Source organism: Pseudophryne corroboree, chromosome 9 (assembly GCF_028390025.1).
Source record: "Pseudophryne corroboree isolate aPseCor3 chromosome 9, aPseCor3.hap2, whole genome shotgun sequence".
Taxonomy (NCBI): domain Eukaryota; kingdom Metazoa; phylum Chordata; class Amphibia; order Anura; family Myobatrachidae; genus Pseudophryne; species Pseudophryne corroboree.
The window spans coordinates 119798590-119929719 of NC_086452.1; the positions used below are offsets into that span (position 1 = coordinate 119798590).

The 131130-nt window shown below is 45.5% G+C and overlaps 1 protein-coding gene across 1 annotated transcript; it reads right to left on the bottom strand.

Moving 5' to 3' along the window:
- Nucleotides 1-13303: 13303 nt before the first annotated feature.
- QSOX1 (quiescin sulfhydryl oxidase 1) lies at nucleotides 13304-118584 on the bottom strand. The gene is made up of 12 exons (XM_063939799.1): nucleotides 118204-118584; nucleotides 82050-82150; nucleotides 81594-81642; nucleotides 79997-80093; nucleotides 78697-78787; nucleotides 58961-59106; nucleotides 58756-58887; nucleotides 54989-55118; nucleotides 44050-44172; nucleotides 42875-43025; nucleotides 33148-33324; nucleotides 13304-14317 (listed from the first exon to the last, which is right to left on the bottom strand). Exons 1-12 carry the CDS (start codon nucleotides 118448-118450, stop codon nucleotides 13503-13505), a joined length of 2259 nt encoding a protein of 752 aa, XP_063795869.1. The 5' UTR covers nucleotides 118451-118584; the 3' UTR covers nucleotides 13304-13502.
- Nucleotides 118585-131130: the final 12546 nt, after the last annotated feature.

Consider the following 131130-nt stretch of genomic DNA (forward strand, 5'->3'; position numbering starts at 1 on the left):
AGATCCCACAGTGCCACTGGAGGCACAAAAAAGGGGTTTGTATATGCAATACTCCCTTGACAAACTTCTGGACTTCAGGAACTGAAGCCAATTCTTTCTGGAAGAAAATTTACAGGGCCGAATTTGAACCTTAATGGACCCCAATTTGAGGCCCATAGACACTCCTGTTTGCAGGAAATGCAGGAAACGACCGAGTTGAAATTTCTTTGTGGGGCCTTCCTGGCCTCACACCACGCAACATATTTTCGCCACACGTGGTGATAATGTTGTGCGGTCACCTCCTTTCTGGCTTTGACCAGGGTAGGAATGACCTCTTCCGGAATGCCTTTTTTCCCTTAGGATCCGGCTTTCCATCGCCATGCCGACAAACGCAGCTGCGGTAAGTCTTGGAACAGACATGGTACTTGCTGAAGCAAGTCCCTTCTTAGCGGCAGAGGCCATAAGACCTCTGTAAGCATCTCTTGAAGTTCCGGGTACCAAGTCCTTCTTGGCCAATCCGGAGCCATGAGTATAGTTCTTACTCCTCTACGTCTTATAATTCTCAGCACCTTAGGTATGAGAAGCAGAGGAGGGAACACATACACCGACTGGTACACCCACGGTGTTACCAGAACGTCCACATCTATTGCCTGAGGGTCTCTTGACCTGGCGCAATACCTGTCCCGTTTTTTGTTCAGACGGGACGCCATCATGTCCACCTTTGGTATTTCCCAACGGTTTTCAATCATGTGGAAAAAACTTCTCAATGAAGTTTCCACTCTCCCGGGTGGAGGTCGTGCTGAGGAAGTCTGCTTCCCAGTTTCCATTCCCGGGATGAAAAACTGCTGACAGTGTTATCACATGATTTTCCGCCCAGCGAAAAGTCCTTGCAGTTTCTGCCATTGCCCTCCTGCTTCTTGTGTCGCCCTGTCTGTTTACGTGGGCGACTGCCGTGATGTTTTTCCCACTGGATCAATACCGGCTGACCTTGAAGCAGAGGTCTTGCTAAGCTTAGAGCATTATAAATTTACCCTTAGCTCCAGTATATTTATGTGGAGAAAAGTCTCCATACTTGATCACACTCCCTGGAAATTTTTTCCTTGTGTGACTGCTCCCCAGCCTCTCAGGCTGGGCTCCGTGGTTACCAGCATCCAATCCTGAATGCCGAATCTGCTGCCCTCTAGAAGATGAGCACTCTATAACCACCACAGGAGAGACACCCTTGTCCTTGGATATTGGGTTATCCGCTGATGCATCTGAAGATGCGATCCGGACCATTTGTCCAGCAGATCCCACTGAAAAGTTCTTACGTGAAATCTGCCGAATGGAATTGCTTCGTAGGAAGCCACCATTTTTACCAGGACCCTTGTGCAATGATGCACTGTTTTTAGGAGGTTCCTGACTTGCTCGGATAACTCCCTGGCTTTCTCTTCCGGGAGAAACACCTTTTTCTGGACTGTGTCCAGAATCATCCCTAGGCACAGCAGACGTGTCGTCGGGATCAGCTGCGATTTTGGAATATTTAGAATCCACCCGTGCTGATTGTAGCAGTATCCGAGATAGTGCTACTCCGACCTCCAACTGTTCCCTGGACTATGCCCCTATCAGGAGATCGTCCAAGTAAGGGATAATTAAGACGCCTTTTCTTCGAAGAAGAATCATCAATTCGGCCATTACCTTGGTAAACACCCCAGGGTGCCGTGGACAATCCAAACGGCAGCGTCTGAAACTGATAGTGACAGTTCTGCACCACGAACCTGAGGTACCCTTAGTGAGAAGGGCAAATTTGGGACATAGAGGTAAGCATCCCTGATGTCCCGGGACACTATATAGTCCCCTTATTCCTGGTTCGTTATCACTGCTCTGAGTGACTTCATCTTAATTTGAACCTTTGTAAGTGTTCAAAAAAAATTTTTTAGAATAAGTCTCACCTAGCCTTCTGGCTTCAGTACCACAATATAGTGTGGAATAATACCCCTTTTCTGTAGTAGGAGGGGTAATTTAATTATCACCTGCTGGGAATACAGCTTGTGAATTTTTTCCCATACTACCTCCTTGTCGGAGGGAGACTTGGTAAAGCAGACTTCAGGAGCCTGCGAAGGGGAAACGTCTCGACATTCCCATCTGTACCCCCGGGATACTACTTGTAGGATCCAGGGGTCCTGTACGGTCTCAGCGCCATGCTGAGAACTTGTCAGACGCGGTGGAACGCTTCTGTTCCTGGGAATGGGCTGCCTGCTGCAGTCTTCTTCCCTTTCCTCTATCCCTGGGCAGATATGATCTTATAGGGACGAGAGGACTGAGGCTGAAAAGACGGTGTCTTTTTCTGCAGAGATGTGACTTAGGGTAAAAAACGGTGGATTTTCCAGCAGTTGCCGTGACCACCAGGTCCGATGGACCGACCCCAAACAAGTCCTCTTCCTGTATACGGCCATACTGTGCCGTTTGGAATCTGCATCACCTGACCACTGTCGTGTCCATAACATCTTCTGGCAGTTATGGACATCGCGTTTATTCATGATGCCAGAGTGCAAATATCCCTCTGTGCATCTCGCATATATAGAAATGCTCTATAGTCAATAAAATACTGTCCCTGTCAAGGGTATCAATATTTTTAGTCAGGGAATCCGACCAAGCCACCCTAGCTCTGCACATCCAGGCTGAGGCGATCGCTGGCCGCAGTATAACACCAGTATGTGTGTATATACTTTTTATTATATTTTCCAGCCTTGTCAGCTGGTCCTTGAGGACGGCCCTATCTATAGACGGTACCGCCACTTGTTTTGATAAGCGTGTGAGCGCCTTATCCACCTTAAAGGGTGTTTCCCAACGCGCCCTAACTTCTGGCGGGAAAGGGTATACCGCCCATAATTTTCTATCGGGGGGAACCCACGCATCATCACACACTTTATTTAATTTATCTGATTCAGGAAAAACTATGGTAGTTTTTTCACATCCCACATAATACCCTCTTTTGTGGTACTTGTAGTATCAGAAATACGTAACACCTCCTTCATTGCCTTTAACGTGTGGCCCTAATAAGGAATACGTTTGTTTATTCACCGTCGACACTGGATTCAGTGTCCCTGTCTGTGTCTGTGTCGACCGACTAAAGTAAACGGGCGTTTTAAAACCCTTGACGGTGTTTTTGAGACGTCTGGACCGTACTAATTGTTTGTCGGCCGTCTCATGTCATCAACCGACCTTGCAGCGTGTTGACATTATCACGTAATTTCCTAAATAAGCCATCCATTCCGGTGTCGACTCCCTAGAGAGTGACATCACCATTACAGGCAATTGCTCCGCCTCCTCACCAACATCGTCCTCCTACCTGTCGACACACACGTACCGACACACAGCACACACACAGGGAATGCTCTGATAGAGGACAGGAACCACTAGCCCTTTGGAGAGACAGAGGGAGAGTTTGCCAGCACACACCAAAAACGCTATAATTATATAGGGACAACCTTATATAAGTGTTTTCCCTTATAGCATCTTAATATATATATAAGCATATCGCCAAATTAGTGCCCCCCCTCTCTGTTTTAACCCTGTTTCTGTAGTGCAGTGCAGGGGAGAGCCTGGGAGCCTTCCCTCCAGCCTTTCTGTGAGGGAAAATGGCGCTGTGTGCTGAGGAGATAGGCCCCGCCCCTTTTTCGGCGGCCTCGTCTCCCGCTCTTAACGGATTCTGGCAGGGGTTAAATATCTCCATATAGCCTCCGGAGGCTATATGTGAGGTATTTTTAGCCAAAATAGGTATTCATTTGCCTCCCAGGGCGCCCCCCTCCCAGCGCCCTGCACCCTCGGTGACTGCCGTGTGAAGTGTGCTGAGAGGAAAATGGCGCACAGCTGCAGTGCTGTGCGCTACCTTTAGAAGACTGAGGAGTCTTCTGCCGCCGATTCTGGACCTTCTTACTTCAGCATCTGCAAGGGGGCCGGCGGCAAGGCTCCGGTGACCATCCAGGCTGTACCTGTGATCGTCCCTCTGGAGCTGATGTCCAGTAGCCAAGAAGCCAATCCATCCTGCACGCAGGTGAGTTCACTTCTTCTCCCCTAAGTCCCTCGTTGCAGTGATCCTGTTGCCAGCAGGACTCACTGTAAAATAAAAAACCTAAGCTAAACTTTCCTAAGCAGCTCTTTAGGAGAGCCACCTAGATTGCACCCTTCTCGGCCGGGCACAAAAATCTAACTGGCTTGGAGGAGGGTCATAGGGGGAGGAGCCAGTGCACACCACCTGATCCTAAAGCTTTACTTTTTGTGCCCCGTCTCCTGCGGAGCCGCTATTCCCCATGGTCCTTTCAGGAACCCCAGCATCCACTAGGACGATAGAGAAAAGCACAACGCAACTTACTGACCAAGTTACAGTGCTGGGTGGCAGGGGAATTTTACGGCATGGACTCACTAGGAAATAAAGTGTGGGGAGAACATTGCCCATGTTATGTCCCTGCAGACACCTGGGAATTGCACAGGGATAAGGGACACAGGATAACAGGGTCCCCCTCCCCTGTGTGCACAAGCAGTATAGGTGATGTCAGGTTTCTGTGAAGCAGTCTTCCAAAATACACATGTGTTATTATAGAAGCCATCCAGTAATAACCTTATATAGTCAGTGAAAATGTCACAGGTCCAGGAATTGCATTTACTTGGCTTCTGCTGTCTGTCCGAGGTCTCACAAGTCAGGAGCATTCAAGCATGTCAGAGGAAGTTTAAGGCACAGTGTGCATTTTTTTTTACAAATGTAAACAGCAGTGTATACAAGTACTGATTGAATACATTTGGAAAGTAACAGTTAGTTTGCGGACTGTCCCTCCCAGCATGAGATACTGCAAGGACATGCTTGGATGCCCCTAGACATGCTTGGATGCCCTAGGCAAATGCCTAGCCTGCCTATAGCTAAGGCCGGCTCTGCTTCCGCCTCCCAGGACGCTTCCTTTGGACGCCGGGTTCTCATACCCACTAAGGTGCGTCCCCTCCCTTGAGACTGCTTTAGGACATGCCCGATGTATTCGCTGTGGAACACAGTGTACCCCGCTGCAGAAAATGAGATTTATGGTAGACTTACCATTGTTAAATCTATTTCTGCGAGGTACACTGAGTTCCACAGGGCGCCCACCCTGATGCACTTAGCTTCTATGGGTTTGTATGGCATTAGCCTCTAGTCCCTTCTCCTGCCGTGAGAACGTGGTTCTATGTGACTAACATCTGCCTTCTCTTTTGCCTTCTTCTGCATTGGACTGGTTAACATAGAGGATAATATAGAGGAGGCCCCGCAAAGCATCCTGGGACAGTCTAAAGCTTTAGCCTGTTGGTGCCTCTGGATCAAGATCCATCTCTACACCCCGATGTATTCCCTGTGGAACCCAGTGTACCTCGCAGAAAATTGGATTTTGGTACTTACCAGGTAAATCCTTTTCTTTGAATCCATAGGGGGCACTGGAGTACTCTTGGGATATGGACGGCTTCCACAGGAAGTAGGCACTGAATAAATTAATTTTGGAACTATACCTCCCCTCCATATCCCTGAGTACCTCAGTGTTTTTTACTGAGCCGAACAGGAGCGATAGAGAGGTTGACAATGGAGCATTACATATAACATAACTGACAACAATAAAGTTGACCCAACATTACTGACAACTAAACAGTTGACACCATAACTTGTTAATCTGAACCAGTCGGTGAAAGTGTGTTACCATAAGATCTACTGAACCTACCACAAACCAGGTAAACTGCTCTGGGTGGGCGTCCAGTGCCCCCTATGGATTCAAAGAAAAGGATTTACCTGGTAAGTACCAAAATCCTATTTTCTTTTTCATCCACTAGGGGTCACTGGAGTACTCTTGGGACGTACCAAAGTTTCCCCCGCGGGCGGGAGAGCTGTTTGGCACTTGTAACACTAGGCGGCCAAAGCTAGATGCTGATGCCGCAAACGTATCAAACTTGTAGAGGCGCACAAACGTGTGCACCGAAGACCATGTAGCCGCCCGGCAAAGCTGTGTCGTAGAAGCTCCATGACTCGCTGAACATGATGTTCCCACAGCACGTGTGGAATGAGCTGTTATCGATGTAGGCGGCTGTAACCTAGCATGAAGGTAAGCCTGACGTATGGTCACTTTAAACCAACTGGATAAGGTCTGCCTAGAAGCTGGCCAACCCATCTTGGCAGCATCATAGAGAGCAAACAACGTATCCGTCTTACGAACGGTCGACGTTCGGGATACATAAATGCGTAAAGCGTGCACCACATCCAACCTACCAGAGTCTCCTGTTAACATAGGAACTACTATTGGTTGATTGATGTGAAAAGATGACACTACCTTTGGTAGAAAAGCAGAATTCGCTCGGAATTCCGCTCTGTCATCATGAAACACTAAATACGGTGGTTTGCACGACAAAGCACCCAATCTGAAACACGCCTTGCTGACGCTAAGGCTAAAAGAAACATTATTTTCCCAAGTGAGAAATTTAATATCCACTTGTTGTAAGAGTTCATAATAAAAAGACTAAGAAATCTAAAAACCAGATTCAAGTCTTATGGCGCAGTAGGTAGAGTGAATGGAGGCTGAACTCTGAGGACACCCTGCATAAAAGGTGTGAACCGACGGCAATAGGGCCAATCTACTATGAAAATAAATGGACAACTCAGATATCCGCACTTTTAGTGTGGATAAATTCAGACCTCTATCTAACCTAGGCACGCCAAATTCTGTAATAATGAGCTGCCGTAACCGGCTTCCTAGCTCGTAACATGGTTGGAATAACCGATTCTGGAATGTCCTCTCTTCTTAAGAGGGCTGTCTCAACAGCCACCCCGTCAAACGCGGCCGCGCTAAAATCGGGTAAAAGGAATGGACCCTGCTGTAACAGGTCAGAACGTAGTGGGAGCGGCCAAAGACCGACTGCGAGTAGACCGCGGAGATCCGAGAACCAAGCTCTCCGAGGCCAAAGAGGCGTCACTAGTATAACTGTGACGGACTCCCTTTGATCCGTTTTAGCCACAGAGGGAGCAGCGGAAACGGTGGAAATAGATACACGAGACTGTATGGCCACGTGATTGTGAGAGCATCCACCGCCACTGCCTTTGGATCTCTCATTCTGGACACGACCTGGGGCGTTTGATGATTGTGGCGAGATGCCATCAGGTCCACCTGCGGGTAACTCCACTTCTGGACCAGCCTGTGAAATACTTCTTGATTTAATGCCCATTCTCCTGGATGAAAATTCAGACGGCTGAGATAATCCGCCTCCCAGTTGTCCACTACCGGAATGACTACTGCCGACAATATCATTTGGTGATACTCGGCCCAATAGAGGATTCAAGCTACAGATGTGACAACTTACATCTTCGCATTTTTTTTTATTTTTTTTTTACAAATTTGGCACAACATGCAAAACACAGCTAAACTGTTTTTCATGAAAAGCGAGTGGATGAATTTTAAAATTTTTGTTTGCCATAAAAGAATATGTATAAAGTAACATATTAAGGAAGCAAATTTAAGAAAAAAACACAAGACATGACTAAATCTCCGAGTATATAGCATGTATAACTGTGCCATACATGACGGGATATAGCAAAGATGTATGTGGACACATCTGTACTTCCCGCATTGCCATACGGCTTTTTGTTCCTCCTTGTTTGTTGATGTATGCGACTGCTGTCGCATTGTCTGACTGCACCTGAACAGCCTGAGCCTGCAGCCTGTGCACTACTTGTCATAGCGCATTGTAAATTGCCCGGAGTTCCAGGACATTTATAGACCGCAATCTTTCGTGATCCGCCCAGAGACCCTGGAGCTGATAATTTTGAACTACAGCTCCCCAACCTCTGACACTTGCGTTCGCCGTGAGAATTATCCAATTCCAGGCACCGAACCGTTTCCCTGCGGTTAGATTCTGTACTTTGAGCCACCAGAGTAGAGACTCTCTGGCCCTTGGAAACAACCTCACTTCTGCAGTAAATCTGCAGATGCGAGCCCACCACTGTGCGAACACATCCAATTGAAAAGGACGTGAGTGAAGTCCTCCGAACTGAAGCGCTTCGAAAGCCGCCACCATTGTGTCTAATAGGCGAATGCACAAGTGAACCGAGACTGTGCGTGGCTTGAGCACTAATTGTACCAGATGACGAATTACCTGTACTTTCTGTTCGGGTATGTAAATTCTTTGATTTACCATATTGAGAATCATACCTAGGAATTGAAGTCGTTGAGACGGAATCATTCAGGAATTTGCGTAGACAATGGTAGGAAATCAGATTTTCCTCCCCACTTGGTCTGCGATCTATCTCGTTTGGAATCGGACTCCGCCTGTTAGGAACGTAGCCAAAGTGGACGTTATGCGCTACTAGCGAAGCTGAAAACGCAAGAACCAACTGGCAACGTCCAAAGAAGCTGTAGGCAGCAAGCAGTGTAAGGTGGTCTTTATTTAGGGCAAACCTGAACTGGAATGCCCTGCCACTACAGCCTTGTTACCTCATCCCTTACCAAAGCAGGGCGAAGCAACAGCCCTACTGCTGTGTAGGGTATACTCCGATATGTAGTAAAACACCCAATATTGCAATTGTCTCTGATTGGAAATTGTTCAGCCTTCGCTGAGAACCTGACGTACTGGCCTGGTGCTATGAGGGCTGGCGGCAAATAGACCGCAACAATGTAACTGAAACTGTCTGCTTTACGCAGAGTACTAACCACTATACGATCACGGCAACTTAAACGAGCCAGGTAGGAGACGACCTACAATCCTATTATCCATAGTCAGATGCGTTATACATTGCGCCACTGGCCCAGATTCGTATTTGTCCGACACACTGTGTGACCGACTTTGCAGCGAAGCTGCTTGTTTGATTATGCCTTAGACTTAGTGATCATGTACTCCAACCAGTAAGTACACCACGGAAGTAACGTGTGTATAAACCTGCATTACCGTGCATGTGGTTACCAGCAATAGTGAATCTTCCTGTAGAGTCATGCTGTACAAAACAATTAATAAATTAAACTCCTAACAACACCCCGCTCCTCCAGAGTCTAAGTGTTGTAGGGCAGCAACTTCCGAGAAAGAACCAGGAAGTAACATTAAAAGCAAAAAAGGTCCTACCATGGTTTTTTTTTTTTTTTTTAAACACCTGTTAAACCAGGATCTGAACCAGTGTCCATGCAAACACAATGTTCACTGTGGCCGGAAACCTAACCACTTGGCTACAGAGCCACCTGTAAAACAATAAGCAAAGCTGCTGCAGGTGTGGCCATGTTTGCAGTGCTCAACAGATACTGTTAATAAGCACTGAGTGCTGACCAATTATTCTTGCTTACTGCAAAATAGATTTTTAATGTCAGCATATTATATATATATATATATATATATATATATATACACACACACACACACATACATACAACAATGTATATTCACACATATTCAGACTTTAATAAATATATATATATATATATATATATGCATACATATACACATTATATATATACACATATACACATATCCTGATACACAGGTATAACACATTTTTACAAGTCTGAAACTAAATGTGACCTCACACAGGCTTAAAACCTGAGATGACTGCTGCTTGACCACAGCTTAGTTAATGGGCCCTTCTAGTGGCCGGCGCCGGGAGCGCGCTCTGGAGAGCTATCCTGACTGTAAAACCTATGGTAGGTTTATATTGATAGTGTAAGCCCAAACTGAGCTATTTTTAACAGTTTAAACTAGCATGTATCACTGGTAGTACACTGGTGATACCTGTGATACATGTATGTAGGTGATCACTGGTGATACATGTGATACATGTATGTAGGTGATCACTGGTGATACATGTGATACATGTATGTAGGTGATCACTGGTGATACATGATACTAGCATGTATCACTGGTAGTTGGATCACCAGATTCCCCCAGATGGCAAAACAGTATGCAACCCTGCTTAGCTTCCAAGCTCAGATGAGTTTGTCCAGTGTGGTGTGGCTGTAGATTAAAAATACCTACAGCACCTTGTACTCCCAGGTGGCTAATCAGGCCCAACCCTGCTTAGCTTCCAAGCTCAGATGAGTTTGGGCGTATCCAGTGTGGTGTGGCTGTAGATTAAAAATACCTACAGCACCTTGTACTCCCAGGTGGCTAATCAGGCCCAACACTGCTTAGCTTCCAAAATCAGATGAGATTGGGCGTATCCAGTGTGGTGTGGCCAAGTGAATTAAGCCAAAGCTGCTGCAGGCGAGACCTGAACTCATACTGCTCCACAGATACTGTTTTATAAGCACCATGTGCTGACCAAATGTTATAACATATCTTACTTTACAACAATGAACAAAGCCAGTATTTGGCTGCCACAACCATGATTCAGATTTGCAGTCTTTAGGATAATATCATTATAAACAGTTATGATATAAATAATTATGTATATCCATGTTTTAGACATGGCAGGGAAACTGCTTATTAGTAATTGCTGGTGTCTTACTCATGCAGACAGACAATACAAAAAACAAAACAAAAACAAAGACAGACAACTTGCACGACTCAGTAATTATAGCACTAAGTTGTCTCTATAAATATATATCTGGCCAAGTGCAGTGCACGCCAGCCATATGCCTGCTCCCAAATTCCCCTTAACACCCCTGCGCCTTCAATGGAGGAGAGATGTAACACAGGAAATTCTGGAAATACAACAGGAAACATGGTTAATCTTGTTTTAACAAAGACTTCATAGCCTATTGTAATACATATGCAGCGCTGCTGTATTCCCTTATCAATAAGAGTTGAATCATGAGATTTTATCCAGTGACCCTGACATTTCTGTGTGCAGGGAACATCACTGTGGCAGCAAAGTTACTCACTATAAGAAACCTGCCTTTTGACTCTCATTTGTGTGCCCCCCCATGCTCCGTATACCGTTCTCTATACACGGAGCCGGGCTATGGTGGAGAGGGAGCCCAAAGCGGCATCGAGGGCCTGGGCCACACACACACACATACACACAGTATCCCACACAGTGGGGCGGCAGCGTGAGCTGACCGCCCCGTTCAACATACCTGGACCCTGTGGTGAGGGCTATGACGGGCCTTCTCTGTAAGTTCCGTCCAGCCTTTACTGCAGGTTTTAGTCCTGCACATGGTAGTGAGGGAGCTCTTTTTAGAGAGGTCAGACAACCACAGCTGCTAAAGCAGCCTTCACTATCCCTGACCCACGCCTATTGGAAAGGGGGATGGGATGTGGTAAATCGTTGAAAAAAGAAAAACTTAGAAAAAAAATCCAATGAAATGTGGACCTCTGTGGCAGCAAAGCCACAAGCCTACTAACTGCGTCGAGCACAGAAAAAACACTGAGGTACTCAGGGATATGGAGGGGAGGTATAGTTCCAAAATTAATTTATTCAGTGCCTACTTCCTGTGGAAGCCGTCCATATCCCAAGAGTACTCCAGTGACCCCTAGTGGATGAAAAAGAAAGAGATTTTACCATGGTAAGTCTACCATAAATCTCCTTATATATTTCGGATAAGGGACCTTACAGATATGTATCACAAACAGGGTGTTATTGTATTCACACCTGAATGTATTCTATTGGTGCTACCCACTGATTCATGTATATATACAATTGGATCAAAGATAACCATTCATCCCTCAAAAATATGTAATTGTCAAAGGGTATGGTTGATTAGGTAGCCCGTAAAAAGATTGAGGGGCAGATTTATTAAGCCTGGTGAAGTGATAAAGTGGAAGGTGATAACGCACCAGCCAATCAGCTCCTACCTGCCATGTTACAGGCTGGGTTTAAAAATGACAGTTAAGAGCTGACCGGCTGGTGCGTTATCACCTTCCACTTTATCACTTCTCCAGGCTTAATAAATCTGCCCGAGGGTCTAGGTCGACCTGAAAAGGTTGACTTGCACAAGGTCTACATGAGAAAAAGGTTGACACGAACATAAGGTCGACATGAAAATGGTCGAAACATGAGCGGTCGACATGGTGTTTTTTTGTGGTTCAATTTTGAACTGTTAGCATATGAATCCTCAGTTAGTGTACCGCTTTCCAAACCATGCTTCGGGCAAGGTGCCTCAGTCCACTGCCGCTGTGCTTGGCACAGGTTACCATTCCCAATTGTAGTCCATGTGGATAGTAAAGTATGAAAAAAATTGTAAAAATGAAAAAAATTGTGAAAAACTCATGCCAACTATATGCTGTGTCGACCATTGTCATGTTGACCTAATGCATATCGACCAATAGTGGTCGACTTATTGACTGTCTTCCTTTTTACTGTGGCCCTAAAGGCCAGATACAGATATGGTGTGACCTACACTTTGTTATTAAGGCCCAAATTTTATATATATACCATGTGACGGGGGATTTTTATACCTCTCCGTTACTTGTGCTCCTTGTATGGGGCAATTATCATCTACCGTAAGAACTCAGATTGTATCACATTCAGTTTCTAAAGGGATCCTAAATCCAATATTTCCCCAATACGAATATTATACACATATATATATATATATATATATGTATAGCCGCTGAATGGGATATTTGTAAGTAACCAGGTATCCCTTTAATAATTGCATTGTTCATCTGCTGTAGTCTGACTGCTCAAAATAGAACTGGTCTCAACATGCAGAGCTAGTCAGAGGAGCCTCAATTCATGTATTGGCTGCCCTCCGATACTACATGCAGCTACAGCACCAATGCAGTTACCCAATATATGAATATTATCAATGGGGTTATCACTCCTAATACACACTGTGTGTGTCCAATCAGTACTGCCACACACCATGAAATGCATGCATCCTGAAAGTGTTTGCTGATTTTTGCACACGCACCCTAGCAAAGAAACACCAATTTATGTGAATCATCGGCACTGTGAGCTACTCAGAATCAGCCCATAACTTTCATAGGTGCTAACTTGTTTTTTTTCATTACAATACAGGTCACAATGATACTTTATGATATTTTATGACTGACTGTCTAAACAGGTCATTTGTTTGACAGTCACTTCACTGGTTTATTATATATGCCATGGAGATTTCTTGTTTTGGTTTGTTATTGTGTTTATTATATGTGGGTCTGTTTTTGATACTCTCAAGTCTGTACTTTCTTCGTCATCCTCTTACTGTATGTACTTATTCTGTTTTAATGTGCAATTTGTATTAGTTATTATACTAATTATGATAGTTCGATACGGTCCAGTGCTGTAGAGTTTTGGGGCACTTTACAGATAAATGATGATGATGATGATGATGATACATCTAAGGTTGCCCCATATATGTTTGCCCTCTTCTGTGGTCAGTGCATCCTATGTAGCAAGTTGTACTGAATGAAATTAAAAACATTTTTTTAATAGGCTCATTTTATTTTTTAACACATCATTCGATTAGACACATTTGTGATGAGTTAAGCTTTGGTTTTGAGTGGTTGTTAGTACAAACTTTCCATGAGTTAAAAAAAAATGACATTGGTCACTTATGAAATGCACAGTTCACTCAGCAAGGCATGGAACTTCAGGTCTGTCGCACTAGGAAATGCTTGTGTCACACTCGTGGACACCCGCGCCGCTGTCGAAAGAACCGTGTCCGGAAACTTAGGTACAGATACATTGCAAGCAGGCACATGCTGGTGAGGAAATAAAGAATGACGCAGAGACTGATGTCTAGGCGAGAGAATCCGACTTCCAACAACTTCACCCAACGCCCCTTCCAGTTTATCTCCCCGTTTTCAACCATTACCCCCATCAGATATTTTGTGTCGATCCCCCTCTGAAGTAAACGGTCCCTTACTGCAACATGGTCAAACTCTGCATCTTGGGGATCCATCAGTCTTTCTGCCTGAAGAGCCTGGTTATTCTGGTCGAACTTGGAATCCTGTAACGTTCTACGTTGGAAAATATGGACCTCCTGGGAATCCAAATCCACAATATTTTTCTCTTCCTGCCCCTCTCCTTGAATACCTCTGCTAGTTTTCATTTTTATGATGGTGGGTCTGTGGCGTGGAATCTGTTGTCCTTTAGAAACTGCAGGTAAGTCTATATTCTCTTCTTCAGCTTTGATTGGTGTGTTAGAAGCGTAATTTTTGCTCTGGGCTTCCTGTTGTTCCCCCTCCTTCTCACTTTCAACCTCCCTTTTACCCCTTACCATGCCAGCAGCTTTTTTCTGGTTTTCCAGCAGCACGGACTCATCCTCCAAATACTCATAGGATAAATTTCCTTCTGCGTAATGAGACATCAAAAAAGCTAAAACAGCAGCCCTATTCCAGATGGTACCACCCATTAGCTGCTTCCGGCAACTGGGGCAAAGCTCTATAGAAGGCCATTGTATCTTTGGAAATTCCGGATCATCACTTCCCTGTCCTAAAAAAACAGGTAAGGGTAACTTGTCAATCACATAGAGAAATGCAGCAAACAGATAGTGAGGCACGAGTTATAATCATAAGGGCTTGTACAGATAAAGGTCCAAGGTTACAAACAAGTCATTACATCAACATGGATGCAGCGTGACCTATTGTCTTACATCACTATGAATTCTCTTCTGTACTGTTGGTACTTTCTACACTAAGTTCTCTGAACCAAGCTTGAGCTGCTCCTTAAGCTGCATTTACTAAGTGTTGATCACAGCTCAAACCAAAAGTAACTCAGCTCACACTTCATTTGTTCAGCAAATATTTGTATCTGAGCACTGTATATCTTGGAAATATTTTAAATAACTACACGTTGATGTATAAATTTAGTTTCATATAGAAGATGTGTTTGACACCACGGATTTCCTACACCAATTTTACAAGGGCCTCCTATAAGCTATCTGTACTGCTCTTTTCACCATGTACCTCTAAGGGCCGAAACACACGAGGCGGCTGGCGCCGCCCGGCAAACACCCAACCGGCTTTAAACCGCTGCCGTGATGTAAAGACACATGCAGCGCAATGTGTCCTTACACACGGCACGGTCCCGGCCCGGCTGCCGGGTTGCAGCCGGGTCTCACCACTGGAAGGTCCGGCTGCCGGGCGGGCGCCTGGCCGTCTTTGCAGCCAGTAAACCGTGTGTGTGAAGGGGAGCTTTCACACACAACGTTGTTTCCTCAAGCCGTGTCTAATGCTACGCATGCGCACAGCATCACACACACGGCTCAAAGCCGTCCTGTGTGACAGACTCTGCCGGTTTCTCCAGGATGGCAAAAATGTCCCTCCTGTCACATAGAGCCCTGTCCTAGCTAGCACAATCATGCAAGTGGATAGGTCACTGCCTCCCATAATATCAGAACACTCATCTGCTGCTCTGAGCTTGCTAAACAGCTAATGGGCTACAGGTTCTCTCTTATAGTTGGATAGAATAAGGTGTACAAACCCTTCTTAAATGCACCAGATACTGTAGATCAAATATCAGAGTAGTGCCTAACTACTTTTTGAAAAACAAAACTTTTTTAAAAATAATTAGACAATTGCAATCACTGTAAGCAAGTTTAATACAATAAGACTTTCTGCAGAGAATACACATTGTTACTGTTGCCCATTAATCCTTCAGTTCTTTCCTGACCGACAACATGGCAATCAGATTAATTTACTGAATCAATCACCACAATTATGCCATTTACTAATTATAATTACAAATACCATTTATTGTAAGAAAAACAACCAATCCATTTTAAATTCAATTAGTGAATTTGCCATCAACATCTAGCTTGGAAGAAAACGACAGCATTATATTCTATATAATATTAGATTATACCATACATTCAATTATATCCTGTGGTATTTTCCCTAATACATGGCTTAATGCATTCCATGTACCTCCCAACCTTTTATCTGTGTTCCTGGGGATAGTGCTTGCATGAGGCCACCATCTTGGGGGCGTGGTTACACCCTGTTAGAGTGGGTCATGTCCAAGGGGAGGTTCCTAGTGTTGCTAAAGTTTTTGGCTGCTTCCACCCCCTTAAAACACCCCTGCATTTCTGCACGCACAGCAGTATATACTCCCAACAGACCATAGGCAATTGTCAGATATGCATTATTAGATTATATAGGAGGAGAAGAAATAGTAAAAAGCAGGAGTGGATTTTACCTATTTACACAGGACTGCAGCCTCCCCCAGTAAAGTCCGCCACTTCACTGAGCTCAACTGAGCCAGCTGCAGTCTGTGACTGCATTGGCTTCACTATGACTAGCAGGGACTTCCTATTGGAAGTGCTACCTGCCAGTCACCCGCAGGACAGCCAGTCCCATTGGGAGGTAAACAGTAACTTAATTCTGTTTTTTGCTTATTATTAATACAGGTGTTAACATGATATAGGGGAATATTTATTAATCAATCATGCCCTTAATATATGAGAAAAGGACCATGAACTAAGCATTGAACACCCTCTGAGTACCAAAAGTAACTACCTTCATCGGATTCATCCTGCAACTACATTCATCTCAGTTACTCATGTATAAAGCCTTGGGGGTCTATGTAATCAGAGGTGCGGGATGCTGACCAATCTCAGACTTTTTTTTTAAAGCGGCAATTATTTACAAGGCATGGTTTCTCTAAAAAAAAAAAAACGCCCGAGATCGGCCAGCATACCACACCTCCAGCAAACTCGTACTCTACTACATATGGTCCTTGAAGAGAGATAAAGTGGAGAAGTTGCCCAGAGTAAACAATCAGCGTCTGTCATTTGAAAGATTTTTTGTTGATGGGCTTTTGTATATTGCCACTCATTTTCAAACCTTTGTGGCCTGCAACCTTTCCACTGACACACCATAACCTCTTTGCACACTAGGAAAGCCTCTTAATACCTGCAGCATTCTCCATTCTATTATTGCTCAAAAACATTTTCTGCTTTATCCTGTTGTGACCTGTATCTTAAATTACACTCTAGTGAGAGCATGCGACCAATTGGGTTCCAACTAGTCGTTCTACTCAGTGCTGACCACAACTTCAGACATGACCCACTAAAGAAAATGTACTACCATCAGAAACTGTCCCGCTAAGTGCAATGAGGGTAATTCAGGGTTGATCGCAGCAGCAAAGTTGTTATCATTTGGGCAAAACCATGCACACTGCAGGGGGGGGGGGGGGGGGGGGCAGATATAACATTTGCAGAGAGTTAGATTCTGGTGGGTTGTTTTGTTTCTGTGCAGGGTAAATACTGTCTGCTTTATTTTTACAGTTTGAACACGCCACACCCAAATCTAACTCTCTCTGAGCTTGATATATCTGACCCCCCCAGCAGTGCACTTGGTTTTGCCCAACTGCTAACAAATTTGCTGCTACGATCAACTCTTAATTAGGCCCAATGTCATTGATAAAACTCTCGATGTCCTGAAATATATCGCTCTCTATCAGTTCTGGCAGAAATGCATTGGACAGTCCCAAACGGTATGTGGTCCATTTACCTACAATCAAAATCCCGACAACCATCGACCGACAGTCAAAATCCAGACATTTAAAATGTCAACAGGTCAAAAAGTCGACATGAGTTTTTCATGATTTTTTCATTGAAACCGACTTGTTCATACTTTACCATCCCAGTGGACCTGGAGGGGGAATACAATAGTGTGCAGAGCGCAGCAAAGCACCATTCCCAAGCACACTGAGCCACACCGTTCCCGAGCACACTGAGCCATGCGAGGGGACGCAGCAGACTTATACAGTGTCCATGTCGACATACACAAAAAATGTATGAAAAACTTGTGCCGACTTTATGACCTGTCGACATTTTACATGTCTGTATTTTGACCTTGTCAGGATTTTGATTGTAGGTATTTTATACTAAACCCGTCCCAAACACATGTAATTCCAGTCTCAACACAATTTATTTTTGTAATCCCAAAACATTTAAAAAATTAATTAAATCTCTTCTACTCAGACATACATAGATTTAGCAAAGAGTGATATTCTAGTTATCAATCATTACAAATGATAAATGGTGCTCCAGCCAATCAGCTCCTATCATTTGAAATGATTGATAACAAGAATATCACTCGTTGTTAAATCTGCCTGCTAATACCTTCACCCTGTCTTGGTCCAATTTAAGTGAAGTGAGAAATTGCTCTGCCCCTTCTTTTGGAAAACTCATAAGACTCCTATGGGTTTCAGTATGAACCTCTGATCAGTATTTATGTAATCTCTCTGGTTCTTCCCAATCAGTCCTGGGCCGTGTCAAGTGACTTTCTGCCAGTTCATCTTGGATTACCTCTTCCCAACTCAAATCGGGGAATTCGAGGGAAACAGGGCCAAATTCGACAGGATTTGGCCCCGTTTCTGACCATCTCAGTCCGACATGAAAAAATATGTCAGACTGAGATGAGGGACCTTAGAGGAGGAGAGGGGGACAGCCGTGGGGAGATGGAGAGACGTGGGCAGACAGGAGGGGAGCATCGCTACAGCACAGCGCTGCAGGAGGATGTGTCACAGCCGCGCCGCTCACGGCAGCGTCCACCCGGCTCCAGCAAGTGAGGTCACGCTTGCTGGAGCCGGGTGGACACTGTCGTGAGGTCTGGCGGTTGTGAAACATCCTTCTGCAGCACTGCTGTAGCGCTGCTCTCCTCCGTCTGCCCGCGGCTCTCCCCGCTGGTATCCCCCCTCTCCTCCGCTCATAGGTCTCATCTCAATTCGACTTTTTTTGAAAGTCGAATTGAGATGGGATTGAATAGGGGTTGTCGGATCCATTCCGACAAATGCATGTCGAAATGGATCCGACCCTAATTGAATATACCCCTAAATGTTGTAGCTTTTGATACTTCAGTTCAAAGCCGACAGCAAACGAACGTTAAAAAACGACGGTAAATCTTCCCAAACAAGCACTGCACAGATCTGATCTGTGCAGGCTTCTTAGGTGTTAAAGCAAACCCTCCCCAAACCATAACCAGCCCTGGACCTCTCAGCCTGGGCTAGTACTAAAAATTTGGGGGAACAAACTGCGTGGGGATCCCCTATTTTCCAATAAACAGAACCCGGACTGTACCAGCTGATACTATAACAGGGGGAAGCACACCATGGGAACCCCTGCCATAATGGCCATCAGCCTCTAACTGGTCAGTCCAGGGTTGAAAGCCCAGGACTAATTCCTGCACCCCTGATGGCTTTGGGTGCAAGATTAATGATTAAAGGATAGAAAGTGATTGTTCGTTATGGACTACAGGTCTCAGCATTGAAATGACTGAGCAAGCTAACTGGCATAGAGCAGGCACTGCCACATCAACCGTTCCCATGCTCTTAGCCAATCAGCGCTTCCCCTTACATTTGATTGTCTGTGACCAGGAATTATTATGCGTAGCACTGTACTGAGTGTACAGTGCTGTCCGTGGGGTTTGGGTTTCCATTTTTTATTTTTTATTTCTGAAGACCATTGTACTACTACATAGAAGAGCAAAATCTAGTCACTGTGCTACCCTGCTGCCTATATGTTGGCACTACATAAATGTTAATATTAAAAATAACAATAGGGAGCAATTACTAATGGCGTGGTATTTCAAGAAGGTTGGGGCTGATACGCCGGCGGTCGGGATCCCAGAGGTCAGCATGCCAACCCCGGGATCCTGGCCGCCAGAATGTTGCGGGGGGGGGGGGGGGGGGGGAAGGTTAATTAGCGCAATGGAGCCCCTTGTGGGAATAGCCCCTGTTAGCCGGCATTCCGGCTGGCGGCATTGTCAGCGGTCGGGATTCTGGCGTCAGTATACTGACCGCTGGGATCCCGGCCACCGGCATATCAACTGCATCCCTGTCAAGCTGCGCACACATAGAGCTGTGTCATTATGGAACTGTATTTGTAGATAATGCTACGACTTCTATGCAGCTAACTTTGCATATGTACAATATGGAGTGAGAAAACGCTCGTATGGTTCCTCATTACTGCAAACAGGTGCAGTCATGAGAAGGACTGTACACATCCTCAGGATGTCTGCATGGTCAGGACGGGGCCCTAACTGATCTTATTCAGAGACTTCTACTGCTTTGTAATAAGTGACCCACAATGACCTCTAAGCTTATTGAACAACTTGTTAACAAATACATTTAGATTAAAAGAAACTGTGGGTATATACAGTAATCTGCAATTAAAAGAACAAGAACTCTTACAAATGTAGGATACCCCTTACAAGTAAGTCAGCAAAGTTTCTGGTGGTCACAGACACAACTAGGCTGATCGGTGCAGTGTGACGTAATGGAGATTGCTGTGTAATACAATCTGTAGCAAAGTGCAACCCTATCCTGTGTGGGAGCTACCTTGCACCTACATTTCTTAGTCATGATAGCTAGCTGCAATTAAAGCCTGTATTCTTGCTTGCCGTAAGATGGGGGTATGGTCACCCAGGGTGGGGGAGATGGGGGGAGGTTGTTTATGCTCATGCTTTAGAGATATTGGGCGATGTGTATTTTGTATGTTTTATTTCTACTGCTCTGGTACATGTTTGTTTTATGAATGTTTGATGGAGCCAGGTTAATGTCCGAATGGCCCAATCTTGTGTTCGATACTGGGGTGCAGAGATTACACTCCTCCTTTCTACTGATTGGAGTGTTTCTCCGTTCTGCTGACACTTACTGCTATGTTTCTCTTTCCTTTATAGTGTTGCATGGGCCCGAATGCTGACATTGGGTACTTGCTTAACTACTATCCTGTCATATGGGGTTGTGTGTTTGTAGGCTCTCTATATTGTATAGCTACTATCCTGTCATATGGGGTTGTGTGTTTCTAGGCTCTCTATACTGTATAGCTACTATCCTGTCATATGGGGTTGTGTGGTTGTAGCTCTCTATACTGTATAGCTACTATCCTGTCATATGGGGTTGTGTGTTTCTAGGCTCTCTATACTGTATAGCTACTATCCTGTCATATGGGGTTGTGTGGTTGTAGCTCTCTATACTATATAGCTACTATCCTGTAATATGGGGTTGTGTGGTTGTAGGCTCTCTATACTGTATAGCTACTATCCTGTCATATGGGGTTCTGTGTTTGTAGGCTCTCTATACTGTATAGCTACTATCCTGTCATATGGGGTTGTGTGGTTGTAGGCTCTCTATATTGTATAGCTACTATCCTGTCATATGGGGTTGTGTGGTTGTAGCTCTCTATACTGTATAGCTACTATCCTGTCATATGGGGTTGTGTGTTTGTAGGCTCTCTATACTGTATAGCTACTATCCTGTCATATGGGGTTGTGTGGTTGTAGGCTCTCTATATTGTATAGCTACTATCCTGTCATATGGGGTTGTGTGGTTGTAGGCTCTCTATACTGTATAGCTACTATCCTGTCATATGGGGTTGTGTGTTTCTAGGCTCTCTATATTGTATAGCTTCTATCCTGTCATATGGGGTTGTGTGTTTGTAGGCTCTCTCTACTGTATAGCTACTATCCTGTCATATAGGGTTGTGTGGTTGTAGGCTCTCTATACTGTATAGCTACTATCCTGTCATATGGGGTTGTGTGGTTGTAGCTCTCTATACTGTATAGCTACTATCCTGTCATATGGGGTTCTGTGTTTGTAGGCTCTCTATACTGTATAGCTACTATCCTGTCATATGGGGTTGTGTGGTTGTAGCTCTTGTAACACTGTAGGGGTGCAAGGTGCCTTTTCCTGGGGAATATGGCAGCCCGCAGCAGCTGAGGAACAACACAAGTCCAGTTTCTGGTACAACTGACCCCGGCCAGTTTTATTGAAACAGAAAATAAAACAAACCCCAAAATAAAAATACCTTGCCTGTCCGGCACTAACTAAACATAAGATGTTCCTAACTGTCACTAAACAAAACACAGAGTTCTTCAGTACATACTGTATAGCTTACTTGCATCAGAAAGCGTGTTTCTCACACACAGATCCTGCAGCCTTCCCAGGCAGTCTGCCCATACTAATCAGGTTAGAAGCATTATATCACTCTTACACAGCTGAAACCCTGATTAGCCCTCTGTGAGGCCAAAGACCCGAACTGGGCCCAATGTCTAGAACTCGCCTTATCTCTCTCTCTCAGAGCCTTTACCCAGCTTTTACAGCAAACTGAAAAGGTTCAGACAAAACAAAAAGCACTTTTCCTAGAAGTTAACATTTTCTAAAACATGCAAGACAAGAACCTGGGACAAATATACCTGCCCTCAAACACTATCCCAGTGTTCTTGTCACATATCCCCCTCCCCTGTTTCGACCTAGGGGCCGGAACACTTGTAGCCCCCAAACAGAAGATGCGAGACAATGCATCTGCGTTGGCCAATTGTGTTCCCGGTCTATGTTCGACAGTAAACTTAAAGTCCTGCAACGCTAGAAACCATCTAGTTACACGAGCATTCTTGCCTCTATTTACATACATCCATTTTAAAGGGGCATGGTCTGTCACTAGTCTGAATTGTCTACCCAAGAGGTAATATCTCAAGGTATCTAGTGCCCACTTAATGGCCAAAGCCTCCTTTTCCACAATGGCATACCTTTTTTCATGCTCATTGAGTTTCCTACTCAAATAAATGATAGGGTGTTCGTCCCCATCTCTGGTTTGGGACAGCACAGCACCTATCCCTACCTCTGAGGCATCTGTCTGTACCACAAATTCTTTTGAAAAATCTGGTGTTATCAACACCGGTTGTGAACACAAAGCCACTTTTAACGCTTGGAACGCCTTTTCTGCATCAGGGTTCCATTTCACCACATTTGACTGCTTCCCTTTGGTAAGGTCTGACAACGGCACCGCTGTTGTCGCAAAATTAGGAATAAACCGTCTATAGTACCCAGTAATTCCCAAAAAAGCCCTTACCTGTTTTTTATTCACTGGACGAGGCCAGTTTTGAATAGCATCAACTTTATTCAATTGGGGCCTAATCAGACCTCTGCCTATGGTGAAGCCCAAGTATTTGACCTCCTCCATTGCGAGGCAGCACTTCTTTGGGTTAGCAGTTAACCCTGCCTCTCTGATTGAGTCCAGTACTGCTTGTACTTTAACCAAATGTGACCCCCAGTCTGTACTGTGAATTACCACATCATCCAAATAGGCAGCTGCATATTTTCTATGGGGCCTCAAAATTTTATCCATCGCCCGTTGAAAGGTTGCTGGAGCCCCATGCAACCCAAAGGGTAACATCTTATACTGGTACAGCCCCTCCGGAACCGAAAAGGCTGTTTTTTCTTTGGCGCTATCAGATAAAGGTATTTGCCAGTAACCTTTGGTCAGGTCCAATGTGGTGAGAAACCTGGCTGTTCCCAGCCTTTCTACAAGCTCATCCACACGGGGCATGGGGTATGCGTCAAACTTGGACACCTCATTTAACTTACGAAAGTCATTACAGAAGCGTATGCTACCGTCGGGCTTCGGGATGAGCACTATGGGACTGGACCACTCACTGTTAGACTCCTCTATGACTCCAAGTTCTAACATGGTTTTAACTTCCTTAGAAATAGCTTCTCGCTGAGCTTCAGGAATCCTATATGGCTTTAAATGAACCCTGACCCCTGGTTCTGTGACAATGTCATGTTTTATTATGGTCGTTCGGCCAGGCAGTTCTGAAAATACCTCCCTATTTTGGATGAGAAATTCTTTAACCTGATTGTTCTGATCAGCTGATAATGTCTCTGACACCTTCACTGCGGGAAGCAACCGGGGTGAAGACACCGAAGGGCAAGGCTCCGCTGACAGAGACAACCTATCTTTCCAGGGTTTGATTAAGTTAACATGGTAGATCTGTTCGGGTTTTCTCTTTCCCGGCTGGTATACTTTGTAATTAACCTCATTCACTTTTTCCCTAATCTCAAATGGACCCTGCCATTTAGCTAGGAATTTGCTTTCCACAGTGGGTACCAAAACAAGAACTCTATCTCCAGGAGCAAATTCCCGTATCTTGGCACTCCGGTTATAGACCCTCTGTTGAGCACTTTGGGCCTGTTCCATGTGCTCTCTGACAACAGGTACCACGGCTGCAATCCTATCCTGCATTTGTGTTACATGCTCAATAACGCTTCTATAAGGAGTGGGCTGTCCTTCCCACGTCTCTTTGGCAACATCCAACAGCCCTCTGGGGTGTCTACCATACAACAAATCAAATGGAGAAAACCCCGTAGAGGACTGAGGAACTTCTCTGATGGCCATTAACAAGTAGGGCAACAAACAATCCCAGTTTTTCCCATCTCTCTCAACAACCTTTTTTAACATACTTTTTAATGTTTTATTAAACCTTTCCACCAACCCGTCAGTTTGGGGATGGTAGATGGACGTCCTGAGGTGAGTGACCTTAAATAACTTGCACAATTCTTTCATGATCCTTGACATAAATGGAGTACCTTGGTCAGTCAAAATTTCTTTTGGTATTCCCACTCTACTAAATACCTGCACCAGCTCCCTAGCTATCGCCTTGGTTGTGATAGTGCGTAAAGGGACAGCCTCAGGATATCGAGTGGCATAGTCCATAATTACCAGGATATACTGATGGCCCCGAGCAGACTTTAACAAGGGCCCCACGAGATCCATGGCTATTCTGTCAAACGGGACCTCTATAATAGGCATGGGAACTAGTGGGCTCCTGAAATGGGGTCTAGGGGCATGATACTGGCATTCAGGACAGGAAGAACAATATTCAGACACTTCTTTATAAACCCCTGGCCAAAAGAACCTTTGTAAAACTCTTTCAGTGGTTTTTTCTGCCCCTAAATGTCCTGCGGTAACGTGACTATGAGCTAAATCTAGTACCGTTCTCCGATAAGGCTGGGGAACTACTAGCTGTTCCACCACATCCTCACCCCTTTTGACAATGTGGTACAAGAGCTCATTACAGATGGCCATGTGGGGATACGTAACCCTGTCACCTGGTACCACAGGTTCCCCATTAACAATCTTAACATTCTCTCTAGCCTTTATTAAGGTAGGATCCTTTAACTGTTCAGACGCAAACAGATCCTTCTTTACCTCCAGGTCAGGCACGCTTTCAGTTCTAACTACTATGTCTCTGTTCCCGGCAAGAGGGTCATCACTGGACTCCCCATCTGTCACTTCCCCAGCCAAACTAGCAAAAGGCAAAGGGCCAGAAAGTTCCGAAGACCCACGTACATCCATAAAATCACCGGTATTATCAACTGGCTTTTTACTTCTCACATCTGTTGATAACCGTGATTCCCACAGTTTCCAAAAATGAGGAAAATCCCTCCCTATTATGGCCTCATGCACCAAGGTAGGGACCAGTCCCACTTTAACCATTGCTGACCCACAACAAGTTTCTATATTCACCTCAGCAGTGGCATAATATTGGGTATCCCCATGTATGCAAGTTACCCCAATAGGTATTTGCTGGACCTTTAAGGGGTTCACTAACCCAGCTTTCACGAGGGTAACTAAACTTCCTGAATCTAGCAAGGCCTCTACCCGGTTACCTTCTAAGAACACATCACACATTTGTTTTTCCAGCTCAGGTGAAGGTACCACAGTACAGGCTAACCTAGCAAAGAAAGACATTCTGCGACATTCAAAGGCAGCATCACATTGCATGGGTTCTTGCGTGACTGGGCAATTGGCAATAACATGACCTGGCATACCACACCTAAAACATTTAACCACACGATTATCAACCCATTTGGGCAGCATAGACCGTTCTAGCCCCATTGGCCTGTTTCCAGGGCCAGTGTTTACAGTCTCTCCAGCCTTGCGTTCTCTTAACCGCCCAGCAACGTTTTCCCACGGAACAGTCTTACCAGTCTTTACTGAAGGGCGCTGTCGAGGATCTATGGGTTGCTGGGTGGTCATCAGTAGTTCCTCTGCTGCCAAATACCTCTCTACCATGTCCACTAATTGGTCAGCAGTACCCGGGTTTCCATGGCTCACCCACTTGCGCAGGACCATGGGCAAAGATCTCAAGTAGCGGTCCATGACGACTCTTTCCACCATCTGGGGACCAGTTAATGTCTCTGGCTGCAGCCATTTTTTTGTTAGCTGAATAAGGTCGTGCATCTGGGAGCGCGGAGGCTTCTCCATGGCATACAGCCAACGGTGCACCCGTTGTGCTCGTACTGACAGCGTGACTCCCAGGCGGGTCAGGATCTCAGTCTTTAGTTTATCATAGTCCCGAGCCTCAGCAGGGCTTAAATCAAAGTAAGCTTTTTGGGGCTCACCTGACAGGAAAGGTGCCAGCAGACTGGCCCACTGTGCTTTCGGCCAGTTCTCACGCTCGGCAGTCCTTTCAAACGTGGTCAGATAGGCCTCCACATCATCAGCCTCTGTCATTTTCTGCAGGAAGTGACTGGCTCGTATAGAACTAGAGCTGGTTGGAGCACTGACGGCCACATCTCCAACCCGAGCTGCAAGTCTCTGCACCACTTCTGCTAAGGCCTCTCTATCCTGACGCTGTTGCCTGTAAAGTTCATCAACAACTGCCTGCTGTTGTCTCTTATTTTCCTCCATTGCCACCTGCTGCTGTCTGTTGGCCTCCTGCTGTAGTCTCCAATTTTCCTCCATTGCCACCTGCTGTTGTCTCCTATTTTCCTCCATTGCCACCTGCTGCTGTCGGTTGGCCTCCTGCTGAGCCGCTGTAGCTTGCAGCAAGGCTTTAAGCAGATCCTCCATGTCAACAGATTTTTCAGGCGGCTTTGCAGCTGCTTTCACCCAGGACATATATCAAACCCTCAGGGGTGAGTCTCAGTAACTTCACACTGGGCTGTATCTGCATAAACCACCGTTTTCTGCAGGCCTCACAAAGCTGCTGCTTTCACTTATGCGCAGAACGGCCTGCTCGCATTCTCCACCAAGTTGTAACACTGTAGGGGTGCAAGGTGCCTTTTCCTGGGGAATATGGCAGCCCGCAGCAGCTGAGGAACAACACAAGTCCAGTTTCTGGTACAACTGACCCCGGCCAGTTTTATTGAAACAGAAAATAAAACAAACCCCAAAATAAAAATACCTTGCCTGTCCGGCACTAACTAAACATAAGATGTTCCTAACTGTCACTAAACAAAACACAGAGTTCTTCAGTACATACTGTATAGCTTACTTGCATCAGAAAGCGTGTTTCTCACACACAGATCCTGCAGCCTTCCCAGGCAGTCTGCCCATACTAATCAGGTTAGAAGCACTATATCACTCTTACACAGCTGAAACCCTGATTAGCCCTCTGTGAGGCCAAAGACCCGAACTGGGCCCAATGTCTAGAACTCGCCTTATCTCTCTCTCTCAGAGCCTTTACCCAGCTTTTACAGCAAACTGAAAAGGTTCAGACAAAACAAAAAGCACTTTTCCTAGAAGTTAACATTTTCTAAAACATGTAAGACAAGAACCTGGGACAAATATACCTGCCCTCAAACACTATCCCAGTGTTCTTGTCACACTCTCTATACTGTATAGCTACTATCCTGTCATATGGGGTTGTGTGGTTGTAGGCTCTCTATACTGTATAGCTACTATCCTGTCATATGGGGTTGTGTGTTTCTAGGCTCTCTATATTGTATAGCTACTATCCTGTCATATGGGGTTGTGTGTTTCTAGGCTCTCTATATTGTATAGCTACTATCCTGTCATATGGGGTTGTGTGGTTGTAGGGTCTCTATATTGTATAGCTACTATCCTGTCATATGGGGTTGTGTGGTTGTAGGCTCTCTATATAGCTACTATCCTGTCATATGGGGTTGTGTGTTTCTAGGCTCTCTATATTGTATAGCTACTATCCTGTCATATGGGGTTGTGTGTTTCTAGGCTCTCTATATTGTATAGCTACTATCCTGTCATATGGGGTTGTGTGGTTGTAGGCTCTCTATACTGTATAGCTACTATCCTGTCATATGGGGTTGTGTGGTTGTAGGCTCTCTATACTGTATAGCTACTATCCTGTCATATGGGGTTGTGTGTTTCTAGGCTCTCTATATTGTATAGCTACTATACTGTCATATGGGGTTGTGTGGTTGTAGGCTCTCTATACTGTATAGCTACTATCCTGTCATATGGGGTTGTGTGGTTGTAGGCTCTCTATACTGTATAGCTACTATCCTGTCATATGGGGTTGTGTGTTTCTAGGCTCTCTATACTGTATAGCTACTATCCTGTCATATGGGGTTGTGTGGTTGTAGGCTCTCTATATTGTATAGCTACTATCCTGTCATATGGGGTTGTGTGGTTGTAGGCTCTCTATATTGTATAGCTACTATCCTGTCATATGGGGTTGTGTGGTTGTAGGCTCTCTATACTGTATAGCTACTATCCTGTCATATGGGGTTGTGTGTTTGTAGGCTCTCTATATTGTATAGCTACTATCCTGTCATATGGGGTTGTGTGTTTCTAGGCTCTCTATACTGTATACCTACTATCCTGTCATATGGGGTTGTGTGGTTGTAGGCTCTCTATATAGCTACTATCCTGTCATATGGGGTTGTGTGTTTCTAGGCTCTCTATATTGTATAGCTACTATCCTGTCATATGGGGTTGTGTGTTTCTAGGCTCTCTATATTGTATAGCTACTATCCTGTCATATGGGGTTGTGTGTTTCTAGGCTCTCTATATTGTATAGCTACTATCCTGTCATATGGGGTTGTGTGTTTCTAGGCTCTCTATATTGTATAGCTACTATCCTGTCATATGGGGTTGTGTGGTTGTAGGCTCTCTATACTGTATAGCTACTATCCTGTCATATGGGGTTGTGTGGTTGTAGGCTCTCTATACTGTATAGCTACTATCCTGTCATATGGGGTTGTGTGTTTCTAGGCTCTCTATATTGTATAGCTACTATACTGTCATATGGGGTTGTGTGGTTGTAGGCTCTCTATACTGTATAGCTACTATCCTGTCATATGGGGTTGTGTGGTTGTAGGCTCTCTATACTGTATAGCTACTATCCTGTCATATGGGGTTGTGTGTTTCTAGGCTCTCTATACTGTATAGCTACTATCCTGTCATATGGGGTTGTGTGGTTGTAGGCTCTCTATATTGTATAGCTACTATCCTGTCATATGGGGTTGTGTGGTTGTAGGCTCTCTATACTGTATAGCTACTATCCTGTCATATGGGGTTGTGTGTTTGTAGGCTCTCTATATTGTATAGCTACTATCCTGTCATATGGGGTTGTGTGTTTCTAGGCTCTCTATACTGTATACCTACTATCCTGTCATATGGGGTTGTGTGGTTGTAGGCTCTCTATATAGCTACTATCCTGTCATATGGGGTTGTGTGTTTCTAGGCTCTCTATATTGTATAGCTACTATCCTGTCATATGGGGTTGTGTGTTTCTAGGCTCTCTATATTGTATAGCTACTATCCTGTCATATGGGGTTGTGTGGTTGTAGCTCTTTATACTGTATAGCTACTATCCTGTCATATGGGGTTGTGTGGTTGTAGCTCTCTATACTGTATAGCTACTATCCTGTCATATGGGGTTGTGTGTTTGTAGGCTCTCTATATTGTATAGCTACTATCCTGTCATATGGGGTTGTGTGGTTGTAGGCTCTCTATACTGTATAGCTACTATTCTGTCATATGGGGTTGTGTGGTTGTAGGCTCTCTATACTGTATAGCTACTATCCTGTCATATGGGGTTGTGTGGTTGTAGCTCTCTATACTGTATAGCTACTATCCTGTCATATGGGGTTGTGTGTTTCTAGGCTCTCTATACTGTATAGCTACTATCCTGTCATATGGGGTTGTGTGGTTGTAGGCTCTCTATATTGTATAGCTACTATCCTGTCATATGGGGTTGTGTGGTTGTAGGCTCTCTATATTGTATAGCTACTATCCTGTCATATGGGGTTGTGTGGTTGTAGGCTCTCTATACTGTATAGCTACTATCCTGTCATATGGGGTTGTGTGTTTGTAGGCTCTCTATATTGTATAGCTACTATCCTGTCATATGGGGTTGTGTGTTTCTAGGCTCTCTATACTGTATACCTACTATCCTGTCATATGGGGTTGTGTGGTTGTAGGCTCTCTATATAGCTACTATCCTGTCATATGGGGTTGTGTGTTTCTAGGCTCTCTATATTGTATAGCTACTATCCTGTCATATGGGGTTGTGTGTTTCTAGGCTCTCTATATTGTATAGCTACTATCCTGTCATATGGGGTTGTGTGGTTGTAGCTCTCTATACTGTATAGCTACTATCCTGTCATATGGGGTTGTAGCTCTCTATACTGTATAGCTACTATCCTGTCATATGGGGTTGTGTGTTTGTAGGCTCTCTATACTGTATAGCTACTATCCTGTCATATGGGGTTGTGTGTTTCTAGGCTCTCTATATTGTATAGCTACTATCCTGTCATATGGGGTTGTGTGTTTCTAGGCTCTCTATATTGTATAGCTACTATCCTGTCATATGGGGTTGTGTGTTTCTAGGCTCTCTATATTGTATAGCTACTATCCTGTCATATGGGGTTGTGTGTTTCTAGGCTCTCTATATTGTATAGCTACTATCCTGTCATATGGGGTTGTGTGGTTGTAGGCTCTCTATACTGTATAGCTACTATCCTGTCATATGGGGTTGTGTGGTTGTAGGCTCTCTATACTGTATAGCTACTATCCTGTCATATGGGGTTGTGTGTTTCTAGGCTCTCTATATTGTATAGCTACTATACTGTCATATGGGGTTGTGTGGTTGTAGGCTCTCTATACTGTATAGCTACTATCCTGTCATATGGGGTTGTGTGGTTGTAGGCTCTCTATACTGTATAGCTACTATCCTGTCATATGGGGTTGTGTGTTTCTAGGCTCTCTATACTGTATAGCTACTATCCTGTCATATGGGGTTGTGTGGTTGTAGGCTCTCTATATTGTATAGCTACTATCCTGTCATATGGGGTTGTGTGGTTGTAGGCTCTCTATATTGTATAGCTACTATCCTGTCATATGGGGTTGTGTGGTTGTAGGCTCTCTATACTGTATAGCTACTATCCTGTCATATGGGGTTGTGTGTTTGTAGGCTCTCTATATTGTATAGCTACTATCCTGTCATATGGGGTTGTGTGTTTCTAGGCTCTCTATACTGTATACCTACTATCCTGTCATATGGGGTTGTGTGGTTGTAGGCTCTCTATATAGCTACTATCCTGTCATATGGGGTTGTGTGTTTCTAGGCTCTCTATATTGTATAGCTACTATCCTGTCATATGGGGTTGTGTGTTTCTAGGCTCTCTATATTGTATAGCTACTATCCTGTCATATGGGGTTGTGTGGTTGTAGCTCTTTATACTGTATAGCTACTATCCTGTCATATGGGGTTGTGTGGTTGTAGCTCTCTATACTGTATAGCTACTATCCTGTCATATGGGGTTGTGTGTTTGTAGGCTCTCTATATTGTATAGCTACTATCCTGTCATATGGGGTTGTGTGGTTGTAGGCTCTCTATACTGTATAGCTACTATTCTGTCATATGGGGTTGTGTGGTTGTAGGCTCTCTATACTGTATAGCTACTATCCTGTCATATGGGGTTGTGTGGTTGTAGCTCTCTATACTGTATAGCTACTATCCTGTCATATGGGGTTGTGTGTTTCTAGGCTCTCTATACTGTATAGCTACTATCCTGTCATATGGGGTTGTGTGGTTGTAGGCTCTCTATATTGTATAGCTACTATCCTGTCATATGGGGTTGTGTGGTTGTAGGCTCTCTATATTGTATAGCTACTATCCTGTCATATGGGGTTGTGTGGTTGTAGGCTCTCTATACTGTATAGCTACTATCCTGTCATATGGGGTTGTGTGTTTGTAGGCTCTCTATATTGTATAGCTACTATCCTGTCATATGGGGTTGTGTGTTTCTAGGCTCTCTATACTGTATACCTACTATCCTGTCATATGGGGTTGTGTGGTTGTAGGCTCTCTATATAGCTACTATCCTGTCATATGGGGTTGTGTGTTTCTAGGCTCTCTATATTGTATAGCTACTATCCTGTCATATGGGGTTGTGTGTTTCTAGGCTCTCTATATTGTATAGCTACTATCCTGTCATATGGGGTTGTGTGGTTGTAGCTCTCTATACTGTATAGCTACTATCCTGTCATATGGGGTTGTAGCTCTCTATACTGTATAGCTACTATCCTGTCATATGGGGTTGTGTGTTTGTAGGCTCTCTATATTGTATAGCTACTATTTTGTCATATGGGGTTGTGTGGTTGTAGGCTCTCTATACTGTATAGCTACTATTCTGTCATATGGGGTTGTGTGGTTGTAGGCTCTCTATACTGTATAGCTACTATCCTGTCATATGGGGTTGTGTGGTTGTAGCTCTCTATACTGTATAGCTACTATCCTGTCATATGGGGTTGTGTGTTTGTAGGCTCTCTATACTGTATAGCTACTATCCTGTCATATGGGGTTGTGTGTTTCTAGGCTCTCTATACTGTATAGCTACTATCCTGTCATATGGGGTTGTGTGGTTGTAGGCTCTCTATATTGTATAGCTACTATCCTGTCATATGGGGTTGTGTGGTTGTAGGCTCTCTATATTGTATAGCTACTATCCTGTCATATGGGGTTGTGTGGTTATAGGCTCTCTATACTGTATAGCTACTATCCTGTCATATGGGGTTGTGTGTTTCTAGGCTCTCTATATTGTATAGCTACTATCCTGTCATATGGGGTTGTGTGGTTGTAGCTCTCTATACTGTATAGCTACTATCCTGTCATATGGGGTTGTGTGTTTGTAGGCTCTCTATATTGTATAGCTACTATCCTGTCATATGGGGTTGTGTGGTTGTAGGCTCTCTATACTGTATAGCTACTATTCTGTCATATGGGTTTGTGCGTTTGTAGGCTCTCTATATTGTATAGCTACTATCCTGTCATATGGGGTTGTAGCTCTCTATACTGTATAGCTACTATCCTGTCATATGGGGTTGTGTGTTTCTAGGCTCTCTATACTGTATAGCTACTATCCTGTCATACTGGGTTGTATGTTTGTAGCTCTCTATACTGTATAACTAGTATCCGTACGTTTTTTTTTGGTGTTTTTTTTTGTCAGACTGAGGTGTAGTTATTACCCTAGCTTCTTTCTTACAATATGTTGCCTACTTGTTTCACTGCATTAGGTGTTCTATGAGGCTTACTTTTTTATTTATTTATATGTGTATTTGATGTCCTTTATCTTCCTGTTCTCATGTGCACTGGCCACCTAAGTGTGGGACAGTCAGTGATATAAAACCTGTGGCACATGCAGCAGAAGAGGTGAAAGAGGGACAGCATGAGATCTGTGTGGAACTGAATGTCAAAGAGGTGATTGGTCTTTCATATATCACCCAAGAACAGTTGGTATGGCAGCCCCCACTCACATTATATTACCTGCAAGTCTTTTATTGACCATGTTATGACGTATCCACAACCATGAGACAGCTGATTTCCGATCACGAACACTGTTCATTGACTCATCCGCCATTGTCTTAAAGTGTTGAGCACACTCTCTGCAGCCAAAGAAGTAACGGACGTAATCATACATTGCCTGCAAGACCTCTAGACAATCTAAAGCACAAGACAAGGAAAGATGTCAGACCAAATAAAATTCTATTTTCTGTAAAGTTCTGAAAACACTCCTATAAAATAAACATATTATCCACGGGTGTAGTATGTTATGCTGGCGGTCAGGTTCCCGGCGGCCAGCATACCGGCGCCGGAAATCCCGACCACCGGTATACAGACAGCTGGGCGAGCACAAATGAGTCCCTTGCGGGCTCGCCACGCCGCGGGCACGGTGGCGCAACGCTATCTATTCTCCCTCCAGGGGGGTTGTGGACCCCCAAGAAGGAGAAAAGCTGTCGGTATGCTGGCGGTCGGGATTCCGGCCGCCGGCAAACTGAAGACCATCCATTATCCACGTGCATAAAGGCAGGGTTTCCAAATATTCCTCTCTCCTTCTTCTGCAAATTCAGTTGGATGCAGGTTAAAATGAGTCTACAAAGGTTGGGCATGGCCATGCCGTTCACTTTTATTGGTCAATGTAATCTGATGGTGATGATTATGTGTATGCCTTACTTCCTTTCTTTCCTCACACTCACTACTTGACCCATTCCAGTCTGGCTTCCGTCCTCTCCACTCAACTGAAACTGCCCTTACAAAAGTATGCAATGACGTCCATGCTGCTAAATCTAAGGGACACTACTCTCTACTTATTCTACTTGATCTCTCTGCTGCTTTTGACACTGTGGACCATCCTCTCCTACTGCAAATCCTTCACTCCATTGGTCTGCGCGACACTGCCCTCTCTTGGCTGTCTTCCTACCTCTCTGACCGTTCATTCTCTGTCTCTTCTCATGACTCCACCTCCCCCTCACTTCCACTAACTGTAGGTGTACCCCAAGGTTCTGTCCTTGGTCCTCTCCTCTTCTCTATACATCCTCACTAGGTAAGCTCATTAGTTCTTTTGGTTTCAAATATCATCTCTATGCTGATGACACCCAAATCTATCTTTCCTCTCCAGACCTCTCCCCTGCTCTCCTCACTCGTATCTCCAACTGTCTCTCTGCTACCTCTCCCTGGATGTCCCAGCGCTTTCTTAAACTTAACATGTCTAAGACTGAGCTGATCATCTTTCCTCCCTCCCGCATAACCTCACCTCCTACAATCTCATTATCTATTGATGGCACTACTATCTCCTCTAGCCCCCAAGTGCGCTGTCTTGGAGTAATCCTTGACTCCTCCCTCTCCTTCAAACCACACATTTAGCACCTCTCACAAACCTGCCGTTTTCATCTAAAAAATATTTCCAGGATCAGACCCTTTCTGACCCAGGATGCTACTAAGACTCTTATCCACTCACTGGTCATCTCCAGACTGGATTACTGTAATCTCCTCCTGACTGGCATTCCTGACAAACACCTCTCTCCACTCGAATCTATCCTCAATGCTGCTGCCCGGCTCATTTTCCTCACCAAACGCACTACGTCTACCTCTCCTTTCTTACTAGACCTTCACTGGCTCCCCTTCTCTTTCAGAATCCATTTCAAGCTTCTCACACTCGCTTACAAAGCCCTCACCCACTCCTCTCCCATCTACATCTCTGATCTTATCTCCCTTTACACTCCCACCCGTCCTCTTCGCTCTGCTAATGCACGACGACTTTCCTGCCTACGGATTACCTCCTCCCACTCCTACCTCCAAGATTTTTCGCGTGCTGCACCACTTCTCTGGAATTCCCTACCTCGCCCCCTCAGACTCTCCACCTCTCTACAAAACTTCAAACGGGCTCTCAAGACCCACTTCTTCACCAAACCTAGCCAAATCTCATCCTAACCCTCTGTTCTACACTCTCTATGTACCCCATCTGTGTCACCCCTGTCTGTCTACCCCTCCCCTTTTAGAATGTAAGCTCTCATGAGTAGGGCCCTCTTCCCTTATGTGCTTATCCTTTCGTACTTTAATAATCTTCAACTGCATCAACTCCAGCAGTCTTCTGCCACCTAATACTTATTTCAGTGTCATCTGCTGATGTTACTATGTTTATTTACCCTGTACTTGTCCTATACTGTCATCAACTGTAAGTTGCTGTTTTCCTGTTTGATTATTTATGTACTCTGTAATTGGGCATTGCGGAACCCTTGTGGCGCCATATAAATAAAGGATAAAGGATAATAATAATAATAATAATAATAATAATAATAATAATAATAATAATAATATGCTACAGGACCTGTTTACACTGAGGAGTCCTGGGGATATATGTATGAAAGTGTGGTAGTGTGTGTTTTATGTCCACCACAAATTTACTATATTGTGGATTGGAGAGTGAAGCTTCAAACCATGGGCCTAATTCATGTTTGTAGGCAATGGTCGATTATCACACAAGTGAGCCATTATCGGCAGGCTGTGCATGCGTCAAGGTGCCGCTGTGATCCTGCTCGCAATGAGGATTTCATGGGAAAGTGATTCACAGAAAGTGACCATTTGGAGGTGTTGATGGGGAGTGGTTGTAGAAATACAGGCATATCACAGCCGTTTTCAGGGCGTGTATCTGCCGTCAGCTGCAGGCTCGGATGTACAAACACATGGCACCTGCGTTGCTACTGCCGTGTCCAGGCTGCGTAGCCATAGGGCTATCCTAGCAGTCGAAGTTCCTCATTTTTGCATATAGGCGGCTAATGTGTACACAATTGCGAATGGGTTCCAGTGGGCGTCTCTTTTCATTCCTGAGCGGCAGCTTCACTTGCTGATCAGCAGTTGCGAAGCTGAGAAAATAGTACTTGCTAAAGCGTGTGCGTACAAATATGAATTAGGCCCCATGTGCAATGTGTTGTGGTTCTAAAATCCCTAAACCGCATGCAGATTGGACAAACCAGCATGATAAAACCGCATGGAAAGCATCTAGTTTTACCATTAAAAAAAAAAACACATAAGGTATGTTTATTGAGATTTAGGGGGACATTTACTAAGCAGTGATAAGAGCAGAGAAGTGAGCCAGTGGAGAAGTGCCCATGGCAACCAATCAGCACTGAAGTAACATCTATAATTTGCATACTACACAATTATACAGAGCTGCTGATTGGTTGATGGGGCAACTTCTCCACTGGCTCACTTCTCCGCTTTTATCACTGCTTAGTAAATGTCCCCCTACGTTACATAAGACAAATAAGGAAATGCATAAGAAAAAGAAAAAAAAAGGGACAATAACAAACCAAACATGAGAAATTAACTGTCGCAAGGTATAAAGTGGAAATGTAGATTACAAGTCAAAAAATTGTGACAACATGATAGTGTTTCTATATTAGTAACGTAAGAAACTGGAATATCCAGTGGGCCTACTGCGTTGGGTATGCGTGACCGTCGGATTCTGGCCGCCAGAATGCTGGCAGGGGGCCGAGCGCAACGAAACCCCTTGTGGGCTCGCTGCGCTCCCCACACTGTGGGCTCAGTGGCTCGCTGTGCTCTCCACAGGTTCTGTTCCCGCTCTATGGGTGTCGTGGACACCCATGAGTGGGAATAGTTCTGGGTCCCCTTCCGGCATTCTGGCGGCCGGGATCCTGGTGTTGGTAGGCTGGCCGCAGAGATCCTGACCGCCGGGATGGTGACTACATCCCTGTCTGCTTACAGATCAACAATAGCATCAGTGTTGTAGGGCCATATTAGGTGAACGGCGGTGGACAGGGATTTGTGAATGGAAGAGAGTCTGCAGTCACAAAGTTATATGGGGAATCAAACCAAGGAGAACCAGGTGCGCTCAAAATGTAACAGAGTATTGCGACTTTTATATATAAAGTTCTTGTGAGCGGCAGTGTTATTTACCAGAATAACACAGAGGCAACCGTCAAACCCTTGTGATGCACACCTTTGCCAATGCTAGGGTATTAAGCACATATCATTCCATATAATTGGTCATCTAGGGTTAGTTTTACCATTTTAATATAGTAACAGCCCAGTGCTTTCCAGCAGTGAACCTAGTGGTTTATTCAGAGATGAAAGTAGATTGCTGCATACGCACCCAGATCTGCATTCATCTCTGCACATGCTGGGGGCCGCCCGCCCAGAACAGGCAAGGCCGCCCCCCGATGCATCCACAATTAGACTGTGGAGGCATCGGATCCCAAGTTGACCCCTGGCAGTGTGGTCTGGCTTCGCTGTCAGCAGACATTTTTTTATCCGGAGAGGCCGCGTGTGACGTCTTGCAGCCCCCCCGAAAACAGTCCCGGCCCACCCCCGTATTACCAGCGCCGCCCTCACAATGCTGTAACTCCGCAACACCCGTGCCTGTCAATCACATTGCGGCCGCATCCTTCAGAGATGCGGCCACAATGTGTAAGGTCACGGCCGATGCACGTGCGCAGACCACCTGGATGCAGCCGCTGCGATCCTGGTCTGAATGAGGGCCTTGTCCTCTAGTTGGTGTGCCTAAAATATATATTAGGCCCTTGTAACTAGAAAGGCCTAGCCCAATGTTATATGGTATTGGGCCCCTTCTGGAGCCCCCGTTACCCCTGTGTACCATGGTATTATTGTTAAATATAGCATTTGTTGTGGTGGCACTGCAAGTGCCAGAATGCACTGGTGCAATAGTAGACACAACAAGAGTTGGCCTCCTTAATTTAATGTAGAAATATGTCTGTCCCCTTTAATTCTCACAAATTTGAATGAACAATCAGAATTTAAAGACTTGCACCCTCATCCAACACGCAGAATGGCAGGGATACCACAAATAACACAGAGCCTTACGCTGATTCATGATTCACTTTAAGGTATCAATTCAACTAGGGGTGATGGGCATCTTCTATATACAGCTACGCACAAACTTGTCCATTGTGGTACCGTCTACATCGCTGATTCCTATGGGGAGCTTTTCTGGAAATGCACCTCGCCCCTAATGCAATGGACCCCTAAATTTACAGTGATAAAAACCATGACCTTAATAGGTAAATAAGTATACAAAGTAGCCAAACACACAACAAGTCAGCAATCTTAACATAAACTGCAAGATGAAAATGTAAGACGAAAAGAGGATTTGGGTACTTACCGATAAATCCATTTCTCTGAATCCACTCGGGGACACCGGGACACTTCAGACAGCTGGGGTGTGAAGTATGCAGACCGGAGGTGGCACAATCTAACCTAAAAAAATTATGCACAGCCGGTTCCTCCCCCTTCACGCCCCTTATCCCTCAGTTTGAAAAATTTGACAGAGAGAAGAGGGAACATGAAAACAAAGCCCTATGGAGAGGAACCAACCGTAGCAACAAACCAAACAGTAACCAAGAACTATTAACAGAATAATTCAAACTGTTTAACCAGAACACTGCAGTTTGACAGCACCGAGCGGGCATCCAGTGTCCCCGAGTGGATTCAGAGAAATGGATTTATTGGTAAGTACCAAAATCCTCTTTTCTTTTTCATCCACTAGGGGACACTAGAACACTTTAGACAGCTGGGGACATCCCAAAGATACTCCCATGGGCGGGAGTGCTGTCTGAAGCATGGAGAACCAAACATCCAAACATGGTATCCCTGGATGCAAATGAATCAAACTTGTAGAATCGAGTGAACATGTGTGCTGGTGACCACGTTGCCGCTCTACACAGTTGGGTAGTGGAGGCACCTTTAGCCGCCGCCCATGAGGAACCCACTGATCTAGTGGTATGAGCACCTACCCGGAAAGGAACCCTGTTACCACAATTTACCAGATTTAAGCCTGTCTGATGGTAAACCGTATCCATCTTGCTAGAGTCTGCTTAGAAGCCGACCAACCTTCCAACCTTTTTTGGGCCCATCATACAAAACAAAGAGTCAGACTTTCTAATATAGGTCGTAGCCTGTACGTAAATCCTTAAGGCTCTGACCACATCCAAGGACAAGTCCCCCTCCGCAAATCCCTGGAAGGAGGGAACCACAATGGGCTGGTTAATGTGGAAACTGGAAACCACCTTAGGTAGAAACTCCGCTTTTGTACGAAGCTCCGCTCTGTCCTCATGAAAAATGAGGGAGGGACTCTTACACGACAGAGCTCCCAACTCTGAGACCATTGCTGCTAATGCCAAAGCTGGGTAACTTTCCAGGATATATATTTAAGATCCGCTGTCTCCAAAGGCTTGAAAACTGCAGATTTTAAAAATTTGAGCACTAAATTTGGATCTCACGTGGCAGTGGGAGGACGAAAAGGTGGTTGAATTCTCAGCACACCCTTTAAAAATATCTGAACCTCCTGTAAAGACGCCAGACATTGTTGAAACTAATAGAGTGGACGAAGACCACAAGTCTATGTACTTCTTCCATATTCTAATAATGTGCTGCCGTGATTGGTTTCTGTGCAGCTAACATGGTGGGGATAGCCGATGTCGGAATACCCTTGTCTCTTAGAATCCTGGTTTCAAGAGCCACGCCGTCAAACATAGATGGTTCAGGTCTGGGTGAAGGAATGGGCCTTGTGACAATAGGTCGTCCCTCTGAGGCAGCCTCCAAGGATCTTCCGCCAGGAGTCCCCTCAGGTCCGAGTACTAACTCCTGCGAGGCCAGTCTGGTGCTATTAAAATCACCCACGCTCTTTCCTTTTTCACCTTCTTTAACACTCTCGGTATAAGGGGAAACGGCGGAAAAATGTACACCAGATGGTATGACCATGGAATCGCCAGCGCGTCCACCTCTTCTGCTGCTGGATCCTTCGTCTTGGTCACATACCTTGGTAACTGATGGATGTTTCGAGAGGCCATTAGGTATATCTGTGGTAGATCCCATCGTCCTACTACTGTCTCCAAAACCTGTGGGTGTAGGGGCCACTCCCCTGGATGTATATCTTGGCGACTGAGTTTGCTTCCCAATTTTCCACTCCTGGAATGAAGACTGCTGACATGATTATGTTGCGCTTTTCTGTCCACAATAGGATACTTGTGGCCTTCCTTAAAGCCATGCAGCTTTTTGTTCCTCACTGACGGTTTATGTATGCCGTCGCCATCACATTGTCTGACTGTGCTCTCACGTATTGAGGCCACACTAAATCTTCGACCAGAAGAAGTGCATTGTAAATGGCTCTTAATTCCAAAATATTTATTAGAAGGCTGCTCTTCTTGCGGTGACCACCTTCCCTGAAAATTATGTTTCCCCAGTACTGCTCCCCAATCTCTGAGACTGGCATCTGTCGTCAGAATCTTTCAATCCCAGATTCCAAGGCTCTTTCCCGCTGCTAGATTCTTGTGGACTGACCACCAAATTAATGAGGTCCCGGCCTGGGGCGACAAGCGAATCCTTTGGTGGAGAAGCAAATGCATGCCTGCCCCTTGAGCAGTCAGATTCATCTGGAAAGGTCTGGAGTGAAGCCTGCCGTATTGGATCGCTTCATAAGATGCCACCAACTTTCCAAGAAGCTTTACACAGAGATGCAATGACACTGTCTGGTCCTGCAGAACCTGACGCACCATTTTTCTCATGTATCGAATCTTGTCTTCTGGGAGAAACACCTTCAGATCTGACGCATCCTTTAAAGTAGTCATGTTTGGTATCGGTGAGACTATCTTTTTTGACAGTCTAGCCAGGGAGGCGCCACATTCGGCGGAACCTCCCACTTAGACATGACACTCTTGGGCAATGGGTAACTGGCCTCGAACTTCTTTGGAATCTGGAAGCGTTTATCAGGCTACTTTCATGCTTCTCCCATCTGAAACTGGAGAGTCTGAGGGATTGGAAAAAACACTGTTGGTGGTTTCTGGGACTCGAATAAATCAAACACTTCAGGTTCCTTAACTTCTTCCTTAGAGTTAAGGACCTGCTTTACCGCTTCAATGAGGGAATCTAATCCCTTAACCTCAGTGTCCTACTTCTGATGACTGACGTTCATTATCACCTCTAATGACTCTCCTTCCTCCTCATCAATTACAAGACCCTCCTCCTCCGACTCTTCCTGTAGTATAGGGAGGGGTCTCTTAACCGCTTTACACACATTCTTTTCTGCTTGCGCGGGCGGAGTTAGTCTAATTCGGAATTCCTCCATATCTTGGAAAAATACACAGCCCATTCTAAATGCTGCTTGCGGGATTCCGCCATTTCCTTAGAAATATCCGCCAGGGCATGTTCCCATGACCCAGACGGACCACTGCTCCCAGGTTAAGCGTCCATTCCCAAACGTGTCTCACACCACAGAACTGCCAACATTCGTGCTCTTTTTACCACATTTTGAGTATACGTAGCATGTTTTTGCGGTCTTGGTTGGTGCTTTTGACCTGTTGAAACACATGCACACAGACCACTCAGCAGTGCTTTCACCTTATAGGGAGCAAGAGAACTTGGAGTCACATAGCTGGAAATGTTATATTGTTAAAAAATATATATATATTTTTTTTAAACCAGCCTGATGTCTGCAACCCTCACACCACCAACTGAAATACAGCTTGAGTTGACCGGGTTGTAACTTCTGCTGCTCCACCTCCGCAGGACCTGTCAGCAGTGTCCCTTGGAAGATACATAGTTTTATTGACTTGTAGTCAGAGAGATCATCAGCAGCAAAGCTTCTACTCTAACGCGCCAGACAAATAGTAAACAGCTTCAGCTTCTACTAATGAAAGGAAACATACTATTGTTGCTATATGCCCCTTTGTGATTGGTCTCCGTTTGTATCCTCCCCTCAGAGAGGAAAGCCCGCTCCTGTTGCGTGCCCAAATAAAAAATAACTTGGGCGCAACTAAATTTTAATGAACACATCATTAGCCCTCCTGCCCCCCGCTGTTCCTTACGGAGCCTCTTCCAGCTCTACTAACACTCTATCTCTCCTGTCCACAGCTCTCCCCCAACGCACTGCACGGAGCCTCTTCAGCTAGTAAGCGCCATAACCTACATGCCAAGCTGCTGGATCTGTGTACAGACCGTGGCAACTCTAGCGGCTCCCATGCGCCTGCTCCTGAGATTCCGTCACCCCGGACCTCCTTGCCTCCGCAGCCAGTCTGTGCTGTACACTCAAACACTCTAAAAAGCAGCTCTGTTAAGGAAAACACTCTAGCGAGCGGCTCTGTTGAGGACTAACACTGCAGGGGGAGGCTATAATCAGCTATGAGGCAGCCATTACTCACTTTTCTTTGCTGCTGATCTCGATCTTCTGATAGAGACGCCGACTCCTTCAACCAGGGTCTTGGTCTCTCTAGCACCTTGGAGACCTTCTCAACCCTTTCAGATGGGTTGGTTTAGCTCCAGTTAGTACTTTCTTAAAGAATAATTCAGTAATGGAGCAGGAGCTCCTTTTCCTGTGCTGCACCTCCAGCACAATTTTTCAAACTGGGGGACAAGGGGCGTGAAGGGGGAGGAGCCGGCAGTATTTTTTTTTCTAGGATAGATTGTGCCACCTCCGGTCTGCATACTTCACACCCCAGCTCTCTGAAGTGTTCCAGTGTCCCCTAGTGGATGAAAGAGAAAGGTAAAATATTTGCAGAATCCCAGGAATCAGCACTCAGAACATCACGCATTTTATCACAGGAAAGACTACTCTGAAAAGGTGATTCCACCTTTAGTCAATTTTAATGTACTAGTTGTCCTGGTGCTTTATGTTTGTTTTGTTTTGTTTTTGTTTGTTTTAGACAAGGCAGGTTATTCATTCAGGAATTATACTAGTACTCACAAGATTTTTCATTGTCAGATTCCATTTCTGCAGCTCTGACAGTCAAAAGGTGGAACAGCGTCCAGACGGTACAAGGAAAGCCTCGATATTCAGGCTTGGATCCCTGACATCCAACGTAGTTGACATGCGGTGCCAGCACAGCATTCTGAACCTTGGGAAGGACAGACAAGGAGTCACCAAGTGTAGAGGCAGAGGCACACGTGTTACATATACTGTAACTGAAGTAGAGCTGGGTTTATGTCTGCTTTATTAGCGTATGCATGTGCAATATCTTACTGCGCATGTGTAGAGTTTGATGCGTCTTACACAGGGCCCTCATCAGCAGTGTAGGCCCCTGGGCACAGCAATGCACTGGGGCCCCTACCCATCCTCCAGCGGTAAGGGTGGGTGGTGCTATCAGAGGCTGCTTTTATGTCCTGCGGGCGGTAGGGGGTGTTTTATCTTCACTCAGCATGTAGGACCTGAGCAGTAATTTCTGCTAATTCCTCCTTTACTGCACAGATGGTGGGAAATAGGGCGGGAGGGAGAACACAAAATTGTAGAAGGGGGCATTGGGCTGAATGAAAGAGCCCCGGTACATTTCTTCCAGTGTGGTAGGGGGTGATTAATACACTGGGGAGGGGTGCATAGTAGAGTGGGCTTAAAACTCATCATTTTACAGTGGGAGGGCAGTTTGCTTGACTGTAAAAATCTCCAGTTCCTGGAAATAGATTTCTTAGCTTTCAATGGAATAAAATTAGATTCCCTAGGGTCGATTTTCAAAAATCTGGTACCCCTGGAAAAAGGGGTCCCTCAGCTATCAGCCTAGAGCTCTTATACTCCTGGGGTCCTTGGGCAACTGCCCATTGAGCCTATATGAAAAGACAGCCCTGGTTTTACACCTACTGATTTCTATGTAAACCTTGTACAGTGCTGCATACGCTTTGTAGCACCTTATAAATAAAAGCTAATAATAATATAACTGGAGAGATGCATTGGAGTGAAAGGATGGACTTGTAATAGCTGCTTGGATGCAGTTACATCTGTAGGGAGATGGAAGGTGTCTCTCTTGTGGGTACTGCAGGACATGTACACCAGGGCACAATAATGATGATTACCAGTAGCACTAACTAGCTAGGCATGCTCAACAGACAGGCCTCATTTTATAGCATGGGATGACCATCAGATTAACTCACTTGATTCTTGTTGTTTACAACGTCTGCAAAGTCCTTGTACGACACTATGTCCTCTGACTGTTCTGTTAGCCAGTTATGGATATTCCCCAGAAGTGTGCTGAGGAAGGGGCGGGCGGGAAAGTACTGCAACAGAAATGCATTATAAGCAAACTTGGAGTGACTCCGAATAAAATGCAATTTGGTCACAACTAAATTATTGTAATAGAAGTAAGCTGAAACAATTCAGTATATTTTACAAACAGTAACTTGCAATAAAAAAAATAATAATTCAGTTTTAAAATCACAGGACATATTGAGAGCAGGAGGAAATCTAATAGTGAGACTTTAATGCAAAAATATTAACTTGGCTCCCTCTTGTGGCTAGTCTATTTAAAACGAATAAATTAGCAATCTATTGGCCTGATTCAGAAATGCAATGCCAATGTTGACGCAGTTGAGCGAAGATCGCCCAACTATGCATGCATCACGGCTGCACTGCACATGCACCAAGTTACCTCTTGCAAAGTCACTTGCAGTGGCGAGTTATTCGCAAAGTGATTGACAGTTAGTGTGTTGTGATTTTGAGGAAGTATCTCAGCCTACATTTGTGGTCTCGTATGCAGAAAACATGACACCAGCGTCTCAGTTCCTGCGGCCATTCTGGGTAACCACAGATTTACTCAGATGATCGATTATTGGAGGATCTGCGAGCACTGCTGCGTGTTTGTATGCAGATGTTAATATTTGCGAGGTCACCGGTGGGGGACTCAATCCATTTCCAGGCGGCGCATAAGCAGATTTTAGCTCATCTGCTGCATGCAGTATAGCAGCTGGCAAAGTATTAGCATACACATTTGAACCAGGCCCTACCGGTAAATCCTTTTCTCATAGTCCATAAGGGATATTGGGGGAAACTAGTACGATGGGTAGAGACGGGGTCCAAAGGAGCCAGTGCACTTTAAATTTCTACAACTATGTGTGCTGGCTCCTCCCCTCTATGCCCCCTCCCACAGGCAGTTATATGTAAAAACGTGCCCGAAGGAGAAAGGACATATATGAGAGAATGAACATGATAACAGAAATGGTGGTGAGATTTACACACCAGCACACCACTAACATATAACAACCAGCAACAGCTGGTAACAACAACAGCTGAACAGGTAACTGTAGAACAAAAACCTGCAGAAACGTCCACGCACTGAGGCGGGCGCCCAATATCCCTTATGGACTACGAGAAAAGGATTTACCGGTAGGTATTAAAATCCTATTTTCTCTAGCATCCATAAGGGATATTGGGGGAAACTAGTACGATGGGGACTTCCCAAAGCTTCCAGAACGAGCGGGAACGTGTGGAGACTGCTGCAACACCACCTGCCCAAACAGGGTATCCTCTGGCCAGGGTATCAAATTTGTAGAACTTCACAAAAGTGTTCTTTCCCGACCAGGCAGCAGCTCGGCATAGTTGCAAGGCCGAGACTCCATGGGCAGCCGCCCAGGAAGAGCCCACTGACCTTGTAGAGTGGGCCTTTAGAGACTAAGGAACAGGTAAGGCTGCCGACACATAGGCCTGTTGGAAAGTAAGCCTAATCCAACGAGCAATGGACTGCTTCGAAGCAGGGCAACCCTTCTTCTGCGCATCATAGAGCATGAACAAGGAGTCCATCTTTCTGGCCCGAGCTGTACGCTTGACATATATCTTCGAGGCATGCACAGCATCCAATGCCTCCGGAGGAGCAGAAGCGTCAGAACTGGACGGAACCACAATAGGCTGATTCAGATGAAACGTGGAGACAGCTTTTGGCAGGAACTGCTGTCTAGTCCGGAGCTCTGCTCTGTCCTCGTAAAAGAGCAAGTAGGGACTTTTACACGATAAGGTCCCCAATTCTGAAACACGTCGAGCAGAAGCCAGGGCCAGTAACATCACCATCTTCCACGTGAGGTACTTGTCTTCTACCATCATCAGAGGTTCAAACCAGGAGGACTGCAGAAATTTAAACACTACAAACAAATCGCAGGGCGCCGTAGGCGGCACAAAGGGAGGTTGTATGTGGAGTACCCCTTGCAAGAAGGTCTGAACTTCTGGCAACACTGCCAATTTCTTCTGAAAATGGAGAGAGCTGAAATCTGGACCTTAATAAAACCCAGACGCAAGTCCTAATCCACACCAGCCTGCAGGAAACGTCCCAAGTGAAACTCTGCACCAAGAGACATATCTGCTCCAGATATGATGATAGTGTTTTAAAGTCACAGATTTCCTGGCCTGAATCATGGTTGCAATAACCTTCTTGGAAAGGCCCTTGTGAGCTAGAATGTTCCGCTCCACCTCCATGCCGTCAAACAAAGTCGCTGTAATTCCGGGTAGACTAACGGTTCTTGTTGAAGAAGATCTCTTCCAAGTGGTAGAGGCCAAGGGTCTTCGACGGACATGGCCAGAAGATCCGCGTACCACGCCCTCCGAGGACAATCCGGGGCAATCAGAATTGCCTGGACATCTTGATTCCAGAGTCGCTTTAGCACTCTTGGGAGCAATGAGATCGGAGGAAACAGGTAGACCAGCCGGTACAGCCAAGGCGACGTCAGTGCGTCCACTGCCCTCGCCTGAGGGTCCCTGGTCCGCGAGCAATACCAGGGAAGCTTCTTGTTGAGACGAGAAGCCATCATGTCTATTTGTGGGCAACCCCACCGGTCGATGATCTGCTGGAACACCAGATGGTGGAGCCCCCACTCTCCCGGGTGGGGATCGTGATGACTCAGGATGTCCGCCTCCTAGTTGTCCACACCCGGAATGAAGATTGTTCACATGGCTCTTGTATTTCTTTCCGCCCAGAGGAGTATCTTTGACACCTCTCGAATGCAAACTCTGCTTTTTGTCCCTCTTTGTCTATTGATAAATGCCACTGCCGTGGCATTGTCCGGCTGTACCTGGATCGCGTGATCCCGGAGTAGAGGAGAGGCTTGAAGTAGAGCATTGTAGATCACCCGAAGTTCCAGAATGTTGATTAGAAGGAGGCTTCGTGGGCTGACCACCTGCCCTGGAACTGCGCCCCTTGGGTGACAGCTCCCCATCCTCTCAGACTCGCATCCGTCATGAGGAGGGTCCAATCCTGACTCCCGATACACCTACCCTCCAGGAGATTGGAGAACTGTAGCCACCACAGGAGGGAAATCCTGGCCTGAGGTGACAGCTGAATCATCCGGTGCATCTGGAGATGCGATCCGGACCACTTGCTCAGGAGATCCAACTGAAATGTTCTGGCATAGAACCTCCCATACTGGATTGCCTTGTATGAGGCAACCATCATTCCCAACAATCTTATGCCGAGATGTACGGACACTCGAGTAGGTTGGAACACCATGCGGACCATCTCCTCAAGTGTCGATATGGAGCAATAAAAGCTCCCTGGATCTTGCCTTTATCAGAAGATCGTCCAGATAAGGGACCACATTGATCCCCTGGACCCGGAGTTGAAGCATCATCTCCGCCATCACCTTCGTGAATACCCTCGGGGCTGTTGACAGGCCGAAGGGCAGTGCCTGGAATTGGAAGTGATCGTCCAGCAGGGCAAACCACAGGTACACCTGATGACGAGGCCAAATCGGAATATGGAGATAGGCGTCCTTGATATCCAAGGAGACCATAAATTCCTGTTCTTCCAAGCCCACAAGCACTGCTTGCAGGGATCCCATTTTGAACCTGAACACCCTCAAATAAGGATCATGGATTTCAGATTAAGAATGGGTTTGACCGAACCGTCCGGCTTCAGCACCACAAACAGGTTTGAGTAAAACCCCTTGCCGCATTGCAGTAGTGGTACTGGAACAATGACGGTGGACTGGACCAACTTTCGGATAGCCTGTTGTAACGTAACTTGCATATCATCCAAAGCTGGTAAGCTTGATTTGAAAAATAGTTGGTGGGGGAGTGCTGTCGAACTTCAGCCTGTATCCCTTAGAAACGAGCTCTCTGACCCAGGCATCCCGGCAGGAAGTCTCCCAGATGATGCTGAAGTGACGCAGTCGAGCTCCCACCTCGAGATCTCCTCGGGGTGGGTGTGCACCAACATGCTGAGGCCTTAGTGGAAGCAGAACCGGTGGACTGTTCCTGAGAACTGCTGCTTGTAGGTTTTCTGGACTTACTTCTGGTGCCTCTAGCCGCACTAGAGGCACCTCTGGCCTTCGATCGAAATCTGTGAGACAGAAAAGGACTGGACAGATGGCCCCCGGATAGGAGCGTCTCGCTGGCGGGGCCTCAGAGGAGAGAAACGTGGAATTCCCAGCCGTAACTTTGGAAAGCCAGGTATCCAATTCAACCCCAAAAAGCCATTCCCCAGAAAAGGAGAGGGATTTCCCACTATGTTTGGATTCTGCGTCCGCAATCCACTGACACAACCACAAGGCCCTGCGCGCCGACACTGCCATGGCAGACGTCCGAGCATTAATGTTCCCCATCTCCTTGAGGGAATCACAGAGCACACGTGTAGTGTCCTGAATGTGCTTCAGGAGGGTTACCATAGTAACTAAGGGCATATCCCCCGAGACCCCCCCTGAATTTAATCAAACAAAAGAGAGAAATACATCTGCACTCTTGTGGAAATATGACAAATTCTTATATATAGAAAAAACTATAATATCCCCAATATTCTTGTGTCTAAATTAGACCTTATACCTCTCTGGGGGTGCGACCCTAATATAACCAAGCTATGTAACAATACATTAGGAGAACTAGAAGACGGTTCTTAAGTTGGGTGCACAAAGTAAATTTGTTAAATTGATTGGTTTGATAAAACGTAGCTTTTATTGCTTATTTTAATATGAAGATGGTCCTTTTAACTAGGGCACATACAGCAAAATATAGAGGTTAAAATGTAAGACATACAGACAAATAGGTGAAAAGGATTGAAGTAATGTGAAAAAGATTCTTAAAAAGAGGCAACACCACAATAACTCCTGCAGTTGTAAATTTTTAATGTGTAATATCCGAGCCGGATATTTCCTAGGGAGATTATTCTAAATTCATACCTAAATAGACCTATAGAATATCGGCATAAGTAATGTAATCCTTGTATGGCTACTTCAGTTTTCGGATTCTATCTTAATCCTCATAGAGACAGTAGCCGGTCAATATAATCTTTAACCTCTATCGTATCTCAGTCCTTATAGGGATATGAATATCTATATGTCACTCGTGTTCAGCAATTGATATGCTGTGCACAAACTGCAGTAAGTATAATTGGTCCCAATAGTGCTTTAAATTGTCTTTTATTCACATAGAAGGTGTGTCGTGTTTATATTGGAGTTATCATCAGCACTTGTAGGAATAATTAATAAACCAGAGAGATGCACAAATTAATTGATGTGCTTCATGAGGTCACTTGTTACTCCTATATTGTGTCAATCCCCTAGATGTCTGTTTATGACAGTTAGTTGACACAGTTCATTGTAACGGTATTGGTACTTATATGGATACCATAGGTTGTGCTCACTTCAAGCAAGGGTAATCCCAAAGGGATGTGAGAATTATTCCTATATATAGATACTGTATATCACTTCTATATTGATTCTAAAATGAGTATATTGGAGCTGTACTTCATATATTATTGATATTCCGATACAGTCTGCACTGTCTGTTGAATTATGACAGGAGAATGTTTCTCTTAGACCTTATGCTTGTGAAGAGAGAAAGGGCAACAATTGTTGCAAGTGACTTCTAGATAGGAATAAAGGATCTACAATGTATCCTTTGAATCATAACTCATGCAGGTATCTCTTGTTCACACCAAAACTATGTGAAAAGAGATTGAAGAAATGAGCCTTTGCATCTCATGTTTATATACCTATAATAAGGAATAGCAGAGATACCTGCATGAGTTATGATTCAAAGGATACATTGTAGATCCTTTATTCCTATCTAGAAGTCACTTGCAACAATTGTTGCCCTTTCTCTCTTCACAAGCATAAGGTCTAAGAGAAACATTCTCCTGTCATAATTCAACAGACAGTGCAGACTGTATCGGAATATCAATAATATATGAAGTACAGCTCCAATATACTCATTTTAGAATCAATATAGAAGTGATATACAGTATCTATATATAGGAATAATTCTCACATCCCTTTGGGATTACCCTTGCTTGAAGTGAGCACAACCTATGGTATCCATATAAGTACCAATACCGTTACAATGAACTGTGTCAACTAACTGTCATAAACAGACATCTAGGGGATTGACACAATATAGGAGTAACAAGTGACCTCATGAAGCACATTAATTAATTTGTGCATCTCTCTGGTTTATTAATTATTCCTACAAGTGCTGATGATAACTCCAATATAAACACGACACACCTTCTATGTGAATAAAAGACAATTTAAAGCACTATTGGGACCAATTATACTTACTGCAGTTTGTGCACAGCATATCAATTGCTGAACATGAGTGACATATAGATATTCATATCCCTATAAGGACTGAGATACGATAGAGGTTAAAGATTATATTGGCCGGCTACTGTCTCTATGAGGATTAAGATAGAATCCGAAAACTGAAGTAACCATACAAGGATTACATTACTTATGCTGATATTCTATAGGTCTATTTAGGTATGAATTTCGAATAACCTCCCTAGGAAATATCCGGCTCGGATATTACACATTAAAAATTTACAACTGCAGGAGTTATTGTGGTGTTGCCTCTTTTTAAGAATCGTTTTCACATTACTTCAATCCTTTTCACCTATTTGTCTGTATGTCTTACATTTTAACCTCTATATTTTGCTGTATGTGCCCTAGTTAAAAGGACCATCTTCATATTAAAATAAGCAATAAAAGCTACGTTTTATCATACCAATCAATTTAACAAATTTACTTTGTGCACCCAACTTAACAACCGTCTTCTAGTTCTCCTATTGTAGTATTATCCCCCTGAATTTGAATGGCCCAAGAATGAATAGCATGCGTCATCCAGCAACCCGCAATGACCGGTCTTTGTGAGAGGCCGGCTGCAGTGTATATAGACTTTAGGGTAGCCTCTATCTTCCGATCCCCAGGATCCTTCATAGTAAAAGAGCCCGGGGCAGGTAGCACTGCCTTCTTAGACAGGCTAGAGACTGAGACATCCATGCCAGGGGGTTCCTCCAAAAATTTTCTACCATCATGAGCAAATGGGAGTGCGCAAAAACTTTATGGACACTTGGAATTTTTTGTCTGGATTTTTCCAGGCCTGTTTGAATAAGTCATCTAACTGGAGAATCAGGGAAAGTGACATTGGGCTTGTTTTGTACAAAGAAAAACGACTGGTGTGATGCAGTGTCCTCCAGAGGGAGCTTTAACACGTCCCTTATAGCCAAAATGAGGGGTTCAATACCCTGAGTAGAATCGGGATCCCCACTAACGGGATCCAGGTCATCCCCATCATCTTGTCTGTATCATATAGTAGTGCAGGTAAACCATGCTTCTGTGGACCTGCATGAGATAGGGGGGGCTGAGCATCAGCCCTAGCAGCTAAATCTGTAACAGCTTGTTGTTGTAGCCGAGTCTTCTGCACTTAGCAGTGAGCTGGGGTGACATATATGACATCATAGTCTTAAGAGACCCTAACTAATGGGGCTCTGGACCCTCTCCCCCAGCCACTTCACTAATTTGTGAAGATTGACTACATTGTTCACAGGAAACAGTCATTAGATAATGGAGAGAATCTGGTGTGACATACACTGTACAGCTTGTGCTTACCCATATCTCACAGTAAGCACAATAACATACACATACACACAGACAGTTATATACTGTATGTGAGAGGAGACACAGAGAGAGGGATGATAACAGCACACCCTGAGCTGCACAGCCCCAGTGAGACTGTCTGGTCTGTAAATCACAGTAAACACTAACAATTTGCAATCCTAAATATGCTCAGGATAGTGTACACAAGCGGCTCTCCCCATTTGCTACACCCTGTACCAGTTTTCCAGCGTGTCTGTGAGGCAGGAAGCGCTGTGTGTGTGTGCTGTAGATGGCTGCAGTAAGCAGAGGAAGGCGCCAAAACGCCCCAAGTCCCGCTCGGAGGAAGCTCCGCCCCCTCCAATGGCGCCAGAGCTGTACATATTTTTTATACTGGCAAAGTCTCCTAAACAGCTTAAAACATTACACAAGTGCTAGTCAAGCAGTTTTGTATCAGTTTACACACGGGGGATCTTAGCGGGGCCCCCGGTTTGTACTCACCCCAATGTCACCTTCAGGCAGCGTTAGGGGTGTGCGGCGTGCTGCGGTTGTGACAGCCAAGGCGCAGTGCCCTGCTGAACAACAACCCCTCAGGATGGTGGTCCTGCAGCGGGGAAGCGGCTCTGCACCTCGTAAGGCCGGTGACCGCACCCCCCCTCCCCCCCACGGCGCAGGTATGCTGTTGCCCAGATAGCATACTTAAAATAAAAAAAGTTTTAAAAGAAATTGAAAAAAACTCTCTGGAGCTTGCAGAGTGTGCATCCTCTTCTGAGGGCACTTTTTTCTAAACTGCCTGTGGGAGGGGGAATAGAGGGGAGGAGCCAGCACACCCAGTTGAAGAAATTTAAAGTGCACTGGCTTCTTTGGACCCCGTCTATACCCATTGTACTAGTTTCCCCCAATATCCCTTATGGATGCTAGAGAAAAACAACATATAAATGTATAAAAACATTATAAATATGTTCTTAAATATCTACAATGATTGAATTAATTACTCTATTTACACCGGAACCGCTAGTAAACATTCCCCAATTACTGCATTAGTGGTGGGGTTAGGGGACAATCTTACAGTGCACACCCTGATGGGGAAATGTGGTCAGTGTAGGAACAAAGGGCAAATAGAATATGGGCTTAGTTTATTCTGTGTGGGACACAGGCTGGCAAGTGTAGGTTGGGAAAAATTGTTACAATAATCTGTGAGCAGATGGCCAGAATATTATGTGTGAGGCACAAGCTAGTTTAATAATATGTGGGCAAATGACTGCTATATTATATGTGAGGCACTGGCTGGTTGAATAATTAGTGAGGTGTGTGTGTGTGACACGTTTGGCACAAGGTGTTGCATAGGATGATACAATTATCTGTGGGCACAAGGCTGACGTACCATGGGGGTTATTCAGTATGGATTGCAAATTCTGCTAAAAAGCAGAATTTGCAATCCGTTCTTTCACATGCTGGGGGCTACCTATCACAGGGCAAGGCCGCCCAGTATGCTAAATGGCGGCCACCAGCTGCGGACGCAATTTACACTGTGGTCACAGCTATTGTGGACAACCCCCCTGCAGCCGCAGCTAGGCTGCATATGCAGGAAATCAGCTGGCATTTTTCCCATTGGAGGAGCTGCGTGTGACGTCACGCAGCTGACTTGGAAACGCCACCGACCAGCCCCCGTTTTCTCCATGCTGCCCCCGTAAGCAAAGACAGCTTGCAATATGCACTCTTTCTCCAGTACCCCGCAAAATAACCTAGCTCCCCAAAAGAAAATTACATGATACCCATGCTTTATACTTAGGTGGAATTGAAAGAAGAAAGGATGTTTCTTGCAATTGGTTGGTAAACTGCTGCTGTTCTGCACTTACTACCTCCCAACATTGGTGGAACTGGATCCAGGATATGGGGGTATAGCTGTAGCATGACCATGCCACGGTAAGCATGGCTATGCCACTGGCCAGTGTTTCTTCTAGTAAATTATTATTTCCCTTGCCCCAGTGCAAGAGGCAGGGGAAATACCTCTTACAAATCGGGACAAAAGTATAGATCAGGGTGTCCAGTGAAATCAAGACTATCCCATTATAACTGGGAGATATACGCTTATGCTAGACACTCCTGTACATGACAACAATGGACTTTGAGTGTGCCTTGGACTGTATATGCATGAGCAAGCCTATTAAAAACTTCAAATTAAAACAATACAAAGAATCATATACATATAAAAAAGGTAAATTCTAAAATTTACCTTCAATTATCCCTGCTCATGGGACATGTTTTTGAAGTAGAAAGAGAAGAAAACAGGATAATATAGTATGTTAGAAATCCACTCTTAAATACTGGATTATTAGACGTGCAGAATTAGTTTACTTTAACCTGCAACAAATGCATCTAATAACTAGAAGACTGTGCCCACTATATCCCTTACAGTGCTCCTGTGGCCTACATACATTGGCGGCAGTAGTACTTTTTTATATACCCAGTTGTTAGCTGATTACATTGCTAAGAACCATTACCCTGTCATAGGCAAACGCAGGGGGGTTTCCGGAAACCCCGGAAACACCCCTCCTCTTGGCAAGTGGCCCAAACAATAGCAACAACAATAGCAATGGTATGTAATGCGATTGCTGGAGCTGCCACCACATTATGCAGTTTAAGGAACAGAGCAGTTTGCTGTGTGTGTGGATCTGAGTCTTCAACAAGTGCACTGGACCAGAGAGTAGCTACCAGGAAGAAGAGACAGGAGCCTTACCATGAGGTAGGAGAATGTATGCTTAGAAAATGCAGTACTGGTTTTATTATGTTAATGTATTTATTATGGCATGTTTAACCTTTTCCTGACCACTTATTTACAGTATATGTTTGAAACAGCCTAAACTAAAGACCATCTATAGTGTTAAATATTAATACTGTCTTCCATACAGTATCCACTTTATAAAAAGACCAATGTTTACATTAATGTCCAGGGTCGTTACTAGGATCTTCTACCGCTCCCCCGGACTCCTACACTTGCTCCAATGTTACGCAGAGTGGGAGACTGTGGACTGTATTTGGAAACCCCCTCTACAAATCCTGCGTTTGCCACTGCCTGTGGAAATGTAATCGCAGTGCCTCACTAGGTGAACTGACAGACAGCAAAGTGACTGCCTGCACTGTATGTAGGTGACATGTACAGTATCTAAGATGAAGTAACAGTATATCTTCCAGGTACAGCTGCCATGCTCGAGATTTATATTACAGTACATCAAATCCTGCTCACCTTCTTCAGCACACCGACATAGTTGGTAAGAGCTTTTTTACGGTCCCCTTCCAAGGTTGAGAACCGAGCCACCTCAACTCGCAATGAATAGTGGATGGATGCCTCCAGATCTGCCATGTACACTACAGAACTGCAACATGAGAGCAAAGAGAAGTATAACTGAAGCTGCCCTCAAAACATGGTAAAAAAGAGGCCGACAGGCTGACCCAGTCATTGCCCGGTATGACATCCACCCCACCGCCCCTTGCCCCCAACCCAAACATATCTGTGGCATCTGACATAATTCACATTAAGGCAAACGTATAAGGGTCCGCTTTTACCAATTCATCTCATAAAAGTTATGATGGGCTATTTACTATATGCAGCAGCTGACTGGATTGGTCACAGATCAGATGCCATGCCTATAGAGCAGAGGTTTCGAGGCTCCCTGGGGTGCCTCGAAACACTTGCAGGGGTGCCCTGGGTTGGTGGTCCAGGACCAATTCAAATTATTCATGGTCAATATAATAGGCAAAACCAGTGCTGGCGGCTGCCAGTCATAAAATATGTGGCCAAACAGAAGCAAATCTTGTCCCTCACAACACAACTGACCCTAAGGATTATTATCCTTTATTTATATGGCGCCACAAGGGTTCCGCAGCGCCCAATTACAGAGTACATATGCACATAATCAAAACAGGAAAACAGTGACTTACAGTTGAAGACAATATAGGACAAGTACAGGGTAACTAAGCATAACTACACCAGTAAACAACATAGAGATAAGTTCCAGGTGGCCAAAAAACTGCGGGATCTGGGCAGTTGAGGATTATTAAAGTAAGAAAAAGATAAGCACATGAGGGAAGAGGGCCCTACTCGTGAGAGCTTACATTCTAAGGGGAGGGGTAGACAGACAGGGGTGACACAGATGGGGTACATAGAGGGCGTGGAACAGTGGGTTAGGATGAGATTTGGCTGGGTTTGGTAAAGAAATGGGTCTTGAGAGCCCGTTTGAAGTTTTGTAGAGAGGTGGAGAGTCTGAGGGGGAGAGGTAAAGAATTCCAGAGAAAGGGAGCAGCACGTGAAAAATCTTGGAGATAGGAGTGGGAGGAAGTAATCAGAAGACAGGAGAGTCGGCGTGCATTAGCAGAGCGAAGGGGACGGGTGGGAGAGTAAAGGGAGATTAGGTCAGAGATGTAGATGGGAGAGGAGTGGGTGAGTGCTTTGTAAGTGTGAGAAGTTTGAATTGGATTCTGAAAGGGAAGGGAAGCCAGTGAAGGGCTTGTAGGAGAGGGGAGGTAGACGTAGTGCGTTTGGTGAGGAAGATGAGCCGGGCAGCAGCATTGAGGACAGATTGGAGTGGAGAGAGGTGATTGTCAGGGAGGCCAGTTAGGAGGAGATTACAGTAGTCCAGTCTGGAAATAATCAGTGAGTGAATAATGGACTTGGTGGCATCCTGGGCGAGAAAGGGTCTGATCCTGGAAATGTTTTTGAGATGAAAATGACAAGTTTGTGAGAGGTGCTGAATGTGTGGTTTGAAGGAGAGGGAGGAGTCAAGGATTACGCCAAGACAGCGTACTTGGGGGCTAGGGGAGATAGTCGTGCCATCAATGAATAATGAGATTGTGGGAGGTGAGGCTGTGCGGGAGGGAGGGAAGATGATCAGCTCCCCTCCCGTGTCTTAGACATGTTGAGTTTAAGAAAGCGCTGGGACATCCAGGAAGGGATAGCAGAGAGACAGTTTGAGGTACGAGTGAGGAGAGCCATGGAGAGATCAGGGGATGACATATAAACGCAATCTACTTAATGTAATATTTCTTTCTAAATTTCTCAATAAGAAATTTTTGGCCTATGGGTGCCGTGAAATAAATTCTGATATTCTAGGGCGCCGTTATTCAAAAAAGTTTGGAAACCACTGCTATAGAGCTTTGAATCTTCCAATCATACTGACAGTGATCTCCTCTGCAGGGTGCCAGCACAGATGAACAGGGAGACAAACCAAGATGATACAAGTGAGAAGTGATGGGAAAATGGACAGCTAGAGCACTGTAAGGGGCTGAGGGGGGAATGCTGGCTAAATAGCAAGAGTTTTCCAAAAGTTCTTTGCCTGGTATACGCCAGAGAAAACTATGTGCTTGGTTTATGCCATAGATATCGCTTGACAGTACAAGCTGTTGGTGTCACATGATATAATCAGTACCGGATCTTGCCACGGGCAAGCAGTACTTTTGCCCGGGGCGCCGCCTTCCGGAGGACGCCGGCGCCCTCCGGAGGGCGCCGCACCATGGCAAGATCCGCCACTGTGCCCTCTGCAGTGCCCCCCGCTGTGCCCGCCGCTGGTCCCCCGCTTTGAAGGGAACCAGACGCTAAGCGTCTAGTTTCCCTTCATGGAGAGGACTGTGCTGTGCGGTGCGTGATGACGTCATCGCGCACCGCACAGCAAAGGTCCTCTCCATGAAGGGAAACTAGACGAAGCGTCTAGTTTCCCTTTATGGAGAGGACCTTTGCTGTGCGGTGCGCGATGACGTCATCGCGCACCGCACAGCATAGTGGCAGAGACACTAGGGGTCATAATTGACCTCTAGTGTCTATGCTGTGCTATGGGAGAGACGTAATGACGTCTCTCCCATAGATCCGAGGACAGACACAACCATCCGAGTCCAGGAGAAGAGCGGCGCCGGCGGAGGAGGAGGTCTGGAATCAGGAGCGGGGATTGTAAGTATACTTTTATTTTTTTTATTTTTTTTTCCAGCTGCGCTACAGGGGGCACAAATGGGGGCGTAACTGATCACGCCCCCATATGAAGCCACGCCCCCATTTTTGCCCGGGGCGCCACAAGGGCAAGATCCGGCCCTGGATATAATACTATAAGGATGTGTCAGGACAGTGTTTTTAAGAATGTAAAAGTCCCACTTACCATGTAAAATTAAATATAAACAGAAATACAAAATGCAAGCTTAATTTAAATTCAGTTAAATACAAGCATCCGTTGCCTTCCCTTTTAAAAACAAACTGGAATATTATTAACTGCCATGGTCTGAACACAAATATCAATTAAGTAATGTGAATAGATGGCCTTGACGTTATATAGCCACACTAATAATTTAAATACAATGGGAGGGACCAGTACACGATCAGCCAATTGGAAGGACTGCTGATCATCATCATCAGTACACATTCTGCACCAGAAATGAGCACCTCCTTACAGAAACACACAGTAAGCTTCAGTGTCCAGGTCGGACTCCGTCACCACTGTGAGCACACAACTAGGGACGGATCTAGACTTTTCTTTAGGGGGGGGCGGTTTACTGTTTAATCTTGACTCCTCCCTCTACAGTCCCAACTCCTCCCATCTGCAATCCTAGCTCCTCCTCTCTCAATTCTGACTGAACTTTTTGAGTGAGACTGAGATAGAGCTTTGTGATCGTTCTATGTACATGTGACTGTGCTATGGAGTAATTGTATTTATTAGCCCTAGTACCCACACACCAGCAAGTGAGGGGCAAATGCTCTGTAACCCTTGCTCTCCTGGCTCCTCTGTGCTGCTGTGGTATAAGCTGCAGCACATCGTTCTGCCTCAGGCTCTCCCAGTAGAGCTCTCTTCTGCTCAAAAGTGGGCGTGGCTATGACTGTGTTAGGGGGGGGCGGTCGCCACCTTCGCGCCCCCCCCCCAGATCCGGCCCTGCACACAACCTCACTGTACTCTGCGTTTTTGCAAATTGGATAACCGTTCTGAGGACAGAAAGGCTGCAGCAGATTCATATGAGAAAAGTCCAGACTCTTCTAACCTGTTAACTGTCTTCTTTACAACTGTGTCCCCAGTAACAGATGCAGACCAGCCAATGAGATTCATATTAACCTTCTTCACCCCAGGAAGAGCACGGAGTAGCTTTGTGTATTCAGCACGAGACTCCGTCTGCCTGCGAGAGACAGTAAGATTGACAAACAGATAACAACATGGGGTTGCACACGGTCAGTTGGAGAGATACTCACAGCTCAATTTTACTTATGGATCCATTTCTGGTCAACAAGAACCCAGATGGAAAGGATGACACCTGGAATTTATCGACCAGATCGGACTGAACCTCGAGGACCCTGCGTACAGAGACACCCTTGTATTGAACCATATCCAGAGCAACCTGAGGACAATAAATAAAGTGCAATTAAATGAAACATCATTTTTCAATAAACACAGAGTTAACCATTCTTTCAGAAAACAGTAACATTCGATGTATCCTTGGTAAAATAAAGGACATAAAAATAAGCAATAGATCTTTCTACAGCGAGGGGTTCATAAACATGAGTTAAGTGCTGCTCAACATTCATCCCTTGAGCCTAGCTTACTGCTTAATGGGAAGGTGTAAATAACACTAAGAAGCAAAGTAGCCATCAAAGCTTTACTACACTATAACCAGCAAGCTGTACATACTGGGTGCTAAGATCTGTATCCTTCTCTTTTACATAATGAATGAAGAGGAAACAAACACATAACTACTGGAGATCTCCCACAGTCCTGACAGTAAGCATGGAAGCAATGAAGCTCTTCAATGGAAGTGCTTCAATTGCTGGAAGATGGGTTCTTGCGGAGTAGATAATACCCTGGAGCCCTGGTGCAAATTTGGACGAGGTGCCATATGCCTCCTTTACCACCACCACCACCACTGCACACACTCAATTCCGACACGGAAAGGAAGAGAAGCTCCCTTCGCCTCTACCCTTCCTCTCTGAGCAGAAGTAGCCCCTTGCGGTGTTGCACAGGTGCAGCTACACAGGAGCTGGTAGCTAACGTCCATCAGAGCATCCCCAGTTGCAGGGATGGTAGCAGGTGCTACTCTGGTTACTAGGGTTGTTAGACCCCTACTGGGTTCCTCCTTATGAAAGTAAAAACAAACAAAAAAACAAAAGAGTGTATATTCTGAGACTTTCTTAAAATACAAGAAGGGGCTCTATGGAACAAGCTGTGTTGCTAGTTAAAAAGGGATAAGTAAGGACCATAGCGTGAAGTCTTATCTACTCCTCATAGAGATGGGATTAACACAGAGCAGGGAAGAAAATGTCACAACATGAAAACTGGAGACATCTGAACCAGATTTTAACAAATACAAGAAAACAAATCAAGAGAACATTATGTAGAGATAAAACCTAAATTGGAGTTCACAGTCCAATGGGACTAACATGATGTCTATATTAAACTGTTCTAGATTCCAGACTCTCAAAGCCTCGTAGTATTCCATTAGATTTATACTAAGAATTAATTATTAGCCAAACACATCTGGATGAAAGTTCACTCAGCCTAATCTAGATATGGAAGTTAAAATGTCTGCTTCCCATAATCTAACATGCATTTTCTATAGGTAAAGTACCTGAAGTGTCCAATATGGCTTTATCTTCACAATATTTATAAGCTGGACTTTCCAGAGAAGCAAAATGGTCTAAACAGTGGTCAAGGAGCACTAGTGGTCCAGGTTTTAAGTATATCCATGGCTCAGCACAGATGGATTGACTGAGGTACTAATTAAGTCACTTGCGGCTAATCATGGATATACTTAAAACCTGGACCATTAGTGCTCCTTGAGGGCAGAGTTTGGGAACCAATGTTATAAACTGAGTTTTTAAAAGACCTCCTCCACCCAAAATGGAGACTGGAAATGATCACCTTCTTTTGAAAATCAAGAAAAGCCTTAAATGTTGGACAATTATTAACTTTAGAAGAGAGTTACTGGTCTTGGAGGAAAGGGGCGGGAAATTAAGGAATTGTCCAAGGTTTTGAGAAGATGCAGGGTCTACAAGTGACATAATGTAAAGGAGATCATTATCTAAAGTGCCCATATTAAATAACAGGTGCATGTCTTTTAGCTGGAAAAAACCAATAGACTCATGAAAGGCATCCAAATAAGAGAGATGACGTTTAAAGGCTGATAACATGACCTTGAGCCTTCTTGGCTAAGCATGGTATAAATGGAGGTAACCAGCCCAAAGTGAAGCACCTGAAATTGGAAATTACTGTAGAATAAAACACAGTATATAAATAGACACAACTGAATTGCAGAAGGAAGGAATAATGTGTCCCTGAGCTACCAATTCAATATTTTTCCTGTCTGTGCTGTTATGCTCATTTAAGCAGATGTTTCTTTATTTTAATCATGACAAACACTGACCGCCCAAGATGATAATATGCATGTCCTATATGATGTCCATGGATGCCTGGACATTCCTTAAAGACACTGGGCCTAATTCAGACCTGATCGCAAAAGCAAAATCTTTCCCTAATGGGCAAAACTGTGGGCCTAATTCAGATCTGATCGCTGGGAAGCGTTTTTTGCTGTCCTGCGATCAGATAGTCACTGCCTACATGGGGAGTGTATTTTTGCTGTGCAAGTGTGGGATCCTATGTGTAGCAGAGCTGCTAAAAGACAGTTAGTGCTGTCTCTGCGCAGCCCAGGACTTACTCTTCCAGTGCGATTGAATCCTGATCGGGGCCGGAGCTGACGTCAGGAACCCTCCCTCAAAACGCTTGTGCCCGCCTGTGTTTCTCCCTGAAAACAGTCAGTTGCCACCCACAAACGGCCTCTTCCTGTCAATCACCTTGCGAACGCCCGTGTGAATGGATCCTTCGCACCATCCCATTGCTGACCGCCGATGCCCATTGTAGCCGTCCGAGGCGCCTGCGCATTGCGGCTAAGACACATGCGCAGTTCGGATCTGACTGCCCGCTGTGCGAAAACGCACAGCATCGATCAGATCTGAATGACCCCCATATGCACTGCAGGTGTGGCAGATATAACATGTGCAGAGAGAGTTAGTTTTGGGTGGGTCATATTGTTTCTGTGCAGGGTAAATACTGGCTGCTTTATTTCTATACTGAAATTTAGATTTCAGTTTGAACACACCCCACCCAAATCTAACTCTCTCTGTACATGTTATATCTAGGCTGACCATAATATCCCTTTAAACTGGGACACTAATGAATTACACAGGTTCTGTGGCTGGCTGACTTCAAGTCTGTATGTCACCTGGTTTTATTCAGCCCCAGAACCTGTGTAATTTATGAGTGACCCAGTTTAATGGGATATTATGGTCAGCCTATTATATTTGTCCCCCCTGCACTGCACATGGTTTGGCCCATTAGAGAAAAATGTTGCTAAATTGTTGGTAGATCAACTATTCATGAACCCTATTATCTAATACATTATGAATACTGATATCAAGGACTAGAATGAGCTATCAAATATTGCAACATTACAGAGTGTTATACAGTAAGAAGAGGTGCAAGAAAACCAGGGCCTACAGACCATTACCAACCTGAGATCGGACAGTTTACCTGTGTACAATCTATGCAATCAGTGCTGTGTCGCAGGCTAGGCAAGCATATGTAGAAATGAGAAACAATGCAAAATAAAATATCAATGTATTTATGCGATCCTCAGTAACACAGCCAGATCTTGACATTAGCCGATTGCCAGATAAAATGAGGAACTTCATCGTAAACACAAAAGACAACCAGTAATGAAGGCGTAAGAAAATAAGATTTTACTCACCGGTAAATCTATTTCTCGTAGTCCGTAGTGGATGATGGGAACTCCGAAAGGACCATGGGGAATAGCGGCTCCGCAGGAGACTGGGCACAACTAAAGAAAGCTTTTAGGTCACCTGGTGTGCACTGGCTCCTCCCACTATGACCCTCCTCCAAGCCTCAGTTAGGACACTGTGCCCGGACGAGCTGACATAATAAGGAAGGATTTTGAATCCCGGGTAAGACTCCTACCAGCCACACCAATCACACCGTATAACTCGTGATACTATACCCAGTTTAACAGTATGAAAACAACTGAGCCTCTCAACAGATGGCTCAACAGTAACCCTTTAGTTAACAATAACTATGTACAAGTATTGCAGACAATCCGCACTTGGGATGGGCGCCCAGCATCCACTACGGACTACGAGAAATAGATTTATTGGTGAGTAAAATCTTATTTTCTCTGACGTCCTAGTGGATGCTGGGAACTCCGAAAGGACCATGGGGATTATACCAAAGCTCCCAAATGGGCGGGAGAGTGCGGATGACTCTGCAGCACCGAATGAGAGAACTCAAGGTCCTCCTCAGCCAGGGTATCAAATTTGTAGAATTTTGCAAACGTGTTTGCCCCTGACCAAGTAGCAGCTCGGCAAAGTTGTAAAGCCGAGACCCCTCGGGCAGCCGCCCAAGATGAGCCCACCTTCCTTGTGGAATGGGCTTTTACTGATTTAGGATGCGGCAGTCCAGCCGCAGAATGCGCCAGCTGAATTGTGCTACAAATCCAGCGAGCAATAGTCTGCTTAGAAGCAGGAGCACCCAGTATATTGGGTGCATACAGGATAAATAGCGAGTCAGTTTTCCTGACATAAATTTTCAAGGCCCTGACTACGTCCAGTAACTTGGAATCCTCCAAGTCCCTAGTAGCCGCAGGCACCACAATAGGTTGGTTCAAATGAAAAGCTGATACCACCTTAGGGAGAAACTGAGGACGAGTCCTCAATTCCGCCCTATCCATATGGAAAATCAGATAAGGGCTTTTACATGACAAAGCTGCCAATTCTGACACACGCCTGGCTGAAGCCAAGGCCAATAACATGACCACTTTCCACGTGAGATATTTTAGATCCACGGTTTTAAGTGGCTCAAACCAATGTGATTTTAAGAAACTCAACACCACGTTGAGATCCCAAGGTGCCGCTGGAGGCACGAAACGGGGGCTGAATATGCAGCACTCCTTTCACAAACGTCTGAACTTCAGGTAGTGAAGCTAGTTCTTTCTGGAAGAAAATCGACAGAGCCGAGATCTGTACCTTAATGGAGCCTAATTTCAGGCCCATAGTCACTCCTGCTTGTAGGAAATGCAGAAATCGACCTAGTTGAAATTCCTCTGTTGGGGCCTTTTTGGCCTCACACCAAGCAACATATTTCCGCCATATGCGGTGATAATGCTTTGCAGTTACATCTTTCCTGGCTTTAATCAGCGTAGGAATGACTTCCTCCGGAATGCCCTTTTCCTTCAGGATCCGGCGTTCAACCGCCATGCCGTCAAACGCAGCCGCGGTAAGTCTTGGAACAGACAGGGCCCCTGCTGCAGCAGGTCCTGTCTGAGCGGCAGAGGCCATGGGTCCTCTGAGATCATCTCTTGAAGTTCCGGGTACCACGCTCGTCTTGGCCAATCCGGAACCACGAGTATTGTTCTTACTCCTCGTTTTCTTATTATTCTCAGTACCCTTGGTATGAGAGGCAGAGGAGGGAACACATAAACTGACTGGTACACCCACGGTGTCACTAGAGCGTCCACAGCTATCGCCTGAGGGTCCCTTGACCTGGCGCAATATCTCTCTAGTTTTTTGTTTAGGCGGGACGCCATCATGTCCACCTGTGGCCGTTCCCATCGATTTACAATCAGCGTGAAGACTTCTGGATGGAGGTCGTGCCTGCTGAGAAAGTCTGCTTCCCAGTTGTCCACTCCCGAAATGAACACTGCTGACAGTGCTAGTACGTGATTTTCCGCCCATCGGAGAATCCTTGTGGCTTCTGCCATTGCCATCCTGCTTCTTGTGCCGCCCTGTCAATTTACATGGGTGACTGCCGTGATGTTGTCTGACTGGATCAGTACCGGCTGGTGTAGAAGCAGGGATTTTGCCTGACTTAGGGCATTGTAAATGGCCCTTAGTTCCAGAATATTTATGTGTAGGGAAGTCTCCTGACTCGACCATAGTCCTTGGAAGTTTCTTCCCTGTGTGACTGCCCCCCAGCCTCGAAGGCTGGCATCCGTGGTCACCAGGACCCAGTCCTGTATGCCGAATCTGCGGCCCTCTAGAAGATGAGCACTCTGCAGCCACCACAGCAGAGACACCCTGGTTCTTGGAGACAGGGTTATTAGGCGATGCATCTGAAGATGCGATCCAGACCATTGGTCCAACAGGTCCCACTGAAAGATTCTGGCATGGAACCTGCCGAAAGGAATTGCTTCGTAAGAAGCCACCATCTTTCCCAGGACCCGCGTGCAGTGATGCACCGATACCTGTTTTGGTTTCAGGAGGTCTCTGACTAGAGATGACAGCTCCTTGGCTTTCTCCTCCGGGAGAAACACTTTTTTCTGGACTGTATCCAGAATCATACCCAGGAACAGTAGACGTGTCGTCGGAACCAGCTGTGATTTTGGAATAATCAGAATCCAACCGTGCTGGTGTAGCACCTCCTGAGATAGTGCTACTCCCACCAACAACTGCTCCTTGGACCTCGCCTTTATTAGGAGATCGTCCAAGTACGGGATAATTAAAACTCCCTTTCTTCGAAGGAGTATCATCATTTCCGCCATTACCTTGGTAAACACCCTCTGTGCCGTGGAGAGTCCAAATGGCAGCGTCTGGAATTGGTAATGGCAATCCTGTACCACAAATCTGAGGTACTCCTGGTGAGGATAGTAAATGGGGACATGCAGGTAAGCATCCTTGATGTCCAGGGATACCATGTAATCCCCCTCGTCCAGGCTTGCAATAACCGCCCTGAGCGATTCCATCTTGAACTTGAATTTTTTTATGTATGTGTTCAAGGATTTTAAATTTAAAATGGGTCTCACCGAACCGTCCGGTTTCGGTACCACAAACAGTGTGGAATAGTAACCCCGTCCTTGTTGAAGTAGGGGCACCTTGATTATCACCTGCTGGGAATACAGCTTGTGAATTGCCGCTAGCACAGCCTCCCTGTCTGAAGGAGTAATCGGCAAGGCAGATTTTAGGAACCGGTGGGGTGGAGACTCCTCGAATTCCAGTTTGTACCCTTGAGATACTATTTGCAGGATCCAGGGATCCACCTGTGAGCGAGCCCACTGATCGCTGAAATTTTTGAGGCGGCCCCCCACCGTACCTGGCTCCGCCTGTGGAGCCCCACCGTCATGCGGCGGACTTGGAAGAAGCGGGGGAGGACTTTCGCTCCTGGGAACCTACTGTTTGTTGCAGCCTTTTTCCCCTACCTCTGCCTCTGGACAGAAAGGACCCGCCTTTTCCACGCCTGTTTTTCTGAGTCCGAAAGGACTGTACCTGATAAAACGGCGCCTTTTTAGGCTGTGAGGGAACATGGGGTAAAAATGCTGACTTCCCAGCAGTTGCTGTGGAAACTAGGTCCGAGAGACCATCCCCAAATAACTCCTCACCCTTATAAGGCAAAACTTCCATGTGCCTTTTTGAATCTGCATCCCCTGTCCACTGGCGAGTCCATAAGCCTCTCCTAGCAGAAATGGACAATGCACTTATTTTAGATGCCAGCCGGCAGATCTCCCTTTGTGCATCTCTCATGTATAAGACTGAGTCTTTTATATGCTCTATGGTTAGCAGAATAGTGTCCCTGTCTAGGGTGTCAATATTTTCAGACAGGGAATCTGACCACGCAGCGGCAGCACTGCACATCCATGCTGACGCAATAGCTGGTCTAAGTATAATGCCTGAGTGTGTATATACAGACTTCAGGATCGCCTCCTGCTTTCTATCAGCAGGTTCCTTGAGGGCGGCCGGAGACGGTAGTGCCACCTTTTTAGACAAACGTGTGAGCGCTTTATCCACCCTAGGGGGTGTCTCCCAACGTGACCTATCCTCTGGCAGGAAAGGGAACGCCATTAGTAACTTCTTAGAGATTACCAATCTTTTATCAGGGAAAGCCCACGCTTCTTCACACACTTCATTTAATTCTTCTGATGGGGGAAAAACTACGGGTAGTTTTTTCTCCCCAAACATAATACCCTTTTTAGTGGTACCTGGGTTTATATCAGAAATTTGTAACACCTCTTTCATTGCTTCAATCATGCAACGAATGGCCTTAGTGGACATTAGACTAGACTCATCGTCGTCGACACTGGTGTCAGTATCTGTGTCGACATCCGCGTCTGCCATCTGAGGTAGCGGCCGTTTTAGAGTCCCCGAAGGCCTTTGAGACGCCTGGACAGGCACGAGCTGAGAAGCCGGCTGTCCCGCATTTGGCATGTCAAATTTTTTGTGTAAGGAGTCGACACGTGCACGCAATTCCTTCCATAAGTCCATCCACTCAGGTGTCTGCCCCGCAGGGGGTGACATCCCTTCTATAGGCATCTGCTCCGCCTCCACATCATTATCCTCATCAAACATGTCGACACAGCCGTACCGACACACCGCACACACACAGGGAATGCTCTAATAGAGGACAGGACCCACAAAAGCCCTTTGGGGAGACAGAGTGAGAGTATGCCAGCACACACCAGAGCGCTATGTAATGCAGGGACTAACTGAATTATGTCCCCTATAGCTGCTGTTATATATACTGCGCCTAAATTTAGTGCCCCCCCTCTCTTTTTTACCCTTTTCTGTAGTGTAGACTGCAGGGGAGAGCCAGGGAGCTTCCTTCCAGCGGAGCTGTGAGGGAGAAATGGCGCCAGTGTGCTGAAGAAGATAGCTCCGCCCCTTTTTCGCGGACTATTCTCCCGCTTTTTTATGGATTCTGGCAGGGGTAATTATCACATATATAGCCTCTGGGGCTATATATTGTGGTATTTTTGCCAGCCAAGGTGTTTTTATTGCTGCTCAGGACGCCCCCCCCTAGCGCCCTGCACCCTCAGTGACCGGAGTGTGAAGTGTGTATGAGGAGCAATGGCGCACAGCTGCAGTGCTGTGCGCTACCTTGGTGAAGACTGATGTCTTCTGCCGCCGATTTTCCGGACCTCTTCTTGCTTCTGGCTCTGTAAGGGGGACGGCGGCGCGGCTCCGGGACCGAACACCAAGGCCAGTTCCATGCGGTCGATCCCTCTGGAGCTAATGGTGTCCAGTAGCCTAAGAAGCCCAAGCTAGCTGCAAGCAGGTAGGTTCGCTTCTTCTCCCCTTAGTCCCTCGCTGCAGTGAGCCTGTTGCCAGCAGGTCTCACTGTAAAATAAAAAACCTAATTATATACTTTCTTTTTAGAAGCTCAGGAGAGCCCCTAGTGTGCATCCAACCTCGGCCGGGCACAAAATCTAACTGAGGCTTGGAGGAGGATCATAGTGGGAGGAGCCAGTGCACACCAGGTGACCTAAAAGCTTTCTTTAGTTGTGCCCAGTCTCCTGCGGAGCGGCTATTCCCCATGGTCCTTTCGGAGTTCCCAGCATCCACTAGGACGTCAGAGAAAATGGTTATAACCAGGTAGCTCTTTTGGGTCTGAGAAGTAAGAGTAAATTCCAATAAAAAGGAAAGAGTTTCCATTTTTCATTTTTTTTTTTCAACATTAAGTTTTTATTAATGGTAAAAAAAAAAAAAACAAGAATACAGTAAATACAAAAGAGAATAGGATAACAGTGGGGCAAAACCAATATCATAGGGGGAGAGACAGGACATCCAAAAGCGTTATATAAAACACAAAAATATTCACATATCATGGATTTTCTTCAGATAGAGGGCTGCTCAAGTCACAGGGAGGGCTCTGTATGAGGGGGGACGATGGAGAGATCTCCTTATTCTTGGAGATATATGTATGCCATGGGAGCCACTTCATGATTGGGGAAGAGGGAGTTGTGGAGTATGGAGCTTCCCTGGTTTCCATCTCGAAATGGAAGTGGGTCTTAGATATAACTTTTGCAAAGGGAGGTTGGGAGGGAGATTTCCAGTTTTGAGCAATTGTAGCTCTGGCTGCAATTAGAACGTGACCAAGGACATAACGAGTTGATTTGGGGACAGTGTCTGGGTACCAATGCAGCAACGCTAATGAAGGGTCCTGAGTCAGGTTAAGGTCAGTGATCGAATGAATGAGGTCATATACTTTATCCCAAAAGGAGCGCAGGGCAGGGAATTCCCAGAAAACATGTAAGAGTGTACCTTCGTGGTGGCAAAGGCGCCAACAGAATTTAGAAGTGGTCGGCCAGATCCTGTGTAGTTTAGATGGGGTGAGGTATAGTCTATGTAACAGTTTAATGTGCATTTCAGTGTGGTTAGTACATTTAGAAAGGGAGAAGGAAGAAAGATGAATAGATTCCCACTGCTTAAGGGTGAAAGTACGATGGAGATCAGCCTCCCATTTAAATTGTGCGTCAGATTTAGTCGTGACGATCGGAGGTAACAGTAAATCATACCAGTCAGAAATGGCTCCACGAGATGAAAGTTTAGTCAGTCTATCCATGACACTGTTAGTGGGGAGTTGGAAGACGTTAGGGTTAATGGTAATACCGTCTATCCAATGCTTAAGTTGGTAATAATATAGCCAGGCTGAAGTGTCGAGGTTGTATTTAGCTCTTAGGTCTGAAATCGACAATAGGGAGGCTTGGGAGAAGATATCAGTGAGGGATTCCATACCTAAACGTCTCCAGTAGGAGAAATGGAGATAAGGCAACACTTTATCTAATGCAGACAGAGAAATGTTTCTAGTAGGTACTGTAATATTAAAGGAAGGTGAGAGTCTACAGTCCCAAATTGCCAAGGCGTCGTATATGGAAGAAGGTGACAATGGGTAGTGGGGGCAGAGTTGTCGGGGCATCCACAAGAGATCAATGAGGGGGAAGTCTCGAAATAGAGCACGTTCTAGATCTACCCATGGTTTAGAGTGGGGGGCGGGAGGGGAGACAGGTCGGACAGTTGGGAGAGCATAGACGCCTCATGGTACCTGAGTAAATTAGGGAGTGTGAGGACTCCCTGTGACCTAGAGTGAATCATACATGTGTAGGCCAATCGAGAAGGTTTACATTTCCAGACATACGATAACATTAACTTTCGCATCTGGGTTAATAGTTTACGAGGGACTGCGTAGGGGATGGCTCGAAATAAATACATACGTTTTGGTAACATCATCTTAAATGCCGCTAGGCGGCCCAACCAGGAGACCTCGTAGCCCATCCAAGCAGAAGTCAGTGAGGCTAGGTGAGCCAGTAGTCGCACATAATTGAGAGAGTATACATCTTGGAAACGAGAGGGAATGGAGATTCCCAGATACGTTAGGGAGGAGTCTTTCCACGTATATGGTAAGCTGGCCTTCAAAGATTGTAAAACAGAAGTTGGGATATTAATAGGAAGGGCATCCGATTTCGTTGTGTTCAACTTATGATATGAAGCAGCGCTAAAGTGCCCCAAAATATCATGTAGGACGGGCAACGAGGTCCCCGTGTCAGAAACAAACAATAAAACATTGTCTGCGAAATGGCAGAGCTTATGGGAGGTGTCACATACTGTAAGACCGGGGAATTTCGGAGAGAGTCGAATCATTTGGGCAAGGGGTTCAATAGCTAACACAAATATCAGCGGGGAAAGGGGGCACCCCTGTCTGGTACCATTGGAGATATGAAACGGGGAGGAAAGGAAACCATTACTAAATATTCTAGCAGAAGGGCCATCATAAAGAGCTAATATAGAACGGAGGATGTCTCCGTGGATACCAAATATGGACAACACCTGGCGCATATAACCCCAATGGAGGCGATCGAACGCCTTTTCGGCGTCGAGAGAGAGTAAGAGAAATGATTATTTAGTACGGGAAGACCACTCAACTAGATCGATGACTCTCCGGGTGTTGTCAGGGGCCTGACGGCCAAGGACAAAACCTACTTGGTCTGGGTGTATGAGACGTGGGAGTAAAGGATTCGGTGTTAAGGAGGGCAATAGGTTGGTAATACTTGCAGTCAGAAGGGTTTTTACCTGGTTTCGGGATGGTTACAATTTGGGCTTCAACCATTTCCGCTGGGAAGGACCCTATATTGGAAACCCGGGATTAGAGTTGCAGGAGGAGAGGGGAGAGTACCTCACTGAACGTGGAGTAAAAGGAGTTAATAAAGCCATCAGGCCCGGGAGCTTTGTCTTTTGGCAGTTGCCGAATTACGAGTTGTATCTCTTCCAGAGACCATGGGGCATTTAGGGATGTCAGGGCATCGTCATCCAGGGAGGGGAGGGGAGGGCCATCTAAAAAGGTGGAGATAGAAGCTGCAGAGGGCTGAGGTATAGTAGAATCCTCACGCAGGTTATATAACTTGGCATAAAATGTTGAGAATAAATTAGCAATATCAAGGGGGTTAATGCATGGTTTGCCTGAAGGGGCAATGAGGCATTTAATCCGATTACGGGCCTGGCGGCTACGAAGTTTGCGCGCTAACAAATGGGTAGCCTTGTTCCCTGCCGTGTAAAATTTACTGCAGAAGCGAGCTAGGGCCGATTGCATACGAAGCATGAAAAGCTTCTGAAGTTGGGTTCGCACCTCCTGGAGTTGTTTACGTAAAGCCCGAGAGTAGGGCGAGTTTGATTCTGAGACTCCAAAGACCGTAAAGACAACTCTAAATCAGTCTGCGTTTTCTTAGAGCGAGCCTTGAATTGAGCCCCTTTTTGAATGGACGTGCCACGGAGCACGGCTTTCAGAGCACACCAATACGTGAAGATAGAAGTATCCTCAGGGGCATTGGTCTGCATATACATTGATAGAGAATCAGTAAGAGCCTTCAGAATCTCAGGATTCGTCAATTGATATTCTGGGAGTCGCCAGGGGCGGGGGGGGGGGGGGGGGGGGGAGATGAGAGCCTGTATCCCAGATCCACAACACAGGGGCATGGTCCGACCAAGTAATGGGGAGGAGTTTAATTTTCTGAGTATGTTGAAGAGTCCTCTTGTCTAGAAGAAGAAGATCGATCCTAGAGAAACTGTTATGAACAGCAGAGAAAAAAGTGTAATCTCTCTCTGTAGGGGAAAAGACGCGCCAGGCATCATACAAGTCGAACTCCGTAAGCAGCTTCTTAAAAGCAAGGGATGGGCCCACATCTCGAGGAGAGGAGCTAGGGCCTTGCGAGGAAGACCTATCCACTTTAGGATCGAGGACTAGGTTAAAATCTCCTAACAGTATAAGCGCCCCCTGCCTAATCTTGTATAATTCCTCAAGGAGTTCCCGCAGAAATGGGATTTGACGGGAATTAGGGGCATATAGGGATACAAGGGTCACTAAGGTGTTGTCAACAGTACCAATAAGGATGAGATAACGGCCGTTTTTATCCTGGATTTGTCGCTGTAAAGTAAAAGGGGTATGTCTATGGAACAGTATAGCCACGCCGTTGCGTTTAGCGGGGCCATTAGCAGTATAACAGGTGGGGTACCTATGATCTTGAAAAACAGGGGGAGATGAAGAAGAAAAATGTGTCTCTTGAAGAGCCACAATGTCAGCTCTGTAGGTATGAAATGTAGAAAGAGCCAGTCTATGCTTATGAGGGGAGTGGAGGCCTTTAACATTGAGAGAAATAACCTTAACCATCAATGAACAGAAAAGCAGAAGCACATATGGGTGCCATGGATGTACATGTCTGGAACTTAGGGAAAAAAAGGGGTACAAAGGAAAAAAAAAAAGGAGGGGTGGGGAGAACCAGAAAAACTTAAAAAGAACCCAAAAGGCCCAGTATATCGGGCCACAGTAGGTGCCGCAAAAATAACAAGGCGGCAACATAGTTAACTTGTGGGGGGAGGCCATTGTGAACCCCACCCATGAAACCTTATACATAATAACACATATGAGAACCACAAAAGATATGCATATAAACTAAGCATGAGAGCACATAACATGCATCAAATATCATACACAGATATGAGAAACAAACAATACTTGCAAGCGTAACATCAGGACCCAGTGCTAATCCAGGGAGCACAGTAACGAAAGTCTCTTCAAAAACGAAGACCCATGTCAGGGACAATCCATAGTAACGTAAAGAGGTATCAAGTCAGTAGATTGTCAGCCCACTTTTGACCAGTCCGATTGCACTGGAGGACCTTGAGCAGACAGAGGGACCAAGACAGGGATGTTCCAGTCAGTTAAGATTTTGATGCCAGCTTCCAATGATGAGATGACAAAGGTGGAGCCATCCTTTCCGAACCAGCAGTTTAACCGGGAATCCCCATCTATACTGGATTTCCTGGTCACGGAGGGCTTTCGTGATAGGTTGGAAGGATCTGCGTTTATTTATAGTGTGGAGCGACAGATCCGGAAATATTTGTAAGTTATCCAAGACATCCATGTCTTCCGCCATACGGGTGGCCTTGAGAATGTCCTCTTTGATGTGAAAAAAATGGAGATGCAGGAGAACGTCTCGAGGAGAGCTACTGGGAGCGGAACGAGGCTTCGGTAAGCGATGTATCCTGTCAATCAACAGATCTCGGGTTTCGGCCGAGGGCAGTAATTTTTTAAAGAGGGAGAGAGCGAAGTCCTGGAGGTCGTTGGTCAATACCGTTTCCGGAACGCCCCTGATTTTAACGTTGTTTCTACGGGATCTGTCCTCGAGATCGTCCAACTTGTCTTTAACAGCCGACAGTTCCGCCAAGGCCGAGTTGTGAGAGGTAAGAAGCTCGTTGTGGGAAGAGACCAACTCCTGTACTTTATCCTCTAAGTTATTAGTGCGGATGCCGACATCAGCCACTTCACCCGCAAGTTAAGTGATAGAAGACTGGAGATCGGTAGTGATGTCCGTCCGTAGGGCCTAAAGCATGGGTCTTCAACCTGCGACCCTCCAGCTGCTGTGGAACTACACATCCCAGCATGCCCTGCCTCAGTTTTAGCATACCTTAATAGCAAAACTGTGGCAGGGCATGCTGGGATGTGTAGTTTCACAGCAGCTGGAGGGCCACAGGATGAAGACCCATGGCCTAAAGCATCCGGTGGAGCGTACGGACTGTTAGAGGCGCATCTGAGGCAAGGTCCAGCACAGAAGCAGGGAGTGGGGAGGGTGCAACGGTGGATGCGGAGGTCGCACTGAACTTCCCCTTTGGCACGGGTTCAGGAGTGCGGTTAGAGACAAATTTAATAAGGGGTGCAAGGGCGGATATTTTGGACCTTTTAGGAGGCATAGTGCTCGTCCGAAGATTGTAATAGTAAACATCAATAAAAACGTCAAAAGGGTAAAGATTTGTGGTTCTATTTTAGGCAAGAAGGAGCGTTAGCGGTTTCATGGGTGCATGCAAGAGATGTCACATGAGCAGCATAGAGGCAGAGATTAGGCTAGACAGCGAGGTTGCACGTGAGTGAAATATGTGTAGAACCAACCTGCAGCACCGAGAGTACAGAAGAGCAGGTACCCACCCAACAGTCGAGGAATATATCGCGCAGTTCCGTTGGTTCCAGCCGTCCTATAAAGCAGACGCCCTCAACAGCCGGGTGCGCCCTCAGGTGCTATCCTGAAGAGAAGGCTTGTGTACAATAGAGAGCCCAGGCGGGAAAAAGGGGCGTAAGGGAAGTAGCTGCCACTGCGGTGACTCCACTCAGCAGTATAACAGCGCGGCAGCAGGGATCCAGCCCAATCCTGGGGGTGCCGCTGCCACTCAAACAGTCGATGGGGCAGGAGCAGGGCCACCAGGGAAGCTGCAAGGAGCAGTGTTATGAGCTTTTAGGAGATAGCTCCTTCTCTGCACTACCACTCGAAATGGCTGCCAGGCCACACACCCCCCTGCCTGGGATTCTTGTCTGCGGCTCTCCCTGATTTCTATGCAGAGCGGAGGACTGTAGGCGCCAATCTATCCCCTATGAACTCTCCAGTGGGGGAAGAAGAGCGCGCCAGGCTGCAGCACAGAGCACCGCCGCGTGGAGGCAAGAGACCGCTCGGCTGCAGAGACCCGCGGGCCGGAAGTCGCGCTGTTCGGCTCCCAGCGTGCCTGCTGGCCGGGAGCTATCAGAAGTCTTTTGCAGCCGCCAGATCGAGACGCCCGCCTCCCTCTACGAAGGCACAGGTACCGCAGACTGGGGATAGCAGCAGCCATCCAGGGAGGGTTTTCCGTCCGGAGGTACAGACGGCTTTGTAGTTCCGGATCGTCGGGCAGGCCAAGGATCGGACTCCACTCCCCGGCTCCAGATGTATGTCAGGCCGCTATAAGAGTACTCCTCCGTTCACTGCGGGAGTTACAGGGGGCGATCCTTAATGCAGGGCAAGGTCCTCTATAGCTATCAGGAGGGGGAAGACCATAAAACAATCGGGAAAAGGTGATATATAACCCTAATAAGATAAGGGTTTGCAGGAGCTCACACAGAGCACGTCTGGAGGCTTAGGCTATCAGACCACGCCCCCCGAGTTTACATTTTTCAATAACTCCTGGAGCCGTACTAAAGCCTACTCCATTTATCAGTAAGGTTTTGGACATAATGGCTAATTGCTCACCTGTGATATTGCATTGTGTGACCAGCATAGGAGGAGCGGAAGTAAGGAAACCATAATCTCTATTTAACCACTAGCGTTTTATCTGGTCACCTGGTCGAACAGGATGCGACCAGTCAGATAAACAGTGTTAGCAGCGTCAGGAAAGGGAAGCGTCCCTCTGCTGCTGCTGTCAGAGGGACCAGAATATCCCTCTGCCTCCCCGCACCCTCCCCCAGTGTTTGCTGTGCTGCTGATCACTGCTGATTGGTCAGCACGGCAGGACCCCCCCACCCAGCAGCTACAGACAATAGCAGCCACTGGGGAAGTGTAAATGAATTCCCACGCCCAAACCCCCCTCTGTGTACGTGTATACTGTCCTGGCTTCTCCTCTCTGTTCATGGCTACATGAACAAACCCCAGAAGCACTGGGAGAGGCCATCAGTGGAATACAGAAGATAAGGTGGTATGGGCAATTGGCATTAAACTGTAACTAAAGAAAAAAGGGACAGGTTTTAAAGGAAAGGCCCATATACCCCGACCTCAGAAGGCATACTATAGGACACATTCTCCCCTCACAGCACCCTTATCCCCTCACAACACCCCTCTCAGCACAGTACTACTCTCCCCTCACAACACACAACCCTCTGTCCTTACAGCACAGCACCCCTTTTCACTCGCAGCACAGCACCCCTCTCCCATCACTCACAGTACATGCCGACTTAGTCAAGAGTTACAGGCAGCCGCGGCCACCGCTGCTTTCTACGGCTCTTTCTGTGTTGCGCAGCTGGACTTGGTGGCTGCAACTTGCTGGAGGCGGAGCCATGAGGTTTGACTCACGAGTTCCTCAAAGACCCATAGGAGGAGCTGCTGCGACTGGACATGTGCAGCAGTCATCCCACAGCCATATAACTTCTAGTACATAATGAGCTTCAGCGCATGCATATAAGCTAATTCTGACCACTGCTCAGTCAGTGTTGAGCTCCGATGTGGTAGCCATCGTCCAGTCCAGGAAGCAGTGTGAGTTGGCTCGGTGGGAACTTTCTGCCAAATCCGCTGCTGGCTCTAGGTGTGAGATACCCCTACACATTCCAGATGCCCCCAGGCATTAGTTATAATGCTTATGCCTAGGGCTGGCTGTGCCAGACCATCTTGAGAAAATATGCATTGCATACAAACCAAATGTATAAAGCCATTATAAATGTATTTAAGAATGTGTTACAGTTGCTAGTTATCTTAATATTTATAATTAATTCCTCTAAATTATAACTCGAATAAGTATTAAAATGATTCAAGTAATGAAAAATGATAATTTTCAGAACTATGGAAACAATAAAAGTGTTTATTAAAAAAATTACTAAGTTGCAACTTTACCTAATATAAAGCCACGTTTCTGGCCATTAGAGGCACACAAGAAAAAGTTTAGTGTTATGTTTGGCTCAAGAGAGGATGTGGTCTGAAACACTATTACCCTACATAATGTTAAATACTTCTAAAAGTGCTGTGGCCCAGCAGAACACTGAAAGTGCTGTAGCTCAGCAGAACACTGAAAGTGCTGTAGCTCAGCAGAACACTGAAAGTGCTCTAGCCCAGCAAAACACTGAAAGTGCTCTAGCCCAGCAAAACACTGAAAGTGCTCTAGCCCAGCAAAACACTGAAAGTGCTCTAGCCCAGCAAAACACTGAAAGTGCTCTAGCCCAGCAAAACACTGAAAGTGCTCTAGCCCAGCAAAACACTGAAAGTGCTCTAGCCCAGCAAAACACTGAAAGTGCTCTAGCCCAGCAAAACGCTGAAAGTGCTCTAGCCCAGCAAAACGCTGAAAGTGCTCTAGCCCAGCAAAACGCTGAAAGTGCTCTAGCCCAGCAAAACGCTGAAAGTGCTCTAGCCCAGCAAAACGCTGAAAGTGCTCTAGCCCAGCAAAACGCTGAAAGTGCTCTAGCCCAGCAAAACGCTGAAAGTGCTCTAGCCCAGCAAAACGCTGAAAGTGCTCTAGCCCAGCAAAACGCTGAAAGTGCTCTAGCCCAGCAAAACGCTGAAAGTGCTCTAGCCCAGCAAAACGCTGAAAGTGCTCTAGCCCAGCAAAACGCTGAAAGTGCTCTAGCCCAGCAAAACGCTGAAAGTGCTGTAGTCTAGCAAAACGCTGAAAGTGCTGTAGTCTAGCAAAACGCTGAAAGTGCTGTAGTCTAGCAAAACGCTGAAAGTGCTGTAGTCTAGCAAAACGCTGAAAGTGCTGTAGTCTAGCAAAACGCTGAAAGTGCTGTAGTCTAGCAAAACGCTGAAAGTGCTGTAGTCTAGCAAAACGCTGAAAGTGCTGTAGTCTAGCAAAACGCTGAAAGTGCTGTAGTCTAGCAAAACGCTGAAAGTGCTGTAGTCTAGCAAAACGCTGAAAGTGCTGTAGTCTAGCAAAACGCTGAAAGTGCTGTAGTCTAGCAAAACGCTGAAAGTGCTGTAGTCTAGCAAAACGCTGAAAGTGCTGTAGTCTAGCAAAACGCTGAAAGTGCTGTAGTCTAGCAAAACGCTGAAAGTGCTGTAGTTTAGCAAAACGCTGAAAGTGCTGTAGTCTAGCAAAACGCTGAAAGTGCTGTAGTCTAGCAAAACGCTGAAAGTGCTGTAGTCTAGCAAAACGCTGAAAGTGCTGTAGTCTAGCAAAACGCTGAAAGTGCTGTAGTCTAGCAAAACGCTGAAAGTGCTGTAGTCTAGCAAAACGCTGAAAGTGCTGTAGTCTAGCAAAACACTGAAAGTGCTGTAGTCTAGCAAAACACTGAAAGTGCTGTAGTCTAGCAAAACACTGAAAGTGCTGTAGTCTAGCAAAACACTGAAAGTGCTGTAGTCTAGCAAAACACTGAAAGTGCTGTAGTCTAGCAAAACACTGAAAGTGCTGTAGTCTAGCAAAACACTGAAAGTGCTGTAGTCTAGCAAAACACTGAAAGTGCTGTAGTCTAGCAAAACACTGAAAGTGCTGTAGTCTAGCAGATCACTGAAAGTGCTGTAGTCTAGCACAGTGGTTCTCAAACTCGGTCCCCAGGACCCCACACAGTGCATGTTTTGCAGGTAACCCAGCAAGTGAACAGGTGTATTAATTACTCACTGACACATTTTAAAAGGTCCACAAGTGGAGCTAATTATGTCACTTGTGATTCTGTGAGGAGACCTGCAAAACATGCACCGTGTGGGGTCCTGAGGACCGAGTTTGAGAACCTGTAGTCTAGCAGATCACTGAAAGTGCTGTAGTCTAGCAGATCACTGAAAGTGCTGTAGTCTAGCAGATCACTGAAAGTGCTGTAGTCTAGCAGATCACTGAAAGTGCTGTAGTCTAGCAGATCACTGAAAGTGCTGTAGCCTAGCAGAACACTGAAAGTGCTGTAGCCTAGTAGAACACTGAAAGTGCTGTAGCCTAGTAGAACACTGAAAGTGCTGTAGCCTAGCAGAACACTGAAAGTGCTGTAGCCTAGTAGAACACTGAAAGTGCTGTAGCCTAGTAGAACACTGAAAGTGCTGTAGCCTAGTAGAACACTGAAAGTGCTGTAGCCTAGTAGAACACTGAAAGTGCTGTAGCCCAGCAGATTTTAAGGGCAAGGACAAGACATTTAAAAAAAAAAAAAAAAAAAAAAAACCCAGTAAGGAACAGAAGTACAAAGTTCTTACCTCTCTTGCCGTGTACATTTTAGGTTTTTCAAAAAACAGCGCTAGATAAAATTCTTCGTTATTCTCAAAAAAATGTTCAACCTCCGGCCCACTAAAAGACAGTAATGCATTATTCATTGTCAGCAATATTGCACTAAACCTGCAGTATAACAAGACAGCACAATCATGTTTTTAATGCAAATGACCAAACTGATTACACATTGTTACAGTGCGTTTGGTACAGACGTGTCCTCCTATATCTAGCCTTAATACGCCATGCAGCACAGGATGCCTGGCGCGAGAAAGCTGCCAGCTCCCGTGCAACTCTGCTAGCATCGCCTTCTTGTTTGCTGAAAATGCGCCTTAGTCACAGTGCGATGCGACTAGAACGCACAAGGAGACTGTTCTGATTAATTTGATGTGCAACACTTGTACAGCATATGTGTGTGCGACTGAGTCTGTATACAGAGCAGAACGGAACATGGCAAGCAAAAAAAGTCACGCCTGCTGCATCTTAGCACTTTGTATGCAGATTCAGAGTCTCAGTCGCATACAAGTGTCGCTTATCAAATTTGTGTGGGTTTCCTCCGTGTACACCGGATTCCTCCCACAATCCAAAATATATGCTGGTAGGTTAATTGGCTCCTGGAAATAATTAAACCTAGTATGTATGTGTGTGCATGTACATGATTTAGGGAATATAGATTGTAAGCTCCACTGGGGCATGGACTGATATGAATGGCCAAGTACTCTCTGTAAAGCGCTGCTGAATGTGTGTATGATATATGATGACTGGTAATAAGTTAATAAAGGGGATTTAGTCAATCTTCATGAGACGGACTGCATATTGAACTGTGGCATTCTTTAGTCATTTCTACACTCTAGATTAGCTGTGGGTGGGCAGACTCTGCAAGCTTCCTGATCAACACTGGGCCACAGGTTAGGTAAGTCTAAGTACAAAGTAATTTGCCACTGTGAGAGTCCTAACTTGGTGGGTGCGATGGGCAATAAACTTTATTAATGGAAAACCCCTTTAAGAACCAGTGAAATTCAAGAAGTGTAAATCTACTAAATGCTCTACATGACATGTCTGCAAGTATCAGTCAAGGTGAAGTGGAAACAAAGCAATGACATGCAGATATCTTGTCTAAATCATAAATGCAACATTTAAGGCAGATATTTGCAAAATAAGATCTAAAAAGGGTCTGAATTTAGCTTTTTTTCAATGCCGAGACTGGCAATATCTACGAGCCAGTCCCTTGTTTAAGATCATCTTTGAGCTCGAGGACAGATCTGACCACTGTCTGTGGCATAGTCATACCTGATTGGCTCTAATGGAGGACATGCAAGAGGCGGAGAATCTTTTTGTGCCTCCAGTTCAGAAATAATGCTCTGTCTCAAGTCCGCTGGATCACGACCTGCAGAAACAGAGTGTGTGAGCACTGGGGATAGGGTTGCATAGTATAATAGTGGTAGTGAGCAATAACATACACTATGAAGGAAAGATACAAGAGATAAACTTTGAAAAAGAAACCTGCACACACAGCCATCTTTACAACATGCAGCTCAAAGCAGAACAGCATTCTACAAAAATGGGGGCCAGGCATGCTTCAGGGGTACCAGGTTAGGGCTGATACAAAATATTACTGGTGCAACATCTCACTGACCATTTCTGGTTCAGCGTGGTGCTATTCCATTACTCCAAGACCTGTGCTCTGCACTTAGGGACAATACACCAGTGCCCGAGCACGCACAGAACAGAAAGGGGCCCCTTCTAACTAGAGCAGGGGCCACAGGACTGGTATCAAGTTACTTGTTTAATGAATAGGGGTTTACAGTATTTTAGTGTTTTAGTGTAGGTCAACACACATAACAAATATTATGTAGGAGCTTGTGGATATGGACATGATATTGACAGGTGGGCTTAGAACTATGGTGGAGATGTATGAAGCATGTAAGAATGGAGAAGTGGGCCAGTGGACAAGTTGCCCATGGCAACCAATCAGCTTTGAAGTACTGCCACCTTGCACAAAAAGTCACACCATCAATTGCACATCCGTTGCACCACTACACATCTGAGCAACCCTGTGATTGCTTAAAATGTCCCTTAGAACCTGGTCGCCAGTGCCACAGCAACTGTGTCTTAGAACACTGTCGCTGGCGGCAAAAGGCCCACATCTGAGAAGCCACCCCCGTTATCTCCCAGGAACAACCACCTACATTGCCGCTTTCTGTGCCCTCATACACACTGTGTTCACCGATGGTAACCACCAGCACATATGCGTGGTGCAGTATTGCAAACGTCGTCCGCTTGCGACCAAAATCGACATTGCCCCCACATCTGAATCAGGCCCATAATGAGCAGTATTTGTAGATTATTTGTAATATTTTACTGAATACAGTTTTAAGTTAAGTAGTGCAGGAACTTGCAGAGAACTAGGGACCCTTAAAAATATGGATATAATCCCCATGCTTTTATTTGCTGGACACACACAGATGTGCAGTATAGTATTGTTAGTATCAATAGTAAAAGACTTTGTTTTGTATACATGCAATTTGTATGCAGTGCTGCACACATTGACTTTGCCTGTGTCCTGTCCAGCCTACAAATCCAGGTTTTGGTGCTGGTACACAATCAAAATTACTTGTCTCAGGACACAAACTGATGACACTAGTATTTCACCAGGGTTCTTGCATACAGTACAACATACGTCATTTAATGTTTTATAACAGTAGCTTTAAAACAGCTGTAGCCTGATTTAAAGTAAATACAAATGTTAAAGGTCAAGATGAGAGAAAAGATTGGGAAAAGAGTAGGTAAGAATGGAAGCAAATATTCTTTCCTCGCCCATAAAATAAACACAAACTAATCAACGACAGTCACAAGATGACTGGGAGAGGTGATACAGCTCACGTACTCTGAAGCACGATGCCATCCGATGGACTTTGTGAAAAGGTATCGAAGAACTGGAGAACAAAAAGACAACAGGGGTCACTCATGCTTTGCACTGAGCAAAAGAATAGTGATAAATGATAAATACTGTACACAGGAGCATAGGGGGACATTTACTAAGCAGTTATAAGAGCGGAGAAGTGAGCCAGTGGAGAAGTTGCCCATGGCAACCAATCAGCACTGAAGTAACATCTATAATTTGCATACTATAAAATTATACAGAGCTGCTGATTGGTTGATGGGCAACTTCTCCACTGGCTCACTTCTCTGCTCTTATCACTGCTTAGTAAATGACCCCCATAGTCTGCCCACCAATGGAAGTGTGCAAGAGACATATACATTACTAATGAATAGTGATGCTATTAAGCAAGAGAAGGGAGAGTGATAAGACAATTCTAAAGAACACAAGACAAAGTGTTACCTTTATAGTAGGGTATCCTTGTATTCCAAAGTTGGAGCAAGCCGCAGTGTTGGATTCATCGCCACAGTCTAAGACAGCCAGATACACCGCAGGCCTCCAATCTGTATAACGGCATCAGTATATCATCAATATGTACCTTTAAACCTCTAAATAACCCTTTTGCAGAGCCAGCCCTAACCAATATGATGCCCTAGGCAAGATTTTGGCTGGTGCTCCTTAGCGCCACCGTTAGTTCCGCCTCTGACCATGCACCCTTTTCCCAGAACCATCACCCCTCACCCACAGCAGTCCTTATTTTGGTGTTCCTACCCCCTATATTTTAAATATGAACAGTGTGCACTTTTGGCGCGCAGACCAAAAAGGGGCATGTTTTTGCAGACAAGGGGCATGGCCATAAAATAGTACCCCCAATTCAAATTACGCCACACAGTAGTACAACTTTATTCATATTTTAGCATGCGATAGTGTCCCTTATTCACGTTACATCACACAGTAGTACCACTTTACCTTATAAATGTTACACCTCACAGTAGAGCCCCTTATTCACATTACACCGCACCATATTACTCTTTATTCACATTACACCACACAATAGTGCCCTTTCTATATGTAACACCACACAGTAGAGCACCATATACACATAATGCCACACATTAGTAATGTCTTTATACACACACAATACCACACAGTAGTGCCTCTAACACATTTGACACACATTATTAATGTCCTTACAAACATAGGGGGTAATTCCGAGTTGATCGCAGCAGGAACTTTGTTAGCAGTTGGGCAAAACCATGTGCACTGCAGGGGAGGCAGATATAACATGTGCAGAGAGAGTAAGATTTGGGTGTGGTGTGTTCAATCTGCAATCTAAATTGCAGTGTAAAAATAAAGCAGCCAGTATTTACCCTGCACAGAAACAAAATAATCCACCCAAATCTAACTCTCTCTGCACATGTTATATCTGCCTCCCCTGCAGTGCACATGGTTTTGCCCAACTGCTAACAAAGTTCCTGCTGCGATCAACTCAGAATTACCCCCATAATGCGCCTTACACATTATGCCAACCTTTATTATGTCCCTTACACATATGCTGCACATTATTAATGCCATTATACACATTATAACACACATAGGGGTATATTTACTAAGCTCCCGATTTTGACCGAGATGCCGTTTTTTCTTCAAAGTGTCATCTCGGTTAATCTCGGTCATTTACTAAACACTAATCACGGCAGTGATGAGGGCATTCGTAATTTTTTGCTAGTTCAGGTAAAAAATTACGAATGAATACACCATCGGTCAAATTACGCCTGTTTAGATATGAATCTCGGTCATTTACTAAGAAGTGCAAAGCAAAAAAACACAAAACACTGCCGTGAAAAATTACAACTCGTAAAAAAGTCCTAAAAAAAAACAGACCTGCTTTTTTTTTCCGTGATTTGAGATGCATGCAGGGATCCATGAGATCCGTGCATGTATATCAGTGGGAAGGGGTGGGAAAGTGCTTATTTTTGCCAAAAAATTGCGTGGGGTCCCCCCTCCTAAGCATAACCAGCCTCGGGCTCTTTGAGCCGATCCTGGTTGCAGAAATATGGGGGAAAAAATGACAGGGGTTCCCCCATATTTAAGCAACCAGCATCGGGCTCTGCGCCTGGTCCTGGTCCCAAAAATACGGGGGACAAAAAGAGTAGGGGTCCCCCGTATTTTTAAAACCAGCACCGGGCTCCACTAGCTGGACAGATAATGCCACAGCCGGGGGTCACTTTTATACAGCGCCCTGCGGCCGTGGCATCAAAAATCCAACTAGTCACCCCTGGCCGGGGTACCCTGGGGGAGTGGGAACCCCTTCAATCAAGGGGTCCCCCCCCCCCAGCCACCCAGGGGCCAGGGGTGAAGCCCGAGGCTGTCCCCCCCCATCCAATGGGCTGCGGATGGGGAGGCTGATAGCCATTTGTGATAATGAAAAGATATTGTTTTTAGTAGCAGTACTACAAGTCCCAGCAAGCCTCCCCCGCATGCTGGTACTTGGAGAACCACAAGTACCAGCATGCGGCGGAAAAACGGGCCCGCTGGTACCTGTAGTACTACCACTAAAAAAATACCCAAAAAAACACAAGACACACACACCGTGAAAGTATAATTTTATTACATACATACACACATACATACATACTTACCTTATGTTCTCACGCAGGTCGGTCCTCTTCTCCAGTAGAATCCAAGGGTACCTGTTGAAGAAATTCTACTCACCAGATCCAGGGGTCCAGGCTCCTCGGCAAATCCAGGGTTAATCCACGTACTTGAATAAATAAAAAAAAACGGTGTCCCGACCACGAACTGAAAGGGGACCCATGTTTGCACATGGGTCACCTTCCCACGAATGCCAGAAACCCACTTTGACTTCTGTCTAAGTGGGTTTCTTCAGCCAATCAGGGAGTGCCACGTTGTAGCACTCTCCTGATCGGCTGTGTGCTCCTGTACTGTCTCACAGGCGGCACACGGCAGTGTTACAATGTAGCGCCTATGCGCTACATTGTAACCAATGCTGGGAACTTTCTGCTCAGCGGTGACGTCACTTTAGGTCAACCGCAGGGCAGAAAGTTCCCAGCATTGGTTACAATGGAGCGCATAGGCGCTACATTGTAACACTGCCGTGTGCTGCCTGTCAGTGAGGACAGGAGCACACAGCTGATCAGGAGAGTGCTACAACGTGGCACTCCCTGATTGGCTGAAGAAACCCACTTAGACAGAAGTCAAAGTGGGTTTCTGGCATTCGTGGGAAGGTGACCCATGTGCAAACATGGGGCCCCTTTCAGTTCGTGGTCGGGACACCGTTTTTTTATTTTTAACAAGTACGTGGATTAACCCTGGATTTGCCGAGGAGCCTGGACCCCTGGATCTCGTGAGTATAATTTATTCAACAGGTACCCCTTGGATTCTACTGGACAAGAGGACCGACCTGCGTGGGGCCATAGGTAAGTATGTATGTATGTGTGTATGTATGTAATAAAATTATACTTTCACGGTGTGTGTGTCTTGTCTTTTTTTGGGTATTTTTTTAGTGGTAGTACTACAGGTACCAGCGGGCCCGTTTTTCTGCCGCATGCTGGTACTTGTGGTTCTCCAAGTACCAGCATGCGGGGGAGGCTTGCTGGGACTTGTAGTACTGCTACTAAAAACAATATCTTTTATTTTACAACAAAGGCTATCAGCCCTCCCATCCGCAGCCCATTGGATGGGGGGGGGGACAGCCTCGGGCTTCACCCCTGGCCCTTGGGTGGCTGGGGGGGGGGGGGGACCCCTTGATTGAAGGGGTCCCCACTCCCCCAGGGTACCCCGGCCAGGGGTGACTAGTTGGATTTTTGATGCCACGGCCGCAGGGCGCTGTATAAAAGTGACCCCCGGCTGTGGCATTATCTGTCCAGCTAGTGGAGCCCGGTGCTGGTTTTAAAAATACGGGGGACCCCTACTCTTTTTGTCCCCCGTATTTTTGGGACCAGGACCAGGCGCAGAGCCCGATGCTGGTTGCTTAAATATGGGGGAACCCCTGTCAATTTTTTCCCCATATTTCTGCAACCAGGATCGGCTCAAAGAGCCCGAGGCTGGTTATGCTTAGGAGGGGGGACCCCACGCATTTTTTTTTGGGATTTTACATTGTTTAATTAAAAAAAAAAAAAATAAGAACCCCAGCACGGATCACACAGATCCGGCCGAGATTGATTGTAAAAAAAAACGGCAGTGTTTTGCTAATCACTGCCGTAAAAATAGGTAAAAAAAAACGAATTACATCGACATCGGAAGCAAAGAAAAATACGAATACGACAGCTTAGTAAATCCATCGTAATCAATTCAAAAAGTTGCAGTTTTACACTGTCGATGTCATTCGTGATTGAACTTTGACCTATTTTCGGAAATTACGAATCTTAGTAAATATACCCCATAGTGCCTCTTACACATATGCCGCACATTAGTGCACTTATATACATAATGACACACATAGTGCCTCTTACACATATGCCGCACATTATTAGTGCACTTATATACATAATGACACACAGTGCCCCTTACACATATGCCGCACATTATTAATGCATTTATACACGACACGCATAATGCCCCTTACACATATGCCGAAGACTACTGCACAACCAACCTACCCACACACAGCACTCACACGGCCGCTAACACTGTGACCTCTGCCTCTGCTTGGATACAGATGTGTCCTCATACATCTTGCCTCAATGCGCCATGCAGCAGGAGATGCCTGGCGTGAGTAAACTGGCAGCTCTGCTAACGTTGGGAGCCTTTTTTGATGAAAATGTATCTTATTTGCATTGCTAGGATACATACGCAGCTTCTGTTGATTAAAATGATATGCAGCATGCCCATATACTGTGTTGCAACTGTGGCTGTATCTGCATTCGAAATTCTACACACACAATGTCACATATCATTTTAATCAGCAGAAGCTGCTGGTGCCCCTAGGCACCTAGTGTGCCTATGCCTATGGCCGGCTCTGCCCTTTTGCATGTATATTCTTTGTAAAAACAGCTGTATTGGAATGCGGGACATGGGTGTGCGTTTCACCTGTGCCTTATTACAGTTCACTAAAATGCTCATCATATTTTATATAAAAGATTACATTAATAAATGTGGAAATGTTGCACAAAGTTACATCATGGCTCTTTAATCTGTGGTGAACAAGTCATGCCACCTCAGTAATACCTAGCTTCCAAGCAAATACAAATTCTATTTTTAATGAAACTATTATAGTAAACCCCAGTAATTTAATTTCATTATACTTTTATGGGTGTTCTATGGAGCACAAAGAAGGAGGATTCTTCCTTTACATTTAATGGGACCTGTTGTGCACCAGCATGCTTCACTCAGACAATCATCACTACACTGTTTCATATAAAGATGTATACATAATTACAAATGATCACCATGTCACCCCCCTCCCCAAATACTCAAATTAATACAGCACTAGGCAGCTTTTAGTTCCACTGGGTCAACAGTGACAACCAGAACTATGCGGGGCAGTGCAGAGTTGGTGCACTTTTGAGCGAGGGGAACAAAACAGGAAGTGCTGGGGCTCTTTCCAAATGACTTGGGCTGTAAGGACAGGGGTATTAAATGAGGTTGGCGCCTCCTCCCACCCAAACACCCTCCACCAAAGAGGCACCAGCCCTATGTTGACTAACCTGGGGATGGTTTTCTCTGGTATCCGGACTCTGGGTCGACACCACTTAGGTCGACACCAGAAATAGGTCGATACGGCCATTAGGTTGACATGCAAAAAGGTTGACATGAGTTTTTCACATTTCTTTTCTTCTTTTGAACTTTTTCATACTTTACGATCCACGTGGACTACGATTGGGAATGGTAACCTTGCCCGAAGTATGGCAAGCGAAGCGAGCCATGCGAGGGGACACGGTGCACGAATTCGGATTCCCGGTCACTCTACGAAGAAAACACCAAAAAAATTGAAAAACTCATGTCAACCTTTTTTTCAAGTCGACCGAATGGCCATGTCGACGGATTTCTAGTGTCGACCTAGACGCTGTCGACCCTAAGTCCCATACCCGTTTTCTCTAAGGCTGGGCCCCCATATGCTCTTGGTCTCCCTGTTGTAGAGGACACCAACTCAAACTGTTTAAGGCTGGTTACCGGGCATGCTTCTAGATTTAAAAAATGACAGACATTTTCTGTGACATCAGGACCACTGCTGGGGTCAGAAGGTGTTTTACTGTGATCCTTGTGCATTCTGCATAAATTGCATACATTGTTAATCTATAACTACTACTCTTTTTTGCAGATCTGGTAGTTTGTGGTTTTAGATTTAGAGAAACAGGTTTCCCCACCAATGTAAGCAATTTGATAACCAAACTGTTTCATCTTGCAATTATATATTTAGATGTAGGCCAACCTCTCAAGGGCCAAAAGCAAAATAATCGATTTTCCAAAACTTGATAGACCTAGTTCTCAGAACTCTGACAACATAACAAGTTAAGAGATTCCTTTTCCTCTGAAGTAAGGTTTTGCCTTGTAAGTGATTGCCCCTTTAAAAAACGTCCGAGTTCGTCTGGCATCCCGCACGGCTGCCAAACTTGATCTGTATCTTTAATACACTTACGAGTATACACCTTTTCTACGAAAATGCTTGTGTCACAGCCGGGTCAGACCCCTTTCAAACCACAGGCTGGTCCCGGCATACTGGCAGGAAGACCCCTTTCAGACTGCACCTATGTGTAGACTGCCTGTTCTGCCAGCACATGGAGATGACATCATCTCCAAGCACTACTGCGTGAGGTCTGCACCGAGGAGCCTAAGCCAGCAGGGAGAGATGGTAAGTATCTGTCCGTGTGTCTATCTATCTATCTATCTATCTATCTATCTATCCATCCATCTATCCATCTATCCTGTTTGCCACAATGTGTGAAAAGGGGGACTGGCTGCTGCAATGTGTAAAAAGGGGATGCTGTCTGCCATAATGTGTAAAAAGGGGGATGCTGTCTGCCGTAATGTGTAAAAAGGGGGATGCGGTCTGCCGTAATGTGTAAAAAGGGGGATGCGGTCTGCCGTAATGTGTAAAAAGGAGGAAGCTGTCTGCCGTAATGTGTAAAATGGGGGACTGGCTGCTGTAATGTGTAAAAAGGAGGAGTGGCTGCCGTAATGTGTAAAAAGGGGGACGCTGTCTGCCGTAATGTGTAAAAAGGGGGGCGCTGTCTGCCGTAATGTGTAAAAAGGGGGACTGGATGCCGTAATGTGTAAAAAGGGGGACTGTCTGCCGTAATGTGTAAAAGGGGGCTCTACCTAGTGTAGTGGCGCTACTGTGCGGCGTAATTTGAATAATGGTGACTACTGTGCACCGTAGTATGAATTGGTATTTTGTGGCCACACCCCTTCCCCATGAAGCCATGCCCCTATATATTTTTTGCGTGCCTGCATGGGGGGGGAAACGCCAACATTTTAGCGCTGTGTGCCAGAAACGACAACGACGTTTCTGGCACACAGCGCTAAAATGTCTAATTACGGCACTGATGTTTGGGGTCCCTAGTCCACCACTGGAGATAAACAAATCTGTCCTGCCCCTGGGCACATGCTTCATGTGCCTAGTGGGAAACCTCCGCTGCTCACCTGTACTATGTGGGTAGTACAGGTTTACAACAAACTGTTGCAGTCAACAAAAGATAGATACGCATGGATCAAGTGAGCATTAAAACAACTCACATGCATGAGAATGCAATATACTATAAGGAGTGTGCACAAAGTTACACAAAATAACATCACAACAGATAGTCAGAAACGGAGCAGCATAAAGACTCAGGGCCTAATTCAGAGAAATCGCAAAACTACAACTCCTTTCTATAGCATGCGGTGGGCCGCCCAGCACAGATCAAGGCCGCCCCGCATGCCGGTTCCTTCCCCCCGCTAACATGCAAGTACATCGCTATACAGTAACGCACTCGCATCTTTAGGGTAACTCCCTGCCTTTGCAGCCTAGATGCGAAGGCAGTCGCTGGTCCGCCATGTTTTGGGTCGCAGCTGCTGTGTTTGACGTGATGTAGACACCACGCCCCGTCCCACAAATGCTCCGTACACGCCACTGTTGTCCAGACTGCGACCCCCAATGCCACACCACGCCACCACCCATAAAATGCAGTGATGCCGCCCCCACACAGGAGTAATAGCCCCTAAACATTTGGCGATTTGCCGCCGAGGTGCCCGATGGCCAACGTACGACCAGGCGGTGGGGGGAGGGTGATTGGGGAGTGAAGTTTCTTCACTCCCTGACGTCACCCGGCCCCATAGCCCTGCATGTTAATATGGACGATATTGTCCATACTGGCTTGCAGGCATAAACGACCCGGCATCAACGATGAACGACCGCGGGGCTGCACATCGTTCATCGTTGGTGCCTACACACTGAGTGATATGAACAATTTCTTGTTCATTACTGAACAAGATTTTTCATATCGGCCGCATCCATCGGTAAGTGTGTAGGGCCCATTACATTGCGATCAAAATCTAAGTCCTTACGCATGTGCAGAAGTGCAGAAATCGTTATTTGGCGATTTCTGCACTTCTGCAGTTGAAACTAAATTAGGCCCTCAGACAGCAAGGGGAAAGAAGAAAAAGGCCAGGACAGGTGGCTGAGGAGCAACATGGCAGACTATCCCTAACCCTAGCAATCTTCAAGGCTGGTGGCAAGAGAGAGCAGTCAATGAACAATCAGGGTTGGGACAAAAGGATACAGAATAATCATAAACAATGTCAGGAAAATAACAAATAGAAAAGTAAAAAAACAAGCTGGGTCAAATAAGGAGACAGAACAATACAGCAACTGTGACCAATCATAGCTCCTCAATTACCACTGTGAGAGGCAGACAGCTGCATCAGGGAAGGTGTACGTGATGATTAAGTCAGAGAAGTAGTAATAGTACACAGACTATTATTGTTCATGTCTCTCAAACTGGGTACACACCTAGGTGTGTATGCAGGTAGCAGATAAATGGCTTCAAAGTGCTCCTGCAACTGTCGAATCAGGAGATCGCATCTTATAAGCTACTTAATATTTAAGATACCCGAGCTCTGGATCCCACAGAAGCACATACACACCGTGGTGCACACTGGTTAGATAATCACTCTGAGGATCAGAGCGTTTATATGATCTGTAGAGAGATTGGCAGAGTGTGTACCAGGCTTAATATAATCAGGCGTGTACACATGGTGAGATTTATCTGTCCAATCTGTCTGGTGAGAACAAAAATCTGGCAATGGATGAGAGCAAATTACAATCAACCGTTTTCTCCCAAACACTGGAAAATGGATTAAAACTATTGATTTAACACATTTTTCCAAACAAACTGATTTAACCTATCTGTTTGAACAACCATTGTCTATTTTCCAGTGGTTGGGAGCAAATGGTCTATTGTCATATGCTCTCATCCATTACCAGATTTTTGTTCTCACCAGACAGATTGGACAGATAAATCTCACCATGTGTACACAGTCTGATTGACACTACTACTCCAGACAGAGAACCAGAGAAAGGAGCATATGACAAAACATGATGAAGAGGAGAGAAAAAAACAGATGGGGAGAGATGTACCAAACCTTGGAGAGATAAAGTCCTGACTAATCAGCTTCTAACTGTCATATTACAAGATCTGTTTAAAAAAATGATAATTCGAAGCCGATTACTTGGTACTTTAACGCTCTCCACTTTATCTCTCACCAGTGTTTGATCCATATCCCCCCAGGGGGAGAAAGAGACAGAACAAGATAGGGTGGGAAGGTGTACAGAAATCCCAGAGAATGGGGGTGTGGAAAGGCAACCAGAGGGGTGAAGGAGACCAGAGAACTATAGAGGTGGCAAAGGAGGAAAAGGAACCAGAGATGTTTGGGATGAGAAAGAAGGAAAGAGAGAGTGAGAGTAAGAGGAGTCGGAAAGCGAAGGAGCCACAGAGCAAGAGAAGGAGAGCTAGAGAGAAGTGGGGGGGAGGGGGGGGGGAGGGGGAACAGAAATAAACATTGAAGGGTGTGTGAGTAAGAATCAGAGAAGAGTGTGGGGAAAGAACCAAAAAGAGGGAAGGAGTGAGGGGGCAGGAGAAGAGAAAATCAGAGAGGGGGAAGAGAGAACCAGGGTAGGACGCATCAATCATTGCAGCATCCCACCACTCACCGTATGCATATTGCCATTTACTGAAGTGTACGCCATGTGCATGAACATTTAACCAAAGTACAGCTGTCCTTTGCAGAGTGTGGGCTTCTGGGCTTATGTCCCAAGAGTCCGTCTGTGCATGCGTTTAATGATGCACATTGTGGGGGGTGCTGATCCCTCTCAGCGGGGAAATGTGAAAGAAGCCCATACGTTTCTATTGGGTAATGCCGTCTGAAGATGGCATTATCCATCAGGTCCAAGCTCCAGAATCTATTGCACTCTGGAGCTTGGCACATATGAGGTAATAAGCGATCAAACCCCTGAAAATTGCGTTTTTGGAGGTTTGGCCACATTTTTCACGTTGATGCAGAGAGAGCAAGAAAGGAGAAAGAACATTGGGTGTGGGAGGGGAAGCACTAAATGGAAGTAGAGACCCAGAGAAGACGATGGGAGGAGAGAGAAGAGACAGGTGTGAAAGAGAGAAACCAGAGAGAGTTTAAGAATGAAAGAGAACCAAGACGGGGATAATGAGAGAGAGAGAGTGAGAGAGAGAGAGAGAGAGAGAGAGAGAGAGAGAGAGAGAGAGAGAGAGAGAGAGAGAGAGAGAGAGAGAGATGTGGGGTGAGACCAGAGAGTAAGGAGGAAGCGCAGAGATGCAGAGAGAGATGTGGGGCAGAGAACCAGAAACAAGGAAATGAGTCATAAAAGAGAATTAAATATAAGTGAAAGGGGGAAGAACAAAAATAATGGAAGTGGAGGAGTGAGAACTAGAGAAGATTTGAGGAGGGAAAACTAAAAGATGAGAGAAAGAATGAGACAGAAGGGAGGAAAAAGGAAGCAGAGAAGGGAAGGTTTGTATCCAAGAGGAGAAAACCAGGGAGGGTGGGTATATAACAGACAGGTGGGGAAGTAGAAGAGAGAACCAGATATGGGGAACAGAAATAAGGGGGAGTGGAACAACCTTATCGGGGAATAGGAGAAAGAGAAAAGGTGAGGCGTGAACTAGTGAGATGGCAGAAGAAGAGAAAAAAGCAGGAAGGAGGTAAGGACAAAAAAGAACCAGATAAGGTGATAAAGTAAGAGGTGGTAGTGATGAGTGATAACCAGACAGGAGAAAAAGAGTGCCAGAACTAGAGAAAAGGCTGGTAAGAAAACCAGAGGGTTGTGATGAGAGTCAGAAAGAGGGAGTAAGAAAGATTTAGGGGTACATTTACTAAGCAGTTATAAGAGAGGAGAAGTGAGCCAGTGGAGAAGTTACCCATGGCAACCAATCAGCACTGAAGTAACATCTGTCATTTGCATACTATGAAATGATACAGAGCTGCTGATTGGTTGATGGGGAAATTTCTCCACTGGCTCACTTCTCGGTTCTTATCACTGCTTAGTAAATGTACCCCTAAGAGAGATCTGGAAGGGAGGACAAGAAAATGCAGATAACAGAGCAAACTTGATGGAGAATGAAGGATAACCAAAGAACTGAGGAGAGAATATTAGACAAAGGGAGAGGAGAATAGGGAACCAAAGGGGGTGGGAAAGGATGGTCGAAACCCCGTATTAGATACCATGGATAAGCTCATTATCACATTGTACTCTCCTATACCTACAGAACTTGCAGCAAAACCAGTGTTGATAAGTGGAGTCATTTATTACATTACTTACCATTGATATTTATTTAGCAATTTACATTCTATGCTAGCAGGGGCAAATTGGGATGGAAAACCAGCCCGGGAAATTTATTGAAGCAGCCCTAATGGCGGCGGAGTATGTTGTGTGGGGGGTCTGTTGAGGGGGCAGGATTCGTCCTCATAGGGTCTGATTCTGAGTTGAACAGTTGCGGCTTACTTGTGTCCTTTGCTGCAGTTGCGTCTGTGACTTTATACTAATGACGTTTCAATGTAGTTCGCTAGTGTACATCCGTGCATCCAAATATGCAAGGACTAAGATGCCCACTTTCAGTGTCTACAGATACTGCAATTGTGTATCTTTAGACTCCACCATCGGCAGCACCACTGGAATCTTCACCAGCCCTATGCTAGAGCAATTCTTCATCTCTATATGCAACCACTATCAGCAACATGCCCGCACTATGTTACATCTGCGTCTGATTAGCTAACCCCCTGTACCAACACAGAAATGCCCAACACATTTCTAATACACTTCTCCTGACATGCATGCTTCAACTATGTACAAAATAAAACACATTGGCCCCCACAGGAGAAAAAAAATACACATTGGCCGGCACAGAAAACAATAAAACAAATTGGTTCCCACAGGAGGGAAAAATAATGTATAATATAGCTTTTGGTATTACAATTTATTTAAAATTTCCACTGTTGTTTGAGAGGCCCAGTGACACCAAGAGGATTTATCATTCTTGTCTGTAACATCTATATATTCATTTATTATTTATGTAGCGCTAGCATATTCCATTGCACTTTATATCAAAGGGAACTAAAAGTGGCCCTGGAAAAATTTGTAGAAGTGTCCTGACATGGGCAGCTCCAGAGGTATACGTGTTACCATGGCGGCAGCACCACCCCTCATATGTCAACATACAAAACAGGACACACATGCCTATCAGGAATCTTCCCAGTGACCCATATGTCCAATCCTCCCCTATATACTAGCATCAATCTTTATACCTGCTTTAACACTAACTTGATTAACTTAACTACTTATACCGCTTTCAGATCGCAAATGCCGGATCCCACCCGGGAAGAGAAATGCGTCCTTACCGGGTGGGATCCGGCATTTGCTCTGCTTTGCTGGCTTTCCGACCCGGCAATATACCGGGTCAGTTGCCATAGCAGCAGGGGGCGCAGCAGCAGCAGGGGTGGAGGCGGCGCTGAGAGATAAGCTCATCTCCTGCGCCGCCTCTCCCTATGCTGTGAATGGGAGCCGTGTCGCGTCGACACTGCTCCCATTCACACTACACCTGACCCGGTATTCAACCCGGTAATAACCCTTCTTGAATTACCGAGTCAGGCAACCCGATAATTCGGGCAAAGTGCTTTCACATCGCACACTGACCCGTGTCGATACCGGGTTATTTGTGCGATGTGAAAGGGGTATTATTAACATCTATAGTCTAATTATGTAGTTCTTATGGGGCAAGGAATTATTTCGGTTTGATTTGTACACAGAATAGGGTAAGGATACCTGACCTCCTTGTGGCACAAACTAAGCTTTACCACAGGAAAACTGTACATAGTATTCCACATTGTACTCATAAGTTTAACTAGTTTCAAACAGATTTTTGCCCCAGGGATTGGGCTGGTGCCAGTGACGATAACAGAGATCAAACCAAACCTACGCACAGGAGCAATCCGGGAGATGCATACAAATAAGCAAGTGGGTGAATATAAACATTAATTGCACAAACAACTGCGCTGAACTCTGGATCAGACACACCGTGTTATATTATCCTGCACATGTATGTATCCTTTAAAAGGTTATAAAACAAAAATAGCCAAACACAGACACCCAATATGAAACTATACACACTATTCTGCATAACCACACCCAATTAATATCTGAGCAGTGACAAAGTACGTTTTCTATTTAGCATAAACAATATATATCTAAATGCTGAACCAAAACCAAGTTATCTATGTCACTGCTGCCTGCTGTTCATTCTTTGAAAGGGGTAGAGATGTACTAAACCAGGCATGTCCAAACTGCGGCCCTCCAGCTGTTGTGAAACTACGTATCCCAGCATGCCCTGACACAGTTTTGCTGTCAGAGAATGCTAAAGCTGTGTCAGGGCATGCTGGGATGTGTAGTGTCTCAACAGCTGGAGGGCTGCAGATTGGACATGCCTGTACTAAAGGGAAAATGCAGGCAAAAATCCCAAACCTTCAGTTTTCGGAATTTGGCCGCATTTTGCATATGCTACAAGTTCCGGAACACAATACATTCCTGGGCCTGGACATGGTGGGTAACGTCATCTTTAGATGGCATTACCCAATAGAAGCCCACAGACTTCTCTCCACAATTCCCTCTGAGAGGGATCCAAACGGATCCCTACGAGCATGACCGGCAGCCGCCGCGTCACAGTACGCATGCACAGAAGAACTCCTGGGTCCTAAACCCAGAAGGCCTACTGTTGCAAAGGACAGCTCTTATTGGGTGATTAACGCCGCCTTGGTCCCGATAAGAGGCGGGATGTACTACATTGGGGATACATTGCTTGGTACAAGGTCCCTATAGTTCTTTGTAAAAAAGGGCCCTTTTTGTTCCCACTGTTATGCTAAATATCTTACTGTATGTACAAATGAGCCCCTGACACTCTGATATATATATATTTGTAAATAGTACCTATATATTTTTATACAAAGTAACTTGGGTTTTAGGTTACACATTCATTTGAAAGTAATTGTAAATACTAACAAAATACTTACAAGTGTGAAGTCATTCAGTTTCTAATCATGGTAAAGTTTGCATCTCTAATTATAATCAGTGGAAACTCCTCTGTAATATTTCCTAGTACACGGGTCCACCCTCTTTGCACACATGTGCAAACATTTGTTTTGGCACAAAGAAATACACTCAACCTGATCTCATTTTAACATATGGGGCAAACATTTTCTTTAGTATTTAGTCACAATGAAAACGTGCTAGTATAAAGATTATTTCCAAGTTTTGCCTATTTTACATGTTCACTAAAACCTATTGAAGTTGCACTACTGAGGTTTAACATATAAATCTATTATATTTATCACACTTTTATATTTAATTATATTTATCACACTTTTTTTAAAGAGAAATTGGGGCATATTCAATTAGCTGTGTTAACATGCAATTCAACTTAATGGGGCCGGCTGCGCAAATGTAATAGGATTTAATGCAACTTTTTTCTCGCAGCCCTTGAGCAAGTGAAAAGTTTCTGAAAATCCCTATTTTAAAGGTAAGAATTTCAGAATTTGGCTCAGAAACGCTGGGACACTCACCTAATGATTAATTAGACACTTACAAGTTTATAATTAGCTTAACTTGGACAATAATTTCCAGCAATTTGTAGGGGTGATATTCTGCAAAGTGCAGAATAATGAATTAAAAATTGTGGGACAGGTACAGTGGGGCAAAAAAGTATTTGGACAGCCACCGATCGTGCAAGTTGACCCACTTATGAAGATGAGAGAGGTCTGTAATTTCCACCATAGGTACACTTCAACTGTGAGAGACAGAATTTGAAAGAAAAAACTAGGAAATCACATTGTATGATTTTTAAACAATTTGTACATTCTTGCAGAAAATAAATATTTGGACAATCAAAAAGTTTAACTCAATACTTTGTAATAAAACCTTGGTTGGCAATTACAGAGGTCAAACGTTTCCTGTAGTTCTTGACCAGGTTTGCACATACTGTAGCAGGTATTTTGGCCCACTCTTCCATGCAAATCTTCTCTAGATCGGTCATGTTTTAGGGATGTTGCCGGGCAACATGGACTTTCAACTCCCTCCACAGATTTTCTATTGGGTTGAAGTCTAGAGACTTGCTAAGGCACTCCAGGACCTTGAAATGCTTCTTACGGAGCCACTCTTAGTTGCCCGGGCAGTGTGTTTGGGGTCATTGTCATGCTGGAAGACCCAGCCACGTTCCATCTTCAATGCTCTTACTGAGGGAAGGAGGTTTTTGCCCAGAATCTCGTGATAGATGGCCCCATTCATACTCTCCTTAATACGCTGCAGGTTTCAATCCATGACGACGTAGTGTGTTACTAATGGTAACCTTTGTGACTGTGGTCCCAGCTCTCTTGAGGTCATTGACCATGTCCCCCCGTGTAGTTCTGTGCCGATTCCGCACTGTTCTCAAGATCATTGATACCCCACGAGGTGAGATCTTGCATGGAGCCCCAGGTCGAGGGAGATTGTCAGTGATCTTGTATTTCTTCCATTTTTTTATAATTGCGCCAACAGTTGATCTCTTCTCACCAAGCTGCTTGCCTATTGTCGAGTAGCTCATCCCAGCCTTGTGCAGCTCTACAATTTTGTCCATGGTGTCCTTAGACAGCTCTCTGGTCTTGGCCATGGTGGAGAGGTTGCAGTCTGACTGTTTGAGGGTGTGGACATGTGTCTTTTATACAGATAACCAGTTCAAACAGGTGCTATTAATACAGGTAACGAGTGGAGGATAGAAGAGCTTCTTAAAGAAGAAGTAACAGGTCTGTGAGAGATAGAAATCTTGCTGCTTGGTAGGTGTCCAAATATTTATTTTCCACAAGAATATACAAGTATATTGTTTAAAAATCATACAATGTGATTTCCTGGGTTTTTTTTCAGATACTGTCTCTCACAGTTGAAGTGTACCTATGATGGAAATTACAGACCTCTCTCATCTTTCTAAGTGGGTCAACTTGCACAATCGGCGGCTGTCCAAATACTTTTTTGCCCCAATATAAATGAGGGTGCTGTATGGATGGGACAGGTGTTTTTAACCTTGCAGGTTACAGTTACAGGTGGCTTCAGTTGACACATTTAAAAATAGTCATTTTTATGAACCCCAAATTAATCTACATAATTTTTTGGAAAATTTTTGTTTTCTGTAATTATTTCACTTTAGAAAAAGAAAAAAATATCAGCCATTTGAAACACTTTAAGAGCCACAAATCTGTTTCTTTGGTCCAGATATCTATACTATTATCAAGGAAGAGGGGGAAGGGGGGCTTTTTCGGGTTACAGAATGATTTATCCATTGTTCCCCACACTTAACGCAGAGATTGTAAGCTTGCGAGCAGAGCCTTCCTATGTCTATGTCTGTCTGTCTTTGCCCAGTTTTGCTCTATGACTGTTAGTCTAATTGAAAAGCGCAACGGAATATGCTGTACTATATAAGAAACTGCTAATAAATAAATATTAACAGCCAAAATTACCGCTCAAGTGCTTTTTCCAATTGAATTGGTCAAGAATCAAGAGGTGTATAGCAGCGGTAATTAGAATTACCAACTGATTGAGTTTACCCCTACTAATCGATTATGCCCCATTACATTAAAAACATCTTTTAAAGGGTACCTATATAATAAACACAGTGGACGCAGTAATTAAGTTGCTTTAGCCAATATTCATAGGATCAGTCCCAGCACTGATTCCTTATTTTTATCATTTCTTTATATAGTGCCAGTACTTTACACAGCACTGAACAGAGAATATGTGCAGTACCGAAGCAGGGTTGTACTGCATCCTGTGCTGGCTCCTCCCCTTGAATATGTAATGTCATGCCGAGGAGGCGGGGCCACTGGCTCCGGGAAGTACAACACAGGGGTAGTTTTGCAAGCAAGATACAAGCCTGCACCCTGGCCAATGGAACTTACACACCCCTAGTTATGGCTTATAAATATCTCACTTAGATCAGTCCCTGCCACATTTGAACTTACAGTCTAAAGGCCCCCATACATTACTGCAAAATTTCCTACGGGAGAAATCGCAGCTAGTGCCCCTTGAGCCACCTGGGAGCTTCCCGCGCGGCAGTATCACATGCAATATATCGCATGCGGCCCTTTTGCATGTGACATATCGCATGCGATCCCGTTGCTCCCTGCTAGAACCCGCTCCGAGTCGATGGTTGGACATGCAGCACGTCCAATCTCCGACTCCGTATCGGATGTCAAACACATCTTATTTGGCCACTTTCCACCCGATTTCTAAGCCCAATCCGTCGGAATCGGGTGAAAAGTGGCCATATTGGACAAGTGTATGGCCAGCTTTAGGGGTCTATTTACTAAGCCTTGGAGAGTGATAAAGTGGAGAGAGATAAAGTACCAGCCTATCCGCTCCTAACTGCCATGATACAGGCTGTGGGGAAAATTCAGGGATGGACACTAATGCAATTGCAACTGCGATTTTCTCGGGCTTCGTAAATGTGAAAAGTTAAGCTGCCTCCCAGAAATTAAAAGAGACGCCCACCGGAGCCATCGCAACTCATTCGCAATTGCATACACATTTGCAGGCTATATGCTAGAACAACGAACATTGGGTTTATGGGTAGTCCTATGGATGCGCAGACAGGACATAGCAGTAGCGACGCAGGTGCCATGTTTTTGCACGTAAGAGCTTGCAGCTGATGGCAGATACACGCCCTGAAAACGCCCATGACATGCCTGCGTTTTTCCAACCACTCCATATCAACTCCCCCAAACGATCAGTTCCTGTCGCTCGCTGTGCAGTTAAATCCTCACCGCATGTGTGACTGCGAAGGTATCATGACACATGCGCAGTCTGACATTAATCACTCTATTGCATGGAGCTCTATTTGCATCCATTTCTGAATCAGGCCCAGTGTTTGAAAAATGGCAGTTTGTTGGTACTTTCTCTCTCCGCTTTATCTCTCTCCATGGGTTAGTAAATAGACCACTAAATTCCTTAACATACACAAACACAGACACACACCTCCCAACTTTAGAAAGTTGGGAAGAGGGACACAGACACGTGCCCGAAATAAGAAGGCATAGCCTCATGGAGGGTGCTGCGATCGTAGGCCACGCCCACATTTTCACCACTGTGGGGGCATGCCCAGCACTCTGCGAGCAGCTGACATGCCCCTTGTCCCTCCCTCCCAGTGAATATTCACTGCTGCTCTACTAAGTGAGAGAGGTCTCCCAACTGTCACCCCTACCGCAAGACACTGCAGCCCACGGTCGGAACAGCCCCAGAAAGAACAGGACTGTCCCGCCAACATTGGGACAGTTGGGAGGTATGCTCACACATTTAAGGGCCCTACACACTGGCAGATAACACTGCACGATATGAACGTTCTCGTTCATTAATGAACGAGAACTGGTTCATATCGTGCAGTGTGCAGACACCAGCGATGAATGATGCGCGGCCCCGCGCTCGTTCATCGTTGGTGCCCAGTCACTTATGCATGCAGGCCAATATGGACAAGATTGTCCATATTAGCATGCATTGCTATGGCGCCGGGTGACGAGGGGAGTGAAGAAACTTCACTCCACCCGTCACCCCCCCCCCCCCCTTCCCCCCGTGTCAGCGGTCGGGAAGCTCGGTGGCGGGTCGCCCGGTCAGTAGGGACCATTGGTTAATTAGATTCTGGTTTATAACACAACAGTATGTCATGGGGAAGGCACACACTCCACACAGATGGGCCATGGCTGGGAATTGAACTCATGCAAATGTCACATGTGCAGAGAGAGTTAGATTTGGGTGGGTTATATTGTTTCTGTGCAGGGTAAATACTGGCTCCTTTATTTTTATTCTGCAATTAAGATTTCAGTTGGAACAAACCCCGCCCAAATCTAACTCTCTCTGCACATATCTGCCCCCCCCCCCCCCCGCCCCTCTGCAGTGCACATGGTTTTGCTCATTAGCTAACAAATTTGCTGCTGCGATCAGATCTGAGTTAGGGGCCTAATTCAGACCGGATCGTAGCAGCAAATTTGTTAGCAAATGGGCAAAACCATGGGGGTCATTCCAAGTTGATCGCTCGCTGACGATTTTCACAGCGCAGCGATCAGGTAAAAAACCTGCATTTCTGCGCATGCGTATGGGCTGCCATGTGCACGCACGTCGTACGGGTACAAAGCCCGTTGTGGTTGTGCACAGGTTCTAGCAAAGTTTTTCTTTGCACTGACGGCCACAAGAAGATTGACAGGAAGGGGGCGTTTCTGGGTGTCAACTGACCGTTTTCTGGGAGTGTTTGCAAAAACGCAGGCGTGTCTGAAAAAACACAGGCGTGGCTGGCCGTTCGCTGGGCGGGTGTATGACGTCAAATCCGGACACGAATAGGCTGAAGTGATCGCAAGCGCTGAGTAGGTTCAGAGCTACTCTGAAACTGCACAAACTGTTTTTGCAGAGCTCGGCTGCACAAGCGTTCGCACTTCTGCTAAGCTAAAATACACTCCCCAGTGGGCGGCGCCATAGCGTTTGCACGGCTGCTAAAACTAGCTAGCGAGCGATCAACGAGAAATGACCTCCCATATGCACTGCAGGTGTGGCAGATATAACGTGCAGAGAGAGTTAGATTTGGGTGGGGCGTGTTCAAACTGAAATCTAAAGTGCAGTGTAAAAATAAAGCGGCCAGTATTTACCCTGCACAGAAACAATATAAATCACCCAAATCTTAAACTCTCGCTGCACAACTTTTTGCAGCGCTGCGATCAGGTTAAATCTCGGCAAAACTGCACAGGCGCGTCGTACAGGTACAAAGAGAATCGGTGCTGGGCGATTGATTTAACAAAGAATCCATTCGCACAGCCGATCGCAAGGTGACTGACAGAAAGAGGGCGTCAACTGACCATTTTCTGGGAGTGTTTGGAAAAACGCAGGTGTGTCCATGCGTTTCCAGGGCGGGTGTCTGAAGTCAATTCCAGGACCAAAAAGACTGAAGTGATCGCAGCGGCTGAGTAAGTCCAGAGCTACTCAGAAACTGCAAACAACTTTTTTGTGCCGTCGGCTGCAAAAGCGTTCACACACTTGCAAAGCTAAAATACACTCCCCCATAGGCGGCGACTTTCTGATCGCAGCGCTGCAAAAAGTTGCTAGCGAGCGATCAACTCGGAATGACCCCCACGGTTTTGCCTAACTGCTAACAAATTTGCTGCTGCGATCAACTCTGAATTACTCCCCAGGTCCTATATATAAAACACAATGGTAGCTGAGGATTTGGGAACACAAAATAGACACTGCTTTTATGAAAATGTACATTTTACAACTTTCATAACCAAATAATAATAATAATAATAATAATAATAATCATTTATGCTTTTTTTTTTTCTAGAATGAGACAATGGGGGGGGGGGGGGGGATCCAATTGCAGGTAATCTGTTTTCGGCGGGTGAAAACGGACGGATATCGTGATTAATGACCGATGGTCATTATTGTGGTATCCTATTACAGGTTATTTTCATCAGCTGAATACGGACCCGCGATCGCGTGATAACACATGGGATCGGGGATAAGTCTCCAATCCCACGTGTTATCGCAGCTCCGGCAGCTGCTTATCGTGGATTATGCTTTGGGTGCCTGAGGTACCCGAAGAATAATCCGCGATAAGTGCCGGTATCACATGGAGGAGCCTGCTGCATCGGGGCTATTAGGATAGTGACTGCGGGTAATTGGATACCCCCCAATGAGTAAATAAATGCATATGATAGACACAGGTAAACAATAATACCGCCCATCACTTGTACTTAATAGGGCTCTACTGATGTTATTAGAAAACGCTGGATCTTGCGTGTAAGAAATAACTTGTATTCAAATATGAAAGTTTAAAAAATCAAATCTTGCACATCTGATTTCTGCACTCTGAGACTCAGGTACCCCCAGTAAGTCATTTCATGTGATGTGACAGGACTTACATTCATGTGACTGAACACTATTACAGGTTGAGTCTCCTATTCAAAACCCTATACACAAAATATTCCAAAATCAAAAATTGGACCGAGATAGTGACACCTTTGCTTTCTGAGGGATCAGTGTACACAAACTTTGTTTCATGCACAAAAGTATAAAAAATATTGTATGAAATTACCTTCAGGCTGTGTGTATAAGGTATATATGAAACATCAATACATTTTGTGGGGAGGCTGTCAAGATCCCGCTGGACGGAATCCTGGTGGTCGAAATACCGACGCCGGAATCCCGACAAGCACAATCCCAACATATTCTCCCTCCGTGGGTGTCCACGACACCCATAGAGGGAGAATATAATAGTGTGCCGAGCGTAGCGAGGTACCGTGCCCGCAGCGTGGCGAGCGACGCTAGCCCGCAAGGGGGCGCGTGACGCGAGCCCGCAAGGGGGCGCGTACCGCTCGCCACCCCTGTCAGGATTGTGTGGTCGGGATTCCGGCGTCGGTATTTCGACCGCCGGGATCCCGTCCAGCAGGATTTAGTACTGATCCCATTTTGTGTTTAGACTTGTATCCCATCACCAAGATATGTCATTATGGTATGCAAATATGCCAAAATACTGAAAATCCAAAATGTTTTTGGCCGCAAGAATTTAGTATATGGGAAACTCAACCTGTAATCACTAAATGTGAACAAATAAATTTGCAACATACTGCAATATTGTTGCACAACAACTTAAGTTAACAGTCTGCCATCTATCATTCATATTAATAAATATGTAATCTTACACAGAAATAGACAGTGCAGAAATGACGCATTCCTAGATGACTAATAAATAGGGCCCACTATCCTATAACAAGGGGCTCTAGGGGGCAATTCAGTTCTTGGTAAAGTGCAGGTCGTTCAACGGAACACATACCTTTTACCGGCAGCGGGATCCCGGTCACCAGTATACTGGCAGCGAGGCGAGTGTAAGAAAGCCCCTTGCTGGCCCGCTGCGTTCACCACAGGATCTATTCTCCCTCTGTGGGTGTCGTGGATGGGAGGCAGTTACATCACCTTGCAGGCTTGCTGCGCTCGCCACAGATTATATTTCCACTCAATGGGTGTCGTGGACACCCATGATTGGGAACAGTCCCTGTCAGTCAGCATGACTATAAGGGTGTGGGTTTCAGGCGTTGGTATTGTGACCAATGGACTCCTGACCACCGGTTACGCATTCCCAAGCCATCGTGGACACCCACAGATTGAGAAAAGCCTGCGGTGCTGGTATTCCCGGGGGCGTCATTTTACTGCCTGTTGGGATTTTGGCGTCGGCATTGTGACTGCCGGGATCCCGACAGGTGGTCCCGTGATTGCCTCCCGCTGAGAACATCTTTACAGTCTCACAAGATCCTACATTTTCCAGTGTACCTTTATGGAGTGGAATTTTGGTGGCTGTAAAGTGCCGGTGCAGCATACACAGTACTCTATGAGGGTAACTGCAAAAAAAGTTTTGAATTTGATATTCCATTTTTTTATATTCCAATCTTTCCCATTGCAAACAAATTAGGGAAAAATGGAATATCAAACTCCAATATTTTTTACAGTTACCCCTCATAGAGTACTATGTATGCTGTGAATTTTTATCAGGTCCCCCACCAGAGATACTGTATGAGAGGTCAATTTTGGTGAAAAACTGAAAAACAAGCAATTTCAAGGTGCTATAATAAAAAAGTAGACAAGATAGATAACTCAAAATGTGTTTGGCAGCCCTTTGAGTATATAACTATTCCCAAACAAAGTTACAGCTCTGAAATGTTATTCCTTCCCACTGAAATACAATCTAAAAAATAAACTTTAAAAAAAAAAAATCTGACAATTAACTTTGGCCTTAAATTTCAGTCATAAGGAAGTGAGGTAGGGAAATAGTTATGCGACAAAAATGTAGCTTGAAATGTGCTGAAAATAATGTTTTTTATCCCAGCATTCTATAACTTTTCTGAGCTGGGTTATTGCATTTAGCCCAAATGTCCGCAACAGTGAAAAATGTCATACTCCATTACACAAAATGGCCGCCAGCTTCATATGAAGGTAAATAAAAATAAAGTAATGGTGGTTTCTGACTACTATATTACAAGGGTCATCACACACAAAAAATAAACATGTTTAAAAATGGTCAAGCAACCAATTAATTTAATTCTGGACCATTTGATATGGATTGACCCCATAACCTTGAAAAAGGAAGATTAATGCCTCAGTTAACTTCAGTCAGCCAATATTATATAACGTCCACATAAGTACAGTATATCTATATTAGGGATATTTTATACAGAAAGATCTCCTGCCAAGTACAGTAAAACATAGATTACAGTATGTGACCAACTTTTTCCATTCCACGTGTGTAGTCTGATCCATTATGGTCAACACAGGAAACACTTTCTCTTAAGACAGTGATTTGCCTAAAAGACATTACAAAACCACCACAGTCTTTCCACAGTAACCTCTAACATGACAGTTTCCTTCTGTGAAACTCCTTACATTTTCCACGTCTAACAATATGATACACTAGATGTTTTCCTCTCCAGCTCTCTTTTCTCTTCTCGCTCTCTTCAGCGCTCCCCTTCTCTTTTTCTCACCTTCACCCCCTCTTGTTCTATATTTCTTTATCCCCTCATCTGTATACTTCTCTAATGAGCACTTTATTTGATTATATAGATTGTTTTAGCATTACTTTTTTTCTTTTCATCATTACTATTCTCATTTTTTGCGATATGCTCTCTGTGTTTTTTTTCTTTTCTGTGCGCCTTTTTTCTTTCATCTATTATGTTATAAATTTTTGGCTGTGGATAATGTTGTGATGTTGGTGGGAGGGGTCAAAGGTCATACCAACATTTTGGAATAGTCAATCTGTCTGTTAACTAGAGATGAGCGGGTTCGGTTTCTCTGAATCCGAACCCGCACGAACTTCATGTTTTTTTTCACGGGTCCGAGCGACTCGGATCTTCCCGCCTTGCTCGGTTAACCCGAGCGCGCCCGAACGTCATCATGACGCTGTCGGATTCTCGCGAGGCTCGGATTCTATCGCGAGACTCGGATTCTATATAAGGAGCCGCGCGTCGCCGCCATTTTCACACGTGCATTGAGATTGATAGGGAGAGGACGTGGCTGGCGTCCTCTCCATTTAGATTAGGGTTGAGAGAGAGAGAGAGAGAGATTGACCTGAGGCTGTGATACTGTAGAAGAGAGTGCAGAGTTTAGTGACTGACGACCACAGTGACCACCAGACAGTGCAGTTGTTTGTTTTATTTAATATATCCGTTCTCTGCCTGAAAAAAAACGATACACACAGTGACTCAGTCACATACCATATCTGTGTGCACTGCTCAGCCCAGTGTGCTGCATCAATGTATATATATATATATCTGACTGTGCTCAGCTCACACAGCTTATAATTGTGGGGGAGACTGGGGAGCACTGCAGTGCCAGTTATAGGTTATAGCAGGAGCCAGGAGTACATAATATTATATTAAAATTAAACAGTGCACACTTTTGCTGCAGGAGTGCCACTGCCAGTGTGACTAGTGACCAGTGACCTGACCACCACTATATATAATATTAGTAGTATACTATCTCTTTATCAACCAGTCTATATTAGCAGCAGACACAGTACAGTGCGGTAGTTCACGGCTGTGGCTACCTCTGTGTCGGCACTCGGCAGCCCGTCCATAATTGTATATACCACCTAACCGTGGTTTTTTTTTTCTTTCTTTATACATACATACTAGTTACGAGTATACTATCTCTTTATCAACCAGTCTATATATTAGCAGCAGACACAGTACAGTGCGGTAGTTCACGGCTGTGGCTACCTCTGTGTCGGCACTCGGCAGCCCGTCCATAATTGTATATACCACCTAACCGTGGTTTTTTTTTTCTTTCTTTATAGTCATACTAGTTACGAGTATACTATCTCTTTATCAACCAGTCTATATTAGCAGCAGACACAGTACAGTGCGGTAGTTCACGGCTGTGGCTACCTCTGTGTCGGCACTCGGCAGCCCGTCCATAATTGTATATACCACCTAACCGTGGTTTTTTTTTCTTTCTTTATACATACATACTAGTTACGAGTATACTATCTCTTTATCAACCAGTCTATATTAGCAGCAGACACAGTACAGTGCGGTAGTTCACGGCTGTGGCTACCTCTGTGTCGGCACTCGGCAGCCCGTCCATAATTGTATATACCACCTAACCGTGGTTTTTTTTTCTTTCTTTATAGTCATACTAGTTACGAGTATACTATCTCTTTATCAACCAGTCTATATTAGCAGCAGACACAGTACAGTGCGGTAGTTCACGGCTGTGGCTACCTCTGTGTCGGCACTCGGCAGCCCGTCCATAATTGTATATACCACCTAACCGTGGTTTTTTTTTCTTTCTTTATACATACATACTAGTTACGAGTATACTATCTCTTTATCAACCAGTCTATATTAGCAGCAGACACAGTACAGTGCGGTAGTTCACGGCTGTGGCTACCTCTGTGTCGGCACTCGGCAGCCCGTCCATAATTGTATATACCACCTAACCGTGGTTTTTTTTTCTTTCTTTATACATACATACTAGTTACGAGTATACTATCTCTTTATCAACCAGTCTATATATTAGCAGCAGACACAGTACAGTGCGGTAGTTCACGGCTGTGGCTACCTCTGTGTCGGCACTCGGCAGCCCGTCCATAATTGTATATACCACCTAACCGTGGTTTTTTTTTTTTCTTTATACATACATACTAGTTACGAGTATACTATCTCTTTATCAACCAGTCTATATATTAGCAGCAGACACAGTACAGTGCGGTAGTTCACGGCTGTGGCTACCTCTGTGTCGGCACTCGGCAGCCCGTCCATAATTGTATATACCACCTAACCGTGGTTTTTTTTTTCTTCTTTATACATACATACATACATACTAGTTACGAGTATACTATCTCTTTATCAACCAGTCTATATATTAGCAGCAGACACAGTACAGTGCGGTAGTTCACGGCTGTGGCTACCTCTGTGTCGGCACTCGGCAACCCGTCCATAATTGTATATACCACCTAACCGTGGTTTTTTTTTCTTTCTTTATACATACATACTAGTTACGAGTATACTATCTCTTTATCAACCAGTCTATATATTAGCAGCAGACACAGTACAGTGCGGTAGTTCACGGCTGTGGCTACCTCTGTGTCGGCACTCGGCAGCCCGTCCATAATTGTATATACCACCTAACCGTGGTTTTTTTTTCTTTCTTTATACATACATACTAGTTACGAGTATACTATCTCTTTATCAACCAGTCTATATATTAGCAGCAGACACAGTACAGTGCGGTAGTTCACGGCTGTGGCTACCTCTGTGTCGGCACTCGGCAGCCCGTCCATAATTGTATATACCACCTAACCGTGGTTTTTTTTTCTTTCTTTATACATACATACTAGTTACGAGTATACTATCTCTTTATCAACCAGTCTATATATTAGCAGCAGACACAGTACAGTGCGGTAGTTCACGGCTGTGGCTACCTCTGTGTCGGCACTCGGCAGCCCGTCCATAATTGTATATACCACCTAACCGTGGTTTTTTTTTTCTTTCTTTATACATACATACTAGTTACGAGTATACTATCTCTTTATCAACCAGTCTATATATTAGCAGCAGACACAGTACAGTGCGGTAGTTCACGGCTGTGGCTACCTCTGTGTCGGCACTCGGCAGCCCGTCCATAATTGTATATACCACCTAACCGTGGTTTTTTTTTCTTTCTTTATACATACATACTAGTTACGAGTATACTATCTCTTTATCAACCAGTCTATATATTAGCAGCAGACACAGTACAGTGCGGTAGTTCACGGCTGTGGCTACCTCTGTGTCGGCACTCGGCAGCCCGTCCATAATTGTATATACCACCTAACCGTGGTTTTTTTTTCTTTCTTTATACATACATACATACATACTAGTTACGAGTATACTATCTCTTTATCAACCAGTCTATATATTAGCAGCAGACACAGTACAGTGCGGTAGTTCACGGCTGTGGCTACCTCTGTGTCGGCACTCGGCAGCCCGTCCATAATTGTATATACCACCTAACCGTGGTTTTTTTTTCTTTCTTTATACATACATACTAGTTACGAGTATACTATCTCTTTATCAACCAGTCTATATATTAGCAGCAGACACAATACAGTGCGGTAGTTCACGGCTGTGGCTACCTCTGTGTCGGCACTCGGCAGCCCGTCCATAATTGTATACTAGTATCCAATCCATCCATCTCCATTGTTTACCTGAGGTGCCTTTTAGTTGTGCCTATTAAAATATGGAGAACAAAAATGTTGAGGTTCCAAAATTAGGGAAAGATCAAGATCCACTTCCACCTCGTGCTGAAGCTGCTGCCACTAGTCATGGCCGAGACGATGAAATGCCAGCAACGTCGTCTGCCAAGGCCGATGCCCAATGTCATAGTACAGAGCATGTCAAATCCAAAACACCAAATATCAGTAAAAAAAGGACTCCAAAACCTAAAATAAAATTGTCGGAGGAGAAGCGTAAACTTGCCAATATGCCATTTACCACACGGAGTGGCAAGGAACGGCTGAGGCCCTGGCCTATGTTCATGGCTAGTGGTTCAGCTTCACATGAGGATGGAAGCACTCAGCCTCTCGCTAGAAAAATGAAAAGACTAAAGCTGGCAAAAGCAGTAGCACCGCAAAGAACTGTGCGTTCTTCGAAATCCCAAATCCACAAGGAGAGTCCGACTCCAATTGTGTCGGTTGCGATGCCTGACCTTCCCAACACTGGACGTGAAGAGCATGCGCCTTCCACCATTTGCACGCCCCCTGCAAGTGATGGAAGGAGCACCCGCAGTCCAGTTCCTGATAGTCAGATTGAAGATGTCAGTGTTGAAGTACACCAGGATGAGGAGGATATGGGTGTTGCTGGCGCTGGGGAGGAAATTGACCAGGAGGATTCTGATGGTGAGGTGGTTTGTTTAAGTCAGGCACCCGGGGAGACACCTGTTGTCCGTGGTAGGAATATGGCCGTTGACATGCCTGGTGAAAATACCAAAAAAATCAGCTCTTCGGTGTGGAAGTATTTCACCAGAAATGCGGACAACAGGTGTCAAGCCGTGTGTTCCCTTTGTCAAGCTGTAATAAGTAGGGGTAAGGACGTTAACCACCTCGGAACATCCTCCCTTATACGTCACCTGCAGCGCATTCATAATAAGTCAGTGACAAGTTCAAAAACTTTGGGTGACAGCGGAAGCAGTCCACTGACCAGTAAATCCCTTCCTCTTGTAACCAAGCTCACGCAAACCACCCCACCAACTCCCTCAGTGTCAATTTCCTCCTTCCCCAGGAATGCCAATAGTCCTGCAGGCAATGTCACTGGCAATTCTGACGAGTCCTCTCCTGCCTGGGATTTCTCCGATGCATCCTTGCGTGTAACGCCTACTGCTGCTGGCGCTGCTGTTGTTGCTGCTGGGAGTCGATGGTCATCCCAGAGGGGAAGTCGTAAGCCCACTTGTACTACTTCCAGTAAGCAATTGACTGTTCAACAGTCCTTTGCGAGGAAGATGAAATATCACAGCAGTCATCCTGCTGCAAAGCGGATAACTGAGGCCTTGACAACTATGTTGGTGTTAGACGTGCGTCCGGTATCCGCCGTTAGTTCACAGGGAACTAGACAATTTATTGAGGCAGTGTGCCCCCGTTACCAAATACCATCTAGGTTCCACTTCTCTAGGCAGGCGATACCGAGAATGTACACGGACGTCAGAAAAAGACTCACCAGTGTCCTAAAAAATGCAGTTGTACCCAATGTCCACTTAACCACGGACATGTGGACAAGTGGAGCAGGGCAGACTGAGGACTATATGACTGTGACAGCCCACTGGGTAGATGTATGGACTCCCGCCGCAAGAACAGCAGCGGCGGCACCAGTAGCAGCATCTCGCAAACGCCAACTCTTTCCTAGACAGGCTACGCTTTGTATCACCGCTTTCCAGAATACGCACACAGCTGAAAACCTCTTACGGCAACTGAGGAAGATCATCGCGGAATGGCTTACCCCAATTGGACTCTCCTGTGGATTTGTGGCATCGGACAACGCCAGCAATATTGTGTGTGCATTAAATATGGGCAAATTCCAGCACGTCCCATGTTTTGCACATACCTTGAATTTGGTGGTGCAGAATTTTTTAAAAAACGACAGGGGCGTGCAAGAGATGCTGTCGGTGGCCAGAAGAATTGCGGGACACTTTCGGCGTACAGGCACCACGTACAGAAGACTGGAGCACCACCAAAAACTACTGAACCTGCCCTGCCATCATCTGAAGCAAGAAGTGGTAACGAGGTGGAATTCAACCCTCTATATGCTTCAGAGGTTGGAGGAGCAGCAAAAGGCCATTCAAGCCTATACAATTGAGCACGATATAGTAGGTGGAATGCACCTGTCTCAAGCGCAGTGGAGAATGATTTCAACGTTGTGCAAGGTTCTGATGCCCTTTGAACTTGCCACACGTGAAGTCAGTTCAGACACTGCCAGCCTGAGTCAGGTCATTCCCCTCATCAGGCTTTTGCAGAAGAAGCTGGAGACATTGAAGGAGGAGCTAACACGGAGCGATTCCGCTAGGCATGTGGGACTTGTGGATGGAGCCCTTAATTCGCTTAACAAGGATTCACGGGTGGTCAATCTGTTGAAATCAGAGCACTACATTTTGGCCACCGTGCTCGATCCTAGATTTAAAGCCTACCTTGGATCTCTCTTTCCGGCAGACACAAGTCTGCTGGGGTTGAAAGACCTGCTGGTGACAAAATTGTCAAGTCAAGCGGAACGCGACCTGTCAACATCTCCTCCTTCACATTCTCCCGCAACTGGGGGTGCGAGGAAAAGGCTCAGAATTCCGAGCCCACCCGCTGGCGGTGATGCAGGGCAGTCTGGAGCGACTGCTGATGCTGACATCTGGTCCGGACTGAAGGACCTGACAACGATTACGGACATGTCGTCTACTGTCACTGCATATGATTCTCTCAACATTGATAGAATGGTGGAGGATTATATGAGTGACCGCATCCAAGTAGGCACGTCACACAGTCCGTACTTATACTGGCAGGAAAAAGAGGCAATTTGGAGGCCCTTGCACAAACTGGCTTTATTCTACCTAAGTTGCCCTCCCACAAGTGTGTACTCCGAAAGAGTGTTTAGTGCCGCCGCTCACCTTGTCAGCAATCGGCGTACGAGGTTACATCCAGAAAATGTGGAGAAGATGATGTTCATTAAAATGAATTATAATCAATTCCTCCGCGGAGACATTGACCAGCAGCAATTGCCTCCACAAAGTACACAGGGAGCTGAGATGGTGGATTCCAGTGGGGACGAATTGATAATCTGTGAGGAGGGGGATGTACACGGTGATATATCGGAGGGTGATGATGAGGTGGACATCTTGCCTCTGTAGAGCCAGTTTGTGCAAGGAGAGATTAATTGCTTCTTTTTTGGGGGGGGTCCAAACCAACCCGTCATATCAGTCACAGTCGTGTGGCAGACCCTGTCACTGAAATGATGGGTTGGTTAAAGTGTGCATGTCCTGTTTTGTTTATACAACATAAGGGTGGGTGGGAGGGCCCAAGGACAATTCCATCTTGTACCTCTTTTTTCTTTTCTTTTTCTTTGCGTCATGTGCTGTTTGGGGAGGGTTTTTTGGAAGGGACATCCTGCGTGACACTGCAGTGCCACTCCTAGATGGGCCCGGTGTTTGTGTCGGCCACTAGGGTCGCTTATCTTACTCACACAGCTACCTCATTGCGCCTCTTTTTTTCTTTGCGTCATGTGCTGTTTGGGGAGGGTTTTTTGGAAGGGACATCCTGCGTGACACTGCAGTGACACTCCTAGATGGGCCCGGTGTTTGTGTCGGCCACTAGGGTCGCTTATCTTACTCACACAGCTACCTCATTGCGCCTCTTTTTTTCTTTGCGTCATGTGCTGTTTGGGGAGGGTTTTTTGGAAGGGACATCCTGCGTGACACTGCAGTGCCACTCCTAGATGGGCCCGGTGTTTGTGTCGGCCACTAGGGTCGCTAATCTTACTCACACAGCTACCTCATTGCGCCTCTTTTTTTCTTTGCGTCATGTGCTGTTTGGGGAGGGTTTTTTGGAAGGGCCATCCTGCGTGACACTGCAGTGCCACTCCTAGATGGGCCCGGTGTTTGAGTCGGCCACTAGGGTCGCTTATCTTACTCACACAGCGACCTCGGTGCAAATTTTAGGACTAAAAATAATATTGTGAGGTGTGAGGTATTCAGAATAGACTGAAAATGAGTGGAAATTATGGTTTTTGAGGTTAATAATACTTTGGGATCAAAATGACCGCCAAATTCTATGATTTAAGCTGTTTTTTAGGTTTTTTGGAAAAAAACACCCGAATCCAAAACACACCCGAATCCGACAAAAAAAATTCGGTGAGGTTTTGCCAAAACGCGGTCGAACCCAAAACACGGCCGCGGAACCGAACCCAAAACCAAAACACAAAACCCGAAAAATTTCCGGCGCTCATCTCTACTGTTAACTTGTTTAAAATGTGAGGCAGAGGAGTGAAATCAGGTTGTATTTAATGGATATGCTTAAGCTAGTTATTATAAGCTAGTTATTACCTGAGCGGACAGTTATCTATAGTAATGTCAAATAATTACTCAGTCTAAATTGTTAAAAACCTTATTTGCAATAATAATTAAAAAAAATCTGGAAAAAGTAAATTAATTTAGAGGAAATACCTTATTTAATCAAAAGGGAACCATGGCTTAAAAAGTACCTGTTACCAACATGAGGCAAAGGCAATCTTTTTTCAGCTTAAACATCGCCAGTTACTTTCCTCTATTTTTCTAAAATCTCACATGACAGGTGCGCAGGAGACTCAGACCCTATTTAATTTCCCCTCTGACTAATGGGACAAGGCACTGGTGATTGGGAAAGATGGTCAGACTCCTCAAATCACCTATATCAGGACAATTGAGAGGTAAGTCAAATGATAGACTAGTGTGTTGTACCAATAATAAATTCTTACAACTTGCTGATGTGTGTAGCTGTGCTTACAGCATATATTATCCTGTGTTGGCAGACTTCTAGATTGTATGTATGCCTCTCTATGTATACACGCCACTGTGTGTTGGAAAGGAAACACTGAAACACAGGAATTTGCAGCTACCATGCAACTGGACCAGATGAAATCTGTGCCAATGCATAAATAAAAAAGTCTGCCAAGTGGATACTACAGTCATAAGCGTTTCAAGCACATCTCTACTTAGGACTGAGGAGGTTGAACTGGGCTTTAATGGTGCATTTTTTTTATGTAGGCAAAGTTTTGGCCTGATTTGCAAGTCTAGACACAATGCTGATGTTCACGTAGCTGAGCCATTATTTGCAACTGTGCATGCGCAAAAATTTCTGAAAACCGCTACAGCGCATGTCTTAAGATCCGTACACATGGCACGATGCATCACTAAAAGACATATTATGCCCTGCGGGGGGGCGGCATTGGCAAGTGCATATACACTTGCCGATGCCGGCAGCGACGAACGGCGTGGCAGTGGTGGAGGGGGCGGGCGCCATGCTGCATTCTACACCCATGCACACTGTTAGCACATTCTGCAGCATGGCATCGCTAAAGACAGCCCCACATCTTCTTGCCTGTTCAATAGATCTGGGGCTGTCGTTAGCGACCCGCGGGTGCGCGCATCGCCATCGGTATTGGGCACACACACGGAATTATGTACACGATGTGTTGTTCCAAATGTTCGGGAATGCCCACAAAGTGGCTCTAATCGTTCCATGTGTACCCACCTTTACACAGATGCTGTATCAGGAATGCAACAGAAAAGTGATAGGTGGTGACTGGGAGGTGGTGAGTAGTGCACACAAAAATGGCCGGCTCAGGGTGCGGATTATGGGACATGCCAGTGAAAGCTGCTGCGTTCACAGACGCAAGCATAAGCGGCCACGGTCAGACAGAGAAATTGCACCTGCCGAAAGGCCTTGTACAATTTTCGATGATGCGCCTGATGATGCGACCGATGGCTAGCGTATAAGGACACACCAATTGGTATTACAGTGTGCATGGGTGCCAAAAGTGGGCGTGCCTGTCCTGGCACATTCGGCTGCACGGATGTTCACAAGGAAAGGAGTTTGTATCGCCAATAACTGCTGCGCGCATTTTTACTTGCGACTCAGAATCAACCTCATTGTCTCTACATAACTGAAGGCCATACAGGCTTAATACACATTTACTTCAATGCACATGCACCAGACTTCTGTACAACTCATTATCAGATCATTTGCTTTATCCAAAAAGGAAACCCTTTTCTTGAGGCAAAGCCAAGTCCAATCTGCTTTATGGAAAGTACACCAACCCAAACTGATTAGAATAGGGAATGGCCAACATTAGGGCAGGCAGGGATGGGGTGTGCCATGTGTGCATTTTACCAACATTTCCATATTCCTTGTACACGCGTACTCAAACGCAGCATTTACATTGCAAACAAGAGAGGAGTACACTGCCCTGGAAAGGCAACGGCCAGAACAGTATAACAGATTTTCATATTTTAAATAGATGATTCTGTATTTCTTGTCTACAGTGATGACTCATGATAGCTACCAATGTGAGGTTGGTCAGTTACCCAGTAATCCCCAGACAATGGATGATGGGTCATAGCACCTTCTTAGCTGAATATCTTCATTTAGATGTTAACTAAGATATAGCATGTATTATCATTCTTTCATGGCTGTAGTATAAGTTATCCTATACACAGCAGTTGTCACAGCATGATGAAACAGATGCACTAGGACCTACCTATTTAACCTCTCCATCCCCATGGAGTAAAACCTAATTATATAATAGTGTCACACTTGCTGCCTCTCTGTCACTTTAATGAAACAAGCCAATAACAGCACATATTATTACAGAATAATATCGGATCACTAAGTTATATGTAAAATAACATCCCTGAACTGATGGCAGCAGTAGGAGAGACACAAATACACTACACCAGAACACAAAGCTATATGTATAGGGGTACACTACATGGGAACACTCCGTTATATGTATAGGGGTAATAGTGTCACTCTTGCTGCCTCTCTGTCACTTTAATGAAAAAAGCCAATAGCAGCACATATTATTACAGAATAATATCGGATCACTAAGTTATATGTAAAATAACATCCCTGAACTGATGGCAGCAGTAGGAGAGACACAAATACACTACACCAGAACACAAAGCTATATGTATAGGGGTACACTACATGGGAACACTCCGTTATATGTATAGGGGTAATAGTGTCACTCTTGCTGCCTCTCTGTCACTTTAATGAAAAAAGCCAATAGCAGCACATATTATTACAGAATAATATATGATCACTAAGTTATATGTAAACTAACATCCCTGAACAGATGGCAGCAGTAGTAGGAGAGACACACAAATACACTACACGGGAACACAAAGCTATATGTATAGGGGTACACTACATGGGAACACTCCGTTATATGTATAGGGGTACACTACCTTATATGTATAGGGGTACACTACCTTATATGTATAGGGGTACACTACATGGGAACATTCCGTTATATGTATAGGGGTACACTACATGGGTCCTATGGTAGGTACAGGTTATATGTAAAATAATATCCCTAAACAAATGACAGCAATACTAGGAGAGACACAAATACACTATATGGGAACACTACGTTATATGTATAGGGGTACACTACATGGGAACACTACGTTATATGTATAGGGGTACACTACATTATATGATTAGGGGTACACTACATGGGAACAGTAAGCTATATGTATAGAAGTACACTACATGGGCCCTATGGTAGGTACAGGTTATATGTAAAATAACATCCCTGAATAGATGGCAGCAATAGTAAGAGAGACACAAATACACTATATGGGAACATTTTGTTATATGTATAGGGGTACACTATATGGGAACAGTAAGCTATATAGGGGTACACATGGGTCCTATGGTAGGTACAGGTTATATGTAAAGTAATATCCCTAAACAGATGTCAGCAATACTAGGAGAGACACAAATACACTATATGGGAACGCTGCGTTATATGTATAGGGGTACACTACATGGGTCCTGTGGAAGTAACACTAGTAATATGTAAAATATAACCATCTAGAAGACAGCAATAGTAGGACAGGCACAGCATGGGTCCTATGGAAGTAATACTAGTTATATGTCTAGGGGTATACTACATAGGTCCTATGGAAGTAATACTAGTAATATGTAAAATATAACCATATAGAAGACAGCAATAGTAGGACAGGCACAGCATGGGTCCTATGGAAGTAATACTAGTTATATGTCTTGGGGTACACTACATGGGTCCTGTGGAAGTAACACTAGTAATATGTAAAATATAACCATATAGAAGACAGCAATAGTAGGACAGGCACAGCATGTGTCCTATGGAAGTAACACTAGTTATATGTCTAGGGGTATACTACATAGGTCCTATGGAAGTAATACTAGTAATATGTAAAATATAACCCTATAGAAGACAGCAATAGTAGGACAGGCACAGCATGGATCCTATGGAAGTAATACTAGTTATATGTCTAGGGGTATACTACATGGGTCCTATGGAAGTAATACTAGTAATATGTAAAATATAACCATATAGAAGACAGCAATAGTAGGACAGGCACAGCATGGGTCCTATGGAAGTAACACTAGTTATATGTCTAGGGGTATACTACATAGGTCCTATGGAAGTAACACTAGTAATATGTAAAATATAACCATACAGAAGACAGCAATAGTAGGACAGGCACAGCATGGGTCCTATGGAAGTAACACTAGTTATATGTCTAGGGGTATACTACATAGGTCCTATGGAAGTAATACTAGTAATATGTAAAATATAACCATATAGAAGACAGCAATAGTAGGACAGGCACAGCATGGGTCCTATGGAAGTAACACCAGTCATGTATATGAACGCAGTAGAAGAGGCAGCGATACACTACACGGGTGCGATGGTGTAAGCACAGCTGCAGCCTCTGCACAACACACATGTCCCACTCCCAGCCCACATGTGCTGCTGCCCCGTCAGTGATAGCTGCAGCCCCGGCTCTCACCCTTCACATCGTGCGCCAGCTGCATCCAGTCCGGCTTGAATCTCTTGCAGTGTCCGCACCAGCTGGCAAAGAACAGGCTGACCCAGGAGCTGGAGGAGTTGAGGAGCAACTGACTGGCCCCGGTCTCCAGGGACACCAGGGGGTCACTGGCGCTGAACATGTGAGCCTGGCCCGGGGCTGCAGCGGAGAGGATAATCAGGAGTGCTCCGGAGACACACAGCCAGACCGGGACCGGCATCATCGGCATCACCTCTGACTATTCCCAGGGAGAGAGGCACCGACATCCCAGGGGTGGAGGAGACGCTGGTCCTGCCCACATGGCGCAGAAGGCAGGACACGGGAGAGACAGGCTGAATGCTCTCTCCATATCCTGTACATACTATACACAAGGGAGAGACACACCGACTGCTTATATATACAGGGGAGAAACATACAGACAGACTGCCCTCCATATAACACATAAAATGTAGGGGAGAGGCAGACTGCCCATATATATATATATATATATATATATATACACAGTTCTGTGCTAAAGTTTTAAGGGCCCTACACACTGGCCGATCCGCCGCCGAGTTGCCCGACGGCGGATACGGCCGACGAGCGACTCGGTGGCGGGGGGGGGGGGGGGCAGTGACGGGGGGAGTGAAGTTTCTTCACTCCCCCCGTCACGCGGCTCCATTGAAGTGCAGGCAAATATGGACGAGATCGTCCATATTGGCCTGCATGCACAGCCGATGGGGGACCAGCGATGAACGAGCGCGGGGCCGCGCATCGTTCATCGCTGGAGCCTCCACACTGAAGGTCCATACACACTTAACGATATAATGAGCGACGTCGCTCATTTTCCCCCTCCTTGAGCGACGTCGCTCATTATATCGTTAAGTGTGTATGCCGCCAGCGACGACCGATGCGCGGCCCCGCGGGTCGGCAACGATCGTCGCTGTCGGTAGGGCATGCATGAAGGATGTGGACTGTCGTCCACGACCTTCATGCAGGGCTGGCGGGGGCGTGACGTCACTGAGCGATATGAGCGGTCATATCGCTCAGTGCGTACAGGCGGCCGCCGACCGGCCGGCCCGGGAGGGGGAGACGTTAGACGATGTCGCTCACAGAGCGACATCGTCTAATGTGTATGGGCCTTGAAAGATATGAACGAGTTCTCGTTCATTTATGAACGAGATCGTTCATATCTTTCAAACAAATCGGCATGTATGTAGGGCAGGTGTGCAAATAATGCTGCAGAGTAAGAACGCTTACAAAAACAGAAGTATTGTTTATTTTGATCAATTAACAAAATGCAAAGTAAATGAACAGAAGAGAAATCTTAAGGCCCATACACACTGGGTGATTTTGAGCTCAAACGGTGCGAGTGTGTATGGCCGCTTGATGAGCGGTGAGCGCTGATCGCAGCCATCCAGGGACGGATCCAGAAGAAAATGAAAGGGGGGGCACCATGATATGGGAATGGTAATAGTTATATTTACATGCACCTAAGGCACGTGTGCTCCCAGATAAGGGGTGTGGTATCACAGGGGGCATGGACTCACAGAATACGCCATCAGGTAATGATTGGCTGTAGGTGCGCATCCTGGTTTATTGCCAATATTTCACCCTGATGAAAAGGCTGATTGGGCCTTGAAATGTTGGTCACCTGTTCCATTAGTTATGGGAGTCTGGAAGGCACCCCAGCACAATATAATTATTATAGGCCCTCATTCCGAGTTGTTCGCTCGGTATTTTTCATCGCATCGCAGTGAAAATCCGCTTAGTACGCATGCGCAATGTTCGCACTGCGACTGCGCCAAGTAACTTTACTATGAAGAAAGTATTTTTACTCACGGCTTTTTCTTCGCTCCGGCGATCGTAATGTGATTGACAGGAAATGGGTGTTACTGGGCGGAAACACGGCGTTTCAGGGGCGTGTGGCTGAAAATGCTACCGTTTCCGGAAAAAACGCAGGAGTAGCCGGAGAAACGGTGGGAGTGCCTGGGCGAACGCTGGGTGTGTTTGTGACGTCAACCAGGAACGACAAGCACTGAACTGATCGCACAGGCAGAGTAAGTCTGGAGCTACTCTGAAACTGCTAAGTAGTTAGTAATCGCAATATTGCGAATACATCGGTCGCAATTTTAAGAAGCTAAGATTCACTCCCAGTAGGCGGCGGCTTAGCGTGTGTAACTCTGCTAAATTCGCCTTGCGACCGATCAACTCGGAATGAGGGCCATAGTTTTTAGTTGGTGGTGGCAGGTGCAGCATACCTTGTTTTGGGCACTGCACTGAGACTCAGACTGCAGGACACAAACTACCCATCTTTGATTAGCAGAAGCAGCCAGCTGGATCTCCAACAAGCAGCATAAGACATCTGCAGGACAGCCCTGTCACAATCACACGGGCCGCCTTCTCAAAGCTGAGGTTTTTTTTTTCTTTAATCTGTTTTTATTAAAGCTGTAGATAAATCAATAGTACAGCATTTTCAGACAATGAAATCCAAAAAAAAACATCACTGGTCGTACATATCTATTAACTTCGTTTTGAACATTTAAGGTAAATAGGAAAGTTGTCTGTTCAACAATCATAAGATATACATATAAATACAGACATTTTAATGAACTAGCTAAGAAAAATTTAGAAAAGAAGAGAAAGAATGGAAAAAGATAGAGTGTGAAAAGTAGGAGGAAGAAGAGAGTCCTAAAGGAGTGAGATGGGATGAAGTTTACATCTGGAAGTCTGTAAGGAGTTGAGGATTTGTCGGAATGAATAATGGGAGAAGGACTAGGTTACCACGTAAGACCGATATACCGGAGACTCCTTAAAGTCACACCAGGGGAACCAGATAGCGGTAAAGTCAGTGGTTCTTCCCATCGAGAAAGAGATAAGGTCTTCCATTTCTAAGAAGTAGTCAATCTTATTAAACCATTGTTTGATCAAGGGCGGGGAGGTGGATCTCCAAAGAGCCGGTATAACGGACCTCGCAGCGTTGCTGAGGTGTCTCAATAGTGAGCATTTGTAGGAATGTATGCTTGCTGAGGTAAGATTAAGGAGCCAAAACTCAGGCCCTCTGGGTACCACATCTCCCACTATCAACTCAGAGCATTTAAAAACGTCTTCCAAAAAGGGACTATGAGAGGGCAGTCCCACCAAATGTGCAAAAAGCTCCCTGAAGCACCTTTACACCTCCAACAAAGATTCGAGAGGGTAGGAAACATTTTATTAAGGACACAGGGAGTCCTGTACCATCTATATATGAGCTTGTAAAGAGTTTCCGTCGTTGACAGACATAAAGAGCTCGCCTGGGCATTACAAAATATAGTGTCCCAGTTGGCCTGTGTAGCTAACCTTGGCATTTCCCTCTCCCAGGAAGTCATGAAGGTAGGGGGTTGAGGAAATAGATCTTCCATAATAAGTGTATAAATTTGGGAGATGGTATGTGTAGGAGAACGGGTGGAAACGCATAATTTTTCAAAATTGGTGAGATCTCTAGTTATGTCAGAGAGATTCTTGGAGGACATTAGGAAATGATGAACCTGAAGGAACTTCCAAAAATCAGTGCTTGATATATTCCAAAGAGATTAAATATCCGAAAATGACCGCACCCTACCTGAACACACCAGCTGACCGACCCTGAAAAGCCCAGTCCCGGCCCATGGAGCAAAGGCCAATCCATGGAGTCCCGGAACAAATTCGGGGTTATGAAGAAAAGAAGTTAAAGGGGACCACTTAGAAGAGATGTGACTCCTCAACCTAAGCTTGTTCCATAATTTAAGCGTGGGGGAGACCGTGGGGTGGGTGACCTTCGGAAGGGTGGGTAACCATGGAAGGATTTCTATATAATGTGGGAGACAGCCCTCTTCGAAAAGCACCCATTGTTTACAGTCTTTAGCCCGTGTCCATTCTAGAACTCTATTAACTGTACAGCATGGTAATAGCTGGAAATATATGGCAGCTGTTGTCCCCCCTGATGTTTTCTCCGGAATAGAATGTCATGTTTGAATCTAGGTGTTTTACCGCCCCAGACAAATGCTCGAATGAGATTCTGAACGTCCCTGAACCAGAGAGGAGGGATGTATATGGGGAGGGTTTGAAGAAAAAATAAAATCCTGGGGAGAGCGTTCATTTTGACTACGTTAATTCTACCAAACCAGGATAATCTCAATTTCTTCCACCTCTGGAAGTCTAAGCGAAGCGTTTTCAATAAGGGGCTGAAATTTAAGGAAAATATTTTAGATAAATCGTTAGATAGCATTACCCCCAAGTATTTAACTTTGTGAACATGCCAGGTAAAAGGGAAGGAACCCTTCAGACCCGCCACCACACCAGGGGAAGCAGTTAGGTTCATTGCAATGGATTTGGAGTAATTTATCTTAAAATTAGAAAGGGCTCCGAACCTGTCAAATTCTATCATCAGATTTGGGAGAGAAGTAACCGGGTTTGAAATTAGAGCAAGCAAATCATCGGCATAAAGAGCCAATTTGTATTCATTCCCTCTCAATAACAAACCGGAGATATTTTGGTTAGCCCTAATGCTTCTCGCTAGAGCTTCCATACATAAGACAAAGAGTAATGGGGATAGTGGGCATCCCTGTCGTGTGCCTTTGGAAATGGTAAAGGGGTCTGATAAGGAGCCATTAATCTTGATTTTTGCGGACGGGGTAGTGTAGAGAGATAAAATTCTATGGAGACAGGCGTTGCCAAGCCCCAGGTGTCTCAGGATGCCGGACATAAAGTCCCAATCCACCCTATCAAATGCTTTTTCAGCATCAGTTGACAATATAATTGAGGGGGATGTGGCCTAGTTGGCATAGTAAATCATATTAAGCACCTTAGAGGTATTATCCCTGGCCTCACGACCCAAGACAAAACCGGCCTGGTCTCCATGAATTAAATCTGGCAACAGCTATTTAAGGCGATTTGCAATCAGTTTCGCAAAGAGTTTTATATCTATATTTAACAGCGAGATCGGCCGGTAACTAGAACAGAGGCTGGGGTCTTTGCCCTCCTTAGGTAAGACTGTGACATGTGCCTCTAGGGATTGTGAAGAGAACTGTGATTTTTCTGAAATAGTGTTAAATGCTCTTGTAAGAAGAGGGGTTAATTTCTCCTTGAAGGCTTTATAGTAGGTGATAGTGTACCCGTCGGGGCCCGGACTCTTGCCGTTGGGAGAGGATTCAATGACTTTCAAAATGTCCTCCGAGGAGAAGGGGGCATCCAAACCCTCTGCATCTTCTCTGGACAATGTAGGGAAGTCTATGATATTCAAGTAGTCAGATATGGCCGTTTGGTGTGATATCTTATCTGCCCTCCCAGATGGCCCAGAAAGGTTGTACAAGGCGGAATAATAGGCCCGAAAGGCTCTAGCTATGTGAAGTGTCTCGTGGTGAGGTTTACCCTGACCATCTTTAATGCAATGAATAAAAGTAGTTGCACGTTGTTCACGAAGAGCCCTGGCTAATAATTTCCCGGGTTTATTGCCCCATTGGTAGTACCTGCTCCGACACTTCCGATAGGAGAACTTGACTCTATCAGAACGTAGTCTATTCAGGTCTGCCCTAGCCGCCTCGAGATATGCATAATGTTGCGGGGTTTGGGACTTCTTATGTAGAAGTTCTAAAGATTTTATCTTAAATAATAAATCATCCCTGAGCTTTTCCCTCTGTTTTTTTGCGAAGAGAGCCTATCTGAATACAGACCCCCCCTTAAGACACATTTATGTGCCTCCCAGACCGAAAGTTTAGAGATATCATCTAAGTCATTAGTGCTAATATAGGAGTCTATGGCAGATTCTATTTGAGAGCGGCATGCCGCATCTTGTAACAGAGTGTCGTTGAAACGCCAAGACCATTGGCGTCGTGGGCATGATGGAAGGCGTATCGTGAGATTAACAGGGGCATGATCAGACCATTCAATTTGTCCTATAGAAGTGTAAGAAATTAAGTGTAGGTGTCGGTGACTTAGAAACAAGTAGTCAATTCTAGAATATGTCTGATGGGGGTGTGAAAAGAAAGAATAGTCTACCTCCGAGGGTTGTGTCAGTCTCCACGTGTCGATCAGCTGGTGGTCAAGCAGAGCGCGTCTCACCCTCCTATACTCTTTCTCCGGCTTATGAGAAACCTTTTTAGAGGTGTCATGGAGAGGGTCGAGAGTCCAGTTCAGGTCGCCTCCCATCACCACCACTCCCTCCAGAAGAGGCTCGGCGAGTTCCAGAACCGAGGTCAGGAAGGAAGGCTGCTTAGTATTGGGAGCATAGACAGTCAAAAAGGAAAAACGTTGATTATGGGTATCACATTTAACCAGCAACCCCCTACCTTCAACTAATCTGTGAGACGTGACATTTTGAACAGGCAGGTGACGGGCGAATAGAATAGCCATACCTAATGTCTTACCAGAAGGGTTATTAGTTATAAAGACATGAGGGTAATAATGACACTTAAGTGACGGCACATGGCCGATCTTGAAATGAGTTTCCTGAATAAAGGCAACGCCCACTTTCTCGTCCCTAAGCCATTTGAGAAGTTTAGACCTTTTCTCAGGAATATTTAAGCCCTTCACATTGAGGGTAGTAACATGCAAATCACCTGGACCCATTATAGCTTAAGCCCAAACAGGTTTGTATTAGTCATCCCAACCGCAGTAGAGGGAGGAGAAGAAAACAGGACAGCAAAGAAAAGAAATAAAGTCGAGATGTAACCAAGGATCAAAGCTGAGTTTGACTGCACCTAGCATGGTGGTAAAGGAAGTGGAGGAGGAAGCGCTGGGATACTGTGTGGTGCAGTGAGGGCTAATGAAGCCTTCTGCGCCGTCATAAGTTACAGCCTTATTCGATGCTGGCATTTGAACCACGCGCATGGGCTGGATGCTGGCCGGCTGGCAGTGGGGGAGGTAGGTTGCGGTGTGAGCAGGGGGAGGCTGGAGCTGCAGCTACAGCCTCCCCGTTGGTTTCGACACAGACTTGTGTTAGAGCCACGGCAGGTCCTAGTGCCTGCCGGCTCTTTTATCAAATCTGACTGACGGAAATAGCAGTAGTGCTGCTGCTGTTCTCCTTTTGAAAAAAAAAAAAAGAGTCTGAAACGATGGGGGGGGGGGACACACGGGCCCGAGTGCCCCCCCTCTGGATCCGCCTATGCCGCCATCCGTCGGGCTGTTTGAACAGCCAAGTGAAGCACTTTCCACAGTCTCCTACTGGGGAAAGTGCTTTCCCCCCAGTGTGTATACACTATGGGCGGGATGTACTAATGTACATCACCGCCCTGTGCCACGATGCTGATCGCATATGTACTAACATATGCGATCAGCATTGCGGAGGACAGCTCTTCCGATAAGAGCTGTCCTCCGCGATGCACAGCGGCAGCCTGACTTCCGGGATTCGGCACCCAGGAGTCAGTCTGCGCATGCGCGGGGTGATGGGGGGCAGCCGCAGGGCATGCTGGGAGGGATCCGAACGGATCCCTCACACAGCGCCGCGGAGAGAAGCCCATAGGCTTCTATGGACTATCGCCAGCTAAAGCTGGCGAATCCCGCCGCGGCGCTGACCTGCCGGACGGGCCTTAGTACATCAGGAAAATGCGGTAAACGGGGTTTACCGCATTTACCGCTTACTACATCCGGCTCCTTAAATCAAATCAATATTTGGTGTGACCACCCTTTGCCTTCAAGGGATCAGTCAGAATACCGACGCTGACATCCAGACGGTCACGATACCGACAGGGGTGAGGTAAGTATTCTACCTCCACCTTTCCCTACCCCACTAACTCTAACCCTCCATTACTGCAGCCTAACCCTAACCTCCCCTCTTATGGAGTAATTCAAATATTATCGCCCCCGATCTCCCATCTAAAGTGATGGGAGATTGCAGGGGGCGATATTCATTTGATTCTCCCTACTCTGCTGACCTCGCCCATTAGTGTTGGGTTTATCCGCGTAAAGCTCTCTGTGACATCATGACCTTCAAGACCATTGTCCTGCGATCAGCGGCTGATGTGACCCAACCCGTGGCGGCTTCTGTTGGCGGGAGGTGGGAGTCCATGGTGCCCTGTGACGGTGATCTTGGGTCTGCCGAGAAGATTGATTGTGAAATCATGTGGTAGCCAGCCCATACTAGTTACATGAGGGTACGAGCAGTACTGGTTTTATGGTGTGCAGTGCCTAATTTTTCTCATACGTCTTAGAGGATGCTGGGGTCCACTTCAGTACCATGGGGTATAGACGGTTCCGCAGGAGCCATGGGCACTTTAAGACTTTTCCAGGGTGTGAACTGGCTCCTCCCTCTATGCCCCTCCTCCAGACCTCAGATTAGAAAATGTGCACAGGCAGACTGGATGCACTCCAGGGGAGCTCTACTGAGTTTCTCTGAAAGACTTTATGTTAGGTTTGTTATTTTCAGGGAGAACTGCTGGCAACAGTCTCCCTGCTTCGTGGGACTTAGGGGGCAGAAGTAGGAACCAACTTCCTGAATAGTTTCATGGCTCTGCTTCTGGCTGACAGGACACCATTAGCTCCTGAAGGGTACTGAACACTAGCTGCGGCTATGTGCTCAATCCCACAGCATGCCGTCACCCCCCTCACAGAGCCAGAAGTCAGAAGACAGGCGAGTGTACAGAAGAGGATCTTCAGTCATCGTGACGGCTAAAAGGTACCGTGCAGCGAGCGGGAACGCTGCACGGCGCACGCCATGCTGCCCATCAACACAAGCACAGCAGGGCGCGGGGGGGGGGCCCTGGGCAGCATGAAACCTACTTAAAACTGGCTAATAAGGGGACATAAGATGCTGAGGCACAGTCCTACCCCCGCCAGTATAAAAAATGGTATTGAAATTGACATTTCTGAGGGGAAACGCGCCATTACGGGGCTTCCTCAGTCAGCCAGCACACTGCTCAACGCCATTTTTTCTCCTAGCAAGCTGCAGAGAAGAACGCTGGTCCTCCTCTACTTCCGAACCAAGTATCAGGGTGCAAAACAGGGGGAGGCACAGTGTAAATTGGTGCTCTATTGTGAATTTATCATTCTAAAAGCGCTACAGGTCTGTGGGCATTTTGTGTTACACAGGGTTTTTATCACTAGCACTGAGTTGTGAACTGGCAAATCCTTTCTGTGTCCTTCTGACAGATTTTACTGTGGGTCTGTCCCCTATAAGTCCTGGAGTGTCTGTGGTGTGGTTGTGCACGTTTGTGACATGTCTGAGGCAGGGAGCTCTTCCCCTGAGGGAGCCATTTTAGGGACACAGAGTTGTAATGTGGTGGCGCTGCCGGAACACCACGAGCCTAAATGGGTGAAAGAATTACGTGATAGTGTGAATCATATCAGTAAGAGATTGGATAAGTCTGAGTCTCATGCAGAAAACTGGAGAAAATCAGTGGAAGATGTGATTTTTCATAGTTTTGCCTTTTCATCCACAGGAGACCCCTCTGGGTCACATAAGAGACCATTTGCATAAATAGTACAAACTGATACCGACTCGGACTCTGATTCCTATGTCGACACTAGTGATTCCAGGGGAATAGATCCTAAATTGGCAAAAAGCATTCAATACATGATTGTTACTATAAAGGAGGTCTTGGAAGTTACGGAAGCCCCTCCTTTACCTCAGGAGAAGGCTTATTTTTATAAGGAAAAGAAAATGAATGTAACTTTCCCTCCTTTTCACGAGCTAAATACTCTCTTTGAGGGAGTTTGGGCAAACGCTGAAAATAAATTTCAGATTCCAAAAAGAATTCAGGTTGCTTATCCTTTCCCGGCAGAGGACAGGAAAAGGTGGGAGTCACCCCCCGTTTTAGACAGTGCCCTGTCACGATTAACTAAAAAGGGGATTCTCCCTGCACCTGGGACGGCTTCACTAAAGGAGCCGGCAAGCCGCAAGTTGGAGACTACGTTAAAATCTATTTATCTGGCCAATGGTACGCTACTCAGGCCCACCATTGCTTGTGCGTGGGTGAGTAGTGCTATCGAAAAATGGTCAGACAACTTGTCATCTGAAATTGACACGATAGATAGAGACGAGATACTCCTAACGTTAGGTCATACCAAAGACACTGCTGCATACATGCTAGAAGCCATGAAAGATATTCGGCTCTTGGGTTCAAAAGCCGCTACCATGGCAGTCTCAGCTCGGAGGGCGTTGTAGATTCGCCAATGGAATGCTGACGCAGATTTCAAAAGAAATATGGAGGCTCTCCCGTATAAAGGTGAGGCCTTGTTTGAAGATGGGCTGGATGCTTTAGTCACTGCGGCTACTAGTCGACATTCTTGCCTTATGCTCCTACACCGCGAAAAAGACGCATCGTTCTCACATGCAGTCTTTTCGGACCAACAGATACAAAAAGGGTAAAGGTTCCCCTTTCTTTGCAGGTAGAGGGAGGGGAAGAGGAAAAAAGTCCACAGTGTCTCCAGGATCGCAGGAGCAGAAATCAACCCCTGCTTCTGCCAAATCTGCAGCATGACGCTAGGGCTCCCTTGCGGGAGTCCGCTCGGGTGGGAGCACGTCTGAAACTTTTCAGTCAGCTCTGGGTTCAATCTGGACTGGACCCATGGGTCTTGCAAATAGTGTCCCATGGATACAAAGTGGAGTTTCAAGACATCCCCCCATGCCGATTTTTCCGGACAGAGAAGTAGTAACAGCTGCAATTCAAAAATTATGTTAGGATCAAGTCATTGTCCTGGTACCCTTGTCGCAACAGGGAGAAGGGTTTTATTCAAGCCTCTTAGTGGTTCCGAAGCCGGAAGGCTCGGTCAGACCATTTTTAAACCTGAAATCTCTGAATCTTTACCTGAAAAGGTTCAAGTTCAAGATGGAGTCTCTGAGGGCAGTGATTTCCAGTCTGGAGGAAGGGGACTTCATGGTGTCAGTAGACATAAAAGATGCTTACTTACATGTTCCCATTTATCCTCCTCATCAAGCTTATCTGTGATTCGCAGTACAGGATTGCCATTACCAGTTCCAGACATTGCCGTTCGGACTCTCCACGGCACCGAGGGTATTCACCAAGGTGATGGCAAAGATGATGGTCCTCCTTCGACAACAAGGAGTCAATATAATTCCTTACCTGGACGATCTGATAAAAGTGAGATCCAGGGAACGGTTGGTGCAGAACATTGCACTCTCCCTGTCAGTACTCCAACAACACGGGTTGGATCATGAATTTTCCAAAGTCGCAGTTAGAACCGACGACAAGATTGTCCTTTCTGGGGATGATACTGGACACAGAAGTACAGAGGGTATTTCTTCCAGTAGAAAAGGCTCTGGAAATCCAGAGAATGGTCAAACAAATTTTGAAACCAACAAGAGTGTCGATCCATCAATGCATTCGGTTGCTGGGAAAGATGGTAGCGGCCTACGAGGCCATACAGTTTGGCCGATTCCATGCCAGAGTATTCCATTGGGACCTATTGGACAAGTGGTCCGGGTCCCACCTACACATGCACCAGAAGATAATCCTGTCCTCCAAAGCCAGGATTTCGCTCCTGTGGTGGCTACACAGTTCTCACCTATTGGAGGGACGCAGGTTCGGGATTCAGGACTGGGTCCTAGTAACCACAGATGCAAGTCTCCGAGGCTGGGGAGCAGTCACACAGGGAAAAGGCTTCCAAGGAAAATGGTGAAGTCAGAAAACCTGTCTTCACATAAACATTCTGGAATTGAGAGCCACGGCCTTCTACAAGCGGTGCATCTTCTTCAAGATCAACCCGTGCTGATCCAGTCGGACAATGTAACAGCAGTCGCATACATAAACCGTCAGGGCAGAACGAAAAGCAGAGCGGCGATGGCAGAGGTGACAAAGATCCTCCTCTGGGCAGAAAGACATGCAAGAGCTCTGTCGGCCATTTTCATTCCGGGAGTGGACAACTGGGAAGCAGACTTCCTCAGCAGACACGATCTCCATCCAGGAGAGTGGGGCCTCCACCAAGAAGTCTTCGCAGAGGTGACAAGTCTTTGGGGAGTTCCTCAAGTAGATATGATGGCATCTCGTCTCAACAAGAAGCTTCAGAGATATTGTTCCAGGTCGAGAGACCCTCAGGCAATAGCAGTGGATGCACTGGTGTCACAGTGGGTGTTTCGGTTGGTGTATGTCTTCCCTCCACTTCCACTAATGCCAAAAGTTCTCAAGCTCATAAGAAGAACAAGGGTTCGAGCGATCCTCATTGTCCCAGACTGGCCAAGGAGGGCTTGGTATCCAGATCTTCAGGAGTTGCTCATAGAAGATCCTCGGCCTCTTCCTCTTCGCGAAGACTGCTGCAGCAGGGGCCGTGTGTGTATCAAGACTTACCGTGGCTACATTTGACGGCATGGCTGTTGAGCGCCGGATCCTAGCCCGAAAGGGTATTCCCAAAGAAGTCATCCCCACTCTTATTCAGGCCAGGAAAGGAGTAACGTCTAGACATTACCACCATATTTGGAGAAAATATGTGTCTTGGTGTGAATCCAAGAAGGCTTCTACGGATGAGTTTCAGTTGGGACGTTTTCTCCATTTTCTGCAGGCGGGTGAGGATGCGGGCCTAAGATTGGGTTCAATCAAGGTCCAAATTTCGGCCTTATCAGTTTTCTTTCAAAAACAATTGGCCTCCCTTCCAGAAGTTCAGACGTTCGTGAAAGGGGTGCTGCACATCCAACCTCCATTTGTGCCTCCAGTGGCACCATGGGACCTTATTGTGGTGTTGCAGTTCCTTCAATCGGATTGGTTTGAACCGCTACAGGAGATAGAATTGAAGTTTCTCACTTGGAAAGTGGTCATGCTATTAGCCTTGGCATCCGCAAGGCGGGTGTCTGAGTTGGGGGCCTTGTCTCACAACAGCCCTTACCTGATCTTCCATGAAGATAGGGCAGAGTTGAGAACTCGCCAACAATTTCTTCCAAAGGTGGTTTCGTCTTTCCATATAAACCAACCTATTGTGGTGCCAGTGGCTACTGACACCTTCACTGCGTCAAAGTCTCTTGATGTG

Bases quoted from the DNA above. Each gene is read 5' to 3' on its own strand.
- QSOX1 (XM_063939799.1), bottom strand. From the start codon at position 118,450: ATGCCGATGATGCCGGTCCCGGTCTGGCTGTGTGTCTCCGGAGCACTC. The intron at 80,094-81,593 runs GTACGTGAGCTG...CTGTTTCTGCAG, and splicing joins GGATGGCATCGTGCTTCAGA to GTCGTGATCCAGCGGACTTG. The intron at 44,173-54,988 runs GTGAGCAGGATT...TTTCTGTTGCAG, and splicing joins ATGTCGGTGTGCTGAAGAAG to TACTTTCCCGCCCGCCCCTT.